At 29.1% G+C, this 118,718-nt stretch overlaps 16 protein-coding genes, 1 long non-coding RNA gene and 1 other non-coding gene across 23 annotated transcripts; 9 read left to right on the plus strand and 9 right to left on the minus strand.

Annotated features, from left to right (window-relative positions):
• Nucleotides 1-794: 794 nt before the first annotated feature.
• Nucleotides 795-8,174, plus strand: LOC112693027 (translation elongation factor 2). The gene is made up of 14 exons (XM_025567901.1): nt 795-1,227; nt 1,287-1,495; nt 1,666-1,790; nt 1,853-1,961; nt 3,494-3,607; nt 4,026-4,172; nt 4,231-4,332; nt 4,392-4,530; nt 4,598-5,055; nt 5,117-5,326; nt 6,551-6,733; nt 6,826-6,958; nt 7,585-7,709; nt 7,780-8,174. The coding sequence occupies exons 1-14, from the start codon at nt 810-812 to the stop codon at nt 7,846-7,848; spliced, it is 2,541 nt and encodes an 846-aa protein (XP_025423686.1). The 5' UTR covers nt 795-809; the 3' UTR covers nt 7,849-8,174.
• A 3,067-nt stretch (nt 8,175-11,241) lies between these two features.
• Nucleotides 11,242-23,440, minus strand: LOC112693077 (zinc finger protein 474-like). Its single transcript, XM_025567975.1, has 6 exons — nt 23,160-23,440; nt 20,980-21,611; nt 17,991-18,110; nt 17,405-17,506; nt 15,435-15,645; nt 11,242-11,632 (listed from the first exon to the last, which is right to left on the minus strand). The coding sequence occupies exons 1-6, from the start codon at nt 23,281-23,283 to the stop codon at nt 11,481-11,483; spliced, it is 1,341 nt and encodes a 446-aa protein (XP_025423760.1). The 5' UTR covers nt 23,284-23,440; the 3' UTR covers nt 11,242-11,480.
• A 12,677-nt stretch (nt 23,441-36,117) lies between these two features.
• On the plus strand, nt 36,118-52,655 carry LOC112693009 (cartilage oligomeric matrix protein). The gene is made up of 21 exons (XM_025567872.1): nt 36,118-36,202; nt 39,768-39,938; nt 42,237-42,460; nt 43,819-43,990; nt 44,063-44,092; nt 44,168-44,241; nt 44,316-44,376; nt 46,116-46,313; nt 46,660-46,776; nt 46,878-46,978; nt 47,077-47,307; nt 47,430-47,597; nt 48,830-48,934; nt 49,042-49,149; nt 49,483-49,651; nt 50,584-50,761; nt 50,927-51,102; nt 51,201-51,428; nt 51,815-52,086; nt 52,166-52,403; nt 52,473-52,655. Exons 1-21 carry the CDS (start codon nt 36,118-36,120, stop codon nt 52,556-52,558), a joined length of 3,192 nt encoding a protein of 1,063 aa, XP_025423657.1. The 3' UTR covers nt 52,559-52,655.
• A 227-nt stretch (nt 52,656-52,882) lies between these two features.
• LOC112693011 (cyclin-dependent kinases regulatory subunit) lies at nt 52,883-55,072 on the minus strand. Its single transcript, XM_025567874.1, has 3 exons — nt 54,990-55,072; nt 53,883-54,010; nt 52,883-53,114 (listed from the first exon to the last, which is right to left on the minus strand). The coding sequence occupies exons 1-3, from the start codon at nt 55,046-55,048 to the stop codon at nt 53,074-53,076; spliced, it is 228 nt and encodes a 75-aa protein (XP_025423659.1). The 5' UTR covers nt 55,049-55,072; the 3' UTR covers nt 52,883-53,073.
• A 143-nt stretch (nt 55,073-55,215) lies between these two features.
• LOC112693010 lies at nt 55,216-56,149 on the plus strand. The gene is made up of 2 exons (XM_025567873.1): nt 55,216-55,581; nt 55,927-56,149. The coding sequence occupies exons 1-2, from the start codon at nt 55,286-55,288 to the stop codon at nt 55,952-55,954; spliced, it is 324 nt and encodes a 107-aa protein (XP_025423658.1). The 5' UTR covers nt 55,216-55,285; the 3' UTR covers nt 55,955-56,149.
• A 1,183-nt stretch (nt 56,150-57,332) lies between these two features.
• Nucleotides 57,333-60,656, minus strand: LOC112693038. The gene is made up of 10 exons (XM_025567921.1): nt 60,233-60,656; nt 59,970-60,159; nt 59,731-59,906; nt 59,481-59,633; nt 58,937-59,098; nt 58,545-58,821; nt 58,366-58,478; nt 58,002-58,210; nt 57,749-57,930; nt 57,333-57,680 (listed from the first exon to the last, which is right to left on the minus strand). The coding sequence occupies exons 1-10, from the start codon at nt 60,238-60,240 to the stop codon at nt 57,492-57,494; spliced, it is 1,659 nt and encodes a 552-aa protein (XP_025423706.1). The 5' UTR covers nt 60,241-60,656; the 3' UTR covers nt 57,333-57,491.
• Nucleotides 60,657-62,096: 1,440 nt separating this feature from the next.
• Nucleotides 62,097-64,307, minus strand: LOC112693053. Of its 3 annotated transcripts, none has more exons than XM_025567939.1 (6): nt 64,109-64,307; nt 63,948-64,041; nt 63,270-63,377; nt 62,897-63,197; nt 62,765-62,823; nt 62,097-62,698 (listed from the first exon to the last, which is right to left on the minus strand). In XM_025567939.1, the coding sequence occupies exons 2-6, from the start codon at nt 63,960-63,962 to the stop codon at nt 62,366-62,368; spliced, it is 816 nt and encodes a 271-aa protein (XP_025423724.1). In that variant the 5' UTR covers nt 63,963-64,041; nt 64,109-64,307; the 3' UTR covers nt 62,097-62,365. The 3 variants fall into 3 exon arrangements, with proteins under 3 accessions (XP_025423724.1, XP_025423723.1, XP_025423722.1); XM_025567938.1 differs by lacking the exon at nt 64,109-64,307 and adding an exon at nt 63,622-63,754 and having other exon boundaries at nt 63,948-64,039; XM_025567937.1 differs by lacking the exon at nt 64,109-64,307 and adding an exon at nt 63,454-63,754 and having other exon boundaries at nt 62,100-62,698; nt 63,948-64,039.
• Nucleotides 64,308-65,762: 1,455 nt separating this feature from the next.
• LOC112693085 (U3 small nucleolar ribonucleoprotein protein MPP10) lies at nt 65,763-71,147 on the plus strand. The gene is made up of 11 exons (XM_025567986.1): nt 65,763-66,026; nt 66,166-66,413; nt 67,035-67,079; nt 67,198-67,302; nt 67,935-68,089; nt 68,218-68,563; nt 68,666-68,850; nt 68,920-69,069; nt 70,539-70,647; nt 70,724-70,941; nt 71,004-71,147. The coding sequence occupies exons 1-11, from the start codon at nt 65,959-65,961 to the stop codon at nt 71,145-71,147; spliced, it is 1,773 nt and encodes a 590-aa protein (XP_025423771.1). The 5' UTR covers nt 65,763-65,958.
• A 271-nt stretch (nt 71,148-71,418) lies between these two features.
• Nucleotides 71,419-73,706, minus strand: LOC112693045 (ubiquitin carboxyl-terminal hydrolase isozyme L5). The gene is made up of 7 exons (XM_025567928.1): nt 73,251-73,706; nt 73,101-73,164; nt 72,924-73,029; nt 72,211-72,398; nt 71,937-72,143; nt 71,764-71,863; nt 71,419-71,694 (listed from the first exon to the last, which is right to left on the minus strand). The coding sequence occupies exons 1-7, from the start codon at nt 73,321-73,323 to the stop codon at nt 71,464-71,466; spliced, it is 969 nt and encodes a 322-aa protein (XP_025423713.1). The 5' UTR covers nt 73,324-73,706; the 3' UTR covers nt 71,419-71,463.
• Nucleotides 73,707-76,468: 2,762 nt separating this feature from the next.
• LOC112693093 lies at nt 76,469-80,379 on the minus strand. Of its 4 annotated transcripts, XR_003149454.1 has the most exons (5): nt 79,903-80,379; nt 79,737-79,788; nt 79,570-79,614; nt 76,557-76,619; nt 76,469-76,483 (listed from the first exon to the last, which is right to left on the minus strand). It is a non-coding gene; the product is annotated as an uncharacterized LOC112693093 (long non-coding RNA). The 4 variants fall into 4 exon arrangements; XR_003149453.1 differs by lacking the exon at nt 76,469-76,483 and having other exon boundaries at nt 76,498-76,619; XR_003149455.1 differs by lacking the exons at nt 76,469-76,483; nt 76,557-76,619 and having other exon boundaries at nt 79,046-79,614; nt 79,903-80,007; nt 80,108-80,379.
• An 8,060-nt stretch (nt 80,380-88,439) lies between these two features.
• Nucleotides 88,440-88,511, minus strand: Trnae-cuc. The gene has a single exon. It is a non-coding gene; the product is annotated as a tRNA-Glu (tRNA).
• Nucleotides 88,512-93,641: 5,130 nt separating this feature from the next.
• LOC112693073 (high mobility group protein DSP1-like) lies at nt 93,642-96,935 on the minus strand. Its single transcript, XM_025567972.1, has 4 exons — nt 96,562-96,935; nt 94,381-94,541; nt 94,137-94,308; nt 93,642-94,074 (listed from the first exon to the last, which is right to left on the minus strand). Exons 1-4 carry the CDS (start codon nt 96,745-96,747, stop codon nt 93,916-93,918), a joined length of 678 nt encoding a protein of 225 aa, XP_025423757.1. The 5' UTR covers nt 96,748-96,935; the 3' UTR covers nt 93,642-93,915.
• A 7,012-nt stretch (nt 96,936-103,947) lies between these two features.
• Nucleotides 103,948-108,267, plus strand: LOC112693019 (probable dolichyl pyrophosphate Man9GlcNAc2 alpha-1,3-glucosyltransferase). Its single transcript, XM_025567891.1, has 2 exons — nt 103,948-104,037; nt 106,712-108,267. The coding sequence occupies exon 2, from the start codon at nt 106,753-106,755 to the stop codon at nt 108,265-108,267; it is 1,515 nt and encodes a 504-aa protein (XP_025423676.1). The 5' UTR covers nt 103,948-104,037; nt 106,712-106,752.
• On the plus strand, nt 103,955-110,871 carry LOC112693023 (bolA-like protein 2). The gene is made up of 3 exons (XM_025567895.1): nt 103,955-104,037; nt 109,295-109,389; nt 110,756-110,871. Exons 1-3 carry the CDS (start codon nt 103,975-103,977, stop codon nt 110,853-110,855), a joined length of 258 nt encoding a protein of 85 aa, XP_025423680.1. The 5' UTR covers nt 103,955-103,974; the 3' UTR covers nt 110,856-110,871.
• LOC112693021 (general transcription factor IIH subunit 3) lies at nt 104,489-106,253 on the plus strand. Its single transcript, XM_025567893.1, has one exon. It carries the CDS (start codon nt 105,174-105,176, stop codon nt 106,089-106,091), a length of 918 nt encoding a protein of 305 aa, XP_025423678.1. The 5' UTR covers nt 104,489-105,173; the 3' UTR covers nt 106,092-106,253.
• LOC112693020 (mevalonate kinase) lies at nt 110,845-113,172 on the plus strand (the record flags this gene model as incomplete). Its single annotated transcript, XM_025567892.1, is given in 4 exon segments — nt 110,845-111,574; nt 111,789-111,960; nt 112,112-112,296; nt 112,366-113,172. Coding segments are annotated over 4 exon segments (1,254 nt in total). The 5' UTR covers nt 110,845-110,941.
• A 1,138-nt stretch (nt 113,173-114,310) lies between these two features.
• LOC112693022 (endothelial differentiation-related factor 1 homolog) lies at nt 114,311-116,315 on the plus strand. Its single transcript, XM_025567894.1, has 6 exons — nt 114,311-114,429; nt 114,500-114,624; nt 114,695-114,746; nt 115,001-115,161; nt 115,222-115,315; nt 116,148-116,315. Exons 2-6 carry the CDS (start codon nt 114,553-114,555, stop codon nt 116,207-116,209), a joined length of 441 nt encoding a protein of 146 aa, XP_025423679.1. The 5' UTR covers nt 114,311-114,429; nt 114,500-114,552; the 3' UTR covers nt 116,210-116,315.
• Nucleotides 116,316-117,067: 752 nt separating this feature from the next.
• LOC112693066 (EKC/KEOPS complex subunit TPRKB-like) lies at nt 117,068-117,741 on the minus strand. The gene has a single exon (XM_025567960.1). The coding sequence runs from the start codon at nt 117,652-117,654 to the stop codon at nt 117,127-117,129; it is 528 nt and encodes a 175-aa protein (XP_025423745.1). The 5' UTR covers nt 117,655-117,741; the 3' UTR covers nt 117,068-117,126.
• Between the last annotated feature and the right edge of the window lie 977 nt (nt 117,742-118,718).

A 118,718-nucleotide genomic window follows, 5' to 3' on the forward strand; every position in this document is an offset into this window, starting at 1 on the left:
GAAGTGTTAATAAAAGGCATAGCTTTGAGTTCGCAGGATTTGTTATTCCTAACCTACAAATCTCGTTACGTTCACAATAGTGTCGGATATTTGTCTTTGTGTTGATTTTCATATTTATGATATATTGCGACTTGTTATGCGTCTAATTTATAGTTGCAGCAGCTTAATGTCCTAAAATATATCTTAAGTCTCCTAATACTCATCTGAAATAATTAGTCATTTTTCTTGTTACAATCAGTTTATTCCAAAATTCGATTTAAATAATACTTTTAAAATAATAGATTTTTAAATTATTAATTTTTAATCGCTCAATTTTGATGATAAGTATATAAACTCTTGATGTTGTATAAAATTACAGTATTCTTCTCCACGTCTGTGATATTGAAAATTGTTAAATTGTTAATATAAAAGATTTTAGTAGTGAAGCATTTTTTTATACATAAATATGTTCTATTAATTAATGTTTCACAATACTTGTTGACATAATGGTATTTAGAATATTTAGTTCATTCTTAGTATTTCTAATAAACTTGATAATATACTTATTAATGATTTGCGGATGATGACTTTCTTAACTTACTTGAATATTTGTGGAGGGAAAATCTGATTTAATGAGTCTGACGGAATCATTTTAAGAATTAACCTTAATGAATGATGACATATGAATTATCCTGACAAATTTATGGAGGGAAATACTGATTTAATGAGTCTGACATGAATTTAATGTAACTTTTGTTTTTTTTATTGATTGGAATTTCTAAATTTACTTGCTACCTATTTTCTTTCATACTTAATGGTTTTATTTTTTAATGCTTAAGGTGAACTTCACGGTAGATGAGATCCGTAAGATGATGGACAAGAAGAAGAATATTCGTAATATGTCCGTCATCGCTCATGTAGATCATGGAAAATCAACCTTAACTGACTCTTTGGTATCTAAAGCTGGTATTATAGCTAATGCTAAAGCTGGAGATATGCGTTTTACTGATACTCGTAAAGATGAGCAAGATCGTTGTATTACCATCAAGTCAACTGCCATTTCCATGTACTTTGAATTGGGAGAAAAGGATTTAGTTTTCATCAAGAACCCAGATCAACGTGATCCTGAAGAAAAAGGATTCTTGATCAATTTAATTGATTCTCCTGGTCACGTTGATTTCTCTAGTGAAGTTACTGCTGCTCTGCGTGTTACTGATGGAGCTTTGGTTGTTGTTGACTGTGTTTCTGGTATATATAAAAATAATTATACGTTTATGTAAAATGTACTCAATTTTTTTTTTCCAAAGGTGTGTGTGTACAAACTGAAACTGTATTGCGTCAAGCTATTGCCGAAAGAATTAAGCCAATTTTATTCATGAACAAAATGGACCGTGCTCTATTGGAATTGCAATTGGAATCCGAAGATTTGTATCAAACTTTCCAACGTATTGTTGAAAATGTTAATATCATTATTGCTACTTATTCAGATGACAGCGGTCCTATGGGTGAAGTCCAGGTATATTAAAATATATAATGTATTTAATTATTCAATCTTTATGATGACAACTATTTAACCTATTGATGTTCTATGAAATTTCATTACCCTTCTCCACGTCTGAAAGATTGAAAAATATCTGAAATTGCTGTACTTGGCATTTTTCAATATTAATTATGGATGTCTTTTAGGTTGATCCTAGCAAGGGAAGTGTTGGTTTTGGATCTGGTTTGCACGGTTGGGCTTTTACCCTAAAACAGTTTGCTGAAATGTATGCTGAGAAATTCAAGATCGATGTTGTCAAGCTTATGAACAGGTGATCATTCTTTATTTTCTTATTTGTTAAATTGCTCTTAACTTTCAAATTTTACTATTTAGATTGTGGGGAGAAAATTTCTTCAACGCCAAAACGAAGAAATGGGCTAAACAAAAGGATGATACTAACCAACGGTCATTCTGCATGTACATTTTGGACCCTATCTACAAAGTAAGCAAAATATAGAACTAACTGTTCAAATGAGACAATATATTTTATAGTGTAAAAATTATTTAACTTATGATGATGTTCTATGCACACCAATGCTCCTGATATTGTTGTGATGATATTTTAAGAACGGCCGACTGAAGTTATATTTATCTCTTTATTTAAAATGAATTGTTTTTTTTGTGATGATGTTCTATGCACACCAATGCTCCTGATATTGTTGTGAAGATATTTTAAGAACGGCCGACTGAAAATATTTACAATTCATATTTCCTTATTAGTTAAAGTAGTTTTCTTCGATTTCAGAATTTATTACTCATGACTAGGGCAGAAGTTAAATTAGGACTTGAAGCATTTGCATATTAGTTTTGCACAGTCACAAAAATAGCAGAGTATGAAAGAAATATGTAGCACATTTTTTTCTACAAGTGCTTGCGGATCGCCAATAAGACTATTAATTTGCTGTAATTTTATTAATTTTATTAGTAGATAGATATTCGTTTATGATAGCTCATCATCGCCCCAGTAAGCTAAATGCATTTAATGAAGAAAAATTTAATTTATTTTGCATTGGCGATGGCATAAAATATTTTGATATTGGGTAATTGCTTTACTTATTAAAATGCTATTCATTTTATTAAGACTTTGAAATGAAAGTGCTGAAATAAATTTTTAAGTGCATATTTTAGGGTTTTTAAATGCATAAGTGCTTGCATATTTTTTTGATTTTTTTAGAGCTACAAGTCCTCTGCCCTACTTGACTGTTCTATGGATACCATTATCCTTAATATTTCTGTAAGACTATATTTTATGAATGGTTGACTGATGTTATTGTTTGTCTTATGGATTAGATTGAGTTTTTTTTTTTTTTATGATGATGTTCTATGCACACCAATGCTGATATTGTTGTGAAGATATTTTAAGAACGGCCGACTGAAAAACATTAATAATTCATATTTTCTTTATACATTAAGTTGCTTCAGTTTTAGAATGTATTACTTATGACTATATTCTATGCAAATCAATATTCTTGTCATGACAATATCTTATAAATGTTGTAAGTGTGTTTTTCTTTGAAAAATGGTTGACAGTGATATTTTCTCTTATACTTTATGTAAGAATAGCTATTTAATTTTGAGTATTATATATTAATGCTGTAATTATATACCTATGATGTTTATCACAGACCTGTTCTTAATAATCTTTGAAGACATTTTTTTTATCTATCTGATGGTTTGTGAATAGTATATATATATATATATCAGTTAAATACTTCATATGTTATAAAATTTGAATAAATTGCACAATTTTTTTCTAACTTTTTTGGTTGTCCTTTAAAATCGCTTACTTATGTATATTTTTAATATATTTATTTCAACTGTCATTAGGAACCAATGATGATTTATTATCACAGACCTGTTCTGACATCTGTTGATGAAATCTATTTTTAAACTATCTGATGGTTTGGTAGTATTATGTTCTATATATTCAATATTTGTTGGTTTTCTTAATATTTATTAAATTTATATTTTCAGGTTTTCAATTGCATCATGAACTACAAGAAAGATGAAGCTACCGAACTTTTGTCAAAGCTTGGAATTGTATTAAAACATGAAGATCAAGATAAAGATGGAAAAGCTTTGTTGAAGGTATAAATCATTTTATTATGTGTATGTATATATCTATGGTGATATTTTTATTAACTTATTTCCATTGAATCTATGATATATTATTTATAAATTACATATTGTTCTTTTAGAAATTTAGTTGAACAATTTTTTTTTTTTTAACAAGTAATCATTTTAATTAACAATGATGATAAAAATTTATTCTGAAACAAATATATTTGTTGATACACTTATAAACCCTTCTCCATCTGAGTATTAAAATGAATTAATTTTTTCATACTTGTTTAAAATAATAACTTAAATATTTTATTTACTATGATGATAAAAATGTATTCTAATAAAATATGTTGCTATTAATTTTTGTCCATCTGAATCGAAATGAAATATAATGCTATTATATATTATACATATTGTTTTTAATGCCATTTAACTGATATAGGTTGTTATGCGCACCTGGTTGCCTGCTGGAGAAGCTTTACTTCAAATGATAGCCATTCATTTGCCATCACCTGTTGTTGCTCAAAAGTACCGTATGGAGATGTTGTATGAAGGACCTCATGATGATGAGGCTGCTCTTGGTGTGAAGGTATTATTTTGTTTTCTACTTACTGTTTTTTATTTTTAATATTTTATTATAAATATAGAACTGCGATCCTGATGCACCTCTGATGATGTACATCTCCAAAATGGTACCAACATCTGACAAAGGACGTTTTTACGCTTTTGGACGTGTATTCTCTGGAAGGGTAGGTTGAGAATTCACATTGCAATTTAAAATATGTATATAAGTTTTGGTCAAATTTAGGTTGCCACTGGTATGAAAGCTCGTATTATGGGACCTAATTATACACCAGGAAAGAAAGAAGATTTGTATGAAAAAGCTATCCAAAGGACTATATTGATGATGGGACGTTATACAGAGGCCATTGAAGATGTTCCCAGTGGTATATTTTTATTTCATAAATTATTTATTAACATTGTTGTCTTATATTGTTTGCATTTTATTTGTAGGTAACATTTGTGGATTGGTTGGTGTTGATCAATTTTTGGTAAAGACTGGTACCATCACAACATTCAAGGATGCCCACAACATGAAAGTTATGAAGTTCAGTGTATCTCCTGTTGTACGTGTTGCAGTAGAACCCAAAAACCCTGCTGATTTACCCAAATTAGTAGAAGGTCTTAAACGTTTGGCCAAATCTGACCCTATGGTGCAATGTATCATAGAAGAATCTGGTGAACATATTGTTGCTGGTGCTGGTGAATTGCATTTGGAAATTTGTCTGAAAGATTTGGAAGAAGACCATGCTTGTATTCCAATTAAGAAATCCGATCCAGTTGTTTCCTACAGAGAAACTGTTAATGAAGAATCCGAAATCATGTGCTTATCAAAATCTCCTAACAAGCATAACAGATTATTCATGAAGTGTCAACCATTCCCAGATGGTCTGGCTGAAGACATTGAAAAAGTAATATTTTAATCAATCTAATTTCCTGTACTGAAATAATATATTACATTCTTTTATTTAGGGCCAAGTCAACCCAAGAGATGAATTCAAAGCTCGTGCCCGTTACTTGGGTGAAAAGTATGAATATGATGTTACTGAGGCTCGTAAGATCTGGGCTTTTGGTCCTGATGGAACTGGTCCTAACTTATTGATTGATTGCACCAAAGGAGTACAGTATCTTAATGAAATTAAGGACTCTGTTGTTGCTGGTTTTCAATGGGCTACCAAAGAGGTAACAAATAATGTTTTTATATGATTGCAATGATGATACAAGTATTATTCTTTCGCGGTTTCCACCAGAGGACTTATTTCTTATGACGGTTGAAAGTGTCTGAGCTTTGTTCTTATAATATTTAATGTAAAATTTTTCTATATTAATTACCATTAATGAAACTGGTACTAAGTTAATAATTCCTACTAAATTGATGAAAAAAATTTAATTTTTCTAAATTATATGCAATGATGATACAAGTATTATTCTTTCGCGGTTTCCACCAGAATATTTTCTTATGATGGTTGAAAGTGTCTGAGCTTACAATTTTAATTATATTTATAGTTTCCATATAGTATATACATTTCGCGACATCTCTAACTTAATACCAGTGATTTCAAATGTATTAAAATAATTCTTTACAACTACCCTACCATAGTATTTATTCAATATTTCTATTAATATTTATTTATTTTTAAGAAAAAAAATTTCTTAATCATATGCTATGATGATACAAATATTATTCTTTCGCGGTTTCCACCAGAGGATTTTGTTTCCTGTGATGGTTGAAAGTGTCTGAGCTTGTTTATAGATAGGTGATTTTTTAATTTTAGTGTACAAAATATTCTAGAAGCAAATAATTTTTAATTGTGGTTTTCTTTTAATGATGATACAACTATTTATCTTTCGCGGTTTCCACCAGAAGGAATTATCCTTAAGATGGCTTGGAAGTGTCTGATTTTTTTATAACCCTTATATATTTTATATATAATTAATTCACTTATTCAATGATGATTCTTATATTATATCTTTCGCGGTTTCCACCAGAAAGATTTTGATCTTAGTGATGGCAGAAAGTGTCTGAATTAATACAAAGTAAATAGTGATGATAAATATTATATAGTAACAGTTCCTAAATTGGAAGGTGCAAGGCAAATATTTATATTGTACTGCCATGTATTTATTATTCAATCGACAATAATTTGCTTATATTAAAATAAAAAAAAAAAAAAAATGTTTTGTTGGAATGTTAGATTAAATTTTTTTTGGAAATGTGCGACTCAAAAAGTTTAGAAATCATTATTATATAGACTTTACTATGATAATTATTATGTTTTTTCCAGTTTTCCCTAAATGTTCTTGATGGTTGAAAGTGCCTAATGAATTAAATCTTAACAATTTTCATTAAAAAGAATATTCTAGTAAATATATATTTCAGTTATAACTTATTTATTATTTTTACAGGGAGTATTGGCAGAAGAGAATTTGCGTGCTGTTAGATTCAACATTCATGATGTTACATTACACGCTGATGCTATCCACAGGGGAGGTGGTCAAATCATTCCAACTGCTCGTCGTTGTATGTACGCTTGCATCTTATCTGCTCATCCAAGAATTATGGAACCTGTGTACTTGTGTGAAATTCAGGTATATACTTGATAAAATACAAATACAAATTTGTGTTAAACAGATAAAAGTAATATTATGTGCTTATTCATTTATGAATTTCAATTTTTTAGTGCCCTGAAGTTGCAGTAGGAGGTATTTACAGTGTTTTAAATAGACGTAGAGGACACGTTTTTGAGGAAAGTCAAGTTGTTGGTACGCCAATGTTCGTTGTTAAGGCATACTTGCCTGTCAATGAATCTTTCGGTAAGTCAAATCTCATTTAAAAGCATTTAATATTTGTATATTCACTTGGTCACAATTTGCCTCTTTCATTTTTTTTTTTATCAATAAAGTGAAAGACTTTCCTTTTGTGACAAAGAAAATGTGTATGTCGCTATGTTCTTCAGGTTTTTATCTGATGCAATACATTCATATTACTACATTTTATTAAAATATTAAGTCAAATGCCACAATTTGCCTCTTTTACTTTGATAAATGAAGTAATAGACTTTCCTTGTAGTGGTAAATCAAAATTAGGTTTATGTCGCTATATTCGTCAGATTTTTATCAGATGCAATACACTCATATTACCATAATTAATATGTTTTATTGATCAAGTTGATATAATTTATTTACCTTCCTGCACAAATGAATCACTCTGTAGTTGGCGGGCGGGTTTTTATTCATTCGTTAATAAAGACAGTGTTGAAAGTGCACATGGAAGAAAATTAATTTTTTCTCAATTCATTAAAACGCTGTCGCAGAACCGCTATCCTTATGTTCAATTACGATATTAAGCTATGATGGACTGAAACATTTTTTAAAATTAATTTTTTTTAAAACGTTATGTATTGTATTTAATACAACTTAATAAAATTTTATTTTTGTAGGATTTACTGCTGATTTACGTAGTAACACTGGAGGACAAGCTTTCCCACAATGTGTGTTTGACCATTGGCAAGTATTCCCTGGTGACCCATGTGAAACTGGATCAAAACCATATGTTGTTGTTATGGTAAGTTTTTTTCTCTTAAAATATCTAAAAATGTAATTTTGCTTTTATTTATTTAATTTTTTTTTTTTAGGATACTCGTAAGCGTAAAGGTCTTAAGGATGGATTACCAGACATCAATTCATACCTTGACAAATTGTAAACATAATATTAGCTCTAAAATCGCCGCATTTTTTTTTTTTTTTATTATTATTATTATTTTGAATATTGTTAATTGCAATAGTATGAAAGACTCTATGTTTTTATTTCCAACAAATGTTATGATTTTAAATTATAAACAATTCTTGTTATTTTCTGTAATAACAATTATTAACTTTCTATATACGACTGTAACATTGTATCATTTGATGGTTCCATTTTCAAAACAAAATCATGAATTTATTGATAATATTATGTGTTGCGTCAAGTGTGTTTGGTAATGCTGTGCATGACCCTAAAATACCTAATAAAAACAAATTGATATGAAAATGATTTTTTTTTCTTTTTTTTATGGAATTTTACTTCTTATTTTTATAGCTGCCATTATAAAAAATGTGATAAGTAATTCTAAATGCAATTTCACGAAAATTGAAATTTTTGAAATTAGCTTTTCATATATAGTATGTAATATTTATATCTGTATAGTGTTCTTATTTTTTACAAATAAAAAAAATTATGACTTCACTTTGCTCATGGCTGTTGTCATTTGAAAATAATAAGTATTTTATTAAATACTAATATTTTAAATCATTAATTAATTATAATTCAATATTAATTTTTTTTTAATATTTATAAATGTTGGCCTATATTTCTATAACATTTAATTTGGAACAGGTACTTATAAAAATCTCATTATTGTCACTATTTTTTTTTATGGGGAGAAACAGACAATTGATAATAATGTTAACTGTACACTTGCGTGTTTATTGGATTAATTATTGCTTAGGTAATAACAATTTTTTACCAGCCCTAGATGATTGAAATCTACATACTCTCAGAAGTGACACCTATTTAATTTGTAGTACAATATGTATTATGACTGATATGCAAGCATTCGCATGGTTAGGTCGCAGTGTTGTATACATCTAAAAGTCTGTCAATCAAAATTGAATATTAGAAGAATCACATATTGATGGTATACGTTAGTGCTTCTGAACCTTTTTCAAACTGCCGTCCCCCTTAGATACAATATGTTTTTCAACACCCCCCCCTTCACTTCATTAAAATAGTATACATAAAATGTTTATGATTAAGTAATAAATAATATATATAAATATAAATATAATAAAAATAAAATGTAAAATCTATGTTTAAATATAATTTAAATGTTTTGAAATGTATTGATCAGTGGTTGTACTTGATGATTCAAAGCCAATTTTTTTAAGTTTGGTTCAAAGTTTGTGAGATGAAGGCGTAAGTCTCCTCTTGATGATGTTTAGTCGATTTCTTTTTTTTTTTTATTATTAGATAATAATGCACTGCCACTATTATATGTAGTTTATATTTCATAATCACGAATTTATTTTAGAAATCGATAAACGGAAAACAATTACAGATAAATTTTGGCACATTGCTTTGAACGGAAAAAAAGTTCACCGTCCCCAAATCACCCGAAACGAGCTCATCGTCCCCCGTTGAGAAGCACTGGTATACGTGTAGGTAAATTTATTACAAGTATAAAATGAACAATTAGTACCTTCTTCACATAACATGGTTTAATGACTTGCTCACCTATTCCAATAAGATACACTCATCCCCATTGTTCTAATATAATTTATCGTAACATGTAATTTTATGGGTATTTTAATACTTTATTTTTTATAATCATCCATGATATATCAATAACTTAATATTTCATGGTGTGAAAAAATTTTAATATCAAATTACTTTTGTTAAATTCTTACAAAACATATCTCTATTTTCATAAGGTGGGTATCTTTCAATAGAATACAATAAAATCGCTGTTAGGTACTTGATTATGTAATGTTTCTATAAGAACATCAAATGAAAATCATTTTTATCTTGTATAACGTTTTACAATCGTTTCTCGCAATATAAAATATTTTCGATCTCGGATTGTGTTACAATCCAAGCTAAGCTTGGAGACGGAAGTTACCCGTTTCCGCTAAAAAAAGTTTGGAAACCATTGGTTTTAATTTTTAAGCAATATTGAATATATGTTCTGGTATGTATACAGAGCCGTGTCAAACATTTCAACGCCCTGGGGAAAATTTTTTTCTACGGGGCCACTGGGCACAGGTAGCATATTAAGTGCAGATAAGGGCGCCCCCTTACTTTTAAAGAACTACGGCGCCCCGGGGAAATTGCCCCCTTTGACCCCCCCCCCCCCCCTTAACACGGCCATGTATGTATAAAAGACTGCAGCAAAGGGCCTTGATGGCCTATATTAAGCAACTAAAAAAAAAAATGTATAAAAGACAATGACATTTGTAATGTATATACCGATAACTTCGATAATTGTTGATAATCGTCGATAACGAACAGAAGGATACATACACTATATCATAGTTTAAGTTTAGTAAAATAGGTAAAACGATGTTGATTTTTGATGGTTTTAAAAAAGTTTTCGGTTATACGTCACAAACAAATGTAACTCGGTAAAAATGTTTCATGAAAAATTGTCGGGCCAACATTTTTGAAAAAGATAAAGTAATACTTGAAACAAAATGTACGTTTTCTATTTACGAGTAATATAAATATATTGGATTAATTGGTATTAATTCGGAAGTATCGGATTGTTTTTCTTTTGACTATATGTCAGACATCCCTAATGACAGCAAATATGGTAAGTACGCCGATTATATCTTAGAAAACTATATTGATGAAAATTTAAAATTTCCGTCAAGTATGTGGGCTTTACATACAGCGACATTACACAGAATAACCAACAATTATCAACATCTTTTCATTCTCATTTCAATCAAAAAAAGTTAACAAGGCTTGAAATGATATAAAAAAAAATTCCAAGGAACAAAATATTAAAACGTTTAAAAACTACAGAAAATGCATTACAAAAAAAAAAAAAATTACAGTGAAATTAGTAAGTAAACTTTTGTCAAAACTATTTATTTTAATTATAAGATTTTTTAAAACCTAACCTATATTTACGAATGTTATTTTTTAAAACTTGACATCTACTTGTATTATAATTTATATTTTTTAATAATGGTATCTTTTTTCGATTAATATATTATTATTATTATCCAATTGTATTAAAATTTATATAAGAATATGTAACAATTGTACATGGTTCCCAAATAGTAACTGGCGGAAACGAGATATGCCCTAGAAGACATCTTCCCAAGGGTCGGTTAAAATTAAAAATTTGAAAGGATTAAATCGTCCGACAAATTCATGTTCCTCGTTTTTGGCCAATGGTTCCCTTTTAATTTCCCCCCGGAATTCGCAATCGATAATTTTTTTACCATTACATTATTATTATCCTACCATCGCTTTTTGATGATTGGTCGATGACAATATCATTCCGTGGCAAAGCTTTTCATTTCGAATGTAGGATTGAGAATCAAGAGTTATGTACAGTATTTATATGCATAAAACTATATTTATTACACAATATTATATATATCTATGCGATTACATTACGATATCGTTACGGGTACGTCAGGTTAGGCGAGGATTATTAATCGTTAACGGATCTCCTCGTAGGTGTACCTAACACGTTTGACGTGTGTCGAATGTTTTAATAATAAATTGAGAAAACTAATAATAGGTACACATTAAGCAAGGTCCGTTCGTTCTACCGCTCATCGCTTCTCATTTGTTCGTCATTCCTTTGCAACTCCTCTGGTGCACTTCCAACCGGTCCGGGTCGAACGTCCGTTTGCACAGATCGCACGGCACGAGCTGCGACAAATACGACTTCCAGTGTTCTTCTCTGGTGGCTTCGTGGTCCACTTTGCCCGTCACTGCAACAATCCGCACGGCGTTACTGACCAGCACACAGTAGATTTTATGCGCACACCTTATACCTTTTGTTATAAATAATAAGCAACGAGAATAATCGCAATACCGACGACGTGGCGTCGTTTCAAATACGAACGAGAGGTTCACGGGCTATTTTTCGTAGCCTGGCTATATCGCGGTTTTCTTATCGTTCTAAGTCTATTATCGCTAAAAATAATATTAATTATTGTAAATCGTAGTATGCTACCCGTTTCATTTTCGTTTTGCGAACTCTCTTTCCCACGCTCTTTATACATTTATTAAGGGTATTGGGCAGTTAGTACGGTTGATATGATTGTTGGTTTTCGATCTTAATATATTAGGTATTTCTTAAGATATTTACTTTGAACAAACACTTTTAATAATTCACAGTATAATATTCAATAATTTATCTTCAATACAAATAACAAACTGATGTCAAAGGTGTATCTCTACTATATATCTTGATTGTCTCTGAATAGTGACTGCTCGGGATGCCCTAAGGATAATAATATAATGAAATCATAACATAACAAAAAAAAAAATTAATGTTTACCTCAATTAATTATTAAAAAAAAATTTGAATTGTATTTCCTAAAATTGTATATTAATTATTATTAAATTTTGTATTTATTTTCCAATAATTAAAATAATATATGTAGGTATCTTATATTTTTATATTTTTTTCATGTTTCATTAGAAACAATAATTGTGACAACAGTTTTATGATTATATATACTTGATTTTTAATAAATGGGTAAAATGTATTTTTTTCTACTGTTAAGCCTTCACTCAAAAAAAAAAAAAAAAAAATAAAAAATACCCATTTTGAATAACAAGGAATCTGGTGTAAAAATGTACATGGTACCACGTGTTACTTGAATAGGAAACAAAAGAGTAGTTATTTTTTTATTTATGTATTCTTATTTCAAACAAATTCAATTGTTGTCAGAAAAGTGAATAATTATGTTAGAAAATATGTATAAGTACCTTCAATATGTAATTTTATTATTACAGGAAAAGTAATAATTTTAATGATAAAAAACCGTGATAACCAACTCCGAAAAATAGCTCGCCATGGGCGTCCCCAGACATTTTTCTAGGGGGAGGGGCAAAATTAATTTAAAAAATAAATGAAATTTTTTTTATATATTTTATTTATTGTAAATTATTATATTTTGTCATTATTAAAATTATGAATTAAAACATTACAATTAGATAGGTATTATTATTACAACTAAAACATTAAAAAATATTATTATACATCATTCTTTTTCATTAAATATAAATTGGAATTTTACCAATTTCTGTGGAAATAACATTATTCCAGGAGGGGGCAAGTGCCCCGTCTTGCCCCCCCCTGGGGACGCCCATGTAGCTCGCTGTGCTCCCGCGATCCTCTCGTGTTTTGTTTGATATCGAAGGTTAATTAGAGATGATCGGGCGCAGATTTTAAACTATAATTTTTTTTGGTGGGAGGGAGAGTATTATTTTTTCTAAACTACAAAAAGATAATATAAGTGAATTATTAATTAAAATTGGAACTTTATAAATAATTGTTAATTTTTTTAATAATTATCATATTTTTATTAGTTCGTCAATCAATTTATAATCGCTATTATTATTTTTAGAAGTTTGAGGGAAAATTTGATTGTATGAACAAGCTGTGATGGAATTTAAATCAGGGGTAGCTCGTCAGAGGAGACTTTAAAACTGCGTCTCTCCATTAAAAAAAAAACAGCTACTAGTAAATAATAACTAATTAAAAATAAAAATGTATAGAAATATTTTTATTTTAATTAAAAATATGTTATGTCGTTTTTTATTTACTATTATAAATTGAAGGCCACAAAATCTAAAACCTGTAAATAGTTATTTCAATGAAAATACTAATTTAGTTATTTCGACAACGGTCGCCGTTTCAGTGAAACTGACGCCTGACATGTTCAATCGTAATGGTTTGGTTTATTGGACGGGGGAGGAGGGGAGAATAAGCCGCGTATTGTTAAAAAATCATGGGTATTCTCAAATTAAAATAGTTTATGGAATACTAAGCAGAGAAATAAGTGACGAAAATTAAGGCATTGTAAATTTGTTATCTGAAGACTTGTTTTAAATAAATTAATATTTAATTATATGTAATAAATAAATTATAAATTAATAATCCTTAATCTTGCCTGTGTAGTAGAAAGAAGTTTTTATAAGCATGATGCATAATATCAGAACGGTTAAATCTCGTTTAATCGCCCGAACGGATAATAAGAACGCTTCGATGGAATCTGAATCCGTACGTATGAGATGTACAACGTCGACGGTTGGGGGCGTCCTATACTCGTGTTGCCTTAATATCATTCGACATCCTTTCCAGCTCCCCATTTCCAACGGATCTCTGGTGTTCAAATAATAACACCTACGTTGGTTCAACATTTTCAAACTCGTCATTATGTCCGTTTGGAATTCAAACGTCCTCTGGCAAATCGTGCTGCGCACCGTCGTCCTGTGCTGACCGTCTCGGTCATGTTTCGGACACTCGTAACATTATTGCAACACTATTGTCTTCTACGGTCGGCCTTCATTTATATTCACATCACTTGCTGTAAGATGCTAGACACTCCAGCCAAATCCGTTATTCGTTCAAGAGCCCATCTCGCCTAAGTCCTGAAGATATTAACTGTCCAAATACAACATCACAACTGACGAAAACAACTCAAACTTTTATTACTATAGGAAAAATCGTTGACGCTATTTTTTTCCTACGCTCATCGCGGTCCTCAGACGAATAACTTTCGTAATAGCTAATGCTTTTGTTTTATGCACTTTGCCTTTTAAATATATATATTTATATTTCGTACTTTTTACTTTTTTTTTTAGTTCATCAATTATTAACTTGGTGTCGAATTCTTATGAAACGAAATTAATGGGTTTTCACGTACAAATAAATAACATAAACATTATAAAACGTATGTATTACTAACCGCGGTTATATTATACTAATGATAGTACTCCACTGACGTTCTTAAAGGCGAATTACAACACTACCGTTAGTTTTATAATAATGAATACAATTGATGGTGCGTTTAGCCAAAGATCGCCAATGGTCACGTCATGTCGTCATGCATCATGTCTCCCGCGTAAGTGAGATTATTAGCATTACACGCACGTTATCGATTGTTCTCGGTGTTTAATACGATTAGATAAATACGTACGGTATTATAGTATTGGAAGTGTTTATTTATTTTATTGTTCCGTTTCTTCGCAGCCGGAAGAAATAATCGTCGTAACGTCTTCGTGACCGTTAAGATGTGGGTTAATATTTAAATAATTATTCTAATAATGTAATAGGGCGGCACTTTTACGACTACGGAACCCTTAGGAAATCGTTTACGTTTTGTGGATCACCGAAGCCTCTGACTCCGGTCTCTAACTCCTTTTAACTTCCATTAACCTTGCCAATGCACCAAAAAGTGTTTTGAACGTGATTCACGATTGTCGTTTACTACTCTCAACGTTCGCAAACGCCTCGAATTCCGCGGAACCGGGCACCGCGATTATGGGGTTGGCGAAACAGGCAGTCGTCAAGGGCGCAACAAAGTAAGGGTGGGGAGGGCGCATTATTATAAAATAGGCGCCGAAACAAAACTCGTCGAAGGTAAGCCGCGGTGAAGGTGGTCGGTTACGGGGCATTGCGAGCAATCCAGGGCCTCGGGGAACCGTTGTTGATGCGCACCGGACGGTCGCGTCGTGTGTTACCCCGTGCACGCGCAGCAACGGAATCGCGTTACGTACCTTCGTCTACGATCACTTCCGGTCTGGTGGGCACCGGTCTCCGGAGATGCGGCGGCAAGCCGTCGTTCTCCCGGGTCCACTTGACCAAGCACTGCGGTTCGTGTATGCCCACGGACGCGGTGCCGAACAGCCGTCCGCACACGTAACACGTGGCCAGCTTCTTTTTCGGTCCGTCCATGGTCGGTTTGACGACGGGCACCGGTTTCCGGACCTGCGGGAACAACGGTTGCGTTAACATTCGGTCGTGGACGTCGCGCGCTGACGATTACGGCGAGCATGTCCATGATAGGTCCGCGATTCCCTCTCGCACCATCGGGAGTTGGGAGGGCGGCGTGTGCGCGCAGGTTTACTACTGCTTTCGAGGACGACTTGCGCGTTTTCGCGAAGCGCCCGACCGTTCGTCTAAACGTTTGAACATGTCGAAGGATATTATTATTATTATTATTATCATCGTATGGTCGAAGGATAAACGTGCGTAAACTCGTGTGTCCGGGGAAGATGTGAAAACGTTCACTTGGCGTTATGTGCGCGTGTGACGGAAATCGTGAGAACCGAAAAGAATAATACCACAAGAAAATAAACACGTATATTAAATAATCTATTGTCCATCCGTAAACGATGGGATAAAATTTAATTTCGGTTTGATTACATTTTTATTTCATTTAATTTTTTACTAATATTTTCACTCGATTTTGTTGACGGTACAGACGGTTTAATAAGATATTCAATATTCTAAAGTTTATTTCGACTCATTCGCAGATATGCAATTAAATGAAAATTTTATTCTTTTTTACAGATACATAAAGTGTTTTAAACTTTTAAGTGACTAATATGTGTTTTTATTATAATCGCTTAAGAATAATATTCTAAAAAATACTTTTTTTAATTACTACCTGTAATAAAAGAACAAATCTTATTCCGTTTAATAATTCTAAATTATATTGTTTTTTAGTTATTTTCTATGAAGAAAAAGATAAATATATAATAATATTTAATGATTCGAAAGCTTTAAAAGTTCTTTTTAATCCAAAAAAGACTGAATTGATTCGTTTTGCATATGTTTAAGTTTGAATACTTTCAATTTTAATAAGCTCTATAAAGATAATTATAGACGTAGGGTTTTCATTTATATCAAATTGGTTAAATCGAAAACCACTATAAGTATTTATGTAGGTACCTACATGTATCAGCACTTATGTACTGATAATAAATAGTACTACATTTTAAACCTAACTATTTTAAGTTTTCTCGATTATCAACGAAAAATAAAAGAATACGATTTTTTATTAAGTTATATCACCTATAGTTTAAGTATCTCATATTATATTCGAAATGTGTGGCACCATTTACTTTAAACAATTTTACCTTTAAGTCGAACCACATCATTTTAAAAAAAAATAATTAATTTGAAAAAATTATATTTACCATATCAAATTATAAATATGTATATTATAAAATGAACTAGACACTTTAGTGTGAAACAAAGTATTGAAATATGCGAAGTTCATGAAATAACCAATTGCATCATTAATAAGTTATTATAATTTATTTGTTACTCGAAATACGCACTGTCTTTATATTCACATACATAGTACAATCATATTGTACAATACATATTATAATCTGCATAAGTGTTGGTGAAATTATGTAATTTCAACATATATGTGGGAATTAAAAAATCGAATTCGCAAGGTTTGGTCTCCTTAATTGTTTTATGTAATTTTTTTAACTGATATCTTATGGAAAATAATAATGCTATTTAATATGTTATTTAACATTTTTTAGAATAAGAAATACGTTTCCTTGAACACTTTTATTTTGCAATACCCATTTACGATGACTAATAAACGTTACGTATACGTTTAAATTTTAACTGTGTTGCAACATCACTTAATAAATAATTACAAAAATGAATTATGTGAACTCGATAGATGTTTATTGATCATCACACGAGTGAAAAATAAACTTACCGGTACGATTTTTTTCTTGGATTCGATACAAACTCGGGTGTGGGCTTCGAGTCTGTTTGCTAGGAACTTCCGTTGACAATAATCACATGGCACCAAATTCGACTGCAATTATTATTGTTCGAATTATTTGAGATGTATTTAAAGTCGTATGTATTAAGTCATTAAAATTAACAGATTGAATAATGGTTGATCTAACATTGGTTGATGTAAAAAATAAAATAAAGTTATCTTTATGGAAAACCCTTATCACCACCATAATATTCAGGTGAAAATATTCTCATTGTTTGGCTATATGCATATAGATGATACATTTATGTACACCTCCGCGTGTAAACCGATGTTTGGGCGTACGGCTCAAGTACAAAAATAACCAGTTGGCTGTTAATAGTTGACTATACCATAAATGAATTAACTGCATCATGAGTCATCATGACTTATGCCCACTCGTTTTCATTACACCGTCAGTGTAGTCAGTTCATCGAACTTCAACTTTACTACAGTATCGCGTGTGAATAGCTCATATATTATATAGTCTCTAACTAGAAATTTAATAATTGTAAACATATGTGAGGTATGCATATTTTACCTGAGTGGCTTCCCATGCCAACTGATTCCAGTCATCAATAGATATATTTTGGGTTTCTGGTTTTTGCGGCAGAGTTCTTTGTAAATGTTCTGGCAATCGAGAATTTTCTAGAGTCCATTTCTGTTTGAAAAAAAAGCAACATGTGTGAGCTGTATAGGAAAAAGGCAAGCTACATCACGGCTAGGGTGGATTTATTTTGATTTGAAAGTTATAATAAATCATGGCATTCAATAAACCAAGTTGAAAACAGCTCTGTTTCCAACTGAAACTTAACAAATGTTTGAATTTCGAGATTTTTAAGACATCTCAGATTTAATTTAAGAACGAATAGTTTAGCCATAGACTCTGAAATACGCACTTTATCAAAATAAATTCAAACAATTAACGTAGGTATTAATAATATAAATTCGATTAAAATCTTAGTTACATCTGATAATGGCAGTAAACAAATTTTCGCTCAAATCATTAATAATTGTGTCTGTTGTTTATATATTTAATAGAAGTATTGTTGTAGAACGTAGGTCGCAAAATTTCACCGCAGAAAATATTTAATTTATTCTGCGGTTTCACCGTCTAAAAAAAAATTAGTATAGTCTGCGTACGTTTGAAAAAAACGTAATTACGCATACGAAAAACGAATTTGAAAATAAAAATAATAACGCACATGAAAATAAAATCATAACTTAAAAAAAAAATCATTAGCTAAATGTTATAGTCGTGTGTTATTATCGGGAGTGGATTTTTTTATACAAATGTATTATTTTAGTATATCTATTATAAAAAGGGTATTTAAAATAAAATATCAACTACAGTTATGTCACTTATTTCTCTCTATTCGATTCGTCTAAACAGCTAAAAATGTTTTATATTTAGTTGAATAATTACTGATCGGTTGAAACAAATTGATTAGCATCTTTTAGAGGTGTGTTCGCTATATCGAATTGAAAACGTTTTTTACTTTTATAGCATGTTAGTAATCAATTAAATAACCCGATATTAGCTAATACGCGGTACAAGCAGCAAAACATAAAAACACTGGATTTTTACCCGTCGAATGTGGATATTCGATGTTTTTATAAATACATTGAAATGTTTAGAGTGATAACGGGTTTTGTTCGGTTTTGTAAATAATTTCATCGCACGAGTGATTTTATTATTACGGCCGCCGACATCACAGTCAAACGATGATATATCGTAACGATACAAGTTCGTTTCGTCAACATGGCTGCGGTCGAATGTCGGTAATCACGTGAGCAGATTATCATAGTACTTTCGGCGGGTGCGTATTAAATCGAATTAAATTGGAGTTGTGCGTTGTATATTTTTGTATCGATACATGCACCGGTATTATAAACACGTTATTGCGAAAACAGTCGGTCGCGCGACATCCTCTTCCAAACAATGGGAGTAGTGCTCCGAAAACCGTATATTTTATATAGACGTATTACGGGACTTCCTGGGCCGACTGTGCCACCAGGTGCGCACACCCATCGTTATTGTTGTGCTCTCACGTCGGACGCATTGTGTTTTGACCGTGCAAACCTGCGTGTACAACATAGTAATCGACCTCACGGCGTTTGGTGCAGCCGGTGCGCGGCACTGAAAATAGCGGAACGCGGTGTAGGTCGAAACGAAGCCATAAGATTTGTAATTTTTACAAACGAACTTTCCCGCGCACGATAGAAACCCGGGAAAACTGTGCGAACGAACGCGTTTTTAATTCCGCGCACTTCCCACGTTTAACCTATATTATCCGATCGGGACACACGTTCAAGGTGTATCCGGTGCCGTTAGTGGTTTTTCAGTCGAATAAATTTTACTATTATTATTTTTATTTATTTATTTTTTTTTCATATATTTACAAAATATACAAATTACGCGTGGATAAAAACACGCGATGGTTTAATGTCAACCAGGTTACCGCCGAAACTCGTGTCGAACACAATATTATTATTTGTTAGAAATAACAAGCGGAATACGGATCTCGTGTCGAAAGGTTGAAAAAAAAAGAATAAAGAAATATTAATAGTTGTTGTGAAAGGTTAACTTAATGTTTTGATTGAACTCCAAACAGTTATTATAAATCATGTACTCTTTTAAAATCTTCGTATCAAATAGTAACGCATATTATTATCAATTATAAAGTATTGTAACAAAATAATCCATCAATATCTACTTGAAAATGTTTTGAAACGTAAAAAGACGAAGAAAATAAGAATGGAAAAAAGCCGACGAAATATAATGGTCGTCAACTATTTCAAGTTCAAGGACACAACTTAATAACTATACAAATGATAAATCGAATATTTCGTTTTATTTTTTTTACGTACCAATAATGCCCAGCCATTTTCGCTTCACAATAATTTTACTGCGAAGAAGAAATAACGTATCGTATTTCGTATTCCTCCCATTACCGTCCGATCATTTACGACTGCATTTCGCAGTCTGATATATCTAATCGATATGTCCGCACGATAACATTAAACTTTCGTCGTGTCCAAAACAAACCTTCAGTCCCGTTTAAGCATCACGTTCACGTCGGCCGATCGTTCCCGAAACATCACGTTTCCGATCTCGACGAAACATTCGAGGTCTCATTGTACTCCAGAGACAACAATTATGCAGTACGACACACTTTGTGTAATACGAAATGTTAAGCGTTTAGAACGAAATTAAAAAGTTATATTCTCTATATTATGGTATTTGTTTTAAATTCTACATTTTTTTATTAAATTATTTTACATATTTTTAAAATTTCAAGATGTACTATCAGCAAAATCTAAAATACCAATATTTTAACTGTTCCACTCATTACTGTTAACATTTGAAAGGGGAGTATGATAAAATCCTTGAGTGTGCAGTACGAAAAAATAAATATTTTAGCCTCCGGTATTCACAGTACGAACTCCTGCGCGGTGGCGCGGGAGAGAGGGGAAGGAGGTAGTGATAATTTTAACCAGGTTCGTAATCGTATTCCGTTCGATCCTACCTTGAGGCACTGGGGTTCGTGGAACGGCAACGAAGCGGTACCGAATTCTTTGCCGCACAGATAGCACAGCACAAGCCTCTTCTTCCTCGCCGAAGCCACGGCCGTCGGCACCCAGTTTTCCGGCCGATATTCCCCGGGCGCCGGATCGGCCGACGGCGTTTTCCCCTCGCCGTCGGTTCCCCCCCGGTCGCTGTCGACCGGCGGCGACGGCTTTTGAACGCGTTGCCGGACCGGCGGCGTCGGCGCCATCGGTTTCACCTTGACCGGCAAATGGCTCCTTCTGATCCTCGGCGTCTGCTTGGACACCTCCGGCAGGCTCAGCACGCTCTTCCGGTCCTTGGTCTTGACCCGGTACGTCCGGCTGTTGAAATGCTGCTGCTGCTGTTGGGCGGCCGGGCGGCGCCTGCAGGTCGGCGGCCGCGGTCCCGTCGCCCCGCTCTCCGTCCGTCCGTCCTGCAACGGGGGCGGTTGCGGCGGTTCGTCCGACGCGGCCGCGCCCGCTGGTCGCCTCGGCTCCTCGCCAGCGGCCTGTTGCTCCTGTTCACCGGTTCCCATTGGTGCGGTCGACTTCTTCTTTTTCTGAACGGACGACTTCACCGCCGAAGTCGCATCCTTCGAAATGTTCTTTAGCCCTAAACACAAGCACGCGCGAGCACACGTTAATTTTTCCTCGTCAACCAACAACATCGGTTTTGCCAAAACATTTTATGATCCGTATCTTACCGCACCAACATATTCTCCGGTGACATTACCGTAATGCGTCGACGCACCGTATATTAGTTGATTCGAAACACTTAAGTAGTCAACGTTTTAGATGATTCGAAAGAATAATAAATTCCCATTTCAGCACGTAAACATTTTTATTTTTATTTTTTTCGAACTAATGCTCAACATTTTATTACAATACGTATACGCGTTATATTATCGTTTATTATTTCACTATGTAATCGATTAAATGTTTTGTTTGCGTACACTGTTACTCTGCACTTGCATTTTCATAGACTTTTTTTTGTACACGTAATTTCGATTTAGTCACGGACTACGTTTATTACATTATTATGGACGTTATGGAGAATATATCGTTATTTCGTTATTGTCCTAATACAATATAATTATTGTTGCATATTTTTTCGAATAAATTTTTAGCCAATTTTGACACAAATAGGTAGCACGTTACCATGGTTAACGTTTTAGTTTGTTGATATAAAAAAAAATCAATGTTCTACTAACTATTATTCATAATTAAGCATAATACAAATTACACTTGAGTTTTCAACAAAGCTTTTAGAATACTAACAAATAACATACCTAATTGTTTAAACAAATTTTGTGAATAATGCCCTGTAGTTTTACGTCAACTATATATTTTTAAAAAGTCTGATTTTTAAGGTTATAATATGTATAATCTAGACAGATGTATGTGATTGTAACAGTACACACAAAATATATAGAACACATATTCTGCCTAACTACACTAACTAACTGCATAAAAATAAAAATAAATATAGAAACTAAAGTTATCATGTATTTTCGCGGAATATCCAAATTTCAAAATACGTATTATAAATTTATTTTTAACGTTTTATAGTAAACGTTAAAAAAACGTAATTAAACAACAAATATGTATGGTATTCGCTTTATTTACAGTGTAATACTGACAAGGTGAGTTACTTTGTTAAAACATTTTTTTTTTTATTGTTATAAATTATTATTTAAATTAAGAGGTTTTTAGTAGAATTGTTTATAATTATTTAATAAATTACCATAGTTTGTAAAATTTAAGTTTTATTTAATTAATCAAACATAATTAAACTCTTAGAATATTTTAAAAAATATTTCGATTTTTTTTATTAAATTATCATTGCATTAATACATTGTTTGCGCATTAAGCTATTGCTTAAAATATGTCCAACTCATTTCGGAGAAATAAAATTAATTAAACATGTACAAATTTTATACTGAACAATATAAGTCTTATTAGGTGATATAAATTATTTTCTATACAATTTTTATTTTTATAAGGCAAACATCATTAAAAAACCTGTTTTATAATATAATGTTTAATACTTTTTATCAAAATGTATTAATAATTTATGACAATGTGTACACTTAAATACAATTATTTTAGATAATAATATCTATAACACCTTATAATATTAAAATAAATTTTATTCACTAACTTGAAAGCATCATTTTCTTAAACATGGTAGGAAATTTTTTCGACTTCAACGTTGTAGTTGTAGTAGTGGTAGTAGTAGTTGTATTATTATCCACAGATTTTTCCATATAAGGTGTCTTAAACATTGAAAATCACTGTTATATTAAACAAATCAATAATTTTTAAAGTTGATCATTAAATAATTTATTTTTAATATTTTTTATTAAAAATAATTTAGATACATAAAAATAGTCGCCATCAACAAACGTCAGTCTGTGACTACACGCAAAACGTAACTGAAAACACACGAGTACCGGTAGCTCATGGATTACGCCTTTCGCGTTCTGTAGGTAGGTATATATGTTATATTCCGCAGAAACAATTTATTTAATTTCTTTGAAATAAAAATAAAAAACTATCTGGTTAAAAGAAATCTGCATATTTTTTTGTGTCAAATATAATTTCTAGTATTTACTACAATGTTTTATAATAAAGTATGTAACATAAATAATCAAATGTTTTAGTATTATTATATATAAATTCGTTATAATTTTCACGCAATTAAAATTGAATTAAACAAGTTGAAAAATAATGTGATATAGGTTACTATATATTTATGTGTATATTTTATATACAATATATTAATGCAATTGTATCATGTATAAAATATTAATGTTTGTTCATTGTTAAAAAATAAAACAAAAATAAATCACTTAAATTTTCTTTGTCAAATAAGAACATTAAATGTTGTTCGTTATTATGTTGTTATATATTTGTGTTTATATTAATATTATTCATATTTGTTTATATTATATAATTATTTATAGATTATATTTATAGTTAATAATTAGCAAAAAATTAACTCTTCAAAAGTTAGTTTGGGGCTGTAGAGAATAGAGTGAAATTTTTTATTGTTGTGAAATTATTTCAAATCTTCATATGTGCTCGTAAAATTGCACGAAATTGTCCAAAAACCGTACATCATGTGTTGTCATAATTAAGAAAATACATTTATTTAAGCAATCGTAAATTACAGGTATTTATCAGAATGATGTAGACACTCATGGCTAATATTAAAAATGTACATAATGTAATAAAATAAATCAATAAAATAAAAATATGTTTATTTGGGAAAAGAACCAAACAATGGTTTCATAAATATTAAAAAATATTGAATTAATCTGACAACACTAACATAATCTGCATACTGTACATTACCCACGTTCGACCACAGGCCACAGTTCGCCCTTTACCAACTTTACCAATAAAATGCTATATAGTATATGTCCATTTAACTTATATATAAATGCATACATAGTATTTATACAAGAATCTTGATACGTACATTATATATAATTTTAAGTATCGTGTTGCCATTCACGAAACAAAAAGAAATAACGGTTCGTATTAAAGTCAGAACGTACACCGCAATAAATATATACAATTTAACAAGGTAAACACTAAACATATTAAACCATGTATTTTAATCATTTGTTTTACATGCTATATCCATTTGTCACGTATACATTTTATTTAAACAGTTTGTGGTTTACGTTTCTTAATATATCTATATAAAAGCAAATTATAGCAAATACATATATTTCCAAAAGTTATTTGAAAATACGAATGTTCGAAAAAAATAATGCCATCGAGTTTAATAATAAGTATAGTATAGTAAGAATAATTATTTTTTAGGTAATATAATAAAAATTATATAATTGTTTCAATTTATGTAAATCACATAATTGAGATTTTACAGTAATGTTAATTATATTCCACAGTTAATACATTTCTTAATAAATACATTTTCGAATTCGATAGTCAATGTGGTAAAAACTTAATATGCGGTTGAGGTTACGGTTAAAATTTAGCCGTTGAATAGATTAAATTATATGCCAATTATTAATTTAGCTCTATGTACATTAAATATAAACTATAAGTAAAGCGCGTTTTATTTTATATACGAAAATATTTTTCCACCAGTTTTTATTTAAAAAACCAAACCAAGAGATTAGGAAGACTATGGAAATCGGAGAACACTCCCCTCTCCTCTTAGGTACTTAAAATATATCAATGGTTACTTACGTAGGTTACCTACGTCCTTGGTCTATAGATATCTATGATTATAATTCAATTGATGTTACCAACAATTTAACCTTCTTTATTTTTCAAACTTAATCTTGTAACAGTTGAGTAATTATTTATTTCCAAGCTCCCTCCTCCTACCGCTACTGAAAAATCCTGTCTGCGCCACTGTATGGGAATCAATTTGAATAATTGTGCAGATAACCAGGAGGTAAAGATCATTATTATGATTGTAGACTAAGCTGGTTTAGATACTGGTATAATTTATATGAATAGTTGGGTTAATCTTAGTTGTTCATTTAAAAAAAATGTATTCGTAATGTCAGAGACCGACGTGTTTCTAATATTTATTTATAAGTATTTACTCAATTATTATTTATTATACTTAAAACGTACTAGAAAAAGGCAAATATTTCGTATCAAAATTTTTTTATTGAAAACAAATAAAATATTTTCGGGAGAAGAATTATTTTTGTTTGTATATATCGCGTTTCAATAAATAAGTTATAAAGAAGCAAGTTTGCATGTTTTATACTTTCCTGAGAATACATTTCTATCAGCCACGTTAAAAATCTATTAAAAAATACATATACCTAAATACATATTTAACACGGAATTCCAGAATAAACATTTACATATTATCTAATAAAAATCACTCATAATCTAAAAAAATTAAAAGATCTTTTTTGTAACGTATAACATTGAAATGTGTTTGGATTAACTTCCAAAATATCAACAATTATTATTTATAATATGATGAAGTATTGAAGTATTACTAACATTTAAATCACAATTCAATATGGAAAACACTTGTTACTAACTATTGAAATGTTCCAATAATTTGTTTACATATATGAAACATTGAAAAAAGAAATGCTTATTTACTTCTTTAGGTCTGGTTATGTAGACGTTTAATTGTAGCAGTAAATTTTTCAGCATTTGATACTATTGTATTATTATTTTTTTTTATTTTATTTTAAGCATGATTATTGACAATGACAATCGGATCTAGTACGACGTACAAGAAAATATGAAATTAAATCGTTGCTAATAATACGTCAACGTTTTTGCTCTGTTAACAATATATTAGAACAAACTGTTACAAACTGTTTAAAACTATAAATAAAAAAAAAGAACAGCTACTTTTGGCTTATTATAAATATCATGATTAAGATTTAAATCACTGTTCCACATTACCATAAAAAATTGGTAATATTTATAATGTATATCAATGCTTATTATGTAATTAAATGATTTATAAACTTAAATTTAAAATTTGTATTGTAAAATTGTAATATAAAAATGCATTTCAAGTAAGCAACGAAGAAATTATTGGTTGAAATATAAAATCTCATTTAACGTAAATCATTTGCTTATCGATTTGAATAGTAGATAATAAAGGAACAATAATGTTGCTCTCATATTAGATAAGTACTTTTAACTGTATAGATTGTTCAAAGGTCAAAATTTATTATAATATATTACCAACTGGATATTGGTACAGAAATATTTTTATAAATATATTATAACTATTCATTAGTATACTAACATAACTAGAATGTAGTTGATATAACAATCAAGGTTTAAAATACAATTTTATGATAAAATGTTTAAAAACAGTTTGAAAACGTGCGAGTATTTATTACAAAATTAAGTCAACGGAAAAATTAAATATGGTAAGTACCTAGACATAATACTTAGTAACTATAAATATTTTAATAATCCTCTAAACTATAATGGCATTTATTTGTAAAAATAATTAAGTATACTTAAGTTGAAAATATAAATCAACAATTTATAAATAATGAATATACACTATTATTATAAAAATAATATATTCTTATAAATATAATAAGCAGTGTAATACAATTTGCTAATTAACATTTATTTATATTTTTATTATTTTTTTTTTATTCTTTGAATTTCAAAAACTACTAAAAAGGAATATTTTAACTAAAACACAATCAATCTATTGTTGTGTTAATAAAAGATATAGTAATTTATCTAAATACTACACCAAAAACTATATTGTGGGTTATGCTTATAAATATTCACTTATATTTTAGTAAAATAGAGCAAATTATGATGCATTAAATTAAGGTTAAAGTATCATACACATTTTTTATAAAAATTACTATAAAATATTATTAGTTAAATTATAATTTTGAACTATTAAGTGTTTTATAATATATTTTTATTTTAGGATGATGATAAAAAAATCAATGACCCACTTTCAGACTGTCAAGATATCAGTTTGATGAAAAAGGTAATAATAGTTGGTTTACTCTATCCTTAACTATAAAATATTATCTTAAATAACAAATTAAAGACACATCAAACAATGAAAATTATCGCAATAAAAAAAATTATTATTTAATGTTTAATTCAGCCTAATATTTTACTACTACCTCTCAGTTAATAAACTATGAAAGTTGCATAATTATTTTAAATTATTTCAATACCTAGTAATTGAGCAAACATCTGATTCTTTATTTACGACTTACTTCTGGGTACGATACTGATAACACAATTTGAATTTTAAGTTGATGTATACTATTTTGATTATTATACTATTCTTTTAATATTCTTATTATTTTTATTATTTTTCAATTAAATTTTAACAGAAGATTTTTTTTTCATAATACTAAATATCATATTACTTTATTATTATATATTCAATTCCTAAATTTTAATATTTTGAATATAATTTCCAGGGTTGATATAAATAAAAAAAAAACCAGTGATTACTATAATTTTGTTATATTATTTTACTTCTTAACTATAATTAAAAACTTATCCTTTTTTAGCGACATTATCGTGAAATCTATACGAAATAGTTTTTGAGTTACTTCTTCCAAATTAATTTATCTTAACCTCAACATAACCAGAAAATGTAAAAATCGAAGTTAATTTACTTATTAAATTTTTATTGATTAAATATAATATGAATTATACAATTTTCTTTCCTTTTATTTCCAGGAAAAACAACGATTAAAATTGACAAAAAAGGAACATATCACAAAAATGAATGATTATAGAGCATTGCGTTACTTAATAACCAAAGATAATAATGGTTTGAGTAATAATGGAATAGTAGGAAAAATCCCGGTGTTACTTATTTTTCCATTGATAGTTTTAATTTTTTTACTTATTATGATATATTTATAAACTGTTATTTTTTTAATTTAATTTATAAAACTACTTCGTAGCTGATATTTTAATTATTTTGGTTAAATTTAATATTTTATCATAAATTACGTTTATCAATTTAAATATGTGCATTTTTAGTTTTTAATAGACTGAATATTTTTAAATTGTGAAAACCTCAAAAAAATGTTATTAGTTATAGATGACTAATAAGTTGCCTATTTGATAAAAATACAGGCATAGTATGAATTTCATAAAATATAATTTATTTGGGTAGTGTTTTTATATTACACCCATAGGCGCAAATAGGGGATGCTTAGGAGGTATTAGCACCCCCTATTTTACAATTAGCACCCTAAAATAATGTTCGTGTTTATGTATCAAAAACTCATTTTTGTCATCAGACATTTGACTATTAGAGTATAAAACTGTAATGAAATATAGATGAAAACAATGTTACTCGACAAACGTCTATTCACATTTTATCGAATTCTCCGAAACCCTAATTTAAATTAATTTTAAAACCGGAACCACACCGGAACCTTTATTTGTATTTATTTAAAAATTTCCTCATTAAATCCTTATAGTTTTAATATAAATTAAATACCTAATAAATACAGAGCTTAAGCACCCTCAGTTTTTTTTATTGAAATTGCGCCTAAGCTTTTTGTTGTGTACGCGAACATGTGAGCTCGTGAGCGTATTATTTTATTCACCATTTTTGTAGTTAGTTTAATTACTCGCGTGTGCGTTTTACCAGCGCAGTAAACTTATTCATACAATCGTATAATAATATCCGTGTGTGCATTCGTCTACCGGCACAGTATATATTTATTATATCTATTGGATATTCGCTTGTGTGTTCTACTACCGGCGCGATATATTTTTTTTCTTAGTGCAACGCAGACACTCATAATGCTTGTTTCTCGTCTTCACTGAGTCGGATATTTATATAATAATATTTGCTTGTTCTTTTATTTAGTATTACTTTAATTTATTGGTGTTAGTCTTGTTTATATCTTATTATTTACTGTTTATACTATTATTTTATATGTATAGTATGTACAGCATGGGTACCCATTCTTCTTTCGTTCTTTTCTCGAAACTATTTTCTTTCTTATTGTAATTGCTGATATCCGTAATATCATTATCGCTATTACTATTTGAACTTGTGTTATTATTTTTAGCAATTAATGACGTACTGTACGGGATAGATCCTAAACATTTTGGTCCTCCGAGCCGGATATCTGGGCAATTGTTTCATGAAAAAAAAATAAATAAATACGATCCATTCATTATTATTATTTATCAGTATAGTTATTTAGTTATTTATAATAATACGGCTTTTTATCGAACTGTCAGTTATGTGAGGCGTAACCTTTTGGTATCGTCGATGTGGTAGGCAAACATGAGCAATTACTATGCATTATTTATAAAAGTTATAAAGTTACTGAGTTTACAGTATAGTATTTGAGTATTTATTTTCAGAAGCACTTGATTACTGCTAAAATTTATTGGCAAAAGCGCTTTTTTTAAATGGTTCATAAGATGAAATTCGTCATCTATAACATAATCCTATGTAAGTATTGGTCGGTTTTAAGTGAGAAAACTAAGGTAATTAAAATAAATATATGGGCCAATAAAAAAAAAAATTAAAAAAAATCACCAAAAACCTGACCGAGAATCGAACCGAAACTTTTCTCGATCACAGAATGTTTTGGGGAATACTTGCTTGAAACAGAAAAAGATGATGTGCCTCCTTATCTAGCAATAGAAGGTTGCATTTCATCTAACTGCTGTGGCCCCAGTTTTTCACATACATGTTAACTTTTACACACTTCACCAGATATTTTTGTCGACACATCACCTAACGTAACGAGACAGCTCGGACGCACAGGTGTTTAACAATTTTTACTATTATTTAAAGTGTTTAGATTTAACCAGATACAAATAATAAAAATTAAAAATAGATAAGTATCTATTATTTTATTTAAATAAAAATCCTAACCTTAGGCTATCACAGAAATCTTTAGTTATTTACCGTAATTAATCTGGACATTTTTTTTTTACAATATTTAATCGAATTATTGAACGCCGTAATTGCTTAAGAATGAATACAACAAAAAGGTATAAAATTGATCCTGCACACGAACTCGTATGTCAACACTTGTTCACAGTGAAATTCACAAGTTTAAAGCGCTGGACGACGACAATGAATTAAGGCACGTTATTCACAATAGTCGCTGAAACAATGGAAACTATAATCAAATGACAATGTAACTGCGCAAAACGACAATTACCAAAAGACCAATACAAAATTGACTGAAAACGTGGTTTTACAAAAAAGACTGTAGGCCAGCGGTTCTCAATCTTTTTAGGACCGTCACCTAAATTTTTTTTCCAAAAATCTATCGCGACCCCATAGTTTTACATTTACAGAATCAATACAAATAATTTCTAAAAACAAATTTATTCTATTTTATTTCTTATTTACTACTTTATAATAATAATAATATAATACTTAATTAATAATTAGGCGTATGTGATGAATGTGCTTGTTTCTTACAATCTGTATAATTAAAAAAAACTTCTCGCGGCCCCCAAAAAATTAACTCGCGACCCACAGTTTGAGAAGCGCTGCTGTAGGCGGACAATGAATTCACAAACTTTGCATGTACACCATAGGCGCAACTAGTTGGGGGGGGGCACTCAGGGTTTTTAGCACCCCTGAGTTTAAATTTAAAATTCCTGTTTTTTTTTCTTCAGATTTATATAATCTATAGTAATTACAGTTAAATACCATTTTATTTTATTTTCAGACATTTCAGCACCCCCAATATTTGGGTTCTAGTTGCGCCCATGATTACACCTAATAAATAAACGATTCTAACATTCGAGTTAAAGGATGAACATGTCTTTTATAAAATGTAATTTTTTATGGATAGCATGAATAATTTACTGCTTTAACCAAAATAATACAACGAATCTAATATATTTATATATATGCGTAACCAATCCCTGGTCTTAACGTTTAAAATACTATGTAAATGTTGGATTATACCTTCGACATTTCGAAGTATATAAATTGGTCATCCACGATAATTCTATGTGTCTAATTGTTAAATATATAATAATCATTTAAAAGTTTAATTACTATATTAAACAAAAAAAAAAAAAAAAAAAATGTAAAAAAGCAATTTTTTTAAAAAAAATTAAATATAAATAAATAATTTATAAAAATTCAAATCATGAGTAATAGCTTGAAAAATATCATTAGTATATGTATATAGATACTACATAAAAAATATAATTGTTGCATTTTTGTAATTTTTTTTTTTTTGCGTTAAAAATGACAACTATTTGATCCTTGATAATTTTAATTACAGTTTCATCCTTTTTTTAATGCATGAATAAATGTCCTAATATTTTGCTTAATACATTTCATTCATAATTGCAAAATTGCTTTGTTGTTTAACCTCGCCACCTTAGTAAATCATCTTAAAATAAATATTTAGTGTTCAAACATTTACGAATTTCTATAAAAAATAATGGTTGTCCATCACAAAGTATCCAAAATGTTGATAAAATAATTTTAGATGGAAAAAGTATTGATAATTTAATACAAAGTTGCTCATACAGTTTTATTATTCGTAACTTGTGTGAATAAATATCGAAATTATAGGCCGTCCAGTGAGAGAACGCAACTACTTCGCGCATATGAAGTTCCCCCACCACGCCGCGACCGGTGTTATCGCTATCGATAATGGTCGTCAAGCGTGGTGCTCGGGCTGGTAAAGTGGTGAGAATGCGCAAAAATTGACGGGTTTTGGTCACCGCCCAGATGCGTTCTCTCACTGGACGCGGTGTAGAAAACTAAATTATTCGAATTATCCCAATGTATATAGGTATTCGAAGTAGTTATTTTGTTTTCTAAAAAATATTTTCTATAAGTAATTGAAATATAAATTGAATGTTTAGACTAGAATTAAAATTATATATATTAATATATTATATTGTAGTAATAATTTTAACAGAAATTCAATTAATTAAATCGAAATACAGAAAATTATATGTAAGAATAACCATTTATATGCAAATGTTATCATAAGTATACTTATACTACCTAATGATAATTTATCTTTAGATTTGTACAAGGAATAGTCCAATCATCGTCTCAGAATCGTTTTTTGAAAACAGTAGTACACTGTACACTGATTTAAAATGTATAGAAAAACATTAATTCACCTACATCAGTTACCCGCTCTCGTATTTCACTCGACTCCTGTATTCTAGACCTATTATTCTCATCACTTTTTTTTTATATGCACTGAATTCGTACACGTCGAAAAGTCATGTGTCCAATTCGTAGTGCGCCAAAATGACCGCATCAAATTGACGGTAAGTACACGGGTACACCTATAAATGTCGTCATGCGTCGATACCCGATGTAGTCGACATGTATACTCTATACTTAGACTTGTTTACCTGTCATTCAGTATAAATTATCACTAATGGGAGAACATAGGTTTCATATGTTTTCGATACTATACACAACGAATGTAAAAATCGTTAAAATTTAACGTAGAACATAGGCGTGCGCAGGGGGGTATGCAGGGTATGCAACTGCAGGCTGCGACACGATTGAGCATAAAACACCTTTCTTGCGACACGATTGAGCATAAATTGTCGGCGTATCAAAGGAAATTGAAATACAAAAGAAAACCAACACGATTGAGCATAAAAAACTCTGCAACGTTGCCATTTTCAATTTTGAACTGTATCCGGAACTAATTTATTAATCGATAACATTGTCGATAAAATTTATAAAGCCGATAAAGCTCACGGCTCGCGTCAGATATCATAATAATTGGTGTAATAATACGAGAAAATAATAAATTACAAAATTTTGGCAACGTGAATGTGGCAACGTCGCATAAAATATTCTATGCTCAATCGTGTTGCTAAAAAGGTCTATGCTCAATCGTTTTATGCTCAATCGTGCTTTACCGCAACTGCATACCCTAAACATAGAGCCTTCTTTCTAAAATTACAACAAATAAATAAAAATTATAACATATTTAGTCTTATGTATATTATGTGATTTTGTAGTACATTATGATTTTTATTATATTTTTATATTTAATCCTAGATAGTTTAATTTATTTTTGAAACACAAATCATATGCTATAACGATATAATGTGTTAATGAAATTAAGAAGTATAATAATTCAAGCGAGATTAAATAGCTTTCAACTACAGAACAAGAATTGACTATAAATTAAAATCCCGAAAACATTATTGGTGATATTAAGAATTCAACTGTAATCGTTTTATGATAAATTTTGATTATTTATCAAATTTATTTTGTTTTTCATTTAAGTATATAATAACGTTTTTATTTTTTTTACCCTATTTAAACGTATTACTAAAACCATTTCAACTGTTATGTATTTAATTATTTTCTTCGTAATTTATTTTAAATTTTAATTATGAAGACAGTTATAACGATTAAGAAATGGCTATTCAATCACTTTTTTCAGGAAAAAAAATTAAAATTTTAAATTAAATAGTTATTAAGACCAGAATTTCGAACGCTTAAATTAATTTTCAGTTTAGGGGAGGGGTGGTAGACAGTGGCCGCCTTTTGTATACCCTTAAAAAGAGGTCTGCGCACACCTATGACTTAGAATGCTAACGATCCTTGTTCATTATGATTTGTGTTGAAAAAAAATCTTTAAATATATAAATGATACATCTATAATTATCATAATTGATAAATTTATACGTAAATAGCACAACAGCACATTTATTAAATTCTCATACACTTGTTTTTTATTTCTACGTCTAGAGAAATGCACACGTTCTATCTATATTATGTCACTTAGTGTTTTCTCCAGTAAACAAATGTCTCGCTAGGTAAATAGTCATTATTTTTCATCTAACCCATTTGGATTTAGTATTCAGTAATCAACTGCGAGGTTTTCCCAGTATATGCGAAACACCCAACAAGCCATACGACCATGCCAAGCCCTAGCCCTTCAAGCCATTGCCGTAGTAAACCGGTTTGAAAAGAATGGCAAACATCAATACATTATGATAAGATGCTGCAGACTAAACTGAGGTTCCATCGTATTGTGGAGTACGTGTGAATAATGAGCCGGTCAGTTACCCAGGTTGGATTATGAACTGAGCTACAAATCATTCGGAAAATATTTTTAAACGACATTCACAGTGTCTCGAGGTAGGTAAAACAACGAGATGAAATTACCGATTACGTATTACGAGATTATAATAATCAAAATTAGGAGGTATATAGTGACCAAGTAAATGGTCGACCACGTACTTTGTCCTTCATTTTTTAATTTTTTAATTACATTTTCGTTCGCATTTTATCGATAAATTAAACGTTTGAAAAAATGTATAAGACATTATTACCGCTTAAAGTTCTGTCCGGTAATCCGAGACCATGTACCATGTAGTCTAATGTACACATAAACGGTTTAAATATCAATCGAGATTTTTGAATCTGTAGTGCATTGATAGAGTGCAATATTAAAAACTATATTATAAAAATGTTAATCATTTTTTTTTATGATTTATCAGATTATAAAAAAATAGTAAAAACGATAAATTCACCGTAGGTTAAAATGTGAAATTAATATTACCATTACAGAGTGGCGATGGTAATATAAGTATACGCGCACGTTGCAGTCACCGTACCACAAAATGATAAATCGCCGAGACGTTATTTTTATCGCGTGTCACGGGTAGAAAATGTAATTCGAAAGCGATGACGAAGGGTAAGGTAAGACGTAATGGCACTACGATATTTTATCATCCGTTTAGTATTTAATCGTAAGTCGACTGGAATAATAAAAGATGACACCCGACCACGACATGGAACAATACAGATTTATATATTATTCGCACGCAATCCGATCGATTCCGTTGAATTCGTCGTTAAACAATATTTTCGCAAATAACTGCAATTATTCTCGTTTTAACCTTCATAACCGAGCTCTGTAGTTTTATCATTGTTTTTGACATCAACGAGCGTGTTGAACCCGCCGAATGTACATGTTCGTGATCGGTCCTGTTTTTTTATGTTATTTTTATTTTCGTCCGTTCAGTGTCCCATAACTCACGGTGCGGCTGCGATTTGAAAACGATTTAAAAATCGGTATAACCGGTTGCCAAAAACGATATCGTACCCGGCGACGAGGTGTGTTCTACGAGATTCGAGCGTGCGCTCGGACGACGCGTCGGCCGGAGGAGCCGTTCTCGCCCAGGGATAGGGAGAAATTTGCCGAACGGCAAGACCCGTCGTCGAACGACTGAACGCACCACCCGTCCGTTAAGCGCGCGCGAGAAACGGACACGAAAATGGAAAAAAGCGACCACGACGTCCGAAATCGTAATGATAACGCGCGGGCGACCATCTGCGCGTACCCGCGTGGGCGCCTCGTCCACGTAATCGCATTCACCGCGCGCATAAAACATAAATAAAACGTGTACGGGTGTACAAAACGCGCGGCGTACACGCGCACACCGATGCACGTATTTTGAACGTACGTGTGCGTGCCGCTGCCGCCGACCGGTTTGCGGGGAGGAGGAAGCGGTCGCGAGCGAACAGCTCGTCGCGGTTTCACACGCGCGTCTGTACACCGGCGGCCGTCGAGGCGACAACGAGACCGCGGACGACCAGCACCCATTTGGCTCCAGCGCGAAGACACCCGACCCGCAGCGAAATGAGGGCAACGGCTATTCTCGCCGCTCTTGCCGGCGCCGTGCTGGTGATCGGCGTCCGCGTCCACGCTGCATCCGTTGACCACGGTACGTACACATTGCGATTTAACAATAATCCGACCGGAAACCGATTGTTCCGGTGTTGCGCGTCCGGTAAAGATCTGTCGTCGCCCTTGTTTTCCCTTCGCACCTGAATCGCTGAGTTACCGCGGTTTTTACCCACGAACCGTTGTCGCCCGATCCGAATACCGTACGTCGCGGTGTAGGTGCGTGACACGAATTACGAAAAAATATTAAAAAAAAATAATCCGTCTAGATGATCATTTACTCGACCGGAGGTACGCTGTAAAAATGCTGACCACATTTTTTTTTTACTCAATGTACGTAGTATATATGTAGTCGTGTTTTTACTTTTTAACGTGTGTCAGTGTCGCACGTTCTTAAAATTGACGATTTATGTGTATAATAATATTTTATATTGTATAACAAGTAGTTATAAAAATTTTATTCGTGCATACGCTGTATTACGAAATATGTAATATTCGTTTTTCGAAAGTAAAATTAGGTCCTTCTAGGTTATAATGAAACAAGTCCGACTGCCGACTGGCGTTTTTGTTGGGGGATGAGACACCCCCCAACACTCCCTTCGGGACGGCCCTGTGTAACCTTGCAATGGTTTTTATATTCCCTAGCATCGACGTATACATCATATCCACGTGATTGACCTGACGATTTATCGAGTTGCATATAATTTATGGTCCAACGCATTCATTACTACTAATGTACTGCAACACAATTCACCACTACTTACGTGCATTATGCATATATGCATATGCTTGTAGGTTGTTTTGAATCCACTACATAACATACGTCGTGGTTTCGCATGAGTGATGTAAAGATCTTCTGAAATTAATTAATAGGTTAAACTCTATTGTTTCGATATTCACGTACTCATATAACTCCACGTTCATAAATGATCGTGACCGTCCGTAAAAGGAAACGTAAAATCTAATACATTTTACCATCATATTTTGAACTTGTACAGTTACCAAAAACGTTTCTCCGTTTCGTCTTCTGAAATACATTTAGGAGTTTAACCAAAACAATTTCATAGGAATTTAATAACACGTTCTATGCAAATCACCGATTTTTATCGTTCGATAACTATTAATATTTATTACAATTTGCCCGTTTTAGTAAATAAAATACTTGTATCATGAATCATATGATTCACGACAAATTTATACCCATTGGTTTTTACTAATAACTTATTAGCTATAGTGAGATGTAACACACACACCAAATAAGCATGGTTGGTTTGCATTGGGAACAATAAGACTAATACTTAGTACCTGTACACAATATAGTATTACACATTGTCTATCGAATCAGCAATAGGTACTTAAAATATACATAATTTATCTATGGTTTGACTTTAGTATCCTGCAATCTTTTAGCTGTATCACGTAACATTACATCGTTCATTAATTTAACCTATTGCAAGTTCCTTTATACATTTATTTTCGATTGGCTTGTATGTATCTAATACTAACTATGATATGCAGTAAAATATATTAATATTTATTATCAAAACATATCCCGAAGTAGAATATAATTAATATGACAAGCATGACGTGCAGATCTCAACTTTTAATTATAGGTATACATAATTTATAATTTTATTCATTGTACTTGTACAAATAACTTACAGGCAATAAAACACTACTTTTCGAATATTACGAATAAAATATTAATATGTAATTTAAATATATTATGTATTTTATATTTATCATTTAAAATATAAAGTTTGTAAAATATATAAAAAAAAGTACAAGTACCTAGAATATAATAGTACATATTCTATTCTATAGGAACTTCTTTAACCATAAAAACTAAATCTAAAAAATTTAAAATATTTATTTGTTGGCTGCTATAGATTGAAAATATAAAATATGTTGTAACAACTAACTAACTAAAAATCTGAGAAACTTTATTTTTTCAAAAACTTCTTTTTTTTTTTTTAACATTAATATCAATAAAAACCTATATAAAAATAGTGTTATTTATTAATATTATATAAATATTAATTAAACAACCGTCATTTTCATTACTCAAATAAATTATTATGTTTTCTAAATAAAAAATTATATAATTATAATTTATATTTATTTTTTTTTTATAAAATCGTACATGTATATAAACCTTATTCAGTACCTACCTATATTATATGGACAATTAAAAACAGTCATTTTTTTATCAAGAAATAATGAAATTTCGAAAGAAAAATTTAGAACAACTTGTTTAAAACTTTTAAGTAAAATATTATATATAAATATATACATACATATTAAAGGAATATTAAAAAAATCAAATCTTTTATAAAAAACAAATTAATTATGAAATATCTTGTTTGTATAGAATATAATTTATTACCTGTACCTGTAGTGTTGGATTTCGAATGTAGTCTTTTCATGCATTACTTAATATGGAAGATAATAAAACTGTTAAAATAATAATATGTAAGAATAATCTTAGTTCAATTTTCAATGGAAATAAAAGTGAAGAAACTAGTTTTTGGTTGACTTCGATCCGAACTCTAAAACATATTAAACCATTACTTTATTACGAAACTTAGTTGAGTTATTATATTGACAAAATAGTAAATCACAGTGTAGCTTACGTATTATATTATCTAAACGATTATAAAATGTAATAGCTTGGGCCAAATAATTCTCGATGATATTTACTTTTAACATCTATATTGTGATGAAACAAATATTTTATAAAAAATTTTAAACGTAATTTATTAAAACATGATTATTAATCACATTGTACATACCAAAAACATTTAAATTACTTCCATATTCAAAATACCAGAAAAAATAATGTAAAACAATCATTTGTATGGTTACATCGTAGTAATAAGCAATTCACATGCTTTAAACATACAAAAAATTATAACAATTTTTCTCAAGAGCTGTATGTAATGTAGGGTGGTGTTGAGAAAAAAATAAAAATCCCTGGTCAAGCTCTATCCATGATACTTTCACTTTTAAAAGATATTTAAATTTAATCGTTTAATTATAAAATTGTAAACAGAGTAAAACCGTACGTGGGTCCCATGGGTTGACGGTTGTACCGTGTACCAAGAATACATCGTTTACTTTTAGCACACTCGACTGGAATACTAGTGTAGCCTACATTGTGTAATATGGAATAATAGTGAACGTGTGGGCCTTTAATTTGGAATAAACCGAGCAAATACTTTACGTGTACAATAATCACCCATAGATGATTGTAGATGGCCGATTGTGTCGTATAAAATATAAATCATTGGCGCGTATGACGGTCCGTTTAACGCGAGTATGCGTGTGCCGTACGACGCGTATACATGGGCGTGTGGGACAATACGAATCAGTGAACGTACTACAGTTGATTTCGCTGTTTTTTTTAATGAGCAAACGTTTACAATGCGATTAACTGTTTCGTTCTTTGGTGACATCGGTGTGCGTAACCATTGGATTTTGCCCAATGGTTAAATCATACGTGCGCCGACCTCGACGTATCATTGAAATCGAGTTAAAAGATTTCTAGTCGTACAAATCACTATACGATCGGAACAAGATTTCATTGCAGTATTATGTGTTCACAGGGGCCACGAAAGCTGTGGAGGAAGCAGTTACTAGCGACAAGTTCACAATAGTGATCCACGACGAAGGGCCGCCCAACGGACGGAAGCGTCGCAAACCCGAAACCGTAGCCACCATCGAGTTTCCCGGTTACTATCAGTTTGCGTTGAAAATCGACAGGACCGAAGGACAAGGTATATTACATTATTCATATTCCTTGATATTTGATACTGTTATTATGCAGAACTCGTAACGGTAACAAAAAAAAAATAATAAATAAAAAAAATAGTTACAATAATAGTAATAATAACGGACGTAATAAATCTTTACCCTAAAACCACTGTCGCCGTTGATCGTACTAGGTGCGTAGGTATACCATAAACCGCGTGTAGGCTTGTCGTATTTAATCCGATATTCCGATGTTCGATGATCTAAAAATTTTTCATATATTATCGCATATGGAAATCAATAGCATCGTATTTGCGTACATACAAACTTACCGCATTTTTTTTTTTAAACATTTTTAAATTACTAACTACATGGACTGCATTGATTTTTATAGAAACGATATCTGCATGTATTATGCAGACATAGGTCACGTACACTTGTATTGAGTTACTCGTGTTTTGTAGGCGTATTATATTTTATATAGATGAATAACTTAATTTAACCATAAATAAGCATATTTTAATATTAATATTCATTTAATAAAATGTATCAATTTCATATAAAATCTTTGTTCTATAGTTTTCGATAAATTTAAATCAACATTCAATGATTTTTCAGTTTGATTATTTATTAGAAAAATATAATTTTAAATATTACAAAATATAATATAAAAATATGATAAAAAAGAAATATTTAACGAGTTTTAATATTCTTTAACTAGATATTAATCCAATATTATTTTATGGATCCAAAACCGTTAGTTCCAAAAATGGCTTATGGCTTATTTATATATTTTAGACCAGTTGACCACATTATTTAAATGAGTCACCGGGTAGTAGACGATTTTAATACCATAACAGGAATTGATTTTTTTTTTCGTACACCAATATCATAGTATATCTCAGAAATATTAAAGTAATAAGTAAAAATTAGATACAACAATAGCTGTATTATGCAAACTAAAACATATTTATTCCACAAATGATCATATTTTCAACGTTATATATTTCAGTTCAAATATTCTTTAGTAAAATAAAAAATAAACTTTTTATTCATAATTATTGAAGAGTACTGATTATTACCAAATACTTCATAAAATTGTATTAAAGTGTACACGTTTTTAAACATTTAAGTTGATTATTAAAAATCGAACATTTTTTAATCAATGTAAGTGAAAACCTATGTAGATTGAGACTTGAAACTGTTAACATACATTTATAATATTAATATTTAATCTTAAAATTATTTTCAACAATTAAGAGGACGTCACAACCACATGTGTTGTTTATGCCCAACAAACGTACAACGTCGATTTTTTTCTGATACTTTAATTTTTAAACAAGTTAAGAGTATGTAAAATATTACAGTAAAAAAAGAACTTATAATTCCCTATAAAAATTAAAATATTGGAAAAACTAACCAACAAAATACAGTTTATGTTTTTCCCTTAAAGTTTGATTTAGGTAAGTTTACTCCAATATTAAAGTTTATATTATTAAATTTGAACTACTGAACTCAAATTTACTATGTGGTACGTGTGTTGAGCGGAAACACATTTTCAAAAATATTTAGTTACATGGATACATCGACGAGTACAATTGAATTATATTTTACATAAATGGCTGAATTTTGTTCATATATATATGCATTTTCATTATGAGTAAATATCTAATACTATGTATTTATTGATATATACGAATGACGCATCATCTAAGCATCTTTCAATCTTTTGATAGAATCTATCAATATCAAAAAAAAAAAAAAAATTGAGTAACCAACTAAGGAAAAGGATAAAAAAAATAGTGATCGGTAAATTCCTTCAAAGATCCAGTTAGGCATACGACCTTAAAAGGATAAACCACCGGACAATCCCACGACATCTCGTGCATTATACTAGCCTATTAAAGTTCTTGACGATCGACAGACAGAAAAAATTCACTACGTGAGTGTGGTGAGGAAAAATACAAATAAATAGTTTCCGGAGAAGTCTATTGTCTAGACCGTAAATAACCTCGGATTATAGTGTAATTTGAATAACATATAAAGTATCACACTGAACTGACAGCATATAAAATACATAAAACTTGCATGTTATTTCAATACTTAATGTATTCAAAAATAACAGTGGGAAGAATCGTTCTATTTTGAGTTAACTATTATTGCATATATGCATTAATAATAATTCAGGAATTATATATAATACTTAAAAATCAAATGTTATTTTTTAATTTAGAATTCACATTATGACTTTTTATAAATATTTGGGTGTGTCTTATTACGTATTCAATAAAATTATATTTAATTCATAATTCAACATTTTTCAGTAATCGTATCAACTAAGTTCGATGGTGACATAGACACTGAGTATTATAATGTGAAATCGTTGGGTAATATGTCATCGTCAAAGACTCTTGTGTTGGCTGTAGACCAAAGAAAACCAGGTGCTACAATGACGTTGTACGTTAACTGCGAGCACTTTGGTACCTTGCACACGATCAAAACCCTTCGAGAAGTGTATTTTGACATGAAAGATCCTCATTTACAAATGGTAAGTTGGTTTATGCTGTTAATAAAATAAAAATTTAAAAAAACCTTTTTAATAAAATGTATTAACATTAAACAAGTTATTATACTCGTATACTTTTTTAGCATTATACTTTTATTTATTATACTCGTGTATAAGAAATTGGAATCAGCATTTGTAATTGTAGTGCTAAATAATTTTCAATAAAAACTCCAATAAAAAAAGAGATTTGTTGTTTAACAATGTGTATACATAATTAATTTAAAAGCACTAGATTTTGCTTATTAAATAAATAAATGTTAAATACCTATAGATATATTTTAATTCTTAACGCATAAATGCGTTTTTAATTTTCGTAAATAATCTTAAAACTCATTATCATTATTTCTATAACAAACCACATGAATAAACTTATTATTCATTCATATTTAAAATGTATAAGGTTAATGCGACGAATATAACATTCTAATGTTAATATTATTTATAATGTAACTATAATTTTAGTTACATTATAAATAATATAGATTTTAATTATGGGATACCAATTTAATTTAAAAATAAGTACTAACATGCATTATTCACATTAGACACTACACAGATTTTTACCAGACATAACCATAAATAGATTAAACAAACATATGGTAATGTATGATGTTCGTATTTTGTAATTACTTTTCTGAAGTAGCTAGCAATTACATTATTTCCTTATGCAATTATAATTTATATCCTTTAAATCATCGTGAAACATATATGAAAACAAACACCACATACGCATACTAATACTTACGATATGTACGATCTTACATATCCATATAGAAAATATATTGTAAACATTAGAACACGTGTTAAGGAGTAAAGTATAAGCAGTAAACTGTGTATTACTATTTAGTGTACGAACGAGCTCTGACTGCCTTCCGCTGAAGTAAACAGAAATCAGTTTTTTTAAATTTCTACTTCAAAAAATAAGCAACAAAAACAAAACTTAATTTTATAGAGGCTTACAAAAATATTGTTTGTATACCCTTGTTGTAACTTTTGTCGACTACAGCCAGTTGTCCGTCTACACTTACAGTTTTATTTCTTAGTACTCGTATACCAAACAGATAAATATAAACACATACGTTCGTCTATACACAACACATTTTTTTAGTAAAACATAACTGAACCACGTGTCTTTTTGTTTGTAATAAAACATTTTTTTGTAAACGATTTTATTTGATCACACGATTTTAAATGGCATATAAATTTTAAAAGTTGTCTGAATTTAGTCAGGGAAGTCGTTTTCAACGTTTTCTTCCATTACCTTTTACAATACAAATCGCACCAGTTATATCATGACCAATATTTTAAATAATTTAATCTATATTACATTTTATTTATAGACGCACGAAAAAAGATTTGAAATTCAAGTGTTCCCCGACACAGATTGGAAGACTACTTTGTCGGCTAACAAGTGTCCTACTAATGATGATAGCTCAGACGTGGAACAGATGCCTGCGATGCAACCACTACCAGTCACCGAAATCGGAATTAAAATGCCGAGTATCGGAAGGGGTAAATGTTCTAAAGCACAAAAATGTATAAAAAAAACTGTTAATAAATTAAATCACATTTTATAATTCATAGGTGATATTCCGATAAATCATGACTGTGACGGTAAGTAACCCGAAAACTATTTCCCAACAGTACCATGCGAATATAAATACAATATTTTATATTTTATATTTTTAGACTTGTTTTTCGTAAAAACCATACAAGAGCTGATGCAAATGGTAAAACGACTCAAAGAAGAAGTCGAAGCTCAAGTAAGTAGAATGAAACAAGAAAAACTGAAATAATATTTACCTACTGTTATTAATTCAGTTAATGTTTTATACAGCGACTCGAGATTTATAAGCTCCGCCAATTATTAGAGCAGTGTGACGATTTCTGCAGGCCAGGTATGAGGAAAACGTAGGCTCACGGTGATCCAGGGCTGGACTTCGATTCTAGTTATTTAATTTATATAATTTAATAATTAGTAGCTTACCTGAAAAGTGACCATTATTTTTTATATTACTAACTTCTCATTAATATACATCAAAGTCATATCCAGTGAATTAATCGTTTGTAACCAATTGCACCGTTGTGTTTTTTTACCCAAATAAATTTTTTTTATTTTATTTTTTTACAAAGTATTATTTTTTCAAATTTATCACCCAAGTCCAGCCTTGGTCAGCGTATCAATGTATATACAATTGTGGAGTAGTATGTATTATTTATAATTTGTAATATTTTCGTCCAAGGCTGGTCTTTGGGAATACCTTTAATACCTACTCACGCGTACATAGATGATAAATGTTATTATCGATAATAATTTTGCTTTGAAAAGTGTTAAATTTTTCAGAAGATAACTTCAAAACTCAATTCTTTATTTTAATAATTTTATATTTTTATATTTTATCAAATGATAGGATTATATAAAAGTTTTAGAGCAATTTTTCTATCAGAAAAAAATAACTTACAAATATATAACTAATCTAGTCTATACAATTGGTAAAAACAATATGTTAATTTTAAATTTATTCTCATAAAACTTTTTTGTATTTAATAAAAAATTTAAAGATTTGAAAAATAATTATAAATAATCTTACAAAATGTTTAAATCATTAATTTAATTAGGAAAATAAATTAATTTAATATACTTCTGTGACTTGGAAAATATATGATTCAATGCAGTGATATAATTGAAAAATTTGGAACTGATCAGATAAAATTTCAAAATATATAGTTTTGCCTTTCATTTGTACAACTATAACATTGTTGAAAAATGGATACCATGTTTTATAAGGAAATTAACAAGACAAATGTTGGTGTTACTCGAGACAATATCAAGTATGGTACAGCTTATGCGCATGGAAATGTATTAATTATCTTAATATAAAAGTATAAGCGGAACGAAATCGTGAATTTACTGTTTAAAATCTATTAAATGTTTTAATCTATTATTTAATCTTGAATTGGAAAACATTGAAATAAGACTGCTTTACAAATATTTTAACGGTGCACTACAGTCTACAATAATACACATCAACTTAAGCCACTATATACATGCATAAATCATTAACATATTATTAGAAAATAAATCAATGTAAAATATTTAGAAAACTATAAAATGTGGTTTTAAAGCACATTTTAAAAAAACTTTCAGAATTAATAATTCGAAATGTATGGTTTACTTGTATTATTACCTTCTTGGACAGCCTTTAACTTTTTGTATAGTTTTCCATATCATATAAAGTAAAACTTCATTAAATTATGTAAATATTTATTTATTTTGTTATTTTGTTACACATAATCAAAAACAAATACTGCTATGTCTTAAATGTATAACGCATAAAATATTCATATCAACACCATTCACCTGCACTTTTACACATGCGACGCACGCATTGTCATATTTTGTACTTACATACTCGAAAAATAGAAACCCTATAGTTACCTCAGTTAGAATATTTTTAACCTTTTTAAATTTTTAAGATAAATGTTCGTTATTTCATATGGTTTTATCGATATAACACGTACCTATAACATGTTTCGCCAAAATTAATATTTATCGCCATGCGCTAATATCGGCTTCGGTGTACTAGAGTACATGATATCAAGTCAAATAAAATTCAAACGAAATTGGGTCGAACAGGTGGTACGAGACAAACGCTGCCGCCACCACCGCCGCCGAAGCCGAGTTGCAACGGCAGCCCGCCATCGTGTTACCCAGGGGCCGAGTGTCGAGACACGCCGGATGGACCACGGTGTGGCCGGTGTCCTCAAGGGATGGTGGGCGATGGGAAGACGTGTAAGCCAGGCAGGACTTGCGCGATGAAACCGTGTGCTCCAGGTACTTATCGTCCGTTCTACACCGTACACGTACGATCCCAATCGTTTTTCGAAACTCGGAATCCCGGGTAAACTGGTACACCGCTGATCTCGGGGATTTTCACGAAATGAATATCCTTACTGTTACTTCGCTCGTGCAATCGTCATCATAGCATTAAAAAAAATAAATAAATAAATAAATAACCAGGCGTTCGAATTACTTTTCGTCATTCGTATACTAATACCGAAATCCCGCGGTCCGTACGAACAGCGTACGGCCCAAGATCGCAAATGAAAACCGGGATTTTGCTTTCCGTGCGTGTACCACATTACCACGTGTTAACCGTTGATGTACCGCACATTTTCAGGCGTCAGATGTCAAGACACGGTAGACGGTTTCCGGTGCGGTCCATGTCCGGAAGGTTACGTCGGTGATGGTCAGAGGTGTCGTCCGCGTGGATGCGATATGAATCCTTGTTCTCCAGGTATATCCACGCACTATACTTCTAAAAATAATAAACCTATTTGTATACATAAATTAACATGCGATGCAGTTCCGCAACTAACGTGGATTATTTTTAATTAGGCGTCCAATGTTCACCATGTGAAGAACCGCCGTTCTACAAGTGTGGCAGTTGTCCTACAGGGTTTATCGGCAACGGGACGAATTGTGTGGATTTGGACGAAGTAAGATATCGACTGTATAAGACTATAAGCACGATCGTTTTTTTTTCTCGCGTAAGTCGGTATTTGCAATAGTGGGATATGCATCGTTTTGTTTTCAGTGTGATTTGGATGAACCGTGCGATCCTCGGGTACAGTGCACAAACCTCAGACCAGGCTACAAATGCGGTCAGTGTCCACCCGGTTACACGAACGTGGGCCCTTCGCAGGGTATTGGGGCTGATGGTACGAGGAGAACTGATGAGGGACGGCATCGGTGCGTGGACATAGACGAATGCGCTGACGACAGAAACCATGGATGTGCTCCAAACTCCCAGTGCATAAATACCGAAGTAAGATTATTTTTTCTACTCGTATACATTTAGTTATTTTATATTCAATATGGTTAAAAAAAAATCTATTATCAATAATTAACAATTTAACCATCGAAATCTTTGAACTTACTTCGTCCAAGGGTTCTTACCGTTGCGGCGGCTGTCGGTCAGGCTTTATTGGCAACCAGTCGTTGGGCTGTCTCTCTGTTGAAAATTTAAAGAAAACACCGTGGATGTGTCCGGATGGTACGATGTGCCATCAGAATGGAGAGTGTGTCAGATCAACTACAGGAAAATATTCTTGTGAAGTAAGTAAATGAAATAATTATCATTTTGTATCGGGACATTGAAAGTCGTGTAAATAATTAGAGAATTATACTCAAAATTATTTATTGTTTGTACAAGAATATAACATAACATAACAATATTTTAACAATGCAATAAAAAAAATGTACAGGGGAATGACTAGTACAATTTATTAGTTAATAATTAGTTATTATTTAATAATAAAATATAAATTATAACGTTTCAATAATAACATATAACATAAATAATAATGGATTAACACTAAATAGGAATAAAAGCTTATAGATAATTTAGTACCGTTGAAGGAATATGAAATAAAAATTGGTAAATTATAATAAGATTCTGATAAAATTTTATAAGTGACACTATCATTTTTTTTATTTGACTGTGTTGTAGCATTAATTATATGTACGATGTATAAATAGTATATATAATCAATGGTTTTAGGAAATATTTCTTAATAAAATAGATCTTTAAATTGTAATCTTAATTACAGCTTTCTTTTATCTTACAATCGTAAACGGTCAATGTACCTGTATACTACATACATAATATTTAATATAGCATAAGGTAGAACACTTAAATAATTGATTTTCTGTTTAACGTGTAGATAATTTCGATAAAAATATTTTGTACAGGCTAATGACTATAGAGTGCTGCTTTATGGTACATTATGTTTGTTTTAATATTAACAATTTCTTACTGCGTTTATTCTAAATAAATACTTATAAAATAGCATTGTTTTCAAAAATGTCTGATCAATACGTTTTGTTTGTAATTGAGCACTATTAACTTCTAATAAAGAAGTCTTTTGTTAAATTTGCCGTGACTATCGTGAGAATCTTAATTTCCGCTCTATAAAAAAATACATGTCTTATAGATATTTTATATAAATGTGTATAATACATTTACGTATATAAGAACATATGTAGGTATTATACTATTAGTAAATACCAAACATACCAAACAACTGGTTTTATTTGATTATAACATAGGAATGAAATTGAAATATGTCATTTTAAATTTATAGTTCTCAAAATCTCTACATTTTTATAAGCATGATTAAGTCCACTATTTTAAAATAATACCACTGTTTCAAAATATAATGCCCTTGGTCGACTAAATTTCAACGATACATTTGGGTACTCGATTAATACCTAATACTTGTTATACCTTATCGTTTACATGACTTAAGCTGGAATGGAATAATCTTCGATTGTATTCTACGTTTTAGTGCATTGTGGGTTGGGCGGGAAACGGCAAAATATGCGGACCAGATTTGGATTTGGACAGATGGCCCGACATCGATCTTCCGTGCAACGACACGCGTTGTAAAAAGGTTAGTGCGTTGCGCATCAAAATTATTACGGAAATGAAAAAAATACATGTCTCGCTTTACTCAGAATTTGATAATAAGCATCCGATTTTCCTATTTTTGCTGTACAGGACAATTGCATGAGAGTTCCCAATTCGGGGCAAGAAGACGCGGACCAAGATGGTATAGGCGACGTTTGTGACGATGACGCCGACAACGATGGCGTGCCGAACACACCGGTAAGATATGTGCCATCACAAGCCATTCATAGCTCGATTTCGTGCGGTGAGAAGGGGTGATACTGCCTCGTCAAATCGATTGTATAGGTTGTAGGTTAGGTTCGAATCGACAGATTTTAAACAATACAATTATGGTTATTATTTTAAATAAATAAAACCGGTAGGTGCCCATAGGAGAAACTCTATAATAATTAATTCGTCTCCTTTGAATTCTCCTTGGGTAAAACTAACATTTTGATCATATCCCACTCTCCAAACTACGCCCTACGGTAATGATTTATTGTTAAAGCGTGTAATGATATCAGTCAACTTATTATTCTATTTGCATTGCAGGACAACTGCCCATTGGTATCCAATCCAGATCAACTGGATTCTGACCAAGACGGTGCGGACAAAAAAGGCGATGCTTGTGACAACTGTCCGACAATACCGAATCTGGATCAGCACGATACGGACAACGACGGAATAGGAGACGCTTGCGATTCAGACATCGACAATGACGGTACACATACCCGTGTCAACCCGGTGTTACTGATTTTTGTTTTTAAGAGAAAGCATTATTTTTTAAAACACTATTCATGAGTAAAATATTTAACGACACTGTTCTTACTCTCGTCTGTCATAATGCGTTTCCTACACTATCCATGTGCACACGCAGTTTCAAGTCGTGCACAATTTTTACAAAACATGTACACCAGTGCACGTCAACAAAAACTATTCTAAGGGTTTTTGATATGTTCAATGTTCAAGATGGATAGGGGACTCACCTGCGTGTATACACCTGCCGTCTGATGAGTACCCTCCCCTTAGATATTTTGTTATATATCGTACGGTACCAGTACTAATGGGGTATTTTGAACCACGTTTCAGTGAAAGAGGGGCAAGAAAAATTCTGAGTAGACTCTTTTGTTAAATAATAACGTCCATTGCTTATATTTTTCAAACTAGGCATTTTACTCTGCTTTCGTTTCGTCGAATGACTAATATTTCTTTTAAAAATTTTCTTGATGTAATCGGACACTTGCGTGTCGGTGTAATATCTACTACGAGAAAATTTATTTGTCAAAATTCTTGAAATATCCACTAAATGGTAGTACGAGTACAATAATATAAATTTTTAGAAATACATATAAAGAAAATTTAACATCAACCTGAATTGTGTTTAACATATTGTTTATAACTCAGGATGAATTTGGTACTTAATGAGTAACTAATAAGTAAATGTTTTATAAACACTGAAAACTAACAATACTACAGTTATAAGTCAAGCAAATGTTATAAATTGATAATACTAAAACTTAAATCACAAAATTAAAGTATAGTTGGATTTAGAAATTAAAACATTACATTTTGTTATAAAAATACCCCTCCCGTTGAGTAAATAGAACATTGGTTTCGAGTGTTACTTAGTTATTATATACCTGGTGCATATAGGCGTACTGAACCACGAAGATAATTGTCCGAAGAAGGCAAATCCTGACCAAAGGGACACGGACGGCGATGGGCTCGGCGACGTTTGCGACAACTGCCCGAGCATGCACAACCCGACTCAAACGGATTCGGACAAAGATCTGATAGGCGACGCATGCGACAGCGATATCGACAGGGATAGGTAAAATTTTGGATACCGTCATTCGGTTGATGGACGTGTGTGTGTGTTTATATAGAGGGGGGGGAGTAAAATAAACTTTGAAACGGGATCGTGCACAATAATTAATACATTGCGTTAGCAACCGAACCAGACGTTTTATAGAAACGTGTTTTGATCCGGACGCAGGGACGGTATTCAGGACAGCGTAGACAACTGCCCTAAGGTAGCCAATTCCAATCAGCTAGACACGGACGGGGACGGCAAGGGCGACGAGTGCGATCCGGACATCGACGGGGACGGCATCAGTAACGTACAGGACAACTGCATGCTGGTGTTCAACCCGGACCAGGCCGATTTCGACGGTCAGTAAATGGTATAACCATTGATTGTTTCTGTGGACCCCTAGCGGTCGTCAAAACCAAATGACCGCGGCGTTCGTCGCGCACCCGTTTGCACACAGGTAACGGCGTCGGGGACATATGCCAGGACGACAACGACTACGACAAGGTGCCCAACCACTTGGACAACTGTCCCAACAACTCGAAGATATTCACCACGGACTTCAGGACGTACCAGACGGTCGTGCTCGACCCGGAAGGCGATTCCCAGATCGACCCCAACTGGGTGGTGTACAACAAGGGAGCGGAGTTCGTGCAGACCATGAACAGCGATCCCGGCCTGGCCGTAGGTAAGTTAGCAGGGTACATTACGCGCGCAGACCGTTGCCGCCGGCGAACACGTGCTCCCGTCCCGCACGCGTCCGAATCGTGTCCCCGCCGGAACAAAAAAAAATTAAGAATCGATTTCGACGCGGAACTCCTCGGCGAGCCGTGAAGGTTTTTCGGACCCCGATAGAGGACGACCGGCGCATGACTGCTCTTGCGACGAGGTCGGCACAAACGTTAGCGAGCCGGTACGTCGAACACGGTTTTTTGCCGCCGTCCGCGAACCACTGCAGGACGCGAGAACGGACCAGTATTGGTAACACGTGGCCGGAGTCAGACGATGGGCACGGGTGACGAAACCGAGAGATGACCACCGCCACTACTGCGCGCGTCTTCCGCTGTTGTTTAGGTTACGATTCGTTTGGCGGCGTCGACTTCGAAGGCACGTTCTTCGTGGACACCGACATCGACGACGACTACGTGGGCTTTGTGTTCAGCTACCAGGACAATCACAAGTTCTACACGGTGATGTGGAAAAAGGGCACGCAAACGTACTGGCAAGCGACTCCGTTCAGAGCGGTCGCCGAACCGGGGATACAGATCAAGGCCGTGCACTCGGAAACCGGACCGGGACAAATGTTAAGGAACGCTCTGTGGAACACGGACAGCACCGACAAACAAGTGAACGCACTACAGAATAACAATTACCAATAAATATAACTATGTCGTTTACCGTACGCGTAACCGTGTTCGTGAACAGGTGAAACTGTTGTGGAAAGACCCACGTAACGTCGGTTGGAAAGGAAAAACGGCCTACAGGTGGATACTGTTACACCGTCCCAAGATCGGATTGATCAGGCTAAGAATATTCGAAGGGCAAAATATGGTGACCGATTCGGGGAACGTGTTCGATTACACGTTCAAAGGTGGTAGACTAGGAGTGTTTTGTTTCTCCCAGGAAATGATCATATGGTCAGATTTGGTTTATCGCTGCAATGGTATGTCTATGGTGTACCGTCGTCACAATCACAAGCTTTATTAAGCCCTTTGATTTTTCATGATTTCAGATAATATACCAGAAACCATCTATCGTGAATTACCTCCAAAGTTGCAACAAGAAGTACAATTAGATACAAGACGGGTTTCTAACTAACAAACGTGTACTAATTTTGTTATAGTTAGGGTAGAAACTTCCTTATATATCTAATATAGAAAATAAGTACGCGTTTTTAATCAATTAATTTTAGATTTATTTTTTAAAATATAAACATTATTTGATAAATCTAAGTTTTTATAAAGTTACTTATAATACAAATGATAAGTGTACAATATAAAAGTAATCAAATCAGTAATTCCTGTTTTTTTTTCTACAAAAATTTGGTATTTGATTTCAATACATTTTATTTTATAATAAAGACATTTAATAATCAAGACTTATAGAATAAATATGATTACATTTTAAAAATAATTTAAATGATTGAAACATAACAGAATGAATAAACATTACATATTTACTCAAAAAAACGTTGAAACTATTTTTAGCTTATCCTAAATTACTTCAACATATTTCATAAGTTAATATATATACAACAGAGCATTATAATACTTAAGACACAAACATTTCCATCCCTAACCTTCTTGACATTGAATAATAAGAATCTTGTCATTTTAATCGGTTCGTGGTCGCTTGAACAATAAAATATGAGGCTCTGTAAAAAAAAAAAATTGTATTTAGGTTATAAGAAATAAAGCAACTTATATAATAATAAGATTAATAGGAATTTTTTTTATAGAAAATTCGGTATTGATATTCTCCTGAACTTTTATGAGCAGAGCAGGAAAATGTTAATTTCCATGATATCATGAAAAATTAAAAGTGAAGTAAGAAAAATCATTTTAAACCGCAAAAAAAACTAAGATTTATTACTTCAAATGTCAAGCCTTGATAATTTTAAAACATGAGAATATGAATTTATATAACACAGGTTAAATTAAAATTAATTAATTAAAAAGGCTCAATTAATCATAGTTTTTATTTATCAGCGTGACTTCTCTACAATATTAACTATTTTATATTTTACTGTAAATACTAAACATTTTATTTCTTCATTATTAAGAAAATATATTAATAGACAAAAAGTTATTTAACTTAATACCTACACAATAAAACAAATTATTTCTTAATCATACATAAATTAAGGTAATTATTTTATATATAATTAATGTTACATATTACATATTTTTAAATTAAATAAATATCAATCACGTTACATATTATTTTATTAAATATTTATCGAGACTTAATAGTTTTATTATAAATATCAAAATTAAAACAATTACTAATAACAAAAAAATTGATTATGAAAATAATTGTTTAAGATTTAATATTTTAGTAACAGTTTAAGTTAAAGATGAATGTTAAAAATGAATGCAAAGCACAACAAAATACATAAATAAATGTTTAATTTTAAACTCACCAGGTTCATGGATCATATAATGTACCCAGCCTTTACTCTGTTGTACTCCAATAGATCGCCATTCATCTTCTGTAAGTAGATGTGTTTTAGGAATAGTTTTTGCCATTTCTTTGGGTAAAACCACATGCCTGTAATAAATACCACAATAAAAATAACATCAATCAAGAAAAACATTTAAACAGAAAAGAAGAATTTAATAATTATAAATTTATTGTTTATTTAAGCATGTCTAAATAAAATTCATTGGAATAAGTTGCTATTTGACAATTTAAAAAATATTAAAAAATACCCAAGTATATTCGATAACTGAAAATTTAAAATCTACATGTACCATAACACCTAGTACATTTTCTAATCTCATGCTTAAAAAAGATATAATTGTTTTGTAATAACATTTGTAATAGGCAGTAATCAATTTGGTTTCATACAAATAGCATTGAGTGTATTTAAAATTTGTCTAGATGATAAACTGCTAAAACCAATTCCATCACAATGATTAAGAAAGCTCTGGAAAGAAAATTGAAAAAAAAGATAGACCAAGTACTTAGGTACATCATACATTACTGCTAAACAACAGTAGACCATTAGGTAGTTAATAACTGCATCTCAAAAAAGAACATTCATCTGTACATGTGAATATTAGCAGCACAAAAACAAATTGGATATAATAGGTAGATCATGGTCATAGGTACGAATAGTGTTCTATTTGGAGGAAGTGGAATGTTGAAAAATTGTTCACAATATATTATATTATGTATAATCTACTAGTATACCTATAGTGTGATGATTAGTTTTTGAAGGAGGCAACAAGAAATTTAGGGAAGCTAAGCATCCAGTCATCCCCTTATAGCATAAATGACTACAGTCGAGAAAAGCAAGTTGCCACGGCACACAACCACAAATTAAGTTACAGGAGTTAACTATACGCGGACATGATGAACACGAGAAAAATCGTTCTCGGATTGGGCTAAGTAATAACGACAGACATAACATACAGACCAGGCATATTTAACGACTTAAAACGGTCGGTGGTGATAGCAAGAAGTGGTGCGCCAGTATTGTTATGCGAGAAGAACCGCTTAAAGTAAAAACCAATGCGTTACAAACCTGTACTCGTATATATCGTCGTAGTACTTGTCCGAGTAGTAGATTTGTTTGTCAGCCATTGTGAAGCGGACTGAACGCGTATACGGGTGCGCGCGCGCGACGAGTGCTGCAAGGCGGTAGACGTGCTTGGTATATGGCGGCGGCGGTCGTCCAGTTGCTACGGTTGGCTTTCCCCTATCTCCGCGAGACAAAAACAAACACGACCCGGGGCAGCAACAGCAGCAGATGGTCTTTTTGAGAAATACAACAATAACAAAATCGAGATTAATACATGTACGTGTTATTGTTGTAAAGGCATGTGTGCATGCGTGTTACGTACAGGTAAGTCGTATGCTACGCGGTATTCTCCCGACGAACAGTTGGACAGGGCGCACACACTGACGGACGAACAATGTCAGAAACGAGCGACGACGGTACACAATACGAGCCGGTTGCACAGCGAACACAATAATAACAGACGTTTTTTGGCGGTTGAAATGGACCACGCGGACGCGGGTCGGGGAGAACGGCGGCGGAGGAGTCGGATGTTGGTGACGGCACAGAATAGAATCCGTTTCGCACTTCATGCCGGAAACCCGGTGAAAATAATTAAGTATAATAAAATTATAATACATTATAATATAATATAATTAAATTAAATAAATAATAAAATATTTCATTGGATAATCGATATATAATATAAACCGCGATACGTTGTGATTAAAGCCAACAGTCGGCAACTGGTACGTTTACTAACTTATCTTCCATTCATTATAATTTTTTAAATTATTTTTGTACTGATAACAAGAAAAATAACGTTTTTTCCTCTGGACATCGCTTATTCATTAGTTCAACCTTCCGGGCTCTAATCCAATCAGTAATTAGTTGCCAGCCACTGCTATAAACTATTCGGAGTAGTCCGTCATACCGGCTGATCGTTATTTTTGTTGATGTATAGAGAACGAAGAATACTGATGATCGCATAAAACAACGAGCGCCCTGATTGATCATTGTCAATGTTGGTTTTTGAAGTTATCAATAGTATTCTTCATGATTTGTTGCACGAATCATCAATATTATCTTATACACGTTTTACAGGAAATAATACTTGTGAAATACTTTCAGTGTTTCCGACTTATTTATTTGGTTGTCTTATGAATAAAATAATTTTTTATGTTAAAGTTTTATCGGACTTATTTCTTCCATAAATCTTGATCCTTATATCGTACCTTTAAATATTCTTATTCGATTTAACTGTTGTGGAGGTAAATTTCCATTTGGTTTAATAATTCAACGATTTTTATTTTTTTTTTTTATTTATAGCTATTAGTATTAAACTATGATTGCTGAGCTATCATAGCTTGACAATTACAAAATGTAAAAAGAGAGAATTAATTACAATGTATTATATAATAAAGCTAGTAACCAATATAAAAGAGAACAATTTTAAAAGAGTGGATCTTTATTAAGTATAGATTATAGATTAAAAGAAATATTGAAATCATTAAGAAAGTTCATCAAAATTACACATTATTAGTTAAATAAAATATAAGAATAGTTACAGATACATTAATTTAAATGTAGAGTACAGAATGAAGAATCATTTTGGCCAAGTTTGAATGAGCGGCTGAGTAGTAGATGATGTTCCATGCATAACTGATTTAATTGTACTATAATAATATATAGTATTATATAGACCATATTATGGTCTATGCAAGTGTAGATGATTAAACCCATTTTTTTTAAGGAGATTGGGTGTAATTTTTTTATATCTTGAGCGTAGCCCACAGATAGGTTGTTTCAAAGAAAGAGCTACAGATTAGACAATTCAATGTTAAATTGTATCTTTTCTCTAGGTACGTATATTCCAGCTTTCTACTCTATATTGAATTGTAAATTTAAACAATATTTTATTGTTAGTTAAATACATTGTTAAATTAATATTGAATGGAGTATCATCGATTATAAAATCAAAATTAAATTGGTTATTATTTATTTGTACTAAAAATCAGATAAGTTAGCCAACTACTTACAATTCACCAATAGTTTAGGAATTTGATACAGATACTTCAAAGGTAATTTTTCAATATAGTTTGCCCTTAATGTTATTTTATGGGTAGAAAAATGCATGATAACATAAATTAATATCATGGGTTATTTATTAAAATTACTGAACTAAATAAAAATTATCTATGGGATTTAATGATTAAATTAATATATTTTAGCAACATAATTAATGTAATTTGAATTAAAATATTTTAAATAACATAATGCACAGTTTGTAAATTGGGATTAATATTTAGATTTTATATTTTTTTAAGTATTTATATTAAATATATTGTTTAACCATTGAAATCAGAAATAATACTTTTACATTGCCGTTATGATTTAGAACATACAAGGTTAAATGAAAGATAATAAAATACTTATTTTATATCGTACAAAAATATAATCACACATATAAACATTAACATAATTAGTCTGTAAAAGACTAAAACCACTTAGAAAGAATGAACTTATTATTTATTTTCTTTTAAAAGTACTTCGTAAACGTAAAAACAAAGCATGTTTAGACATTTTTGACTCTGCAGGAATATAATTTTCATAAAAATTTTGCACAAATTCTTCAATTTTGAATCCAAATTTTTGGTAGAGTATCATAGCTGGATTGTCAGGAGAAACATGTAATGTAATGTCTCTAGTCATACATGTCTATAAATTTAATAACCAATAGTTAACAATAAAAATAATATTTTTCACTTTATGCTTAAATGCTATACCTGAATTAAATGATATATCATAAATGTGGCAATACCACTATTAGTCCAATAAGGACGAGTGAATAAAAATGTAATATAATTCTCATTTGTGCTAATATCAGGAACCATAAAACCAAAACCAATCACTAAGTTCTTGTATAATGCAATAACACTAAAGTCTGGATATAACAGGCTTTCAGTTACTAAATATTAAAATTAAACAAATAAATATTGCAGCTTTTAAAGTTATAGTTAAATAAACACAAATACATACAATCGATACCAGGCCAAAAAAATTGTCTTGCTAATGCATTTACAGATTTTATGTGTTTTGCTCGAACGTAACTATAATCAATCGTTTCAACTTCCTCCATACGATTTGGTAATCCTTTTTTACGTCTAAAATATTCTTTTAATTCTTTTAACATTTGTAACCATAGTGGTTTAGTTACTGGATCTCTAAATATGTATGGCTTCAAATACCTTCAGAAATATTCAGAACAAAACAAATACAATGAATTAATAAATATATTTAATGAAAAGGCCAATAATTATTGAGAAAATGAACAATTTTTAACAGAAACTGCTAATAATTGTACATAAATAAATTATGCTACGCAAAGTGAGATTATAAATACCTATGAGTATAAGGACTAATAATAGTTTTAGGTTTTGAACCACAAAGAAGATCTTTTAATAATATAGGTTCTGGGTGTTCGACCTGTTCAAAAAATTGTTCTTTTGATTTTCCCTAAATTGAAAAATAGAAAATAATTATTTAAAATCTGTATACAAAAATTATATTTTATTAATATACCTGGTAACGATTAAATATATTTATATATTGTTCAGATTCTAGCATAAGATTTTTTGTTGAATATGGCTCGGCAGTAAATAGTTTCTGTGTATCATTTGGTAGCTTAATAGGTGGAACATCATCAACTTTACACTTACTATTTAATATATTTTTTTCTAGTGAAGATCCAGATGATGGACAAAATAAAGTTATTCCATCTTTATTAACGATCCCTTCAGTATTTTCATGGGATATAGTTTTAATGTCAGTGTTTCTAGTTTCAATGTTTTCTTGTTTTCTAAAAATTAGAATTATACTTATATAATAACAAAATTATTGATAAATATCATTTAAAATATATCAATATACAGAAGAATGTATTATTCTGTTTGATTTTAAAAAATTATTCTTACTCATTTAAATTATGTTCCATTGAGTAATCTAGAGTTGGAAATAATTTAATCATATCACTATCTATATCCGTAGGAGAAAATAATGTTGTTGGTGTAGATTCTGTTAAAATACAAGATTTTTTTTCTTCATCACTTGGTTGTTTGATATTTTCATTGTTCAATCTTATATAAAATAATATATGTAAAATCTAATTAATATGCTTAAGTTATTTAATAAATCTAGTACTAAATGAGCCAAAATCTACTTTATAGTTCATTATTTTAAAGCTATTATTCACTTTTATTGAATATTTATAGCTTCTGGAACTTAATGATGAAAGTGATGAAGTGAAAACTCAATTTTATAATGGTAGCCATTTGACAACTGTTTTAATAATGAAATAAACTTAAAATCGTTATATATATTTGTGAATTTATAATCATGCTATACAACTTATTTTCCTTAAAAAAGTATGAATATTCATTAAATTACTCCCAAGAAAAAAAGCTCTTTAGACATTCGGCATAAATCAATTTTGAGTAAAATTTAATTAGTTTAAATTACCTTGGCATTGTATCATCTTGATTACCATGGTATTTACTTAGACTGCTTGAACCATTACCTCCAGAAGAATGAATACAGTCTTTTGATATAGCCACAGACTGTTCATAGATGGGTTGTTTTTTTTTATTTTCTTTAAGAGCATCTTTCAGTAATCTAATAAAAATATAACAATCAAATTAATTTTTAATTTTATTATATTATAATATTATATGATGATCAATATATTACGTTAATAAATCAAATAACTCACTCTGTTGTGACATCAATAGCATATAAACTACAACTAGATAATTCATTGTTAACATTGATTTCTTTCAGGTTTTTCGTTATATTAGAACAATCCAATGATAAACATTCAGATTTCAATGATTTGTTTATTTCTTCAAAATCATTATAAATTGTTTCAGCTTTATCATTTTTAACAACCTGAAATCAAAAATCTTATTGAAATTCCATAAAATCTAGTTAAGGTATCTTGAGATTTACTACATTTTGTTTTTTGATTGGCAAACAATAATCATGCTCTTTTCGGAACCACTTGTTGAAGCCAAGGAACCGTTTGTTGCGCTTAACTTGCAAACGTTTCACAGCTGAACCACTATTTCTTTTTGTACTGTTGTGTGAATGCAAATAGTCATTAAATTCAGAACTACTCTTATTAATGGTTAGTTCCATTTTGCTGTAGATTACAGAAATAACAGGAAAAAAAAGTATTTAACCTCTTCATATACGACAAGTAGATTATTTCATACTTGAACATCCTTCCCGTCGAGTATATATTTTAATAAAAACACTGAATAATTCAATAATATCATAATAATACGGACATAGAAACCAATACTATAAGACTGGTTTCAAGAGGCCATCAAGAAAGAATTTTAGGAGTTCCAGGAGTGACGGTCGACTTGTTGATACAACAGTTAAAGATATTCTCTTGATAAAAAGCTAAAATATGTTATTAAAAATTGCATCCATGAGGATAGTGTAAAAAAATATGAAATAAAAGAACAAATGCACGTTTTTGCAATATCTATATCAACACGTTACGGATCTTATCATTGTTATCATCGGACATTGATTACAATTTCACACAGGGGTATTCAAAACGAATGGATCTTCGCAAGAAAAAAATTTTTGTGCCCGTAAATAATATTGCCTACATTTAACCCCTTTTTTGCAGCTATCAAAATTTGATATCATTTTTATTATAATAGTTTTATATATTGATACATTTAAACTAAAGTAGTTAAATAAATTTAATAAAACGCAATTCGAAAAAAAAAACACAATATTCACTTACGATCGTCATTTAAAAAGTATAAATCAACAATATATTGAGAAATTAATTTTTTTTTAACGCTATTAGAATGATAGTCATATGAATGAACATTTAAAATATCGCTTGTATTATTTAGTAGATGAAGATATGCCAGCAGTGCTATAAAGAATTAAATAATATTTAAAATTATATGAAAAATATTATTGAATAAAAATAAAACACAACAATTAACCATCTTTTGGTGGGCCATAAAAAATTGTGCCACGGGTTGCCCTGGTCTATCCTATACAATTGTTCATGCGACGTCACTCCATAATTTCTATTTTTGTTCATATTTTTCTCGAAATACCACGAACTCACGATCACCAGCCCCTTATAGTTTTATTAAATATATACAATTAAAATTAAATAAATAATGATTAATTTATAACTAAATGTAATTCAATAATAATGCTGTACATTTTTTACGTTTGAACAGAGTAGTCGTACATGTATTTTTTTAATTCTATATTATTCATATACGTGATTTAAATACAAAATTTTAATTTTAAAAATATCCTAGAGCATTCTATTGTATGAAGACAAATTTTTAATGTTTGATTTTTTGAATATTATAGATTGGGTTAAGTATGTCCTATTTACAAATTCTATTAAATAAATCTATAAAAGTTAATAATCTTAAGACATCTTAACATTAACAATCTTCCTTCAAATACACTAACTGTACTATTTCTTTTTTTAAAGACTACCAAAACATTATTGAATGTATCTTGAAAAATCACATACTCAAAAAAATAAACTATAACATTGGAAAGGAATTTTTGAAACCAGCAACTATTTCAGTGGTTAGAACCGTCTATGGGGATGATGTAGCTCACAAGTTAGAATTAATTATGTTTTTTGATAACAATATTAAACGAAGGATCGATCTTATGTCTGAAAATATTTTAAAACAACTAATACATCAAGTGATTTCAGCAAAAACATTTTCAATTCAAATCAATGAATTCGTTGATGTCAAAAATAATGTCCAACCAATAATGTTAATATATTTAGGAAGTCCTGACGACTATTTTGAAGAATTTTTATTTTATAAACCACTTTCTATAATCACAAAAGGCTTAGATATTTTTAAAAAACTAAATTTTTTTTCAGGAAAAATATACATTTTATTATTATTATTAATATCATAATGTAATATACAAATCTTAATGAAAATCAAGATTAATTTTAAGTTAATAGTATTTGTAATCAATAAGATTAATAAAACATAATTAATTAATAATATATATATATATATATAGTTTTAATTGAATAATAAGCCTACCAAGAAACAAACAAACTTTAATTTGAACTTTATTAACATAAAATCAATAACTCCGAATTTTGAGAACAATTAACAAATCATTTTTTTTTTTAATATTTTCATATACTAAATTGTAAAATATTCCCTTTAACTTAAATTCCATACAATTTTACAACTCTACTCCAAATGTTGAACACATTCAATGAATTGTTCTAACAATGAATATTTATACATAATTTTTTTTTAAAAATAATTAAAAATATTAATGGAAATAAAACTTGAAAGATTAAAAGGATTGAGTTATTTTTCATCATCAGAAGAAGACCACCATATATTTGAATTATCATCAGCTAAATTGATAGTTTGATTTTTTGTTTCAATTATTGAGGATATTTTGATTATTTCCGATTTTTCTGGTATCATGATAGAGTCATTATGTTTTTGGCATTCATGTGATGTAGATACATTTGATAAAATATTATAGCGCTTTTTCATTAATGATTTGATAAAAGCATGGTCTTTTTTTACATGTACTTCAATATTTTGGCTATCCGTACTATCTTTCTTGATTTCTGATTCAGTGATATTAACAGAATTATTACTATTAAAACCACTCGGAATAAATATATTTTCCTAGATAAATATAAAGCAAATTAATTCTATACAAATGCAATGATTCAATGGTTTTTAAACTATTACCAAACATTTTAGTCTCAATGGATTGAAAATTGAATATGTAAATTGCTCATTCTTCATATCTAAAAGCATCAAAATAATTTTAATTAGTATTATCTAAATTTATACCTATATAAATGTAATGAATTAAATTACCGGAAAAATAATTTTTTTTTTCAAAAATTTTCAAAAACTTTTTCAATGGTATAATTGAATTATCTGTTTTATTATTGATAGTTAATTCACCAGAATAAACAGCATTATTAATGCATTTAGGGGTAAAATAAAAACTCAATTCCCCACATTGATTTTTCCAAATCAAATTTTCAATTGCAACCTTGATAAATTTACTATCTAAATCAATATTTACATCAATATAGTAGGTTGGAAGTTTTAAATTTAAAAATTTGTCTGGGCAAGCTCTCATTTCTAAATTGCCATTATTCTCACAAAATCTCTAAGTTACATAAAAATAGAATAAATAATTAATTAACATTTATAATACTAAATAAATTTAAATTTACATTACCTGAGAGTCAATTAAATATATTTCAGGTATCGTGCCTCTGATGGGGACTTTCGAAATAATTCCACGCGCCCATAAGTTTGTTGAATCCTTAACTCGTACCATAACAACCTAAAAATAATTTAAAATTTTCGACAAATAGTAAGTACAACCAACTATTTGATTTTAGATTTCTGAAGTTACTAACATTTCCTATTTCAACATGAGGATATTCAAATTTTCCAAACCATTTGTTATTTTTGTTAAAATATAATAATTGTTTATAATAGTTTTGAAAATATTGTGTTGCATCACTATTGAACTGTTCAACGATGATAAAGCAACTACTAGATTTGTCTTTATTTATAATATTTACATTATATGTTTTTTTCAACTCCATTTTTCTGTCCAGATAAACTTAATGAAAGTCAGAATATTGAAAAGTCTGAGCACATGAGGTTTGAATGTATGGATAGGCTGTTATATGTAAAATAAGTATGGTCACAGATCTAAGGGCAGAATAATTCATGTCATGTTGAGCTCATATTATAATTATATAATATTACAATACTAATATTGTACTATATTATAATAATATACAAACAATATGTGTGTATAATAATATTATCGACGAAATTACAATATTAATTATAATAATAAAATAAGAAAAAAATTTGTCTAAAATTGAAATAAAAGGCTTACATAAAATATTATCATTGTAAAAATGGTAAATTTTCATTTCAAACGTTGAGCCGTTGATAGAATACTCCATAGCATAGATTGTCCACCTTGATACCTATGTTTATAATGATCACAAGTAAAGTATCATTCACAGGTCATAGAAGATGGAAAATATATAGTACCGTAGATGCAAGTGACATGTGGAGCCTGTGATTGAACACGATAATTTAAGGTGTTTTAAATCGTGTAGAACCATAGACGTATAATATTATACGTCTATGTGTAAAACAAAATTTTAAATATTTACAAATCCATATCACATTGTTCTGTGGTCATATCACGATATAAAAACAGACGTATCACGGCATAGATATACAACCATATATTATGTTATATTATATATCTATGTATCACGAAGGAGCGTCTAAACACAGGAATGCGCCTTAAGCATTCTGCACATGCTTGTAATTTATTCACCATTATCATAATGTTAGGTTGTTACATAGAGTTACCCAATAAGCTGTTATCAATATATCATATCAAATCACTGTAATACGATAATAATATGAGTTATGAATCAAACTATTCAAAATTTAACGACGTACTTCCTATGTAAATAATATATTGTCATTTTATTTTAGTTGTTAAATAATAATGTTCAGTTTCGTTATAATTTTTTTGTAGTAGTAGTATATTATTAAGATGTTTAGTTTGAACTCTAGTGTAATGTACTATGTATACATTTTTTTTTCCATATGTATTTTATAGTTACTAAGTAATTACAATAAACAATTATAACCATAAGCAAATTAATAGAAATAATATGAACCACGTGCGAATCGCAAAATATCGAATAGGAAAAAGTTGCAAAACAGCATTAGCAACCAAATGTATCCAGTATATACACTCTGCTTATATTTGTTACTATTATTTACTTTGTCTATGTTGATGTTAAATTAAAAAGTGTTAAATAAAATATCAGTAATACCGTAACAAGTATTCTTGATAAAGTTGACATAGTCTAACTCTAAAATCCTTACATCATAATATTGTGTAACCGTGTTGAACTCACAACTCGCCACACTAAACTAGTTGGTTTTAATAATTCATACTTGTACTTACTATTAAGATAATGTCATTTATATACAGTGCTCGACTCGGCAAAATTAAAGAAGGGGGAATCTATTTACTTTAAAAAAAAGGACATCCCCAAAACTGGCTGAGCGTTATGATTATAGCGTAATAATACCAGGGGGACGCTAAATTCTTGAAAAATAGTTGGGGTACTCCGCCCCCCTTTAAATCGAGCACTGTTTATATAGATATTAGATAATATTGAGTTTTTATGTTTAAGATGTTTGTGAATTGTTTTATTAATACTCAAGAAGACATTTAGTAAATGTCCTTTGTGTAATACATTTTAATAAAGTCTGGTTTATGAAATGTTCAAATTGGTAATTGGTAATTGGGTAAATTAAGATATAAATAAACATTATTAAAAGCCATCTCAATATATTAGATAGTTATTGCTTTTTTAATTTTTTTTTTCAAATGTATCTGATATGTATAATGATTTATTTACTGAAATGGTCGAAACACAAAGAAAAGTGTAAAATACGTAAGTAGTATGTTCAAATTTTGAATAGTTTGATTCAAAACTCATATTATAATAATATTATCGTATTATAGTGATTTGATATAATATATTGATAACAGCCTAACATGATAGTGGTGAATAAATTACGCGCATGCGCAGAATATATAAGGTGCATTCCTGTGCTTAGACGCTCCTTGTCACGGACGAAGAATTATATCATGCTATCATCATGTGTTCCATTATCAAATACGTAAAAAAATAAATATCACGTGGTTTAGTGCGATTCTCCTACAATATTTTCTTTCGAAATAATCACTATCATGAATTTTTGATTTTTTTATTCTTAGATTCTTATAAATGGTTGTTATATTCTGTGATGGTGCTCCCGAGATCTTAGATTCTACCATAGTATACAGATTGTAAGATTTATTCAAAATGACCGAAGTTAATGAAATTATTACAACTTTTGAAAAATTGACTGTAAATCCATTGGACTATCTAAAGTAAGATAATTGACTAAGTTTACTTTAATATTTTAATATTTGTAATTTATTTTGATACTTGTAACTATTAACTATATAATAATAAGACTATTCTTCAATATTATATAACAACATTATAATTTTATATACTATGTTTTAGTGTACAAACCAGTTTATCTGAAGAAGCAACAAAGTTATTGAAACTACTTTATGATACTACAAAGAAAGTTGAAATAAAGACAAACGATGTCGAAGATGATACTCTTCCTGAACTAATTGTGGAAGATTTCGATGAGGAACAAATATGGCAAGAATTGGAACTTCAAAATTCAGCTCGATTAAAATTGTTGGCTAATACTATTAAGAAGTTTTCTAATAACGATTTGATTTTTATCAATGCATCTGATGGTAAGTGTATTGTTATATAATAACTACATATTTTTTTAATGTATTTTGGGTTCAAAACTTTATAAATTAATTCTTTTGTTTTATGATTTAATTGAATGGAAATAATGGCATTAGTCAAAACCAAAATTGACATTAGAGATTGGTGGAAACTAGTTTTGACAGATTTCAAGTTTTAATTGTACTATATTTATTTATATAACTAAATTTTGTTTACTAACAAAAAGCGTACATTTTTAAATGAAATTTTGTTTTCTGATTTATTTTTTATTAAATATTGTATTGAGGTAATACAAATAAGATGGAGTGCAATATAGTCATATGAAGAAAAGATAGTTTAAGAATATATTCTTCCTTAAAAATGGAATGGTACAATCAAATAATAAAAAAAAAAACAAATAGTTTCTTACAAGGAAAACAATTATAGTGGTTTAATATAATATTTAGTTTGTAATATATCAAATAAATTTAAAAAAAATATCATTTTACCTTTGTATATTTTTTGGTTTTCTAAGAAACAAAATTTAAATATTTAAATAAGACATACTTGATAACTTAGTTAAAAATATTGAGGTATTTTGTTTTATGATCTAATAAACTTGTTCTCTTTTTATTATTTTTTAGAATCATACCAAAAGAAATCTGAAGTAGATATGGATGGATTTGAAAGTAATAAAATAATTTATAGTTTGGTTTATTATTAAAATTTATCACTAAATATTTTTACTAATATTTTTACTTAATTAGTTTTCATTACAACATTTAAAAATGATGTTTATTATTTTAGATTCTGAAAATTTAGAAGATTCAGATGAAAATGAAGAATTGGAAGATGAATATGACTCAGACAAGGATAACATTTCTGATTTAGAAGATTCAAATTCTAAATTAAGTAATTACTCAAAATTAGAATTACAATTTTTTTAATAAAGCAATCCATTTAAATGTTAAGAAAATTAAAAAACCCAGGCACAAAATATTAATTTCCGTTATATTTTAAGCAGATATATTAATTTTTAATATAACAATAATAAAAATGACATTAAAATTAAAGAATATTTAATGGTTAATAGTCAATAATAATATACAAATAAATTAATTAATTAATAAATGCTTATTATGCAGTATTAATATATTTGTAAAGTAAGACTGTTTTCAAATTAAAAACTCATGGTCAGGTATATACAAAGTCAATAAAATAACGAAATAAAATAAAACTTATAAATATATATCATTAATTTATTTATATACTAACAATAATACTTGAGGGATATATAATAATAATAAAATAGGTTTTTTTTTTTTTTTATTATTATTTTAGTATAAAAATTATGTTATATTACATTAATAACATGCTCAAACTTATTCTTTATATTTTTTATTCAACTAGATAAAGTTTCACAATTTGGAGGTGGAAAAATGTCTTAGTGTTATCTATTATTATCCAATCATTAAATATATATACTAAGATTAATGTGTGTAATAATTCAATAAATCTTATGTATCTTTTTATATAATTATTAGAGTATAAAAAGTCAATAGTCGATGATGAATTTTTCAAATTGTCTGAAATGGAAAACTTTCTCTTATCTGAAGAAAAACTGGAGTCTACCAAAGATAAACCAAAAAAACTTGAAGATGATATTGACTTGTTTCAAGATCTACAATCTGAAAATGAGGTATATAATGAAGATTAATATAAAATTATTTACTAGGATTTTATATATAAATATTATATTTATAGTATTCTATTACAGATTTAATATTATATGTTTAAGTGTTTAATTAATATTTTTTGGATTTATAGGAGGATGAAGATAATTTTGGTCCTATGTATCAAGAATTCTTTGAAAAAAATTCAAAAGTATCTGGAAAAAATATCAAATCTAAAAAAAATGTTAGATTTGCGATGGATGAAGATAGTAGTGAAGACAATGAAAAGAATATTAATGAAATTGGTGAAAAAGATAATGAACATTTATCTACTCTAGAAATGAGATCAGCACGTCTTCAAAAACGCATAGCTAAATTAGAAGAAGAAGCAGTATCTGATGACAAACCTTGGGCTCTGAAGGGCGAAGTTGCAGCTAAGGACCGCCCTCAAAATTCTTTATTAGAAGAAGCTGTTGAATTTGATGTCTGTACTCGTCCAGGTAAATTTAAGATGTATTTTATTTTGTTTTACAATATAATATATTATATATTTAATATTTTTAATCATTATTAATTTTTATATATACCAATTTGATATTTAGCACCAGTTATAACTGAAGAAACAACAGTTAAATTGGAAGATATTATTTTACAAAGAATTAAGGATAAAGCATGGGATGATGTTGAACGAAAAATAAAACAAATTAAAGCACCTCAAGAATTTAGAAAACAATTGGTGTTGAATCAAGAGAAGAGCAAAGATAGCTTATCTCAAATTTATGAAAAAAGTATAGTATAATTATTAAATTTTCGTTCGTTAGTATTTGATAATTAAACAAAAATACATTTTTTATAGGAATTCATTAAACAAAGAGAAGCGGCGGACCCTGAAAACAAAAATAAACCTGAGGAAGAACCAAAAGAACATAAAGAAATTGATTTAATGATAAAAGAATTGTTTAGAAAACTAGATGCACTTACTAACTATCATTACACTCCTAAACAGGTAATATATTTGCATTGTTTAATTTAACATCTCACTTTTATCACAATCTTATAAAATAAATAGAGAAGTAATCTGTAAAAAATTTGAAAGTAAATACTTAAAACATTATACTATCTATTAAAATTTCAATCAAATTAGAAATTAAATAAGTGTTTGTGTTCTAAAGTATACAATTTAAGGAACTACAGTAGAATGCTAATTATCCGGACTAGTTAATTTTTAGAATGATCCAGACTAATAAATATCCGTATGATTATATTATAAAACATTAAAAATTTTACATTAATATAAATACATTGTATTATTTATTATTTATTATTTATAATATAATATAAAATGTTTGATAGTGAACAAATAATATCGTACAAATGAAAAGAAACTAGTTATAAATATTTTAATAGATAAACTGACTTGGTATTATGTATATTATTTATTACAAATATTTGAAAGGTATGACCTTTTGGTCTACTTCATTGTTGACTTTATCTTTAAAGTACCTAGCTAAATCATTTAATTTCCTTAATTGTAACAATTGGATGATATTTAATTTGTCTTATCTCTCAATCTATTTAAACGTCTGACACGAGACAAACAAACACCTATTTAAACATCAATTTCATTACATCAAAAGCTTCAGTATAAGACAGCCCATATTAACCTTCAGTTTCATTTCCCATTTTTTCACCATTACTTTCTTCAAATACGCTACAAACAACTATTTTATCTTCTGAATAATTCAACACTCAGTTGACATAGGCGGACATTGGGGGAGAGAGCTTACCCCCCCCCCCAAATATTTGAATAGGCCCCACCAAAATCGAAACTTTGTTAGCAATGTTATTTGTTGTTTTTATAATTATCTGTTCGTTTCTTTAAAAATAGTAAAATAAGAAATAATAAAAAACTATTTACAATAGCATTAACAATACCAATTAGTTTGGCTACTTTCGAAAGAAGTTTCAGTGCGATGCAAAAAATAAAAACTTGGCTAAGAACATCGTTGGTTCAAGATAGGTTCAGCGATTTTTTAATACTATATATTGAAATAGATATATCGAAAAATATAAAAAATTATGATATTTTGAATATCTTTACTGGTAAAAATATATATTTGTTATTAAAATAAAATATTAATTATTTTTAAATATATGTTATTTAGTGTTTTTTTAATAAAATTTAAACATATCTATATTTTTAATAGTAATAAGTTTTACTTGTGCATAGGAAGGGGTTGTGGGGACGAAGCCCCTGTGGGTTATTTTATATTGAATTATTATAGTTCAACCAAATATCTGCCTATGTCGGTTGACTGACATTCTAATGTACTTTGAAATGTGTAAATTATAGAGGTAATTTTTCTAAATTTGTATAATATTTTGTATATTTTATATTTTCTTAAAATCATTGAAGTAAAATTATTGTTTTGTTTTATAAATATGTATAATTTTATACTTTTTTTTTGTACATAGGCTATTCCCGATTTGAAAATTGTGAATAATTTACCAGCTATATCTATGGAAGAAGTAGCTCCTACAACTACTACTGATGCATCATTATTAGCTCCTGAAGAAATACAAAGTTTATACATTATTTCTAAATGTTAAATTATTAAAGAAAAATGGTTTGTTTAATTTTTTTTTTGTAATCATTTTAGGTAAATTCCAAGCACCAATTCTTGGGAGAGAAGAACGTACTAGTACAGATAAAAAGCGTGAGCGACGAAAAAAGAAGCATTTGCAACATAAAAAACGTATATTCAAGGAATCTAAAGCCAAAGAAATGGAAAAACGTGGTATTAAACCAAATAAAAACAAAGAAAGTGCATTAAAAGAATTGAAGCGTTTAACAAGCAGTGGACATCAAGTCAAAGAAGTAAGAATTATTCATAGATTAAAATTAAATTTTTTCTCTATTAATGTAATAATTTATTTCAGTTGAAATCTGTTGATGATAAAAGTATGAAAACATCTACAGACTTCTTTTCTAGACTACAGGATCAAGCCAAAAATGAAATAAACGGGAAGAAAAGAATTAAGAAAGAAAATGATAAAAATAATTCTAAAAAGTTTAAAAAGTGAATGATAATTTTGCTAATGAAATATTTTTGTTAATATATTATAAACTAATTTTTATGCTTTTATAATTTTTGGGTTTTCATTAAAATGATTATTTTTAGAAAAGTCAATAATTAAATGTCATTAATGAACAAAAATTTTATTTATTTTTTGTTGAAATTGACATGTTGTTACTAAAACAAACGGGTATAAAAATAATATATACAAAAGAAAACAAATTAATGTATTGCCATATAAGGTTTATTTGTTTTAATCACAAGTAAGATATTTAAGATTTTTTTTTATTTGAATGAAATGTAATTTTAGTTATAGTTGTAAATTATGCTTTTCCAGCTTTTTGTTTTTCCTTTTCTAAAGTCTTAGCTTTAGCTCTTTCATACAACGGTACCAACTTGCCATCTTTGGCTAACAATTTCAATATTTCTACAATTAATGGCAGATAATTATGTTTACGCCGAGCATTTTCAATTTTGTATCGTTTCATTTTGTCTACTTCTTCAGAAATTTTATCACGGATATTATTTTCTTCAGCTAATTTAGTTGCTTCATCCTAATTTAAACAACGATATAATGTATCATTGACCTTAATGTGTAAAAAAAAAAAAAAATATTATCGTACCAGCTCCTCTGTTTGCAAACTCAAAAGTTGTTTTTCCAAAATTAATTTCCTGTCTGATACTACTGCCATTAAATTAAAGTGCACTTCTCCTTCTTTATATCTAATTTATAACAACAAATAAATGATATTAAAAAAAAAAAAAAATTACATATTAGAAGGAAGGGGGGCCTTACTTATTTATTCTTTTTTCAATAAATGGTTTGGCTGCCTCAACCCAATCTGTATTGGGTTTTATTAATCCTAAATCAATTGGACCTTCTTTCAGTCCATCTAATTCATAAAGACGACCTTCAATAGGTACAATGGCAACAAAGTGATAAGCTTCATCACTTTTTGATTTTGGCTTAGCAGAATCATCAAACTCAAAAATAGAATTACTCCTAGTAACAATAATCAAATATACATATGCATTTTTTTAAATAAAAAAAAAAAAAGTTAATGAAATACCTTCCAAACGAATTATGTACTGTACGTATTTTTTGTGAATTACTCAACGCTAAACCTTTCATGTTAGCATCAAACTTTTGAGAGAATTCCTTAAATTCACTTAATGTTGTACCAAGGTCAATATCAGGATGACGACAGTTAAATAATACACTTAAAATAGCTTGCGTAGCACAAGCATTATTAATAACCTGAAAAAAAAAAGATAAATCAATTAAGAAAAATATATTTTTTTCAATACAATAAATTAGTTTCTAATTGAATGAGAGAATATAATTTCGGAACATAGCAAAAGTACTGTTTTAATGATTTTAAGAAAAACAACTAAAATGTTTTATTAGAAATTATCTCTAAATCTCAACCTGAATTTTTTTTATTTCAAGGTATTACAACTGGTAAATTTTCTAAGTCCAGATAGTAGATAATTATAATTTGTAATTTAAAAATAACTGAATTATGTAATTTATGTAAAACAAATTATTATTGGATAAATTTCAACCAAAATTGGGTATTGCTGATAATAGTATACAGCTACATAATTGTTAGTATTAAAAATACATTGTTAAAAAAAAATATTCAAAAAATGTACATTCACAATTCACTAGATTTGTTGTAATCTATAACGATTATTATAAATATTAACTTTTACATCTAATTTAAACTTAAAATGTATACTATCTGTATTATGTTATATGATCTAAAAGTACTGTACTGACCTGTTGAGCAAAAAATATTTTCTCGATTCTCGAATCCCTAACAATGGGACCGTCAGGTTGGTCTTCTCCGATCCACCGGAAGAGAAATATTAAACCATGCACAGGCCTAAAAAAGATAATAGTATATAAATAATATAATTTCAATGAATCAAACAACAAGTAAGAAAATGTCCTCACTTAATTGTATTAAACAGGCTGCTGTCCAACGTCCACAATTCTTCAACTTGAGCTCCAGACACGCCTGAAAAAGAAGACGCACAAACTCGAAGTAAATTATAAGTAACACACGGAAATCGTGGATCACCTCGGTAGGTATTTTCGTTTTACCTAGTTCGCGAATCAGTTCAGTGAACACGCCAGGATCGCTTTCGATCAGACACCAACCCGCAGTATCCGACATTGCAACAGTCGGGACGACAATGGGAGATTCAAATATGGATTGGCCGAAGAACGTAGCGACAAACAAACACAGTGATTAATGACAAACCGAATATTTCGTTCAGCGGTGTTACAATTTTTATAAATCTTGCTGCACGTTCGTCACTGATAATGTCACGACGGGAAGATAAAACGTATCGCACGAGTTGTGCCCTTATAGGTATCAATTGAAAATTTAAACGCTGATCAAACAATTCGGCCACGGACTACGAATCGCGATTAGCGAATTGCCGAACATCTCCCGGCCGAATTTACAATTCCAAACAATAATATTGGTGTTTAATGTTTGTTGACATGAAGTTAGTGACGGAGAACGGGGCAACGGTGCTAACGTCAGACAATAGTTTCGGCAGTACCTAATAATAATAATAATAATGCAATTGCAATTTTGTTCCTCCAGAACTATTAAGACCTTGTACGATGACAACTAGCGCTCGGGGCTGTCTATAATACGGGCATTATCGGCAGTATATGGATCATATCTAGGGACGTAGTATCGAAAGAAAAGTATCGATATTCTTACTTGGTATAGAAACGAATGAAAAACCGATATGAGTAAAATATAGAAACGCAAGGACCGATATGAGTAAGTATCGAGAGAAAAGTATTGATCATTTTACTTCTTCGTATCGTCGTATCGAATCGAGTTAAAATAATAAGGGTAAAAATATAAAAACGACCGATATGAATATATCGGTTTCTATTGAAACCTATTGACGCTATTCTATTGTGGACTATGGTTTCTAGTCCGTGTAAGTAACAATATAATCGTATAGAGTATAGACTATAGTGTGATGACTGATATATGTAAACAAATCCACCACCACGCGCACAAACCATTTTATTAGAAGACAATTATTGTACGAAACCATTCGAGTATTTTGATTTTTGAACCAATATGGCGATTAGTAATTGATTCAATACTGTTTATTCGAGACCAGTATTATCTTATCGATAAAAGTATCATAACCATGGTATCGAATACAATAAATACTTGTATCGAACGAAAAGCATCGATACTTTTTTTGGTATCGGTAGTATAGCAACATTCATAATCACGTGGTCTTTTCCGTAAATTGTTGTCTTTTGGTGGACGCCGATAGTATGATTATGTTGCTGTAATGTTTCAAACATCGTGTTTCCACGTCAACCAATCTTGTCCAACATTATTTCATAGCGGTCCAGCTACAGGTCAGTGACTAAGTGTACCATTTGGCCAGTAGAAGAGGAACAAAGTCAAAACGTCACACATGGTATGCCAGAACTTGCGTCCTATTCCCTCTAGACAGGCCTTTACAAATTTTTTTACTTCTTCAACGACTAAAATGTCAAATCTTAAGCATAATGACAATTTGAGAAAATGTATGTAAATATTAAACTTTATCTTCCATTTAAAATAAGAAAATAATTATATATATTTGTAATACCATACAAGGTAAAAAATATCAATAAATAATTTTATATCCCTCTTGAACCATGTACAACAATTATTGATCATTAATCTTTTTCAGAAATTCTCCTGTGCAGAGTGTCCTTGATACAGTGATATAGCATTTGGAAAGTAGTGGTGTAACCAGAGTGATCCAGTAGAAGCTATTATATCGAATTAAAATATTATTATTTGATTATTAAATGAGAATAATAATACAAAGATTATAAATTTATTTAGAATTTTTAAATTTAATTTATAAATAGTTAGATATAAAGCATAAATTTAAATATTTTATTAGATTTTTATAGTATTTAAAATAAATAACAAAATTATCATATTTATACCATTTAAAATTAAAAAGGGGTCCCCAGCTCCTGGAGGAATTTTGATTTAGGTAGATGAAAAGAAAAAAAAATTAAATGAAATTAGAAACAAAATAAGATTGATTAATTTGATCAGAATTATATTTTATAATGTCAAGTCGGATTTATTAAGAAATAAAATTATAAGTTAATTTCAATCATAAATTCAAAAGTTTTAACATATTTTATATAAATTAAATGAATTTAATTTTTATTCCGTTAAATATTTTAAGTGTAAAATTCAAAAACTAAAATGAAAAGGGGATCCCCGGCTCCCGGAGGAAAATTGATTTGGGTGGATCCAAAAAAAAAATCCAGGTTCTGAAAAAGAAAACATAAAAATAAATGAATAAATATTTGAATATTTTGAAACAAAATAAGATTGATTAATTTAAATTGAATTATAATTTAAATTTATGAGCAATATTTATTAAGAGTAATAATTATTAGTTAATTTTAATCAAATGATTTAAAAGTTTCAAGATATTCTATGTATATAAAATGAATTTGATTTTTATACCATTAAATATTTAAAGTATAAAATACAACAAAAAAAATTATAAGTATGTACCAGGCTCTCCAATGACACTTCCTTTGGGTAAAAACAAAGAAAAATACAAGTTCTGAAAAGAAACATATCAGATATATTAATATATTTTATGTAAATTAAATGAATTTGATTTTTATACCATTAAATATTTTAAGTCTAAAATTCAAAAACCAAAACGAAAAGGGGATCCCCGGCTCCCGGAGGAAAATTGATTTGGGTGGATCCAAAAAAAAAATCCAGGTTCTGAAAAAGAAAACATAAAAATAAATGAATAAATATTTGAATATTTTGAAACAAAATAAGATTGATAAATTTAAATTGAATTATAATTTAAATTTATGAGCAATATTTATTAAGAGTAATAATAATTAGTTAGTTTTAATCAAATGATTTAAAAGTTTCGAGATATTCTATGTATATAAAATGAATTTGATTTTTATACCATTAAATATTTAATGTATAAAATTCAACAAAAAAAATTATAAGTAGTTACCCGGCTCTCCAATGACACTTCCTTTAGGTTGAATGGATAAATATCCATGATCTGAAATGAGACATATCATACTTTTTAAGATTTTAATATTATTAGTTAATTTTAGTCATACGATTTAAGAGATCTAAATTATTTTATGAAAATCCGATGAATTTGATTTTTATTCCATTAAATATTTAATGTTTAAAATTTAACAAAAAAAAAAATTAAAAGTGATTACCTGGCTCCTGAAAAATCCTTGGTTAGGTTACATATGTTGTTGATACAAAAAAGAAAATCCATGTTCTGGAATTAAATATAAAAACTAAAGCAATTGAACACAACATTAAAAAATAATTGGGAATAAACCAAAAAATACCTTTCATTGAAATAGACAAATATATCCAATACCACATAAAGCAACAATACATCAAACAAATACCTAAAACAAATCACAAAAAAAAAAAAAAATCCGAAGAACAAAACCAAGAATATTAAAGTAAAAATCATATTCCTATTTAGTAGCAAAAATTCAGTACTATTCAATACTAAATAAGAAACAACCAAAAAAAAAAAAAAAAAACCAAGAAATACCTCTCATAAAACTAACAACAAATAAATCTAATACTATAAAGAGGACAATCAATTAAACAAGTAACTAATGCCAATCACAAAGAAAAACCGATGAACAAAAAGATTACCAATAACAAACAGTACAACTATATCCCTAAATCAAAGTCAAAAGAGTTGAACAACTGGTCAGATATTCCTACAAACAACCAAACAAGAGCTCGGGACCCCGGGTTCGCTAAGACCCGTAAACACGTAAGAACGTGTTTCCCTGGGGGATAACAAATCCCTATACAAATCACAATAAGACGCCGAAAAACACAAACAGACCTATAACAAACGGTAAAAACTTTTACCTAAACCGAAACCAAAACAGTTGAACAGCTGGTCAGAAATTCCTACAAACAACCTAACAAGAGCTCGGGACCCCGGGTTCGCTAAGACCCGTAAACACGTAAGAACGTGTTCCCCTGGGGGATAAAAAATCCCTAAACAAATCACAATAAGACGCCGAAGAACACAAACAGACCTATAACAAACGGTAAAAACTTTTACCTAAACCGAAACCAAAACAGTTGAACAGCTGGTCAGAAATTCCTACAAACAACCTAACAAGAGTTCGGGACCCCGGGTTCGCTAAGACCCGTAAACACGTAAGAACGTGTTCCCCTGGGGGATAAAAAATCCCTAAACAAATCACAATAAGACGCCGAAGAACACAAACAGACCTATAACAAACGGTAAAAACTTTTACCTAAACCGAAACCAAAACAGTTGAACAGCTGGTCAGAAATTCCTACAAACAACCTAACAAGAGCTCGGGACCCCGGGTTCGCTAAGACCCGTAAACACGTAAGAACGTGTTCCCCTGGGGGATAACAAATCCCTAAACAAATCACAATAAGACGCCGAAGAACACAAACAGACCTATAACAAACGGTAAAAACTTTTACCTAAACCGAAACCAAAACAGTTGAACAGCTGGTCAGAAATTCATACAAACAACCTAACAAGAGCTCGGGACCCCGGGTTCGCTAAGACCCGTAAACACGTAAGAACGTGTTAGGTTACAATATAATCCCTAAATTGAAACCAGAATATAAATACTATTCAACACTTACTACAAAACATCTAAATAATATAATAAACTAAATATTAAAATCTAACATAAAAATACACATAAAATATATACAAATCCAAAACGCCAACAGTACACCAAACAAAGACCTATCAATAATCTTAAATCAAAAACTAAAAGAACAACAAATCAACAAGACATAAAACCATAAAAAGGAACTACCTAAATATAAACCATGCCTTAGATACTATTCGACACGATCTACAAAAAAGCCTAGAAAAAGTACCTAATAAATATCAAACATAAAAATATACATAAAATATATACAACTCCAAAACACCTAGAGTCAAGAGTACAACAAACAAAAACCTATCAAAAATCTTAAAACAAAATCCAAAAGAACAACAAATCAACAAGACATCACACTGTTAAAAGATAATCCTTAAATTGAAACCAGAACATAAATACTATTAAACACTTAGTACAAAACATCTAAAAAATATAATAAACTAAGATATACCTATCATAATATAGACAAAAAATTACAGTGAACACCAAAACGATAAATATTTATTAAGCAAATACCAATTAAAAATCTTAAAACAAATACCAAATGAATAATAAATCAACAAGACATTAAACAGTATAAAGGTAATACCTAAATAAAAACCAAAACTTAATAACTATTCAACACTGAGCACAAAATATTTAAACAATATAATAAACCAAGAAATACCTATCATAAAATAGACAAAAGATATATCCAACACCAAAAAGACAAATATACATAAAAAAATTACCAATCAGAAATCTTAAAACAAATACCAAATGAACAATAAATCAACAAGACATCAAACCGTAAAAAGAAGATCTCTAATTAGAAGCCAAAACAAATAACCAGCTGTTTAACCCTACCAACAAACAACCAAAAATAAGTAAGAATTACCGAACATAAAATTACACATAAAATATATACAACACCAAAACGACAAATTTGCATCAAACAACTAGCTTTCAAAAATCTTAAAACAAATACCAAATGAACAATAAATCAACAAGACATCGAACAGTAAAATGATAATACCGAAATAAAAACCAAAACTTAAATATTATTCGACACGACCTACAAAAAAGCATAGAAAATGGACCAAATACCAAAAAAAATAAATCACATAATATATACATATATATATATCTCCAAAAAGCCAAAAGTACAACAAACAAATACCTATCAAAAATCTTAAAACATAAACCAAAAGAACAACAAAACAACAAGACATCAAACCGTAAAAAGATCTTTAATTATAAGCCAAACAAATGACCAGCTGTTCAACCCTACCTACAAGAAACAAAAAAAATAATTCAAGATTTAAGACTCATAAACACAGACAAAAAATATTTCCAACACCGAACGCCACAATTCAGCAAACTTATACCTAGCAAAAGTCATAAAAAGGATCAGCCAAAAAACAATAAATAATCTTAAATCAAATAGTAAAATGAGAATTCCTCATTAAAAGTCAGCACATAATTAATTTTCTACACTACATAGTTAAAAAACCAAAAAATATATAGAAAAACCACTGTTAGTTATAAAAAACAAAAATATCCAACTCTAGACAAAATTAAGATTATAAAATTTTAAATAATTAAATTCTTATTGAAAGCCAAAACACAAGTCCTATTGCGCTCTTCCTAGTAAATACATTATAAATAAAAAAAAAAATACTTAAATATAGATAACTCCAATCTTGTTTCCATTACTCTTCTCAATGTAATTGATGAATTCCTGAAAAATAGTTTTTTGAAAAAAAAGTTTCAAGATATTTTATGTAAAGTAATAAATTTGAATTTTATTCCATTAAACGTTTAATGTATAAAATTCAATAAAAAAAAAATATAAGTGGTTACCCGGCTCTCAAAGGACACCTCCTTTAGATTGAAACGATTCAAAATCCAAGTTCTGAAAAGAAACATAACATATAAATTAAGATTTTATAATTATTAGTTAATTGTTGTCGTAGGATATAAAGATATAAAATATTTTATGTAAATTAGATGAATTTGATTTTTATACCAATAAATATTCAAAGTGTACAGTTCAGAAGTAGAAATGAAAAGGGGATTCCCGGCTCCCGGAGGTAAATTGATTTGGGTCGATTCAAAAAAAAAAATCCAAGTTCTGAAAAAGAAACATAAAAATAAATGTATTAAAATTAGCCACAACACAAGTCCTATTGCGCTCTTCCTAGTAAATCTATTATAAATAAAAAAAGTAATACTTAAATATAGATAACTGCAATCTTGATTCCATTACTCTTCTCGATATACTTGATGAATTCCTGAAAAATAGTTTTTTATGATGATGAGGTGGTTGCCCACCGATCAACCCCCAACCTGGAGGATCAGCCAAAAGGGTCTGTAAATTCCCTAGATAGATTGTTAGGAATTTTTCTGGATAAAGAAAATAGATTATTGATAGAAATTTATCTAGATAATAATAAGAGATAAATTTAATTTTCTAGTTAAAAATATAGATAAGCACCTTTTTTTATACTAATTCATACATACTATGCAGTTGTATAGCCAGAAATCTCCTGTTAGAATTAACTAATAACTTTCAGATTCATTAAATAAATAAATGGAAAAAACAAAATTCAACAATTATTGGATATTAAGTACTATCAAGATATATTTTATACTTGTGGCTGCTTCAAATACCTATCGTATATTCTCTATATTTATGTATTTATATAGGTACATTATCCCCGCGGTAGACTGAAAAAACGGTAGTTAGATGTAGTCAAAAGAGACCCGTAGGAGTTGAGACCAGACTGGCATGGGGACCTACATCTCGTATATAATAGAGAGGAGTGAAAAAATTTAGTATTGGTAACAAAGGGCCTAAAAGGTCTATAATGTTAAAAAAAATAATCATTATTATGGTTTTCGAACACGAAATGTAAAAATGTATTTAAGTACCTACTTTAACATAAAATAAACTTTAACTTATACATAGAAAAATATCTAGATAACTTAATTTAGATAACTGCATTTTTCATCCAAGATAAAAAAAAAGATGATCAGTAGAATTTTATCTAGATAAGATAATAGATAAAAATATTTTCATCTTGATAAGTCCCAACACTGTAAACGAATAAATTTGTAACGGGACAGAATTGTTTATCTGCCGTTAGCCATCACTCGTGTTACCCTCACGGCATAATAATAAACCAAAATGGTAACCAAAAATATTAGGATATAACAATGTATTGTTATTTGAAATATGAATTAAATATTAAAAATTGTGTCTTATAACAATAATTTATATTTATAAATACTTCGCAATCGCGATAAAAGAAGTACGTTAAACAGGCTTAGTTTCTTGATGCCTGAAAGCCGATGGAAATATAATTTATATTATAATTTTAAACATTATTTATGTACTAAAAAAAATATAAGAAATATTATTAAGAACATTATACTTTACATTATAACAAAAAATGAATGCTTTAATGACAAAAGAAAAAATTAGAAGGTGTATTCAGAAATCTAGAGACTACTTACGCAGACGAAACAAAAAACAAAAAATTAAATAATGATAAAAAAAATTACTAATACTATTAAATTTATAAATTTAGAGTATTAATAATTTAAATGTTTTGTATTTACAACAATTTATTTTAATTATGAAAAGTATTAACCGATGGAATACTAAGGTCTGTTAAAGTTGAAAAAGTTTTTATAAACCCTCATTTAAGTTTCAAAACGATTTTTACTAAAATTATTACTCTATAGTGCATACTAGAATATAACTATCTACAAATATAACAATATATTTTTATTTGAAATATAAATTAAATATTGAAAATATACTACATTTTACAACATCAAAATCATATTTTTAAATATTTTTCAGTCGCAATAAAAGAAGTAAGTAAAAAAAGTTTCCTTGTGCCTGATGACCAGGAAATATATAAATTATGTCATAATTTTAAACATTATTTATGTACTGAAAAAACATAAATAAATGTATTAACAACATAAATTTAAATTGTTAATAAAAACGAATACTTTAATAACGAAAGAAAAAATGAAAAGGGATCTAGAGATTACTCATGCAGATGAAACACAAAAATATATTTAATAATAAAAAATAAATACCAATTCAAATAAATTGAAATTTAATTTATAAATTTAGAATATTAATAATTTAACTAAATAAAGAAAGGAGAAAAATGTATTTAAGTAATGGAAAAATATTATTTACATAACAAAGAATACTTAATAGTTTTAAGTAAAATAAGGTTATTTAATGGATTAAATATAAAAAAATTAAGTCGAAGCTTAAAAACATAAATTTGACCATTTTTTTTATAATTATAGTTGTTATTCAAAATAAAAATGATGTACCGTTATTCCTGGGAGTAAGTAGATAAGTAATTGTCACTAGTAAGTTTATTTCACTTTTAATCGGCTCCTAAATTTCGGCTATTTACTCTAATAAAAAGAAAAAGAAATAATAATTAATTTTTTTATTTTATTAGTATTAATATATATAATGGGCAAGAATTATAAAAAACATAATTTGTAAGAATGACAATTATTAACAAACGTGAATAGAATAAGACAAGTAATATTAGACATAGATTATCTGTCTCATCATTGCTCCCATCACAGTAGGGCGCCAAAAAATATTATTTAAATTTAAATGTTTTTTATTTATAAAAATTTATTTTAACACATTAACCGATGGAATACTATGATCTGTTAGGTTGTAATAGTTTATATACCCTCTCATTTAAGTTTAAAACGATTTTTCCTAAAACTATTAGGCTATAGCTCATATTAGGATATAACAATGTATTGTTATTTGAAATATGAATTAAATATTAAAAATTGTGTTTTATAACAATAAATAATATTTATAAATACTTGTCAATCGCCATAAAAGAAGTACGTTTAAAAAGGCTTAGTTTTTTAATTTATTTGTTATTAATATTAATACTCATATACTCTTGGCAGTAATCATAAAAAATGTAATTTTTACGAATGTAATGATTTAACAAACCGAAATAGAATATGACAAATAACATTGAACATAGATTAGCTGTCTCATCATTGTTTCCATTACGGTTTGTTAATCCGTGTGCCGCGGAATATTATTTAAATGTAGAAGTTTTTATTTAGGTACAACAATTTATTTTAATTATAAAATGACATTAACCAACTTAATACTAAGGTCTGTTGTAGGTTTAATAGTTTCTATTTACCCTTACTTGAATATCGTTTCGATTTATTTATTTTTATATATTTCTAACTATTTTTCTTTAGCGTGTGCGAGAATAGAAGGATCAATATAGCGATTTATTTGTTATTCATAACATGGATGAAATATTTCTCATTCAAATTTTTTTGAAAATTCTGATGCTTCACGTTTATATATCCAAGCAAGTTGTTAGGCTTTGTGTTGCCAATGTCTTCATTTGAAGAGGTTTTCTTTTCTTTTTTTATTCTTTCCTCGACCCTGCTGTGTATTAAGTTACCCAGAACACCACTGCGCGTATTTTTAATGTCGTGTCCTTATCGGTCCAATTCAATTTTTTGACGTATTTCTAATATGAATATAATTTATTATCAATAAGCTCATTGTTTTATTGTTTTAATCATGAAGACTAGGTATATCTATAGATAAATCTCTACTTTTCATGGTTTTATTATTAATCAATTATCAATCAAGTACTTTAATAATAAAGGATAACTTGCATCATCTAAATACTTTCTTTCATTTGTTTTATTATATTTTATAACATGAATACATATTATATACAGTATTTTCAGTACTTATACGTACCTACCTGTAGTGACACAGTACCCTTTTTGTGAAATTACTTAAATCAACAAAAACATGACAAGTAGTAAGACTAATTTTAAGTAGATATGCTCTTCAATTTTGAATATTAAAAACAAAATGAAGCAGAGAACATAAACACGAATAAATAATTTTGTCATGTCTGTCAAGAATCATTTGATGATTCAAAAGCTAATAAAATATCTATCCATGAACGATATGAACATAACGACCATGATGAAAAAATTTAACTGAAAAAGGATGTTTTAAATTTGAATATACAGTCTAATGATTAAGGTGACATTAATTTAGGTCCAAAATAACCTAAATTTCAAGTAAATAAAAAATACTTAAATAATAAATTATTTATAATTTGAATAAAACAAGAAATAATTCGATTCTTAATTAATAACATAATATATTAAATAGTTGTAATATATTGTATTACATTATTTTGTTTTACAAATAATATATTGAAGAATTAATATTTTTTAGATATTTCCATTAACAACATTTTGAACTCAGAATATAAGTATGAATGCTAAATACTACAGTGAATTTTAATGGCTAGAATATATTTTTTGCTTTAAATGTATTCATTCTTTGCAGAAAATTTAATAAAAACTAGATACAATATTGGAAAAAGTTATTTTTTTTTACTTGAGTATTTATTTATATAAATTAAAAATAATTATTGCTTATAAATTATAAATCATATAATTTTTTAGTGTTCAATCTAGAATAAGAGACTTACACCCTGAAGCAGTTTTCATTCATCGTATGGCTTTTAAATTGAATTTGGTTACAACATTTACTTGTAGAACCATAAGGTGCATATACAAGGAATTTATATCTAAATATATCTTTATATCCAAGGTTTTGACACAAATAAAACAAATTACAATTATCAAAATTGGTCTTCTTGTGCATGTTACGTATGCTATATTGGATGAAATTATAAGACACTTTAAGTTAATGATTTAAAAGAGAGTTAAGCGCTTGCAAATTACTCTATTAAAAAATAAAAAAAATAAATTACTCTCAACTACTTAAAATTAGTTTTACTACTTGTCATGTTTATGTTGATTTAAGTAATTTCACAAAAAGGATACCTGTAACTGTGTCACTATGTACAATACCTACTGTACATAATATGTATTCATGTTATAAAATATAATCTTAAAACAAATGAAAGATAGTATTTAGATGATGCAATTTATCCTTTATTATTAAAGTACATGATTGATTAATAATAAAACCATGAAAACTAGAGATTTATCTTTAGATATATCTAGTCTTCGTGAATAAAACAATGTACCCTTTGATAAAAAATTACGCCGATATTAGAAATACGCCCAAAATTGGACCGATAAAGACACGATGTTAAAGAGACGCACTGTGGCGTCCTGGGTAACTTAATACGCAGCAGTTTTGCGGAAAGAATAAAAAAGAAAAGAAAACCTCTTCAAATGAAGATATTGGCAACACAAAGCGTGAAAACTTGCTTGAATATATTAACGTGAAGCATCAGGATTTTTAAAAATTGTTGAATGAAAAATAGTGCATCCATGTTATGAATAACAGATAAATCGCTGTATTGATCCTTCTATTCTCGCACACGCTAAAGAAAAATAGCCAGAAATATTTAAAATTAAATAAATAGAAACGACATTCAAGTAAGGGTGAATAGAAACTGTTAAACCTACAACAGACCTTAGTATTAAGTCGGTTAAGGTGTTTTTATAATTAAAATAAATTGTTGTACTGAAATAAAAACTTTTACATTTAAATAATATTCCGCGACACACGGATTAACACACCGCGACAGAAACAACGGTAAACCAGATAATCTATGTCTAATATTATTTGTTTTATTATACTCGTACTTGCGTTTGTTAAATCATTTCATTCATACAAATTACATTTTTTATAATTCCTGCCCATTGTATATATTAACACTAATAAAATAAAATAATAAATTATAATTTATTTTTCTTTAATTCTCAAAATGTAACTGATTATTAAAACATTGCATTTATTTTCTATATTATAATAAACAGCCGAAATCTAGAAGCCAATCCAGAGTGAAACGAACTTACGATAAATAAACACATACGAGTACCTACTTCCACAAATACTGATACGTCGTTTTTATTTTGAATAACAACTGTAATTATAATTAAATCAATTAATCTTATATTTTTTAGTTACTATTTTATTTTTTGTATTTAATTTATTACCTTTTTAAACTTAAAATAATTAAATGTTAATAATATTTTTCTATTACTTAAATCAATTATTTGCATTCAATATTTGTTTAAATTATTAATACTCTAAATTTATAAATTTAATAGAATTAGTAATTTATTTTATTATTATTAAATATGTTTTTTTATTTCATCTGCATAAGTAGTCTCTAGACATCCGGATAACCCTTTTCATTTTTTCTTATAATTTAAAGTATAATGTTTTTAATAATATTTACTTATGTTTTCTTTAGTATATAAATAATGCTTAAAATTACAATATAAAATTATATTTCCCTCGGCCTTCAGGCACCAGGAAATTAAGCCTTTTTTAACGTAGATTGGTACTTCTTTGATCGCGATTGAGAAGTATTTATAAATATTATTTATTGTTATAAGACATAATTTTTAATATTTAATCCATTTTTCAAATAACAATACATTATTGTATTTGTAGATAGTTTTATTCTAATATGCGCTATAGAATAATAATTTTAGTAAAAATCGTTTTGAAACTTAAATGAGAGTGTATACAAACTATTACAACTTTAACAGATCTCAGTATTCCATCGGTTAATGTTTTAAAATAAATTGTTGTAAATAAAAAACATTTAATTTTAAATAATATTTTTTGGCGGCATACCGCGACGGGAGCAATGATGAGACAGATAATCTTTGTCCAATGTTACCCGTATTGTTCTATTTACGTTTATTAAATAATTTCATTTTTACAAATTACATTTCTTCTAATTTTTGTTCAAAATATATTTTATAATGTATAGTCTTAACTTTCTTACGATACATGAGTAATGTAACTGGTAATTGATTTTCATTTCATTCTTCATTTCTTTTAGCATATGAACCCCTTTAGCAGTGAAATGTGTGATCGAGAAGCCGATTTAGATTGAAGTGGACAACCAGTGTCAACTACCTTCGCGCATGACTACATTGTTTTTACTCCAATAGTACATGTTGAGATCATGGGGTATACTTTCCATGTCTGGGTCCCGATCAATGGGCTCAAATAAGCGGCTGATCCGGTTTCGAGAATACAGTGGGGCTGGTTATTATATTTACAACTAAGCAAAGAATGATCGTGGGCAACAAATGGAATAACTCAAATAAGCTGACAGACATTTTATGTATTTAATTTTTTATGTTTTTTATGTCCATTATTGTAATATCATTTAGTTTGTGAACTTCGGATGCTGCTATTTTTTTTTTTTTACTTGTATATCGGCTAAGTCGTAACTGTGTTCTTTGCAATGTCACAGTATCCAAATCATTCATTAAGCTATTTTTCTGTTTTTTTTGTTGTTTTTATCTTTTCGTTAAACCATAGCACTGATGATTATCATTATTGTCGTATTTGAATACGTTTAATTCGCATAGTACATTGGTTAATCGACCACCACATAGCTCACTAGTATTTGCGCGGCGAAACCAACCATTACCAGTTGAGCTATATACACATGACATATACAGAATCGATCACACCGTGCTGGATATATTTGTTATCTATTTTTATGAGTGGTATTTCTTGGTTCTTCTTTTTTGGTTGTTTATATGTAGGGTTGAACAGCTGTTCATTTGTTTTGGCTTCTAATAGGGAATTTTCTTTTTACTGTTTGATGTAGGATTATTTATTGTTTTTTTCTATTTTTATGTTTCATTTTAACGATTAAAATTTAAATAGTCTTTGAAACAAGGATAAATTAAATTTCATTATAGTTCCAATTAGTGAATTAATGCTTTTCTTTTAGAAATTTTGAATTTATGAGCTGAACATTGTTATTCAGTAGCTCTACAAGGGAGCACCGAATATTCCTTGTATAGGGTTCACATATTTGTCGTCTCCACTATTTCTATACTAAATATTCAATTTTATTATTTTTAAAATATGTTCTTATAAATTGTTTTTAAATTTTAATGTTTAATGTTAGAATCAAAATTATGAAACATAAATAATGAATCGTATTTCATATCAATATTTTAAAATGATTAATTTTGTTAATTTAATTAATTTCTTTTTAAAAACAAAACAATAGTTAAGTGTTGTATTATATATACATTAATATTATATAACCATTGAGAATAGGATTAAGATTAATAGATTTTTATAGTTTTTAAGGATTTTATCTGTGTAGAGATTGTTGGAGGTTAGGTTAGGTTAAGAAAATTGTACGTATATATCAGCCAAGTATTGGACAGTATTATTAAAACAAAACAGGTATAAGGATAATATTTATAACTAAGGGGAAAAGAGAGAAGTTTAGGCAAATGGTTGAAGTACCTACCTCGTAAGTTATAAGTTTTGATAATTTTTATATCAGTGAATTTTTTGGACAGGTTTTTTTTCCGTTGCAGGAATAAAATGGTTCTAGTTTTGAGCTCGGAGTTTTTTATTTATTGAAAGTTGTTTTTGGTAAACGTTAACTAACTATACAGTGAGGAGGATAAACATTTTTCTAATGTGAAATCCAAAAAAAAATAATATAAACAAAATGCAATATTTATTTCCGGTACCGGGAATCGAACCCGAGCCTCCTGGGTGAGAGCCAGGTATCCTAGCCACTAGACCATACCGGATTGTTATAGTAACAGCGAAAATTTAGTAATTTAAAGTATTTATTTGATTGTTAAAATGATTTTGAAATTTAATTGTTATGATATTTTTGTGAATGTTATTTAACGTAGTTAAAGCATTTAATATATTCTGTGATTTCAGAATCTTCGTCGGCTGCCGTCGTCTAATTTCGAAATACCATAATATTATGATGAACCATTACCATGGTCACACGTACGCGTATAACAACGGACGGGCTCGTTACGATTCGTTCGTGAATCGCCCGCAACTCGGTCGTCGACGACGAAGACTCTACAGCGACCAAGTTCGGCGAATGTACAGCCCTATGCAGTATTAATCAGTAAATATAACATAATGCCGGAGCAGAACGTGAAAATATCTATCTGACGAAGTCAACCCGATTTAAAGCAGGATGTTTCCTTATATATTACCTATGTCCGAATTAGAAGATACGTCACGTTTATCATCATCACACCCCAAAAAGCGAACACATTTTTATATAATTTCCCCAATAAAAAATACAAAATATTCAACCACTACAACTCTAGTCTTAAAAACTGAAGTTGATTTTACTAATGTTATGAATGTATAGGATATAGGATTCTATATAAACCGTACATTATCACAAAATGAAATATCCGAGAGGTATAATGAATATCATAATATAATATAATATAATAATAGTATAACAATCTATGGGTGCCGGGCATAAATTACAAATTTCCAATAAATATTTATGTGAAAAAAAAAATAAGCAGCTAAATTTAAAATTTCAATATTTGTGACTTCTGAAATATCCATGGCTATATTATTCTGAAAAAGAATGTAGTGCCTTTTGTAAATTTCTTGTAGCATTCTTGAAGTCGGTATCAAGGACGTAGTTAATTTATCTCTAAATTGTTAAATATTAAATAATAATTAATTTATTCGCTTAAAACTTGCACATTTAGTATGTAATCTATTAATCATTTTAACAAATAAATAAGAGCATATCGACCAATGTTCCTATTTTAACAAAAATAGAACAAAATTAATATAGTCCAAAAAAATGTTTCTATTTGCAAGATTATAACAGAAAGTTATGAAATTAATTAAATGTAAATAAAATTAATATCAAACAAATAAGCACGTATTTTGTTATTACGTTTGTTGTATTATGTTAAATAAATATAATTAAATATGTTTGATAACATTACTTTTATAGTATCGTTATTATTTAATATGGTAATCAGCTTAATTATCATTTGACTAACGAATAGTATTGTGGTATTTATCGTCGAGTTTTAAACGTAAACATTCAATAAACTAATAAAGATCGATAACTATCGACCGGTACCAATTCTATAGTTATCTTTTAATGGGTAGATACATTGTTCCTGACAGTAAACTATACTAATTGACATATTTTATTTTTGTAAATTCAATTATACGAAAAACAAAATTCATTTTGATTTACTCACATTAAAAAATTAATAAATTAAAATTAAAAACAATTAAAATTAATTTTTATTGTTTATTATCGACGTGATTGACAAGAGAATGTTCAATGTTGGTAGTGCTACAATGATCAAGAGAGGACTTATACAACAGATCAACATTTAGAATTTTTTTAATATCAGTTAATAAGTGTGTAATTGAATACATTTAAAATACTATTATCCGTTTGTTGATTGTTGGCCAGAATTAAAAACTTATAGTATTGATTTATGTTTGTTATTATAGGTACGTAGGTGTACATTTTTATTTCCATAGAAACGAAATAGTGTTTTTTATTTATCGCTAGTTCATTCTTAGCATTCGACGTTTACCTAAACATCGATTTTTTTTTCTGCTCCTATAAATATATTATAATTAATGCCATCATTTGTATTCAACTTCATCTTCGTTCCAAGACGGTATCAGTGTTATGAGATTGATATCCAATATCTTACAATATTAGTATGTACTTTTTTTTTCTTGTGTTTGAACCGACGCCAATAGGGGAAAGGGTTGTCCCAGTACTTCCCCATTGGCGACATCGTTTATTGTTTTAATTTAATAAGTTACAATATAATGATAACAATAATTTATCGATAAAATAGTAGTTGGTTATCATTTCCTGTGCAGCATTTTTCACGGACCGGCGTACGCCCATCGGCCTAGAATCTCATTAATGGTATGAAATCTTCCCGACTCTTTATCAATGACCAGCCGGTCTGGAGAATGGTTCCGGTCAGCCGTGATTATCGTCCTTCCCTGATGCCATGGATTCAATATGGTTTTTCCCTATACCCGTCACTCTGGAGCCGGTGGTTTAGGGAGTGAGGCCACTTGATCTTGAAATTTCCGTCACCATATCCGCGTAGGTGCTGCCGGTGGTTATATTAAATTCCTGTGGCGTGAGCTGCTATCAGGCGCGTCCCCAGGTTGCGGATAGGGGAACGCCCTGCAGATATGCAGGGTAGCCGTGAAATAAGCCAATCCTTCGGGATTGGGCGAATAAGCGGTCGCGGACAAGCTTCACCGGGGCCAACCCCCCGGTGCTACATCGAACCGGCTCTTACTTTAACTAGTCGGGGTCGGAAAAGTAGGCACCACTTGTGAGCACTTCACAAACGGGCCCAGAAGGATACTGTAAACCACCGCAGTCCCGGTTCTTACCTTGGTTGGTTGGATCCGGCAGGACTGGGCATCTCCCGCTTGCAAACAGCAAATTGGCCCCCACTCAACCCCTCATGACCGTAAATGGGGCTTACTTGGCAGAGAGTGGCCGGGACTGGTTTTAATTAATTGGTCCCGGAAGTCGTCTGTCCTACGGTCCCAACGTGGCGAATGCCTTACCGCGCCAATCGGGGCTCTGGTGCGGTGGACCCCCTCTTCCCTTGACTCTCGTGGGAACTTTATGGATACATTAAAGAAAACACTAAACAGCAGTCCTCTAACTGTCCAAATAGAGGAAACCGGTAGTTCGGCCGGCCAATCGAGCAATGCTTCATCAGCAACAAATCCGGCGTTCCAATGCACCTCGATGTTTGTTGGGAAGAAAAGGAAGCGCCAAACGTCTCTCTCAACTCTTAATACAAACCCCAACGACCCGACAGAATCTACACTTTTGTTTTTAAGGAGTACCCTAAGAACCGCTTTGTGTGAAGCGAAAAATGCACAGGCGTCCTGCTCCGCAACTTCACACCTTGTGGTACTTTTATCCACCATGAGCGAAGCACTTGACGATCTGCTGACTAAGAATGAGGAGATCAAGGGCCCTGTCACGAAGAAAGCCAGGAATACTGTCGTTTTCAGCTCCGAAGGCATACAAACCCCTCCCCCCGCTAGGAAGCCTACCATGGTCGATGCGTCCACGGATACCATGCTTACGCCTCGTTGGTGGACAGTGAGTTCACCTGACCGTCCTTTTATGTTCCCGGCAACAGAAAATCCGGTTGTCGGAAGTGGGTGGTATTCGATTTCGAAAAGAAATAAACAGTCAATACCTACAGGTGCATCAAAACGTCGTCGTCGATCACACTCATCCTCTCCACACCGGCCGGTCAAATATTTCATTCTACACGAGTCCAGTTATAATCAACTAACTAAACGTGCATCGCGGATTTCGAGCTTTTACAACAATAACGGGGAGAATTCGACGTGCACATTCAAGCGTAGTCGTTCGCCGTTTAGTTCCTCCCCTATCCGGCCGGTGAAGTATAGAATATACGAACATCAAAACGAGAGCCGGGTAATCGAAAACCGGGATTTTACGGTTTCGAAACGAAACATTTTTGAAGTAATATCAGTTATATCGACCCGTACATCCGCCATGAAGCGTCCTCGATCACAGTCGTGTTCTTCGGGCCGTCCTTTTAAATGCCCGAGGACGGAAAATTCGGCGGTCGAACGTTGGCGATCATCGATTTGTAATAGCTCCGAAAATCCTATCGGTCTTGCATCAAAGAAACGTAGTCGTTGTCGATCGAAGTCATACTCTCCCCACCGTCCGATCAAATATTTGATCATCGACGAGACTTGTAATAGTCGAGTAGTCCGACGAACATCTCGGAAACGGAATACTGCAAACTCGCTGACGATTTACGATGACGTAAACTCCACTAGTTTATCCACCCGTAAGCGTAGTCGTTCGTTTTCGTGTACCGATCATTGTCCCCCGGTCAAATATTTAATATTAAACGTGTATAACTGGGACATTGAGGATTACAAGGACGACTTCGAGGACTATACGGACCATGAAATTGTACCTACGACTTTAGATGTTGATGAGTACGAGCAATTCTTCATTTTATTTTTGGATGACATAGAAGATATCCTGATTAACACCGCATCCTGCTTTTGCATTTTGGGCTACGTAAATGCCAAATTACATAAATATTCATCGGAATTAATAGAATTCTCCGTGATGCAAATATTTTTGTTTTACACACAATAACCTATCATTTTTGTGTGATTTTTTCCTGACAGTAAAATATACCAATATATATATATATATATATATATATATTTTATGTATGTAAATTTAATTATGTATATGAAAGACAAAATTCATTTTAATTTACTTACAGTAGAAAATGATAATCATTATTGTTTATTGTCGACACGATTGACATGAGAATGTTTAATGTTGGTGGTGCTTCTATGATTAAGAAAACGTCTTATGCGACAGATCAACATTTAGATATTTTATGTATTTTTATGATTTTTAAAGCATTTTTTGCAGGTCCGTATCACCAGCACAACCACTTTTGAATAATAGTACCAAACATTTACAATATTTTGTACTTTTTTTTGTATAATTTTGTACAACCAATACAAAATTTTGTACACCTCCCCAAACCAGAGAATCCCCATTTTTCTATGGCTGTGCTGGAGATTAACCAATTATTATAAAATTGAAATTTAACTTATACAGTTTTATGTACTTATTTTTGTACGTTTTTGTACAATCATAATAAAATTCTATACATCCACCCAAACCTGAGAAAACCCGATTTTTCAGTCGATAATCGGTGTTGTTTAATTTTTATTGGATTATATAAGGTAAGCAAAATTTATGTATATCATAAGTTATTATTTTTCTTTTAATCTTATTATCTTCCTCATAAAGAGTATAATATATTATATATGATAATGATACAACCATCTATAAATTACTTTATATAGTTTATTACATTTATCTCATAAGGTCAGTGTTACAGACTAGAGAGTACCTTTTACCATTCTAATCTATTAAATAGTAAGTACCCAAATACAATTTATAATTGTTAACTTTAGTTATATATAAGATAGCAGTGATATAGGTACCTACCTTGTATAGGTACATACTTATCACATATTTATTTATAGTTTAAACAGGCATTACCCTTCTTACAATTTATAACAATTATTACATTATACTTATATGAGCTTATTATATTATTATACTAATACTATTTTGCATGTACATTCCTCAGCTTCATCAGTTTCATTTTCTACTGCCATCATTTCTTGCTGCTGTACAATATTTTGTTGTTGTTTTTGGATCACCATTTGTTGAAACAAGGTTGCCTTGCCCTCGTTTGTGTACTCAGTCATTTCCTAATAAACATTTTCGTAGTTAATATAGATATTTGAAATATTTTTAATTATAAAAAACTTACTCTTTCATATCTAGCTTTATCTTTTTCTGCTATAGCTTCATACTTCTGTTTCACAGTGATATCAGCATTATGCCATAACTTGGCTAAATGTTTGGCTTCATCACCTGGATTCATTCGATTCATATCATCAAATTTTTCACGTTCGTCGTTACAGAACCAAAAAAAAGCAGACCTAAATTGAATTGTATTTATATATTATAATTCAACTAATGTTTATTTATGATCTTAATGAAAAAATATTAACAAGGAACGTTTAGGCGCATTTGGATCCTTGATTGGCCTCTGTTTTTTAAAATACACGTTTTTACCCTTCAATGGAATATAGCTTTGCATGTTAGTGTTATACCTCATCTTGTCCTTATCAGCCATTTCATGAAATATTTTCTCTTCCTTTTCATTCATTGTCTAAAGAAAAAAATATTCAAAACAATTTATTTTTAAAACAATGAATAATCAAAAAAATAATAAGTTTATAAATTCAACAGTAAGTAAAAAAAAATAAACTATAACTGTTATAAAGCAAACATTATTTGAAAAATCAGTAAAAATTGCAGAACGCTGATCTAATTTAATTGCCAAAATAGATGTGAAGGAATTTATGATCTGAATTTGGTGGTGATAACAAAGCGCCCGCTTTATGTTGAATTTTCCCATGAATCTAAAAAGTTAAATAAAAAAAAAATTAATAAAATAAATTATTGTCATTATAATAATGAGACGCCATTACCATATAACTCAGATTGTAGCCGGGTTGATCAACTTCGATACCAAAAAACGTCATTTGATAGCGTCCGTTATATTTTTATGTAGGTACCTACTTTCCAGAAAATGTTTTGAATGGATTGCACGTTCCTCAAGCATTTGATCATCACGGTCATTCTCACTAATTATACTACTAACCAATGGACTACGAGGTGAATTTTATTATATAGGAATATTATTTATTTAAGCGTGTCTACACGATATCGTTGAAAATTCGTAATTTTCAAAATTTAATAACTCATAAACTAATGATTTTCGCCAAATTTTGTGTTCACCATTATTTTTAAAACATTGAATAGCTAGGTTTTCGAAAAAATATTTAAAAAAAAGGCTGTCTGGTAAAATAAGTTCCTAATTGATTATTATAAACACTTGAAAAAATTGATTATACTTTGTTTTGTTTTATTATTATAAATATCCTCATACACGCACCCCCTCTCAAACGACATACCTGGTAGTACCTACATATTTTGTAGGTACTATTGTAGTGTCATTAATGCATAAGACCGCCAGAACCCGCCGTGGTGTGTGTGAAGCCACTCAGGTCACCAAGGACTCTTCCCAGTTACCAATCGTCTAGTCAGCACGTAATTTAAGTTTAGTTGAAAGTATTCATCCGATTATATGTGAACCCTGTGCGTAATTGCACCAGACCGAACCGATCACACTTAATTTTTTTTTTTTTTGTTACCGGACGTGATCGTTCGGACAGTTTAACGAAAGCCTAACGAAAATATTCCACGATTCGTTATGTTACACCACCTCAAATAGGCCACAGGGTAACAATTTACATTTTAGGTTACCATTCGCCCCAATTAAAACATTTAAAATATTAGAAAAAAGTGCAAAAAATGTTTCTCACTGAGAACAGTTCGAGCACTAGACTACGACACCCACAGATATGTATAATAAACATTATTACAAACAAATTATTATACATATCCGTGGGTATAGCGTAAAATATATATATACGATAAACAATACTTATTGTTATTTGTATTGTTTATCTATCTCGATGGATATTAAGCACGGTTTCAGAAGATCTATCTTCTAAGACCGTGGTTTAAGATAAACTTAAAGTATATCTTAAACCGTGGTATTAGGTGTTAGATATACGGTTTACTAGTTCTCGAGTTTCGTGAAATTCATTTACCGTACAGCACGGACTGTATCAGCATTCCAAATTCTATGCGCATTCGAGCGTACATTTTGAGAAGCCCTACTGATTTTTTTCTCACCTTCGCGCTTCGATCGAGTCTATAATTTCGCGAAACGCCACTATATAGTACTCATAACCAATGGTATAATTATTACAACTAACTAACCCATAATAAGTTATTTGACGACACTAAATGTTTAAAATTTAAAGGAGCCATAAGTCAAAAACCAAGTTCGACCGTCCAGTTTTGATTGCGCCATCGTTCTCAGCGTAAAATACACTTCCGTTCAGAAAAAGAAAAAAATGTATTAAACTGCGTGGGCGCTAAACTAGATTTACGTCATACAAATACATTGTACGAAACGGTCCGTTAAGTCGTTAGGTTGGCTGCACATTAATTTAATATACACGCTTTTAATAAAACGTGTGTCAAATGTAGCCAACATAAACGGAACACTCACCGGCGGTGTACGCGCGTAATGTAGCTTCGATGTAGTTACGAACCGATGGCTTCTGCGGTGGTGCGCTGACGTCGGCCGGCTGCCCGTTGTCGATGATATCTGGGGTGCCGGCAACCGTGGTGACGGTAGTAACGTCGTCGGCGGCGGACCGGTTCATAATACTGGCGAACGTCTGCAGCAGCAACAACAGCAGAATGGCGACGACGAACACTAGCGACGCTGATGGCATGACTGTTAACTGCGTCGGGCGTGAAACTTTTGGTGGTGGGCGATTCGAATAAATATTTTAAAAGATCGATGTTTTTCACGCGATGAATCGATTTCGATGTGCCGATCTTTTAAAAGACAGATTAATTTTTGGTAAGATCGAATCGAATCGTTATCCTAGGGTTGCCATACATTTATCATGCGAAACCGAGACAAAACCAACACTTACAACTTTAGTCAATCATTTGTTTTTATACGCGTACGCTGTTAGGAGTAGATCAGTGGTTTTCAACATTTTTTAACAATGTGGCACACTTCATCTCCAACAAAATGTTCGCGGCACACCAATTCATATATTATGTGAACCATATTTTATATATATGCAGTAATCACTCGATAATTCGAAAAACTCCATAAATCGAACTAAACGCTTAGTCCTTTGAGAACACCTCTATAATTAGAAGAAAATACATGTATTCTAGTCCCCTCGATAATTCGAAATGTCTATTGGTGGGACTCACTCTACAATTCGAATGTTTTTTTCCAGAACCTCTATAATTCGAATTTGCTTTAACGCGGTTGTACGTATGTTCATGTGTATAAAGTATATTCATCTATTTGACGTACTCGCAATGAAATGAATAAGGATGGCAATTAAATATTATCGTAATTTATAAATTTTATCGTACTTTACCTACCTAATCTAGACTTAAATCGTATCATTTTACCAATTTTATGTCAGGATTATGAAAAATTTTCGAGCATTCTGAAATGTACGAAAAAGGATGCAATACAATTTCCAATGCTATCAGTAAGTTAGATAACGCTATGGACTAGATTGTGGCCAACAATTTAACACAAAAAAAAAGAACAGATTTCTTTAAAATGTAAAATATAATAATATAATGAATAAATGTAATTTAATAAATGTAAAATATAATACATAATATGTATAATTAATAAATTTCAATTAATAAATGTAATATATGCATATAATTTTTCACCTCTCTTTAATTCGATTTAATCTTTTTCCCTGGATTATTCGAACACTCGGTCAATCGAAAACCTCTATAAATCGAATTTTTAGCTTAGTCCCCTGAATTTCGAATTATCGAGTGACTACTGTATATATATATGTATACGTACACTGTTAACAGTCTTCTAGTAGCGGCTCCTAGTAAATATTTTGAAGAGACTTAAATTATTTAACATCAACTCCATACAAGGGCACACCCATATTGAGGAGCAAGAGAGGGACATGTCCCCCCCTGGAAAATGTCAAAAATCTGGGAAAATTTTTTACTATGATCAGAAAATATTTAAATAGAATTTAAAAATGTAATTTATTATATGAAAATCTATAATTTGTTTATGAAAAATCTATTTATTTAGTTTGGAAAATCAGGTTATTAGTTATAAATAACAATACGCTTTTTCGTTTCTATTCTATGGATAATTATCAATTCTTAAAATATAGTGTATTTCCAGAAATACGATATGTATATGTGTGTACACAACCGTAATATTTATATAATATTTGTAAATTAATATTTTAATAAATATAACTAATGTTTTAAGTGTCCAATTTATATTATTAATTAAATAAAAATTTCAATAAATTACTTTTAGGGTAAATTGGTTAAATAATTATTATTTTATAGTTTTGTTGTATATATATATATATAATGTACCTAATAGTATAATGTAAAATTATAAACCCCTTCCTATATCGTAGGTCATTCCTATTTATGAATTGATTGATAAATTAAAATGTTGTCCCCCCCCCTTGAGAATTTTCCTATGGGCGCCCTTGACTCAATACAATAACGAGCAAGAAAAACCCTTTTATTGAAAAATTAATTATACTTAATATTTAATTTAATATTTAGTTAATATTTTTAAATTAATTCAATTGTAAATTGTTTATAAACTAATTCAATTCTGCAATTTGTTTTTATCTGTGAATTCACCGTTGACGGTGTACAGCGACTAACGACGGCGCGATAATACGCGGATTATTTTCACCGGCCCCCTTCGTCCAACAAGCTAAACCATTACATGTTACGATTGAACCTAACCTGTTGGACGTCACTTTCATTCACTAAAATAGTGTTTCCATCGAAATAACTAATTATAGGTTTTATATTTTATGGCCTTTAATAATAATAATAATATATATATATGGAAAACGCTATAACATATCTTCAATAAAAATAAAAATATTTTTATACATCTTTAAATAGTAATTATTTACAAATAGCTGTTATTTTTTTTTAAGGGGAGACGCAGTCTCATAGTCTCCCTGGGCGAGCCGCCTCTGCAGTCTACTCTATAAAGGTCGATTCACACATATCAGTCACGAGACAGTGACGTATCCGATCAGAGATAGTCAAGTCACCGACGATTTTGACTGATCAGTCAAGTGTTTCACACATATCAGTCACCGAGACCGGTCAGTTTCGAGAAATCGGGACAGTCGTGTTGAGTCTATACCAAACACGCGTTTACACATCACGTATTTTTATATATATTTTTGTTATATTTTTTTTAAAACATTAAAATAATATTAAGCATTACAACGTAAATATGGCGAATTTCACTGATGAAGAATTATGTATTATTGCGATTATTTTGGACGAGGAAACCGAACAAGAAGAAAAGAATACTCCGAAGAGACAAAAGTGGGTGCATGAGGCATGGCAAAAAAGAGACAGTGAAGGAGAGTTTTTGACACTTTATAAGGAACTGATTGAAGATGGAACTAAATTTTATCAATATTTCAGAATATCTGAATATTGTTTTAATACGTTACTTGAGAAATTGTATGTATATTTAAAGAAAAAAAAGATACACATTGGAGAAAAGCTATAACACCAAAGGAACGGTTAGGAACGTTTTTATATGAAGTGTCCATATATTTTGGATTTGATAGGTCGTATAGCACTTCGTACTGTAGAACACATTCGATGAGATGTTCGTCATCCATTTCGCCTACAATTGTCATCCGTCAAAACAAAAAATATCGTTGGCGAGAATTCAAAAGTTCTCGGATCTGTGACTGAACGGATATTGACGGATCGGATTCGGATAGAAAACTGATGAGTGTGGATGACGCGATCTAAATTTAGCGAAACGTTATTTTCTATGACTGAGACTGACCCGAATTCTCGGAACTGAACGGTCTCGTGACTGATATGTGTGAATCGACCTTAAAGGTGCGTATACATGTGCGAGCCGAATCTACCGCGAACCGCTCATGATGGGTTCGTGTGATGATCGTTAATGCCACGTACACACTTGTGATCTTCTCGCCGCGAACCAATACCGACAACGAACCAACTTGTACCGGGTTCACGAGAGGTTCATCAAAAAAACCGACTCTCGATGGATCGGCGCGAACGGTTCGTTGAACGTTCGTCACACCGTCTCAATTATTGTCGCTATCGGTTCGCGATGGGTTTAGCTCGCACATACATACGCGCCTTTAGAGAGTTTTTTATTGTGAAATATATTAATACACAATTGATCGATCCAGACGGCGGCGACGGGCATACATACAATAAATAATATTACATGTACCTACGATTAGTTCGATCAGTTTTCATCGAATATCGATAATAGAGTGGTAAATACATACTTATAAAATAATTTATAAATTTATCGTGGCACACCAGTTGGGAACCATTGGAGTAAATAGTGAAAGACTACTGTCAGTCTAGGTTAATTATCTATTATATTATCTATTAACCTTGACTCTCAGTGTCAAATTCTGCCTTACAATTCTTTCGTCTTCTATTATTATTATTTTTATAACAATGGCATTAAAAGCTAAAAGTGTTCTTTGGAATTTTTATGAAAAATTCAGTAATGGTGGCCTATGCAAATTATGAAAATGTTCAGTCAAAACCAGTGGTAATACAACTTGAAACGAAAACATCCTACTGTTAATTTTGATAACATGTCAACGATTCTTCAAAATTCACTGTCTTCAACATCTGATGATTAAAATGCAAATGTTGATAGTTCTGCTATTGTATTACCAGAGACAGTAGAGCCATTTTGCTGTTATGGCGAATCAAATTGTTGTTTCTGTAAGTTGAATTAATGCACTTTTACTGATAAGTACAATTTAAAACTAAAATTGTAACTATAATTTTTTAACTTTAGGTTAACAAAATGCAAACAACATTGAAAAATATTTTTCGTCTTCAGTCATCCATCAGCACCAGTTCTACTTCAAAATCGGCTTATGTTGATTCGGCTTTAAATACCTATGTCAACACCTTCATCTTCAATGTGTGGCTCTGTTCAGAGTCTGAACATCCTTAACCTAAAGCAACTGACAATTATGAATCACATTTTCGGATATGAAATCATATAATAGTTCATGGTCACTAGTTAACTTAATAAATGTTTAGGACTTAGAATATTTAACAATATATATAGCTTAACTTTGAGTTATTATTTGAACATCCTATCACATTTCCTTAACCTTAGAACTGATGGCACGCAACAAATGAAAGGGGAAAAATTGAAGCATCTTTTATTCCTTAGTTGCTTCAATTTTTCCCCTTTCATTTGTTGCGTGCCATCAGTTCTAAGGTTAAGGAAATGTGATAGGATGTTCAAATAATAACTCAAAGTTAAACTATATATTATTGTTAAATATTCTAAAAAAATATAAATATTTTAAAAATTCAATAATATATTCCTTAGTTAGCTGAATTTTTAAAATATTTAAAAATAATAATATCTAATAGTAAAATAATAGTTTTAATAGTAAAGTAATAGTAAAAAATACATACAAAGGAAAATTAAACTATTAAAACTATTATTTTACTATTAGATATTATTATTATTTTATTACCTATTTATATTTAGACTGATTTGTTATGTTATATGTAATTTACTTTTATAACTAGAATATTTTTATGTATCATCTCATACTAATTGTATTGTTATAGTGAGTAGCAGTATTGTACTAGTTAGTAGCAGTGACATACCATTTTTTATGTTTGTAGCAATAAGTTTTGTAGACGTGAAATGTTCCTTTTATAAATATAAAGATATTTTGGCTGATAACAAGCGGTTATTTAAATCTCCCAACTTAAGAAAATATCTTATAGTCCAATGTAATGCTCAAGGTAATAAATACTATATTAAGAAAAAATGTTTTCAATTTAATTTATTTTTAAAACAATTTTAAATTTGTAGTTTTAAACAAAAACTTAATATAAGATGAAAACAAATTTCAAAAAAAGAAAATAAGTATCTCAGATCATCATATCTATCATATCTAAAAATATTATTATTTATTACTAATTAAATTTTTTAATCAAATAATTATTATAAATTTAATTATTTTTTAAATGTATATTTTAATAGCATATTTATTGATTTTTTAGGATATAAATAAATACATTTTTTAAGGGCATGAAGTCCCTAGCCCTAGTGATGATAATTTTTTTTTTTTATTTGTATGGCAAGTGATAATAATGATATGAAGGCACACAAACATACCGCTTTGCGTCCGTGTGATTTCATTAAATAATAATATTCTGTGGTTGAAGTAAAAACTTAAAAGTTCACAAAGATGCTATAAACTAGCAGTGCACAATCTATCTTGATGAATGACCCTCAAATTAATTTATTTCGAAAAGGCCGCCTTCTTACCAACATTATCTAATTATATATTATATAGGTACTAATTTATTTAAAATAAAAAAATTTGTTCTCATAATATGAAAACGCTTGTTTGCTACAACAATGACATAACACGAAAAACATGATTTTACACAAAAGGCATTTGAAAATTTTATTTGCAATATGATGGCAACGCAATAACGTCATAACTGCCATCTAGCGGCTAATTTTTGTGTTGTCACTTATCTCGTTCTTGCAGTATAAAGAAAAGCACCAAAATTATTATTATATGCAAACACCTCAAAAATGACGATTTTTGTGTTATGTCGTTGTTGTAGCAAACAAGCGATATAAATCAAGTTATTTATTTTAAGCAATTTCAATATTTCTTTTATTTAATTAATTTAAAATCTAAATATTAAATTATATAAAATAATATACATAATATATAACTTCTTCATTTGATGTTAAATTATAGGCAATCCCTTAATAAAATTTGGCAACCCACATAAGGGTCGCGACCCCCTGGTTGAGCATCACTTTATGGCATTAAACATTAACATTACCATAAATTTTAAACTCAATGAATTCTTTTTATCACTTTTACTATCCATTTTTTTTCTATGTATTTAAAGATTTAAATCAGTTATTAAGTAAAAAAAAAATATAAATTGTTTTTAACCTTATTATTGATATAATATTGAAAATATTTCATTACAAAACTATATAACTTAATTAATTTAATAAAATATGACCTAACCACTGAGGAACAGGACATTTTAGGACATATATTTATCCAAGGTAGTTAAAACACTACCTTGTATTTATCATACTTGATGGTTCTATCAATGGACAGTGAACAGGTTCTTTAATTTTTTTTTCTATGGGTTCTTTCCTCTTATTACACTCAAGCTATGTAAATATATCATATGTGTTTATGGATTGTAATTTTTGATATTTTAACAAATAAATGTATGATGATAAAAATACATAAATTTCATTAATAATCTAAAATAATAGGATTTCCGGTTATCACTATCCACAAAATTATTAATAATTATAAATTAATTCAGAAACTTAGTAACCGCAGTGATGTGAAAAATTGTGATCATAGTTATGTTTTTTGAACTGAATGCAGCTAACTAAAAAACAGATAACAAAAGAAAATGGTAATTATTTATTAATATTGTTAATAGTTTATAGTTATTATTGATGAAGTTATATTATTTGTATCCTATGATGAAAGGTGGTTAAGGCATCAAATATTAAAAAAATTTGTTAACATTGTATTTTTGATTTGTTATCATGGTATTGCTTATCATTTCTTGCCAACATAATGTTCTTCGGATGTAATACTTCAGTCCTAGTTGATTAGTTCAGTTGTTTAATTCTTATTGTGCACAATTCGGGCAACAATTGTGACAAGGTGGACACCTTGATGTTTGAATTAAAATTACAATTATCAGATTACCAGAGATAATAGTGATTATAGTAAATTGTATTTAGACGTTTTAAAAATACGGAATACGTGTTGAAAACCATTTTAAACGCCATTATATATCACTCTATACTAATTATAATTGTTCATTTTGTGATACTTGCTGTGATGACCATTAGTGAAGATTTTTTAAAATCAAAATTAACAGACACTCTTGATGCTTCATACGTGGTAAGTTGGATATATATTTTGTGTTATAATAGCTATTTAGCCAATACTTAAAATGTTCCATTATTTGACGTATTTAACCCTACGATAATTTTTACTTAAATTGATTTTTTTTTAGTCGCCTAATTAATAACTATACTTTTAAATGTACTTAAAAATTATTAATACTTCAGTGTACATTTTGTTTATTGAAACTTATGCTTTGGTTTGTATTTTGTGTTTCATAATTATTTTATAAATATGTTTAAAATTAACATTTCATTAAAATATCATTAAAATCATTTACATCATTAAAATCAACATTCCAAGAAATTATAAAGAAATTATATTGTAGCAATGTTTTAGGGTATTATTTCCTTTTTATTTTATAAGCGTACAGTTAATCGATACAATTATGACCCTCTAATCTCCTTATGAAGTGTAATCTAGAATTTTTTATTTAATTTTAATGGACCATGTTTTGTGAATCGTGAATTATAAATGTTTAGATTTTCAATTTTTTCGCGTTAAGTATTTATAATAAAATTGACCATTCCCGAATTTCCTGAAGTGTTTTTATTCCACTTCGTCCGAATGCCGTATTACGATTATTGATTACGTAAGCGGCTGGTATCCCACAGAATTATGGTAACTTAAGTTTATATTCATAGATGTTCGTAATTTAATTATTTAATTTTTCATTACTAGAAATAATGTATTGGAATGGCATTTTGATGACCAATCGATCATAATAATGTTAAATGAATTTGGTTACCATATGTTTCGATAAATAAAATACTTACCATTTTGTTAGCATTACTGTGGTTTTGGTATACTGTCCAAAGATATCAAAATATGGTATTAATATAATCTCATATTATGTTTTATCAATTTTTATATTGTCAAATGAGAAGTTCTGGATATGGCTATACGGCATAGTGTTAAACTGTTAGTATTTTTAACATAAACAGTTACTTTTGTTTGATATGAGATACAAAACTAAATTATGATTTACAATTTATGATTTGTGATTCAAGTTATTTACACTATTAATGTCTCATAAGCAATTATTATTGGTTTTTTGTTTTCGCTTTATAAAAAAGTAGTGTTTTTTTTGTAAATTTATATAAGTATTTGTATAAATTGTGAAGACCAACATTATGCAATCTGAAACACCAAAAAAAATATTTTCCAGTCTTCTGGTAATAATCTTAGATGTTAATCCTGCTCAAGATACTTTGTTAAGTGGAGAAATAAAATTGTCGTCCATTCTTAGTTCAGTTGTTGCTTTTGCCAATTCTCATCTTATGCTCCGAACACATAATAAAGTTGCAGTGCTTGCATCTGATCCAAATAGTTGTGATTTTATATATTCCGATCAAGATGAACTTGATTTTAAAAAAAAAACTGTTAGTAGTTGTAAAATGGGTGGAAGTCAATATGAACTATTTAGCCATATAGATCGTTCTATCAAATTTAACATAGTAAAATTTCTCAGAGATGCAGCTGAAGAACCACATATGTCAAGAGATACAGTTTTTGGTGCATCTTGTGCTAAAGCATTATGTTATATAAATAGATTGCAAAGTAATCTTTTACCAGGTGAAACAATGAATTCAAGAATATTGATTATATCTGGTTGTGATAATGAAGGAGATAAATACATACGTTGTATGAATACATTTTTTACTGCTCAAAAACAAAATGTTGCTATTGATGCTTGTAGTCTTACTCATGATGTAACACTATTGAAACAAGCATGCTATATCACAGAAGGTTCATATTTTCGTATGCCTAAATTGGAAGGACTTTTATTGTATTTACAATGGATATTTTTAACAGAACCTTCTTCTAGAAAAAAATTAGTTATACCATTAGCTCCGCAGTTGGATTTTCGACCATTTTGTTTTTGTCATGGGACTCTAACAGCGATTGGTTTTGTATGTTCACTATGTTTAACTATTTATTGCAAAATAAGTCCTATTTGCACTACTTGCGAAGCAGTATTTAAGGTTCGATCAGCCATCGCAGTTAAGCCTAAAAAAAAGAAAACTAAAGTGACAACTGTTAATAACTAATTTTTTATTAGTTATTTTATGATTATGTTATTGCTTATTCAAATTGATGTTACTTCAAATATCAGTGTAAAAGATATGTGTAATCATGGAGTTTACTGTTGTAATGTAGATAGTTTACTTAAATTTGTATTTTATTGATTTGGATAATTATTTATAGTATTTTTAACTGTAATATTTTATATAAAATAAAAAAAATAAAAAATGTATAAATTTTGTAAGAAAGATTACTGCTCTCTTTTACTTTTGTATTTTCATATTATTTTCTGTATCTCCTTTATATTTATGTGTTCTATTTCTAGTACATATATTATTAATTTCAAAATTTAAAGTAAATGATTAATCATATTCTAAGTAATTTTTATTTTAGAAATTTAAATGTTATACTTAAATTATTTATTTTTATAATAAGTACAACTATTTTAATTTACATTGTATTTAATCAAAAATGTATTAAAAAAATATAATCATATACAGTTAGCTACACAAAGATAATTATTTATTGTTTACCTATATTTTCTTACATTTTAATTTAATTTCCTTTAAATATATATTGAATACATTTTAATTTAAAAATAAAAAAATACTTGTATTATTTACAATTTCCATTTTTCTTTTTCCAGAACAATCATATCTCGTGAAAACTGGTGTCTCATTTTGATCTATGCATTTATATTATTATACAATGACTTACAAATACTTAATACCTTTATACTTGAATAAAGTACTCAATGAAAAACTTGTCTTTATGATTGCTGTATTATTTCGTTGGTTTGTCAGCTTACATGATTATTCTGGAAAATCAAAACCTCCGATGTTTGGTGATTATGAAGCCCAACGACATTGGATGGAAGTAACAATTTCTCTACCAACCACTCATTGGTATTTTAATTCATCCAACAATGATTTATTATATTGGGGTCTAGATTACCCACCTTTAACAGCCTATCATAGTTATATCAATGGTTTAATATTTAATAATGTTCTCCCAGAATCTGTGCAGCTTCATACATCTAGAGGATTTGAGTCTAAATTTCATCAACTACTCATGAGATATTCAGTACTTATTGTCGACTTATTGATATTTTTTCCAGCTGTTTTTTGGTTTTTTAGACAGTTTTTTAAAATTAAAAATAATAATCAAATTAGTCAAACAATGGCTATTGGAATCATGTTATTGTACCCAGGATTAATATTAATAGATCATGGACATTTCCAGTATAATTGTGTTTCTTTGGGTTTATTTGTAGCAAGTGTTGCTAATATATTTGCTAACAAAACTATATTAACTTGTATTTTGTTCAGCATGGCTTTAAATTATAAACAAATGGAATTATATCATGCATTGCCTTTTTTTTTTTATTATATTGGATCGGTTTATGAAACATATATAAAATATTCATTTTTTGCTGCTCTAAGAAAACTAATTATTCTTGTGCTTAGCGTATTACTAACATTTTTAATATTATGGGCTCCATACATTAGTGACTCAAAACAAATATTCCAAGTTGTACACAGGATTTTTCCTTTAGAGCGAGGTGTTTTTGAAGATAAAGTTTCCAATATATGGTGTCAAATTAATATAATTTATAAGTTGAGAAATATAAATAATCAAACCATGGCTACTATATGTCTATTAACAACATTAATTTCTGTGTTACCTTCATGCTTGGATCTGTTTAAAAATCCTTCTAAAATAAAGTTTTTACTTTCATTAATTAACTGTTCATTGTCATTTTTTCTATTTTCTTTCCAAGTTCATGAAAAAAGTATACTTTTGGTGGCTATACCAGTTTTAATGTATTCTCCTCAAAGTCCATTTATATGTACTTGGTTTGTGTTTATTACAACATTTAGCATGCTTCCATTATTGATAAAAGATAATTTATTAATACCATTCATTTCAATGTCATTAATTTATTTTATAGTATACAGTAATATAGAAAAGGTATTTTCAAAACAAAAAGAAACATTCAAATTAAATTTATTACGTAATCTATCATTGTTTGGATGTGTTATACTAACTATATGTTCTATAGTATTGAAACCTCCCCAAAAATATCCATATTTATGGCCTCTTATCATATCTTCTTATAGTTGTGTACATTTTATTGCATTTTTGATTTATTTTAATTTTGAACAGTTAATGTTACAAATTCCCAAAAAAAAATTGTATTAAATAATAATATTTTTTATTTTATTTTTTTAATGTCCCTGGATATTATTTTAACAGTCCAAAAGTCTAATAAATATGTATTACATTTCTATACAATTGAAAAATATTTTTTAATTAAGAGAAGTAAATATATGATACTTTAAATATGTAATATTTTATTGTTTAGTATTTAAAAATAATAATTATATGTCAATTATTTCTAAATAGTTAATAGTAGTAATTAAATTAATTTTGTAGTCTAGCATACTTGTATATAATTTTTTTTGTTATTATGGTTGTTAAAAAATATTTTAATTACTGTTTTATTACATAAAACTATGGTTTTTAAGTACTTAGTTATATGTATATATTTAAAGAAATGACAAATTTGTTAATATAGTATTTATTTTTAGTTGATTTCAATGATTATATGAATAATATTGTATATTAATTATTATATTTTGATTGTATCATATTTATATTATTAAAAATAAAGTTTAAATTTTATAATTATAAGTGTTTATTTGTTATTTGACACCATATAATTAAAAAAATATATATATTTCATATCAAAAATATGCAAAGGAAATTAACATTACCTTTTTACAATAGATATGTGTATAAATTACGGCAATTTTTTATTTTTCATAAGTTCATCATTTATTCATATATTTTACTATACATGTTAAACAATATAATTTACTTTATGCAAAAAAAAAAAAAAACTAAGTGCACTATAAATATGTATAATATCATTGCTATAAATATAGATCAATATTGAAAACCATTAAAATATATTATCATTTATTTAATTTAAATACTATATTTATATAAAAACTATTATATTTTAATGTGATTGAAGAAATATAAATATAATTCACAAATGTATAGCTCAAATTAATCTCATTTTGTCAAGTTTTTAATTAAATAATCATGAAAATTGTTTAAAAAAAATGTCCTTACTTTCTTAATTATATTTTCTACTTTTATCGAGAATAATGTGTTTTGTAATTTTATTTTAAATATTAATTTATTTTGTACCTTTTTTCAGTCTGTTAATGATGATTCTGATGGTTGTGGTGCCAAATTTAGTGTAATTGTTGTGTCTGATAAATTTATTGGTAAAACATTATTACAACGTCATCGGTAAGTAGATTCTTTCAAACTATAATTACCTAGTTAGAATCTAAGAAACTTTGTATATGTTTATATAATTACCAACAATTATTATAACCAATATATTATAATTCAGTGTAATTTTCAGCTACAGAATTAATAAATTATTTTTTAGTTCCTTAAATTATCGTGGCATTACGCCATAGTTTAATATTAGATTACATTTTTGAATAAAATACTTAAATGAATTTTATTAATGTAAATTGACTAAAAGCAATTAACACACTGCATAATCTAATGACCTATATTCATTATTTTCTAAAATGAACATTAACTATTAACCAGTCAATTTTTTATAGCTGTTATGAAGCTATAATAATTAAAGATAAGTATTAAGTATTTATTGTATCCATATATATAATATTAAATTAAAATTAATACTGTTTGATTATAGTTAGTATTCAATTATTTACATTTGTTTTATACTAAAAAATAAAATATCTATTTGATTATATTGAAATTTTATATTAGTTATTTTTTACTTAAAGTATATTTATATCTATTTCATAGAAAAAACATTACATAATCATTTTTAAAACTCTCAAAATCTTAACTGATTTTAAATATTTTGTTTTATGCATATTTTTAAATTTGTTTCAATCATAAAGATAAAATATTATAAATTAAAAGAACTATTTTCTATGGTGTTTGAAACACAGATAACAAATATTATACCAACATCCTTTAATATTTTAAATATTCACTGATTTATAATCACTAGTTGGTCATTATTTTTAATGAGTGAGATATGTTAGAAATTTAGTTGTTGACTACAAATATAAATTTTATTCAATGTTTAATAATTTACATTCAGTCAAGAATTGTTTAATAATTATATTTTTAGTTTGTATGATTAATAAAATTATAATACATTCATTTTTTAAAAGTTAAAAAAGTTAGACTTGAGTATATTTATTAATGAACTATAATTAATTTAGTGGTACTAATACATATTACTGTTTTAGAGCTAATTTGTTTAACATAATATTTGTCTCTTTATGACACTTGAAACTTTACGATATTGAATTAATTACATAATTATAAAAATATGTTATATATTAGTTTAGATTAGTTTGTGACTAGTTTTTATTATTATTATCTTATTATAAAAGAGTAATCTTAATTCAATGTCCATAGATATTTTAAATATATTTAATGCTATATATATATGTATGTATGTATAAAATATTTTAAATATTTTATGATATTTTGTATATTTCAACATTATATGTTAATATGTTATAATCATATATCACGTTTAGTATATATAAATAGTAATATTTCAATCGCCAATATAATTTATTAATTGATTTCTAATATTTGTGTTCTTATTTAGAATGGTTAATGAAGTACTAGCTGAAGAATTAAAAGAAATACACGCATTCTCACAGAAAACATTAACAACAGAACAATGGGACAATTTAAATAAAAATTAATTGCCTCTAATTGATTGATTTAAGCTTGGCAACATATACTTTCTAAACAACATTTTAACATTTTATTCTATCATATAAAGTAAAAAATGAATTCTAACATACAGTTTGAAGTAACAGCACCTGGAAAAATAATTCTTTTTGGTGAACATAGTGTTGTGTACGGGAAACCGGCAATCGCGTGTGCTATTGATCAACATACCACATTAATATTTACAGAAAGTTATTGTAATAATCAAGATTTGAACACTGTACCATGTCGCATAATCTTACCACTTATAAATTATTCTGGAATGCTGACTATTCATTTAGATACTAAACCGGCATTTTCACCTACCAAATACTTCCAAGAAACCTTGAACAAACTTAACAAAAATGAACCATTTTTGAATGAATTAGATACCTTATCTGGAAATGAGAAAAAAACTCTTACAGTTTTACATTTTATTTTTGGAGGAATTCTAACATGTTACATGAAACAATTGAAAAATGTTTCATTTACAATTGAAGTAAAATCTGCATTGAAGTTGGGTGCTGGTACTGGTAGCTCTGCATCTTTCTGTGTTTCTCTAGTTGCTGCATGTTTGTCTTACGTTAAGTTCAAAATTAAATCCATTGTAGAAATTCAATTTGATCCATTGTTGGATGATTTTCATTCACAAAGCGGTGACAACTTGTTAATTATTGAACCATTCACAGACAGTCTAACATTCAGTGATGGGGTAATATATTTTTGTCAATATTAATATTATTATAATATGTGTTTAGTATTAAACAAGTCTACTACATATAATATATCTAATATTTATTAAAAGTAAATTTTTTATTTTGTTAAAAAAAAGATTTTTATTTGCAATTTTCTATTAATCAAAATTATTTTTTTATGAGTTTTAATAAATTATTTTACACTGTATTTTATACAAATATTTTTTTCAGGAAAAATGTTTAATAAATAGATGGGCTTTGTTAGCAGAAAATTTTATTCATACAAAGGCTTCAGGATTAGATAACACTATTTGTACATATGGCACGATGGTTCAATATACAAAACTTAATAGCCATAAATTACTGGAGGCTCCAGAACTAAAAATTCTTTTAATCTATTCAGGTTTGCTCTAAACTATTAATTAATCTTTTTTAATTATGACAAAAGTTCTTAATACTTAGAATATACATACTTATTGATTTAATTTTTTAATGTTTTTTACTCAATGTTGTATAATAACCGTATTTTAGAACTATATTTATTGTATTTTAAGGTGTTGAAAGATCTACTGGAAATGTGGTCAAAAGTGTTAGAACTAAGTATAATGACGAAACCTATCATTTAATTTTTGATGGCATTTTCAATTCTATAGGATTAATTGTAAATTCAGCTGTAAATGCAATTGATCAAATGGCTCAAAATCCTCAGCAAGAACTTCAACAAATAAGTGTTTTACAAGTTAGTATCCATTACATAATATATTTTATATTAATTGTTGTATTTAAAATAAACTTTTTTTTTTATTAGACTCTAATGGATATGAATCAAGGATTATTAATGGCATTAGGTGTATCTCATGAAACATTAGATGCTATTGTGGCCATATTAAAAAAATTTGACTTACATGCCAAGTTAACTGGTGCTGGAATGGGTGGATATGCAATATGTCTTGTTCCTCCAAATATTCATAAATCTAAAATAGAAACATGCATGCAAGAATTGAAAATTTATGGTTTTGAATCTAATATTTGTACAATCGGTTGTCCTGGTGTCAGAATACAAACTAAATGAATCAAGGATAGTTTATTATAACTTTAATTACAATTATTATTTGTTTTCAATAAGAATATTAAAAATAAATTAAGTTTAAAATAGGTAATAATATGTTGTAAGACTATTTATGTAGGGCAAAATATCTTCTATATTTATATTGTTTTTAAACAGTATATTGTTTTATATTAATATTTTTTATTCATGTTATTACTTTTAATATTAAGAAAATAATAGTGGTAGTTACTAGTTGGTAAATTATGAAAAATAAATAATCAATAGATTTTATAGCGCATAATTTATGATTTTTTAGTCTTTAAAAACGTATAATAAAAAAATAAAAATTACAATATTTGTCATTTGATTGTACAGTATATTTTATTATAAATACAGTACGTACCTAATTTGTGTCCACTGTTGTAAATATACATTTTCCATAAACAATGAAATGTCTTTTATACGACTGAATGCATGAATGACATTATTAAATAATTATGATTGATTATCAGGGTCAACATTACTTGTGCAAAACAATGTAAATAATAAAATTAATAATAAGTAATAATGTCTATACTGTAAATTGATCATCTAAATTAATTATTTTACAGAAATAATTTTATATTAAAATGTTAAATTAAATGATTCAAACAAATTGAATATTTTCATTAAATAAAAGATTAATTAAACCTAAAAATGTTCAACTCATATGATATTTTCATTACCATATGCCAATCACCAGATGATAGGATTAAGAATGGAACCCAAAAGGGTGATAATTTATCAATTTTTTTAATAAATGATGACAATCCGACACTTGAAGTACTACCTCACAGTATTCCCAACTCGAGTGGTAGGTGTATTACTGAATTTGAAAAAAGAAAAAGGATTGAACACGGACTAATGTTAGAAAAATCTCATGGGAAACAATAATAACTATTAAATTTGGTCAGAAAACATATTTTAAATTTTTTTCTTAAATTTCGGAGAAGGGGAGATTTTAATCCTCTTTGCATTAACGTCTGGGATTGAGGCATAATTATTAGAAAAACTGCAAAATAATTTATTATTATTATTATATCCACCTATAATAATTTGTGACATCAATGTTTCATCAAAACTATTTCTAATTTCAACGCCTTTCGCGCGTTTTCTGATTTTATATATCGAGGGGAGTTATCGTTAATTTTCGAGGGAGTATGTGATATGCGGTGTGTCATATTAGTCAATAATTAATAAATAAATAAATAAATAATTTTATCGTGGGGGGGGAGGTATAAATTTTTTTTCCAGGATAATACCCCCCATTCCCGGTCCCCACCCTTAAACGAACACTGCACATAAGCAATAATACTTACTCGTATTGGTTCACACGTACGTGAAGTCCAACAAATCTAATGAAAACTGTATTTGATCACAACGGAAATAATTTTTTGAATAACAATAGGCATGAGTATTATTAAAGTTCATGAGTTCGATATTGTAATGTATCGATGTTGATTATCAGTTGATGTCCACTTAATCGGGACAATTGCACCCACGGCTTACATGAACTCACGACAGGTTCGAACATTCAAATTTGATAATTTTTCCCGCGTGAAATCAAATGTTTTGGAATGTCTTTGAACCGACCGATCGTCATATGTTTTTTTCTATGCCATCACCCAACACTATCGATATCCCACACGGCCAAACCAAATATTTATCGTGGGTTTATTATGTTACAACTTTTTATTTGATTTAATTACTCAGCTTTTTTTTCCTTTTTTTTTATATTTTTTTTTTTATAAAATTCAGCGACCAACTCGTAGCTGATTGTTATCGGTATATTAAGACTGTAATTCATTACCCAAGCAGCACCTATCATTGATATTATTATTTTTTTTCCATCTAGACAAGAACAGCATTTATTTACAAATTTAGCACTTCGTTGCAATATCAATCATCATGAGCGACTGGAATACAGTAACGATTTTGAGGAAGAGGCCGCCAAAGCCTTCCACTATGAAATCTGAACAGGTGCATTGATTAATTTTGTCAACTTTTTCTAATTAAGTTATGCCTAAATTGTGTAAAACCGCTATTTTAGGCCATCAATAAAGCTAGGCGCGAAGGTGCTGTTATTGACACTCAAACCAAATGTAAGTATTCATTTATGTGTGTATTGGTTAAAATATAGATTTTTATGAATATTATTTTAAATATTAAACCAATTGAGTCTTAAGTTATAATTTGTTATTTATTTATTTAAAATTCTAATGGTTGTAAGATCACATTTCCTGAACACATTCCTAATCAATCTTGTTTGGTTCTATAAGAATCCAATTAATTGTACTTAGTTTATCACCAGAGTTTCAATATTGTATTATATTGTACTTAATTTATCATAATTTAGGGGGTGCAGCTACAAATAAACATCAAGTGACCACAAAAAATACTGCAAAATTGGATCGGGAAACTGAGGAATTAAAGCATGATAAAGTACCTATTGATTTAGGTCGTCTTATACAACAAGGACGACAAGCTAAAGGTCTTAATCAAAAAGATTTGGCTACTGTAAGTTCAATTAATTTATGTATCTATGATTATAATTTACATGTATTCTTCTAATTTCAGAAAATTAATGAAAAACCACAAGTAATTCAGGATTATGAAGCTGGTCGTGGAATACCTAATCAATTGATTATTGGGAAAATTGAAAAAGTACTCTGTAAGTATTTGGTTTTCATTAACATCTTATTTGATTATCCATTCAAATAATCATACAAAATTATTTTAATTAATTTTACGGAAATATATTCTATAAAATAACTTAATTTTAAAGGAAGTTGATGTTTTAATACATGGCATTATATTTATATTTCCTGTTAAATAATTAATTTTATTTATTTATTGCTTTTATCTTGAAAACATTATGACTTTTCCTGTTTAATATGCATAAGATCTCTAAATCATTGTATAATAGCTTATAATCTGATTGTAATTTTTTTGTTGATAATAGTACTCTTGAAAAGTAATATGATTAATATTTTTTAAATTCATAAAAATGATATATCTTTTGGCTCTATATAATTTAAATTGTAATATGAAAGTTCATGGTACTTAGCAATTAATTAAAATAAGTATATTAACATTATATATTGAAGTTTAATGTCTAGTGGTGCACAAATAAATAATTAATATAAATAATTACTACGAATAATTTATTAAAAATTATTAAATGTTTTAAAATAACATCAACCAAAATATAGAATAAGATATTTAAAAAAAGTTATTCTTTGAAGTATTATCAATGTTGAAATAATGACTAATGATTTTATAAAACGAAATCAGTTGTAAATATTTACCTACTAATAATATTTAGACTAAGAATTTTGATTATTATACTTGATACTTATTTTTAAAGATTGTGTAAACAAATTTATTAGAATAGATTTTTCCCTTCTAACTCATGTTTTTAGATATCTGTTAATTTATATATAAAGTTATTTAATATTTTTGTATTTCAAATAAACATATTAAGAAAATTGTTTTTGATTTAGGTATAAAATTACGAGGAAAAGATCGCGGCCAAGCACTTCTGCCCCCTAGTTCCAAGAAGTGACGGGCTTGGGGGAGTATTGAAATAAGTCACTAATTTCAAATTTACGCTAAATACTTTTAATTTTGTTCTAAATAAAAGAAATTGTTGTGACAAAACATTTACCTTATATTTTACTTTTTATTTTACCTTATCATTAAGTTGAAAATTGGTTACAATAATGGTATATTTTTAACTAAATATTAATTATTATTTTTTGTATTAAACACTTAACATAATTTATCATATTGTTTTTGGTTTTTTTTTTATTTTGTTTTTTTTTTTTTATATTTTTGTGTTTAAATAGCACATTATTAGAATTAAAATGAGATATTAAAACTTAACTAGTATTACCATATTTTTAATTTATTATTTTATGTCACTGAAATTTTCATAATGAATGGTCAGGTAATATAACTATTTATATGTATTATATAATTTTACAATTGCACATTGAAATATAGTCATACATAACTGCTTTATGGATAAAATAATAGATAGTAATAGATATAGTAATAGATCTAGTTACATTTATTATAGAAGATATGTTTTTTTTAAATAATATTTGAATTGTTAAGGTTTGAAGAATCATTCTATATTGAACTTTCTTGAAATAGTTTTTCAAGTGATTACAGAAATATTTTAGTTAAGTATTCTGATTAATCTATTTAATTTAACAAGGAAAGTCAATTAAAGAGAAGTTCTTTTATGATCTGGAATATGTTATCCCTACAGCTTAATAGTTAAATAAACATTAAATGCAATTTTATATCCATAGGTGTTTAATATTTTTAAACGAAACTAAAAATATTATATAAATATACTAAACAAGTCTTACAATCAATATAATATATGCACATGTTAAAAAAGAAAAGAAAAACAAATAAGTGATATTATTTATTTACTTTGAAATTATAATTATTAGGAAGATCATATGAATTTTACAAAATAGATTTACAAGCAATTCGAGTAACAACAGAATCGAGTAGACTTGAGGTTTCACTTTCTATTTGACTAATTTTGTAATACGTCTTGATTAAATCTTCATTGATATTTTCTAAAAGTTGTGAAAGATTAGTTTCACATCCTTTTATACATTTATCATGGAATATCTTCATTTCTGGAACATTTGGAAACTTTGATACAAGGGCAACAATCATTTCATTATCATTGTCATTAGGACCTATGTCTGTTAATGATTTTGATATTTTATTGGTCGATGACAAGTTGAATAAAACTTCAGTGACTAATGACCTAGTCTTCATTGAAGAGTTTTCACTAGCTAAGAAAGCGTTATTCACAGCCACTACAATCTGAAACGGATCAACAATCAAACAGCTACGAATTAATATAGGCGATTTATCTTTGAAAATCGAAGCCATGTTTTCTTTTAACCATTTAATATTTTTGACGTCGGTGAAATAAGATACGCCTAAATACTTTTCGTTTTCCAAATGGTAGATTTTCATTGTTAAAAAATGTTAAACACTATTGAGGCTTCGACAACCTTGCACAACATACACAAACGACTATTTATTAAGAAGTTACTATCTCGGTGTCCAAAGCGTGTTTACCTATTTTCACGTTCTATGCTGTGATTGGTTCAAATATTTATGTCTTATCATTATTTTATCATGGTTGATTTGATTACCGCCTTAATTTAAATTTAAAATCAATTATTATTCATAGAATTTATTTAGGTAATTTAATAATATATATATTATGGATGTTCATTTTCTTGACAAAAATACATAAAATATTATATACAATATCTTAAATCGGACGTGAAGTTTAAGATAAATTAATATTTATAAGACCTTCCCGTTACTCAAAACCTTAAACTGATCATGTGATTAAAAAATTGTATACTCAGAAGGGTAATACGTTATACGTGCTATAGAGACATAAAATCAAAATAAACAATAATTTTTAAATTATTTAAATTCAAAAATATTTTAGTAATTATTGAATTGTACAGATAGCAGGATCAATAATCATAAAAGGAACATGAAAATGATAGAGGGGCATTAACACTCCAAGCTTTTTAATTAAAATTGCGAATCCTGTACTTGGACTGTTCACAAATATTACGGCTCCGTGGTGATGGTAAACTGCAGAATTAAAAACTTACGTTGTATTTAAATCATATTATGATAACATTTAACTATAGCAAAAATAAAATTATTTCACTGCGTGACATTTTAAGAAAGCAGGGAAATTAGTTTTCAAAAGAATATTATTTCACATTCTAGCACTAGGAATGGTTAACTCGTATAAAAGCAACATAAATTTATAAAGTTTCGATCAATGATGAACATGAAAAACGATTTTCATCAGTCCTCAATAAAAAAGGAATAAGAAGAAAGTTTTTAATATCAGTTAATAAGTGTGTAATTGAATACATTTAAAATACTATTGTACGTATGTTGGTTGTTGGCCAAAATTAAAAACTTATTTATAGTATTGATTTACGTTTGTTATTTTAGGTACGTAGTTGTGCATTTTTATTTCCATAGAAACGAAATAGTGTTTT

This window comes from Sipha flava, unplaced genomic scaffold (genome assembly GCF_003268045.1).
Source record: "Sipha flava isolate LNK unplaced genomic scaffold, YSA_version1 80_pilon_pilon, whole genome shotgun sequence".
Classification (NCBI taxonomy): Eukaryota; Metazoa; Arthropoda; class Insecta; order Hemiptera; family Aphididae; genus Sipha; species Sipha flava.

What these genes read in the sequence shown, in the direction of transcription:
- LOC112693027 (XM_025567901.1), top strand. Translation starts at nt 810, where the DNA reads ATGCTTAAGGTGAACTTCACGGTAGATGAGATCCGTAAGATGATGGAC. An exon ending in GTTGTCAAGCTTATGAACAG is followed by an intron (nt 1,791 to 1,852) that starts GTGATCATTCTT and finishes TTTACTATTTAG; the next exon opens with ATTGTGGGGAGAAAATTTCT. An exon ending in AACCATATGTTGTTGTTATG is followed by an intron (nt 7,710 to 7,779) that starts GTAAGTTTTTTT and finishes TTTTTTTTTTAG; the next exon opens with GATACTCGTAAGCGTAAAGG.
- LOC112693077 (XM_025567975.1), bottom strand. Translation starts at nt 23,283, where the DNA reads ATGTTTAAGACACCTTATATGGAAAAATCTGTGGATAATAATACAACT. An exon ending in ACGAACCCCAGTGCCTCAAG is followed by an intron (nt 18,111 to 20,979) that starts GTAGGATCGAAC and finishes TTTTTCAAACAG; the next exon opens with AAATGGACTCTAGAAAATTC. An exon ending in GGAAGTGATCGTAGACGAAG is followed by an intron (nt 11,633 to 15,434) that starts GTACGTAACGCG and finishes GGATTGTTGCAG; the next exon opens with TGACGGGCAAAGTGGACCAC.
- LOC112693009 (XM_025567872.1), top strand. Translation starts at nt 36,118, where the DNA reads ATGAGGGCAACGGCTATTCTCGCCGCTCTTGCCGGCGCCGTGCTGGTG. An exon ending in GATAAATCATGACTGTGACG is followed by an intron (nt 44,093 to 44,167) that starts GTAAGTAACCCG and finishes TTATATTTTTAG; the next exon opens with ACTTGTTTTTCGTAAAAACC. An exon ending in ATTGTGTGGATTTGGACGAA is followed by an intron (nt 46,979 to 47,076) that starts GTAAGATATCGA and finishes TTTTGTTTTCAG; the next exon opens with TGTGATTTGGATGAACCGTG.
- LOC112693011 (XM_025567874.1), bottom strand. Translation starts at nt 55,048, where the DNA reads ATGGCTGACAAACAAATCTACTACTCGGACAAGTACTACGACGATATA. An exon ending in GACGATATATACGAGTACAG is followed by an intron (nt 54,011 to 54,989) that starts GTTTGTAACGCA and finishes TATTTATTACAG; the next exon opens with GCATGTGGTTTTACCCAAAG. An exon ending in TTATATGATCCATGAACCTG is followed by an intron (nt 53,115 to 53,882) that starts GTGAGTTTAAAA and finishes TTTTTTTTACAG; the next exon opens with AGCCTCATATTTTATTGTTC.
- LOC112693010 (XM_025567873.1), top strand. Translation starts at nt 55,286, where the DNA reads ATGTGTGCATGCGTGTTACGTACAGGTAAGTCGTATGCTACGCGGTAT. An exon ending in AACCCGGTGAAAATAATTAA is followed by an intron (nt 55,582 to 55,926) that starts GTATAATAAAAT and finishes GTTGATGTATAG; the next exon opens with AGAACGAAGAATACTGATGA.
- LOC112693038 (XM_025567921.1), bottom strand. An exon ending in TGCCAATCAAAAAACAAAAT is followed by an intron (nt 59,907 to 59,969) that starts GTAGTAAATCTC and finishes TTTTGATTTCAG; the next exon opens with GTTGTTAAAAATGATAAAGC. An exon ending in CAAGATGATACAATGCCAAG is followed by an intron (nt 59,099 to 59,480) that starts GTAATTTAAACT and finishes ATTTTATATAAG; the next exon opens with ATTGAACAATGAAAATATCA.
- LOC112693053 (XM_025567937.1), bottom strand. Translation starts at nt 63,645, where the DNA reads ATGGAGTTGAAAAAAACATATAATGTAAATATTATAAATAAAGACAAA. An exon ending in TATATTTAATTGACTCTCAG is followed by an intron (nt 63,198 to 63,269) that starts GTAATGTAAATT and finishes TATGTAACTTAG; the next exon opens with AGATTTTGTGAGAATAATGG. An exon ending in AAAAAAAAATTATTTTTCCG is followed by an intron (nt 62,824 to 62,896) that starts GTAATTTAATTC and finishes TGATGCTTTTAG; the next exon opens with ATATGAAGAATGAGCAATTT.
- LOC112693085 (XM_025567986.1), top strand. Translation starts at nt 65,959, where the DNA reads ATGACCGAAGTTAATGAAATTATTACAACTTTTGAAAAATTGACTGTA. An exon ending in ATCTACAATCTGAAAATGAG is followed by an intron (nt 68,090 to 68,217) that starts GTATATAATGAA and finishes TTGGATTTATAG; the next exon opens with GAGGATGAAGATAATTTTGG. An exon ending in TATCTCAAATTTATGAAAAA is followed by an intron (nt 68,851 to 68,919) that starts AGTATAGTATAA and finishes CATTTTTTATAG; the next exon opens with GAATTCATTAAACAAAGAGA.
- LOC112693045 (XM_025567928.1), bottom strand. Translation starts at nt 73,323, where the DNA reads ATGTCGGATACTGCGGGTTGGTGTCTGATCGAAAGCGATCCTGGCGTG. An exon ending in TGAACTGATTCGCGAACTAG is followed by an intron (nt 73,165 to 73,250) that starts GTAAAACGAAAA and finishes CTTCTTTTTCAG; the next exon opens with GCGTGTCTGGAGCTCAAGTT. An exon ending in GTTTGCAAACAGAGGAGCTG is followed by an intron (nt 71,695 to 71,763) that starts GTACGATAATAT and finishes TGTTTAAATTAG; the next exon opens with GATGAAGCAACTAAATTAGC.
- LOC112693073 (XM_025567972.1), bottom strand. Translation starts at nt 96,747, where the DNA reads ATGCCATCAGCGTCGCTAGTGTTCGTCGTCGCCATTCTGCTGTTGTTG. An exon ending in CACCACCGCAGAAGCCATCG is followed by an intron (nt 94,542 to 96,561) that starts GTTCGTAACTAC and finishes TTTTTTCTTTAG; the next exon opens with ACAATGAATGAAAAGGAAGA. An exon ending in ATAAAGCTAGATATGAAAGA is followed by an intron (nt 94,075 to 94,136) that starts GTAAGTTTTTTA and finishes AATGTTTATTAG; the next exon opens with GAAATGACTGAGTACACAAA.
- LOC112693023 (XM_025567895.1), top strand. Translation starts at nt 103,975, where the DNA reads ATGACCATTAGTGAAGATTTTTTAAAATCAAAATTAACAGACACTCTT. An exon ending in CTCTTGATGCTTCATACGTG is followed by an intron (nt 104,038 to 109,294) that starts GTAAGTTGGATA and finishes ACCTTTTTTCAG; the next exon opens with TCTGTTAATGATGATTCTGA. An exon ending in ACATTATTACAACGTCATCG is followed by an intron (nt 109,390 to 110,755) that starts GTAAGTAGATTC and finishes GTTCTTATTTAG; the next exon opens with AATGGTTAATGAAGTACTAG.
- LOC112693021 (XM_025567893.1), top strand. Translation starts at nt 105,174, where the DNA reads ATGCAATCTGAAACACCAAAAAAAATATTTTCCAGTCTTCTGGTAATA.
- LOC112693019 (XM_025567891.1), top strand. Translation starts at nt 106,753, where the DNA reads ATGCATTTATATTATTATACAATGACTTACAAATACTTAATACCTTTA.
- LOC112693022 (XM_025567894.1), top strand. Translation starts at nt 114,553, where the DNA reads ATGAGCGACTGGAATACAGTAACGATTTTGAGGAAGAGGCCGCCAAAG. An exon ending in ATCAAAAAGATTTGGCTACT is followed by an intron (nt 115,162 to 115,221) that starts GTAAGTTCAATT and finishes TTCTAATTTCAG; the next exon opens with AAAATTAATGAAAAACCACA. An exon ending in GAAAATTGAAAAAGTACTCT is followed by an intron (nt 115,316 to 116,147) that starts GTAAGTATTTGG and finishes TTTTTGATTTAG; the next exon opens with GTATAAAATTACGAGGAAAA.
- LOC112693066 (XM_025567960.1), bottom strand. Translation starts at nt 117,654, where the DNA reads ATGAAAATCTACCATTTGGAAAACGAAAAGTATTTAGGCGTATCTTAT.